A 116,666-nucleotide genomic window follows, 5' to 3' on the forward strand; every position below is an offset into this window, starting at 1 on the left:
AACTGCTATGCTAATCAGTATGTAGTTTAATTATCATAAGTTTTTATTATATGAAGATTACTCCATGAGGATTTCACTCACAAAAGCTTTACAGGCCTATCAAATCCCAGGCATCCTCTGACTTGGTCACTTCCAGTCTTTCCGCACAGCCTTGTGAGTGGCCCATCCCCCCCCCCCCCAGCATCCACCCCCGCCCCACATCCACCTCCGCCTGCCGCCCCGCCGTCGACGCCGCCACCACCTCACCTCACCTCGCCGCTGCTTCTCACCGCCGATGAGGGGCGAGCGGAGGGGGGAGGGGAAGGGAGGCAGTAGAGGAGGAGGAGGAGGAGGAGACTTTGTGTGAGAGAGAGGGAGGAGGAGGAGACTTTGTGAGAGAGTGAGGAGGAGGAAGGGATCATATAAGAGCCGGCCAGTACGCGAAGAGAGAGAGGGATGAGCAGCCCCCCACCCAGTACTAATGTGCCTTAGGGCCTTTAGTACCGGGTGGGACCCCCACCTGGTACTAAGGGGGTCACGGGGACTCCTCGGGGGCTATCCATCAGATCCGGTACTAATGTTAATATTAGTATCGGGTCAGAAAGTGACTGGTACTAAGCTTCGGGATGAGAAGTTATTTTTCTAGTAGTGTAAATTAAATTAGCTCGTAGCTAGGCCGGTACGAAGAAAAAAAAAATCATATTGCATCACAAGAGCCAACATACTTTTTAAGACACGGAGATATGATGAAGAAACAAAATCCTCTTTGCTTATCGTTATCTAGGCTATGGTAACGGAAGTGGAAAGTACATATGAGAATATAGGCCCAACATACTTTAAAGTAAGATAGATGTTCTGGAATTACTTATTGGAAAAAAAAAAGGCCCACTTGGATAGGAGAACTTTTCTTCGGCCTCCTTGTGTGGACTCAGTGGAGTAGCCCAAGCGAGCATGTGGATGACTAGATAAATTGGCCCTAGGCCCACTTTATTTATCTCTCTTGAAGAAAATTCCATACATCCGGTGTGCAAACCCATGACTTTGCAACCCCGATGCCGATGCATGCCGCGTGGATGGACTCGGGATCTGACGAATCGCGCGCAGCGGCTCAATTCCCAGACGAACGGTGTATCTAGGTGCTGGCGGCTCGTCTCCAGGCATGCCCGTTCTCGGCTCGGCAACTTATCCCATCGCATCACGGTCGCTTGCCTGCTCCACGTCGCCGCCGCCGCCACCGCCACTGGTGCTGCCTTCTTCCTCCGGCAGTGCTCATATTGGAGGAGCTCGTCATCCTCCAACCTCGTATGCTCGCTTGATGTCTATAGGACCATGTCCTCTTTTGTTCAGATACAGTAGAAGGAATCATTACTTGTTCAAGTGGTGCAGTTGTTTTGCTTCTTTTGTTCCCTGCAGTTCGAGATCTAAAGGTGCAGCAGCAAGCATTTTTAGCATCTCTCGGACCTCTGTATTTTTCTTTGTGCGCTAGTTTCCTTGGTTCTTGAGTTCAGCAGTTGAAGCAACAGCTCGACAACAGTGTAGCTCAGGTGCTCTGCTCTGCTGAGGAAATGATATTGCTCTTCCCCTTTGATGCCTGTTGTAAAGCACATTGTACCTAGCTACTACTGTAAAGCACATTGTATATACTATTGACTGAAATGATATTGCTCTTCCCCTTTGATGCCTGTTGTAAAACTGATTTTTTTTTTGTGCAGCTAATTATTCTATCTTCACCTAACAATTGGCTGCAACTTCACCTACCAGAACGATAGGTGTTGTCGCTTTGGTGTATTGTAGTGATTAAGTATTGCAGAGAGATTTTGTGTAGTGATCGAATTGTACATGTAGAGAGACTTTGTATTGATAGGATCAAGTGTCAATGTATAATGTATCTTTTTATCTGAAAATACATATGGATTTTAACTGATGCCACCAGATTTCACATTCTAAGCATTTCAGAGTATGAACATTTTAGATCAGAGAAACAATCATATTTTCAAAGAATCACAATCCAGATTTCTGGCCACTCTTGAGCTGAACAACATCGATGTCCTTGAAAACCTGGAGCGTCACCCGCGTGATGAAATCAGTTCCCTGAACTCCCACATGCCTCTAATTTCGAAAATGAAAGCATAAGGAGGAACAATTAAATATCAGAATACTCGTCACACGTCACCCATATTTGAATCTTGCCAACCCAAGAAGAACAAAGATGATTCGGAAATTCAGATGCTCATCATGTGAAGCAGGCCTGCTCTAGCAACTGCATTCCGAGAGGGAGCGGCAGCGACAGAAGGACGCGACTTCGTGGAGAGGGAGGAGGCGACGGCGACGGCAAGACGCAGCAGCGTGTAGAGGGAGGCGGCAGTACACGGGATACGGGACTGCATTGACAGCAGCGGCGCGCGTTGAACGGGAGCCGAGCCGACTGCCGAGAGCGGGCGGCGGGCGAAATAGCGCTGGTAGTCGAGCTGCTGCACCTTTAGCTTGTGGGCACACGCTCTCGTCAGGATCCGTCGGATGGCCGCGCCATCCACGCGTCGCTTTGCGGGAGCAGGTATGCACACGATCTGGTTTGCATACCGGATGCATGGAATTTTCTTCCCTCTTTTCTTATTTATCTTATTTTCTTCCATTTATTTTTTGCCACATTTAATTTTTGTTTGCTTTCATATCTTTGTCTAATTTTTTGAATTATCATCTTTCACATGCACATATATATACATAAAAAAGAACAGTATTATTATTATGTAACTCAGAAGACACTAGAGCTACAAAATTGGTAATGTGATTCACGGAATTTAGTTGGTTCTAAGATTAGACTTAAAAACTAGATGACAGAATAACCAACGGAGAATAATAAACTAAACTACTTTGATTTGGTTTATTTTGTTTCCATATAAAACTTTTATAAATTTTCAAAACAAACTGAATTCAAATCACAAATTCAAAACAAATATCAACGTCGGCTCGTAACAAGATTCGTATCAGAGTTTCTTCTTAACAAGAGCTGGATACCTCGAAGACTATCCATGCTGGATCTTGTTATTAGGAGTATCCATTCCGGCTCATAACAAGAACCAACACGAACCCAAGGTTTGTTATGCTAATTAATGGATAACACTTGGGGGATATATCCATGTTGCGGGCTTGCGGCTCCTATATTAAGCTGGCACGGATGACTTATTCGTTCTAACTCCAACTGCATGCACTGATGCGGATAAACGAATGTATATGAGTGTTTTTATAATGCGTACTTTGTAGTGCTATTAGTGTCAGTCGTTTTACGCATCGATGCGAAAGGACTTGATGCACTTTCGACCGGCACGTATGATCCGATATGAACAACGTTCTCTGTGTTAGTGTGGCTTTTGATAGACATGGTAAATACTTGTAATCCGTTAGTTTATGCACCAAAATACCAATTACTCCGGCTTTCGAATTATCTCATCCTTACGGCACACCTAGTTACGTTTTCTAGTTTATTTTCTATTTGATCCAACGATTTTTTCTTTATTTTTCAGGTTAACTGATTCATGTATTGTGTGGGATGTACTGTCTATTTATCTTTAATATAATCACCTTTCCTTTGAATAAATGACTTGTATTGGTTGCGAGCATTGTGTGCCGATAGAAATGTATGACTAATTTTCAAGCGATCCAATCCCCATCCTAGCTAACACTAAATATTGTGTTTTTGATCCAACTATCTAGGATGGAGGTAGAGCAATATGTTGATTTTACGCACTTAGGACGAATAGTAAAACTGTAAAAGAATAAAAGTGCAGAGAGACGAAGCAGAAAGCATCGAAACTCATGGAGCATACCAAAAAGAGAGGTGTAGTATGTATTATAATAAGGTACTGGACAAGGTACAGACTCGGTCTCCTCCATAAACGGAAACGGAGGAGCACACGTACAAAACGTAGAAGGGATGACGACGACACAAGGATCGGAGGACTTCTCTCTCACACATGAAGGACGACGCACACACTACCATGCAAGCGTATAATAGCGTACACGACGGCGGAGAGAGATCTTATTCATCAGTCAACTCATACATGTATAGGTATGTAGCGACGGTGGAGGCAGGCAGGATTCGGAGCGGTGGAATGGATCATAGATCCGGCGGTCGTTTAGCTCACCCTGCAGCATGAAGCAAGAATCAGTATATGCATTTCATGCATGCAGTGATTAATTTAATTACGTGCTGGTTGAAGCAAAATTAAAGTCGAAGATATGGATGATTGATCGAGGTGTTAATTACCTGGAGCAGTCGGTGGAGGTGCTGATGGAGTATGGGATGCTGACGCCGCACTTGGATGGGATGCTGGCGGCGTTGCCGGCGTTGAGTCCGCTGATCCCCCTGGCGGCGTTCTTGAGGCAGTTGCAGGCGGCGCGCCTGTCGGCGGTGGTCCTGGCGGCGGAGTTGAGGCTCCTGACGCCGTTGCAGCAGCCGGCGGAGGGGGCGGAGCCCTGGCCGCGGGCGTAAGGGAGGCACTGGCCGATGGCGGAGTTGACCTGGCCGCAGCTGATGGCGGCCTCGGAGGCCGCCGCGGCGAGCAGCACCGCGGCCACGACGGCGAGCACCACCACCTGAGCGCGAGCCATGCTGATGTGCGTGTTCCTGTGCTAGCTGCTAGCTGCGCTGTGGTCGATGGATCGGATGTGCTCTACAAGCTGCTTGGGAAGAATGTGCTTTGCTTTGCTGGTGAGGAGGGAATGTTGGTCTTTAAATAGGGTCTCGATCGACCTAGCTCTCTGTGTGGTTTGTGAGCGATGACTGACGAGGACGGAGACGGGGAGCTGCTAGCTGATGGGTGCATGCATGGCCATGCCCATGGTGTGTTGCAGTCGTCGGTGGATCCCTGTCGTTGGTGTCGGTCTCGATCGACCGGATGGGAGTTAAGGGACCGGCAGGAGGTAGTTGGGAGTTGGGCCAGCAGATGATGGTCGGTGTGCAGTTGAGGCAGCACGCATTCAATTCATTCAGTGTCAGTGATCGAGGGTTTGGGGGGTGGATGCGAGTGCTTATCGATGATAATTGTACGTTTAAACATCATACCAATCCATCCGTCCATTCGTTTACACGGATCGATCCTTCCAGCTGTAATCTTCCCACAATAGTTAATGCATGGCTGCAACCAGAAACAAATTAAAGACACGTACTCTTCCAGGAGGTTAGCCGTTGGTAAACTGATTAAGTGATGAATTTACCCAGCATAGTGACAGCAGACAGATGCACAAGCAGGAAGCACCGACGGTTGCCGAAACTCGTTTGTCCACCCAGACCCTCCAGCTGCAGCCATCGAGCTGCTAGCGATGGACAACTGCATGGGCCGGACGTCGCGACTGTGGTGTGGATCGACACACCGCTACATGCTTGTACAAGCCGCTGAGTACGAGTGAGGGAAGCGGTGCAACTCGTACACACTTGACATCTGTCCAAGTCCATGCATCTACATGCATGTATCTGCATGCTCCATAAGAAAAAAAAAGAAGAACGGTCTCGGACTGCGTCGGGGATCTGAATCGGGATACTAAATGCCACCCTCGCTGAACCGTCACCAAAGGTAAGCAACGTTTACTTAAGCGTGATTGTAGGAAATAATGTTTGGACAGAGCAAAGGAGATCCGCGACGTTTACTTAAGTGTGATGGTAGGAAATGATGTTTGGACAGAGCAGAGAAGGTCCGGTTTCGCTTCGTGGGATCAAGGAAAAAGTCGTGAAGGTCCAGGACACCTTCGCATATAGGTGACACGTGTCCTGCATCAATGTCCTGCCAAGTGCTAATCGTGACACGTGTACCTACGAGTGCATCAAATAGCGGTCTCCTATACACCGTAGGAGTACTATGTATTCATGGCCTACTTAACTTTTATTCGCGGACACTTGCTAGAGCGGGCACGCAAGGCTTGCAACTTTGCAAGTGGGTCGGCGTCCCACCGTGGAGAGTCATAGCTGCTTGGCACATGCATTCCCCTGTGCCACCAACCTCTTGGCCCTCTTCTAGAACAAACATAAAGATGGCACTATTATTGGATTAAGGTCATGTTGCTGTTGTTGTGCATAAGATCATTCCACAGATTTACTAATTTTGTCGTCGTTTCACCCGTATGATCATGTGTTTATGAGACCATTATCATTGTGTTGTACATAAAGCCATTCTTAATGAAACTCCGCCCCTCTCTCTTCGTAACCATCTTGCTGTGCCATTAAAGTTGTACGTGTCACATCATTTAATAAAATAAACTCTTTTGAAACACTAGTCTTCTTCTCCCTCGTGCGGATACTCACACAAATATATACACTAGTGGTGCTCTAAAACGAGCTGCAGCAATTGCTTAGCTAATAATGGGGCGACTTTTGTTTTACTCTTGCTCAATTTTTTTAACAAATAAAAATTATGGCATGCTATCGTGTTTTTGGGCTCATCCCAGAAAAAGGTGAAAGAAAAGCCAGCAAACAAAACAGATCAGCCCATATACAAAACAGGAACAAGCAATTTTATACAAAAAGGAAAAGTCTATCTAACACCCTTCAACTATCGTGTGAGATAGAATTTGCTCCTCCAAAGTGTGGCGCTAGGTCTCTCACCTCCCTTGCTTGGGCCGAGACCGAAAACAAAGCCCATAAAACTAGAAAGGCTTTGAAAAGCCCACATCCGGATATCATGCCAAAGCCGTACGGCCCAACAGAAGACTGTTGCTGTGCATTCCATGCAGTCCGAACAGAGTGGTTTTATTCTCTGTCTGAACCAGGATGCATGCAGAAGCAGGGGCAAGGCAACTGGCAGGAGGCAGGGCCAGGCATTGTCACAACTCATGAAGAGCGAGGTCACCACTTGCAGATCCGATAGACTCGCGCGCACTACTAAAAAAAAATGCGTGTATCGAAAAGGATGGCACATATGATCCGATACAAAGAGTTTATTCATTCAGAGAGCTGCCTGCCTATAACGAAGCATATGCAGCAACAGGAAACACAGAGGCCCAGCAAACCCGGTCATGAGCAAGGCAAGGATTGTATTGCTGGCCTAGCAGCTGGTACGACGACGACAGAGATATATAGATGCATATATGGTGTAAAGGTAAGGTAGTAAACACGAGTGATCACTGCTCCGAATCTGATGACCGACATCCATCCATATGATGCCCTGCCACCTTCTGATCAGTTAATCCTGCATAAAACAGGTAATAATGGTCAACAAGAAGGAAGAATCTGAAGAGATGATGATGTGAGTGGTAATTAAGCAGTAGTAGTTACTTGGAGCAGTCGACGTTGGGGCTGATGGGTACGCCGACGCTGACGCCGCACTTGCTTGGGATGTTGGCGGCGTTGCCCATGCTGGCGCCGCCTCCGCCGAGCCTGCCGGTCATGCTCTTGAGGCAGGTGCAGGCCGCCTGGCGGTCGGCGGTGGAGGAGGCCCTGGTGCTGAGGGACCTGACCCCGTTGCAGCACGCCGTCGACGGGGACGCCGCGCTGCCCATCGCGTACCCCAGGCACGGCACCACCGCCGACGTCACCTCGCTGCAGCTCACGGCCGCCGACGCCGTCTCCGCCGCCACCAGCGCAGCCAGCACGGCCACCACCGCCACAACGGCAACGCGAGGAGCCATTGCACACGCAACGACAAGTGTATACTGTGTGACTACTGATGTGATCAGTGAAGTGTAAGCTAGCTGATTGTTTGGTAGTTTTAGCTTGGATTGTTGAGCTTGTGACGGGGAGGCAGGGTATAAGTAGGGAGTGAGGTGAATTTTGGAGGGTGGTGATCTGGCCTCGTAGTACTGCTGCGTACATGTGCATGAGTGCAGTGCACCGGTGGTTGAGAGCACCAAACCTGCAGTTGACCGTACGTAGTAGGACGAGATGAATGCATGCACGTGATCGTGCCTCGTTCCAATTGCAGGTTGTTTTAACTTTTCTAGATTCATATATATTATTATGCATCTAGATATAGTGTCCACTCATTATACACACGTACTACTAGCCACAACTTCAATTGTTTCAATTCGTTCGTAATAAAGTAGAGTAAGCTCTTGTTTACTTCACCCCTAACTCCCAACTTTGGCACTATGCAAAAAGAAGATTCCCCATCACATCAAACTTGCGGTACATGCATGGAGTACTAAATGTAGATGAAATTAAAAACTAATTGCACAGTTTTGTTGTACTTTGCGAGACGAATCTTTTGAGCCTAATTAGTCAATGTTTGGACAATAATTCACAAATACAAACGAAACACTACAGTGTGCTACAGTGCCGGCACAGTAATTTTGGCACTCCCAATTTTGGCAACTAAACAAGGCCCAAATAAGCATCTAATTAAGGGCCTGTTTGGTTACCGTGAACTAAAATTTAGTCTACCCATTTTAGCTCCTTTTAGTCTCTAAAGTGCCAAACAGCTGGACTAAAATGTGGACTAAACCCTTTAATCCTCTAGTCCAAGAGGGGTGGACTAAAATGGACTAAAAGGCCTCGGAGACACCCCTACCCCTCATTACTCCCCATCCCACCCGTCTGAACCCTATCTCTCCCTGCTGCCAGCGCTCTCTTCCTCCAGAAGCCTCGCCGCTCGCTCACATCCCCGCTACCGCCGCTCGCTCCCCTCCCTACTCCCGTCGCTCGCTCCCCACGCCACCGCCACCACCTCCTCTCGTACCCACGCTGGAGCCACCGCCCCTGCTCCTCCCCACGCCATAGCACCTGGTCCTCCCCACCACCGCATCCATCATGGATGGCCACGAGAACCAGTACCGGGACTTCTTCTCTCAGGCGAGTTCTTCATCGGCGGCTACCCGCAGCTTCCCTGCTTCCTTGGACGCCGGCGACGAAGACAACTTCGGCCCCTTCTCCTCGCCGGCGGTCCACAGCCTCTCCGATCCCCTGATGCGCATGGAGCACCTCGACCTCAACTCTCAAGCCGACGGCTTCCCCCACCTTGGCTCCTACCAGGAATACCTCCAGGCGGATGATGCTGCCGGCAACCAAGGGCTACCTCTCCTTGCCCCTGGTGGCAGATCTGCCGCGGAGGAGGCTGTGGAGGTTGCCGCTTGAGGTCCATGACCACTAGAGCGGGATCCGGTGGAGGCCAAGGGGGAGGCCGTGGGGGATCCGTGTCTACCTGCGGAGGCAGAGGGGAAAGCCGTGTGGAATCGATGGTACACCGTGGAGGCCGTGGATCCTCGGTTGCCAGCCACAGCTATGTTCCTCTAGAGCAACTAGGCACAATCGAGGATGAAGAAGACGATGGCTTTGAAGCCCGTTCCCAGTCGGTAAGATCCAAGCTCCTCTGCTTTCCTATGATGTGAATTTGTAGCTGATTTTCTGTGATGTGAATTTGTAGCTGATCTCCTGTGCTGCTGGTTACTTGTCATGAGTTGATTATGATTATGATAAGCTCCTCTACTTTCCTGTGATGTGAATTTGTAACTGATTTCCTGTAATGTCAATTTGTAACTAATTTCCTATGATGCCCTTATTTGTCATGAGTTGATTATGATTATGATAAGCTCCTCTGGTTTTCTGTGATGTCAATTTGTAGCTCATTTCCTGTGATGTCAATTTGTAGCTGATTTTCTGTGATGCCCTTATTTATAGTTGATAAGATTTTATGTAATAGAATCAATTTGATAAGGCCAATTGGTCCTAGGAAAACACACATATTTTCTGTAATCTAGCAATTGAACAAATAAGGGCAAGGAATTGCTTGAATGGTACAATGTCAGGTAGAGGTTATAATGTGGTGACAAGGTTTTTACACAAGAACTGGCCTCAAACATTCTACCAAACAAATGAGGAATAGATGGACACAATGCAAAACTCTATACACATTCTAGGTTATGCTTAATATCCATACTGCTTTAAACCGAAGAGCTGATGGAATAATCATAGCATCAGCATCCTTTTGAAAAAAGAGACAGAGGTAAAATATCTTTGAACCTTGTTATCACATCTTCAATGCTGCGGTTATGTCTTCATGTTTGTGATATAATTCATCTTTGTTTGTCTGTTTGTTTGTGTGTTTCAAAAAAAATCTGAATGTAAGAAGTTTCAGTATGGAGTACCTACTTATGTTGACCAACTAGCTGAAATGTTTCATGGGGTGACAGTAGATGGATCAATCTCTTGCATCCCTAGTCAAGCACCTTATGACTCTAAAGGAGCATATGATGATGAGGAAGGTGAAGATGCAGATGGAGAAGGCTTTTGAGCAGTCCAATGAGTAGTAACAGCCGCAAGAGGGCAAGCAACACTACAGATACAACCACAAGTCCACCCAAGAAAAGCAAAAGTCCAATATTGAAGATGTTTCAAGGGCTGATTATAGAGTTACAAATTGCAAAAAATAAGGAAGAAGAAACACTAGCTCAACTTACAAACAAGAAGAGCCAGCAGAAGAAGGAGATCAAACAAGATATAGCAAGATGTCTGGAATTGGCTGTGGAGTGTGGAGCAGATTATGACTCAAAGGAATACTACATGGCTATTGAAATGTTTAGTTTTCAATATAATCAACAAGTCTTTTACCAGTTTAAAAAGAATGAAGACATGTTGAAGTAGTTGAAGAGATGCTACCAGGACTACAATTGATTTGATGTTGTAACTTAATTTATATGGAACATAATTTGTGTGTGGAACAGCTGTGTGCTGAACTTTTCATATGTTATGAATGTTTTTTGAATTTAGATGCTGCTGCTGGGATTACATTACATTTTCTTGCTTGTTTGCTGCTGGTTAGTTGATGCTGCTGGTTACTGCTACTTGATGCTGTGTGTTGAACTTTTCATGTTGCTGCTACTGATTATTTGCTACTGGTTACTGCTACTGATTAATTGCTGCTACTACTGATTGCAGGGGTCTGATGATGATTAGGAAATAGCAGAATATGTCTTGAAGTGTCAGAAGAAGAGGAGAAGACTTGCTATTATGGCTAGTGCCATTATCGGTATGTACCACTTTGACACATACATGAACAAATCGAAGTACAGGTCTTGACGTGTTCTATACTCTCTTTTGTCTCATTATTGTAATAGTTGCCTTGTGACTTACATAAATTTTTTTGAATATGTAGGCAAGTTCTATCTTGTCGACTCGAGGTATCCAAACCGACCGGGTTATCTTGCACCGTACAAGGGTACAAAGTATCATCTCCCGGAGTATCGACAAGGTCCAATGCCAAGAGGTAAAAACGAGCAATTTAATTATGCACATTCTTCACTTCGTAATGTCATCGAGCGGTCTTTTGGAGTTTTGAAGATGAAGTGGAGGATTTTGTTAGATCTACCAAGTTATCCGATGCCAAAGCAAAGTTAAATAATTATTGCATGCATGGCACTTCATAATTCCGAGAGAGTTTTTTTGGCGGATGCAGACTTTGATTTGGTTGATCATGATGAAAACTTTATTCCATTCTCTGAAGCATCGTCTTCTCAAGGAAATGTAGCTAATACACGTCACAGGGACGAAAATCAAACCATGTATCAGTTCCGTGATTGAATAGCCCATGGTTTGTTTAGTAGGTCATAGCTGTCATGGTTTCAAATGTATGGATAATTTTTTGAATGTATGAGCATTTTTGCGAATGTATGACCAATTTTGATGATGTGCCATGCGCGCAAAATCGGCTAGCAGCGCAGCCAGTAGCAAAATAGGGGCACGACAGTACAACACAGGAGTGTTTGACAAGGCAGAACATATGATCTTAATAGGGGGTAAAGACATCTTTGTTCAACTGCATTAATGGACTTTAGTCCATGAAATCAAACAGGATACGGACTAAAGTCCATTGAAAAAAAACAAACACGGGCTAAGTTTACCTTTATATTACTAGCTAGCTTTTGTATTGAATGCGTAACATGTTTAGCCATCAAAATTTGGTGAGGTAGCTGCCAGCAGACATGTAGTACCAACTGCAATCAAACAAATGCACATGACTCTACGATTTAAATCCTGATGGGATGCCCACCCTTATTTACGCACAGGCAGGCAGGGTGCTTTCATCTAGATCGACGTGATTCCCTATACATAAGTAAGTTTAGTGGCACAATAATGCAAGTATGCAACTATATAAGCAGCAGAAAAGGAGACGCATCCATTTCCCATCACTGAAAATTTTCGATTCAATTTCCTTGTATAGAATTGGGGAAGATCTAGATGAATGAATGAATATATAAAACTAGGAGGGTAGAGAGTCAGAGTTTAGACCTTCGTGAAGATGCCGGTTGCCCATGGATGGTAGTGGGCTGGTCCTATGAGTTGTGGGCTTCTAATTGGTTGCCACTTTCTTATACTATTGTATTGGGCCGTACTTGAAGGAAAATATAAAGTTATTGGGCCGAGATAGCTTCGCCGAGCACGGTGTATTTTGACATAGCTTTGTGTATATAAATCGAGGATATTACGTTCTTGTGAATCATGCATGCACGTAGCTAGAGCTGACTTAGGCCGTGCTATTTGTGGGCCGCACGAAGTACGACATTTAGGCACGGCTCAAAGTACGTCGCGGCACTATAAATTTAGGACCGTACCAGCACGATACGAATGCGAGGATCATGCCGTACTTAGGATCTCGGCACGACGGGTGGCACGGCATGGCATATATCTTGGATCGTACTTGGACCGGCACGGTACGAAAATAATCCATTAGCACATCTATAGGTTATATCATCCTAACATTAATTTGAACCTAGTAAAAGACTTATTGTGCCATGCCGGCACGGCACGACGCGCCTAGCATGCCTAGAAGTCTAAACACGACGCAGCACGAGGCACGAGAGGGCCGAACCGGGCTGGCACGGCACGGCCCAAGTTCCACCTCTACATGTAGTAGCAGCTTAGGAGACCTGTAGTTGATTGATTTGGTTTAAGAAAGTACATGGTCCTTGGATGCTATACATCGATCGAGGCTCTTAATTTCATTCTCTCACTTATCGACCCCTAGAGCGTTGATGAGTAGATAATTAATAAAGTGCTTGTACAAGTAATCACATGCAGCTCGATGGATCGATCTTTATTAGTATTCACCATGCATGCATGCTTCTTGCTCTCTCACTGCACCCTGCACGCACAAAAAAAAAATGTCCAAGAAGACGAATCAATCGAAGGATGATTATATTGAGCGCTGCAGAGGCCGGAATAAAATTCAAAAAAAAAGAAGTAAACTTACTTGGCGCAGTCGGTGGAGGGCCTGATGGGGTATGGGATGTCGACGCCGCACTTGCTGGGGATGCCGGCCACGATGTCCGGCTTCAGCGCCGGCATGCTGCCGGTGATCTGCTTCAGGCACTTGCAGGCGGCCTGCCGGTCGGCGGTGCTGCGGGCCGCCGCGTTCAGGTTCCTCACGCCGGAGCAGCAGGCCTCCGGCGGGGCGCTGCCATGGCCCATGGCGTAGCTGATGCACGGGGTCAGGTAACCCGCCACCTGCCCGCACGTCACCGCGCTGATCACAGACGGCGCCGCCAGGAACAGCGCCAGCATCAGGAGCACGACGGCGAGCTGCTGCTGGCATGCAGGGCGAGCCATGGCCGGCCTCGATTGGTGTGAGATGCTGCGAGTGTGAATTGACGACGGCTATCTAGTAGCAGCAGGGTTTATATAGAGGGGAGGGCCGGGAAATAAAAGGCATTTTCTCTTTTGCTTGCTTTTCCCTAAATTTGGATGGAAAGAAACAAGTAACATTGCGATGTTGCAATGAGTTGGTGCCGATGGCAACCTTGCTATATGTGTAGCAATAGCCAGCCGCTGAATGCTTGTTTATTTGGTGACAAACATTGCATTTCATACCTCCACGGTCCACACCACACCACACCTGTGACTATAACCTATACATGACGACAAACCTGGCTTAAGTTCTTGGTACCAAAACACACAAGCATGTATATGCATCAACTCGATTCTGCCAACCACGAGAAAATATGCACGCATAGTCCGTATCATCATAGCTTTCGGTGTTTGTTTCCAAAACATACCGTTCTATACATGGTTCCAAGATCCATGTTACTTTCGCTCGATTATTTACGATCTCTTGCGTACGCTCCCTACTGCACATATCTAAGTTTTCTCTTAATTAGGAGTAAATATAATGCAATCCATTTCACTGATCAAACTGACCACACTTTTGCAAGGACGAACTGTGACTCTCAGGTGCAGACGTGCAGTAGTAGCCAGTAGAGCTGCAGGCACTAGCGAAAATACCACTTCCTCTTAAATGCACATGTGGGTATTGCAGCACTAGAGCTAAAGTAGGTAGTATTTGGACAATCTGCTGCAGCTGAACTTGTTGGAATTAAAAAAAAATACTTACCACATGTCTTGTAAACCAGTTGCGGTCAGTGTCAGATCAAGAGAGTTCTTGGACTTCAGACAATATTTTGGAGATAGAAACATCCCTCACCAATCACCTTTTCTTTAATCACAATTAAGTATGCAGTCTAGAGGACTGCAAGCAGTAATGGCCTAAAACATAAAAGCAAGTTTTGCCTTAGAACATACTCCAGAGTAATATTTGTATGTGCAACGAAGTTGAGTAAGGGACGGAAAATTACCACCAACGCAGCCAATGGAGCTACGATACTTCAGTTATATAAGCCAAGAGATCTCCTGCAGTTCAATCTTATCATTGCTCCATGTTGTTTGTGGCAGCTATATTGGTTGGCTATCTTACATGAACCTGACTGTGTGCAGCATGCTTTGAAGCACTGCATCCTATCACCTTCGTTCTCAGATGTTCAACATCATCCCACCATTCTGCCTGTGCATAAGCATTTGATATTGTGATAACATCCCCATCATCCATTGGCATCAACTGATGCAGTTCATGGAAAGCTTTGTTAGCAAGGTCAAAGTGACCGTGCACTCTGCATGCAGCCATAACCATCTTCCACAGCACGGAATTAGCCTTGATAGGCATATCCTTGATCATTCGATAAGCCTCATGAACTTCACCATAGCGGCAGAGCATATCTATCATACAACCATAGTGCTTCATAGTAGGCACAATTTTGTAGTCTCCAATCATGCTATTAAAATATGCTCTTCCCTCATTCACTAGGCCACCATGGCTGCAAGCAGTCAAGACACCCAAAAACGTGACATGATCAGGCTCAATCTTCATAGAATCAAACAGCTTCAGGGCATCACACGAGTGGCCATGGACCGACAACCCAATAATCATTGCATTCCAGCATGTAACATCCCTGATTGACATGCCGTAGAAGACTTGTCTGGCGAGCTTCAAGCTGCCACATTTTGCATACATATTGACCAGAGCATTGCCAACATACCCATCAGCTGCAATGCCCTTGCTTGCAAGGTAACTGTGGATTCTCCTCCCCAGCTCTAGCTCTCCTGTCCCTGCACAAGCCCAAAGTGCTGACACAACCGTCAGCTCTGTTGGTTCCATACCACTCTCCTGCATCTCTCGAAAAACATCTAATGCTCGGTCATACATCCCAAGCTTTGCATAGCCACCAATAATGGAGTTCCAGGACACAGCATCCCTCTCAGGCATCTCCACGAAAATCCTTGTTGCCTCAGCCATATCCCCGAGCCTCACATTTCTCATTATCTCCGTGTTCCACCACGATACGTTCCTTGCTGGAGTCGCCTGAGAGACACCCTCCGCACCCTTCAAGTCCCCAGCAACGCCATGAGCCCCGGCGAGTGCATTCCAAGAGACGGCATTCTTCACAGGCATTTCAGCAAACACCTTCCTTGCGTCCCCGAGGAGACAGAGCTTGCCGTACATGGACACGAGCGCGTTTTGGACGTACCGATCCTCACTGCATCCCAACTTGAGTACACGGCAATGCAGCTCGGCCCCCTTGGCGGCAAACACCGCAGCAGCTCTGGCGCCGGAGCTGAGCTTGAAAGCGCGCGCGCAGGACTTCAGGAGAGCGGGGAAGGAGGGGAGCGGGGTGGGGAGGGATAGGGAGGAGACGTGGTTGAAGAGGACGAGCGAGCAGGACGGCACGGGAGAGATGGAGAACGCGGCGATGACAGGGCAGAAGAGGGACGGGGTGAGGACGTTGGGAGGGGCGGCGAGGAGGAGGGGCAGGGAGGAACTGGAGGTGGCCGGAAGGTGAGAGAGGAGAGCGGGAAGGAAGGTGGGGTGGAGGAGGAGGCCGAGCTTGGCGAGGAGCGCGTGAAGTTGGTGAGCGGCGGCGGTTGCCCTCCGGCGGGGGAGGCGGCGAAGGAGGCGGAGGACGGCGGCCGGGGTGTACGAGTTGGCTGGCGCCGACGATTGCATGGGCTTGCCGTTTCCACTGCTGGTGGGCTGATGGGCCGTAGGTCCACTACTGCTGTAATGTAGTGAGCGACTGGGCTTGCCGTTCCTACCTCGACTTGAGCATGATGCAGAGGTTTATTAGAACGGTTTTTCATGTATAAATACATTTTTTTTCGCGAAGGCGTGTATAAATACGTTGATTGACCTATATCACTATATCTCATTATGATAAATACCTTGGAACATGATGCAAATCTTTGACAAGTGCCTCTCTATTGTAAGATTAGTAATCGCTCTCTGACGATAAGACAGTTTACATAGAACAAACAAAAGAAAATTTATATACTTTGCAACGTTTTCATATTGAATCTTGCCTTCTAGCTGGCCGCTGGCACTATGACCATTGCTGGCCTCTTGGCTGGTTTGACACTAGCCAAAGGGGTCGCAACAGCTAGATACACACCATTACTAATTAGACTTTTTTTTATAAAGAAGTAATTAGAGTTTGAATTGTCAGCAGCTACTAAGAAATTAAATCTTCCTTTTTTTTTCCACAATCGAAGCTTTTACCACTCACTTTTTTTCAAGCAAGATAAATCCTATCTAATAGTTCCATGTATACCACATACCACGGAGCTAAAAGAAAAACCACCACCACTGTTCGGAGCTAAAAGAAAAACCACCACGCACTACTTAGTTCTGACAACAAATCGAATGTTGAACTAAGCTAGTTTTGAAGGGAATTTGTTCGAGGCACATTGCATGGTTTGTAGAATAATGATGATTGTAACAAAATTATCTGCCACTACATTTGTTTTCAAACCGGTGTATACAAAATTAGTTTTACCAAATCCAAACATCCAACAAAACCATTATTAATGTGCTGGTGCGTTCACGGTATCATCAAGGGAAGGGAAGTACCATTTCAATTTCTATCATCATCCATCGTTCACGTGTGTCCAAATCTAGAGCAAATTTCTCTGACGCCTTCCTCCGAGGAACAGAAGCGACATGCCCAACTGTCCATGCCCAAAGGCAACCAAGGTTTGGACTGAGTTGTCCCCAATCCTGCACCTCCCTGTTCCATCCCCCAGCGCACGTTCCTTGGACTGGGTTGTCGCCGATTCCGGCATCGCCTCAAGTCGCCTCCTTCAGCGGGTTGGTTGCTCGACGCCGCCGGGGAATAGGTTCTCGTGCGGGGCTTCGGGCTCCGGCGCCCATGGTGGACTTCGACGAGTGCTCGCCGGTGCCCGAGCCCGCGCCGGCGAACCCGGACCCCTCCTCGATCTCCCCGGACACCTGGCGGTGCTTCGAGAGCGCCACGCTCTCTGGCGGTGCTTCGGAATTTGTGACAGTTTTTCCTCGAGGGAGATTTTGAAACTCCACGTCTCAGCCTTTGAGATGAAAGAAAACTGCGTAATGTTTAGTCACAGAAAAAAGTTGTTATTCGAGCATAGTAAAAATAGTCTAGTATGTGAGTATATGCATATGCAGATAGGATAATATGGGCTTGTCTTCATTTCCCAACTAGGAAAACGACTCCTCCACATACCAGATTGGCTTCTGAAATGTGAATATACAAAATGTTGCTGAGAAGAAGGCAAAGTTGATAAGGTGCTCTTGATTGCGGCTTTGCTTTGTACAAGCTTCATCTGCGATAGCGATTGGTTTGTGATTATCCATTGCAGAAATTTTGGTACATGTTCAGTTTGAACCGATATAAACTGGCTGATGAATTATTCTGAATTGTTTCAACTTCAGATCATATATAGAAAAATAGGAATGCAAATATTTTCATTTTGTGCCGCTTTCAGGATGGGCTACTCGACTAGCTAAACACGCATGTAAAAGTTCAAATTGATGAATCTGAATCCTATCTTGATCTGAAAACATGTAATTTAACCTATGAAAATGTCAAGGTACATTATGTGCCAGATCCTTACTGACGGTAAATAAAAGAATTACATGTATCATACTAATAAATTAGCATCATAGTGAGTCTTTTGTTTTTTTGGAAGGCGAGGGCTTCATTTCAGATCACGGACAGATTACAATTGGCACGCAAGGGTGCGTGACTGAAAAATCATGTTGCATATTAAATATTTCGTAGTTTTGTGAATAAAAAAATGTGTCTAGTGACCATAGCAGTTTTGTAAAAACAAAAAGGCATTACTCAATTAGCTAATTTATTGGAATATTTTCAGACATCCTGTTGGATATGACTATGGGGCAGATATTTCTTATCATGTTTCCTACTGACCATATCTTATATGATTTTTGCAATACAAGGAGGATAATATATCCTTTTCTCGAGAAATTAAAAATTAAAGAATATACCTAGTGTGGGTTAGATCATAAGAAACATATCTATGCAATTTTTCTTCCCCTATGTCACCTCTACTGACGGTCTATAGTTCTGCTTATTCATTTCCATATGAGATGTTACATTATAGCACACAAGTAGCAATTATTTCTACAAAATATTGTACCTACAGATTGAGGTCACACTAACCCTCTGTAATATACTTCAATTATGCCCACTTATATGCTCTTCTTTTGGTGGATGGGACATACAGATGTTACGTCTACAATAGATTCTGTACCTCAATTATTGCAGTCAATGTTTAGAAAACTTAAGATTAGGTTAACTTGCTCCTAGGTGGGTCCCTCAGGAGCTGTAGGGGCAGAATAAGAAGATGTGGACACGGTTGCTCATTTGGTTTTACATTCCCAATTATAAAAAGAAAGAAACACAACCAAGGCATGTACATTTGCTCAAGTTCTGTCGTCCTATATTACCTTTTCGACAGTACGAATAGTCAAATCCCTGTTCCATTAAGGGAAAAGGGTCAAATGCCTAGTTTTGCCTCTTCAATTTCTTGAAAGTTATGAATTTAAATGAGTGCTTGGCTCCCAAGTCCAAATGAACAATGGACCCTCATGTTTGTTGTCTAGGTAAAAAAAATTTGTGAAGAATCTAGGCAAATTTGTGGTGCATCTTTCTTCAGGGGTTATTTTTCTCTTCTGCCCATTGCACGAATATCACATACTAAATCATCTCTATTGCACGAGTATCACATACTAAAGCATCCTCCTCTAGTGGATAGTACTTTTGATCTTCAGATTGGATCTTTGTGAATTATTGAGGGACATGTTTTTTGTTGGCGCAGCTAGTGGCAGCAGCTATTAGTCATACTCATATATACTGGGGCCCAAATTCATGTTGCCTGGGTACTAGGAAAATCTTAAAGTTGTGGTTTGCAGCCAACCAATTGAACTTTTGTCAAAGAGTTTTGTCACTCGTGTCTGCCACATAAGCACATAACGATCATAGCGCACATAATTTAGCAAACTGATTGTACTTGGGTCCCGATCATAGGAGAGCCGTCTTCAGGTCTGAACCGGTGGTGGTGGTACTACGCCACAAGGATATTGGGCGTGAGAAATTGAGAACGACCCACGGGGAATCTTGAACCCTGAATGAAGAAGAATATATTCCACTATTTTCAGCCTAGCATGAACAGTACCACAACAAATTATAGCTACGTTACGGCTAAATGTTACATGAACAAAATGAAAAAAAAAGGTTAACTTGTAGATTTGAGTGAATCAGGATCACAAACTTTATCCATCATTGGAATAGCATTCATTGTCCCAGTCTTTGCATCCTGACATGACACATGGAGTTGAAAGAAATGGTGTCACAATGGTGTAAAAGTTTTGCTAATTTATTTTGTTCTCTTTAACAAAGCTTTGCCAATTTTTCGTTGAAAGAAGAAATAAAAATGCAGAAAGAATATGCCAGAGCTTCCTACATAAACAAGCAAAGTCAACTAATAAGGATCATGTGCGCATATTATTGAAAAAAGGCATTTGCATTTTAATATTTTCAGAACGCGACATACGCAGTTTGTTAGTTGGATTGGTTTGTTGGTCTTCCTAAATCCCAATTGGGACCCCCTACCTTCCCCTACACATTTCAATTCTGAAGCACCTGCATATCATCCCCTCTGAAAGCAAAAACAAAGCAAAGCAGACGGTCTGCACACAAGAAGATCCAAATCGCTGCAGCTCTCGCCACTCTGCTCCGTGTCCATCCTGTGCTATTTTCCTCCCAAATTCCTGTGGAGCGCAGAAGAATCCTCCACAGACGGAGATGCTTTCCCCTTGTAACTGCAAATGAATGAGCAATTCAGCCATCTGCTTCCAGATAGCAAGTCTGGTTTCTTTCCACACATAGTCTTCTCTCGCATCAATCTGGTAGCTTGCCTTCTTCCAGGTGAGGTGACAACAAGGGCAGTAATTTTCCATCCATCGTTTATTCCTCCATTCTTCAAGTGCAATTGGTGCTGTAGGTGCATGCGCGAAAAACTGAGGTGATGGAGCGAAAGACAGAATAAGAGTTGGCTGCACTAAATTCAGAAAGCACTTTGGTTGGAGGGAAGCATCCTGTTCCATCACTCAATCCATCTCTCTCCATCAGTTATCGTCTGCCACGACCCTTATTGTGGAGCGCGCGCTCGTGTCGCTGCCACATAAAATTCGCTCTCGATCTCCTTGTCAGCATCAGATGAGTGCACGGCCCTGCTGCCTCGGCGCCGCGCACGCACACGCGGGGCTGGCCTCTTCTTCTTCCTCCTCTTCTGCCGGGTCCTGCTGGGCGTCCATGGCGCCGTGTATCGTCGTCGACTGCTCCAACCTCAGCTGGCTCCTCTTCCGCGTCTTCTTCACCTACTACGACACCCACAACTTCGCCAAGCCCGGTCTCTAGCACACGCCTCTTCTCCGCTCCATTTTCTTCCGCTAGCAATTCTCTTCTCTTCATCAGTGGTGCAACCACAAGTAGTAGCAAGCCCGGTCGAGCATGTCCGGTCCCCGGCGGTGTGGAAGCCGGCGGCTGGCGGTGGTGGGGGACAACAGCAACGGATACGTCGAGACCGATCCCACCGGACGCTATGGCCGGGTATGTACTAGTACTGCACACATCTCATCCTCCTTACTTTCCTCCACCTCGTTTAATTGCTCATGACAAACAAAAAATGTTCGTTTTAAATTTCTTGCTCTTCAAATTCGGAGCATCGCATATGAACTACTGTATATGCTTTGATTCAGAATGAACAACCTGACATTATTTTTTAGCAAGGCAACTAGGAGTACTACAAATTGATGCTTAGGACTACTTGCATCACATGCTGACAGCAAACCTTAGTTCATTAAGCTTATAGGGTTCTTCTTAATCATTTTAAAGGTTATGGATTCCGTTGTGATGTGCACATCGGAGCTACCTCTAAAATAGGACACAATTATTGTGCCTTTTCTCTTTTCTTTCCATGCCCATTTGGCTTTTGCTCCTTATATATGTGTGTAGGAGAGGCGCTGCACATCTTGTTTCTTTTATCTTTCCATACAGTTTGTTGATAACACACAACAGTTAGATCAACTTTTTTTTCTTTACTGAAAAATAATTAAGTACTTTTCTTCTCTTGGCCACGTAAAATTTTCTGTAAATTATAGGTGGATCAATTTGCAGTAGCATCCTGTTATATGAGTTGAGTTGGTTAGTCACAAAATTGACATAACATCAAATGGTTCTGCGACATGTGTCTTATAGGTTTAATTAGCCACATGAAAGGTTGGAATCATCAAGACATTGATGTCCAATATTATATCAACTTAACTAGTCAGTTGCTCAGGTGGATTCACAGATGGCATCATCAAGTGACCAATACTGAACAGTTGCTGTACACAATGATAATACCAATATTCTATACATGGTCAACTAGTGGATGATTAATGTGAGGTGATGAGAGAGTCTGATTGTGATTTCTTGTCCAATCAGAAAAGGCCGCAAGCTTTTATCCAAAATAGTCAGAGAGTTGGTGTTTGATTGCTATTTGAACTTTCCCAATAGTCAATATGCCAATAATAAGATGCTTTGAAAGCTTCAAAAGGATATGCTGTACGTTGCCAAGTCATATCCAATAGATGTGCATGGTAGCGGTTGCTCTTTTCTGCTAGTCACTTTTCTACATCCTGTCAGTAGATTTTTACAGGGATTTAACTACGATAATCTTTTGTTTTTTCCCCTTCAGGATGCGCATAATAAATACTATAATTAATGTGACAATTATGAACTTAATTAAAATCATGCATATATAAAAACTAATTGCTTGCTAATTTGATTGTGTGCAGTTGGATGAGCTCCTTGGCAAGGGGGCGATGAAGTCGGTGTACCGTGGTTTCGACGAGGAGCGCGGCGTGGAGGTGGCGTGGAACCAGGCCTACCTGGCAGATGTTCTCCGGACCCCGGACGCGGTGGAGCGCATGTACTCGGAGGTGCAGCTGCTGAGCGCGCTCCGGCACGACGCCATCATCGGCTTCCACGCCTCCTGGGTCGACGTCCCCCGCCGCACCTTCAACTTCATCACCGAGCTCTTCTCCTCGGGGACGCTCCGCTCCTACCGCCTCCGCTACCCTCGCGTGAGCCTCCGAGCCGTCCGCTCCTGGGCGCGCCAGATCCTGCGCGGGCTCGCCTACCTCCACGCCCACGACCCGCCGGTGATCCACCGCGACCTCAAGTGTGACAACCTACTGGTGAACGGGCACCAGGGCCTGGTGAAGATCGCTGACCTGGGTCTCGCTGCCGTGCTCCGCCACCAGTCGACGGCGCACAGCGTCATCGGCACGCCGGAATTCATGGCACCTGAGATGTACGACGAGGAGTACGACGAGCGGGTGGATGTGTACTCCTTCGGCATGTGCATGCTGGAGATGCTCACCGTGGAGTACCCGTACAGCGAATGCTCCAACCCCGCCCAGATCTACAAGAAGGTCACCGCCGGCAAGCTGCCCGACGCCTTCTACCGTGTCCAAGATGACGACGCGCGCAGGTTCATCGGCAGGTGCCTTGTGGCAGCGTCCAAGCGGCCGTCCGCCGCGGAGCTCTTGATGGACCCTTTCCTGCTCGACGGTCATCATCATTCCACGCCTTGTGCCGTGATGCCGCCATCGTCGTCATTGCCCGCTGCTCCTCATTCTTCGACATGCAGCACCTCCAATGTTGACGAGGAAGCAGAACCTCCTGGCCCCATCAGGACGGACATGACCATCACCGGCAAGCTGAATGCCGAGGAGGACACCATCTTCCTCAAAGTACAGATCGCCGACCAGACAGGTACACTACATTCATCGCGCCAGCGTTATTGTTGCTTCTCTTTTTTTTCAGAAATTAATGTTGATGCAGAAACTAATGTTGATGCAGGGAATAATGTGCGCAATATCTACTTTCCGTTCGACATGGCTAATGACACGGCGGCGGAGGTGGCAGAGGAGATGGTGAAGGAGCTGGAGATCACGGACCGCGACCCATCGGAGATCGCGGCCATGATCGAGCAGGAGATCAACAGGCTGCTGCCTGGGCGAGAGCAGCAGCACGAGTACAGTGTGTCCACGGCAAATGGTGATGACGACGATGACGAAAACGAGGAGCGCCCTCCTCCCTTCTACTACCTCTCCTCTTCCCCCACCTCCTCCCAGGGTTCTCACTGCGGGGTGGGGCCGCATGCCGGTGGCTGGTCCAAAGGTATCAAGAAAATTTTCTTTTAACTGCTTCAGCATTTCTCTTCTCAGCATTAAATTTTTTTTGAATGATTTCGAACCAAAGTTCGTTCAAACATACACATGAAAATGCGCATGTCATGCATATATCTTGGTCCAACTGATTTTGTACGTACCTGCATACGTGTACCGGATATGACACAAAGCACCGAAATTTTGGACTGGAAATTGTTGACTACTATGGTATGGCTGTTCTGGTTCGTTGTCCATGGTGGTTGTTCTCCGTAGCCATCATCTAGGCGCGTCACCATCTACAGATATGGCATCTGTGTGTTTTGTTTCTAGTGCACTGGTGCTTCTGTTTTGGCTACACCAGACACCACAACAATAATACATGAATTATTGTGGCTTGACACGTGTGCATTTTTGGGCAAATGTTGGTGCAGATCACTGGTACACTTGTTTAAGCGACGACGATGACACGAGCTCCATGCATTCCGGCAAGTACTCTGCTCTGCACTACGACGCCTCAGGCCATGAAGAAGACGAGGCCCAATTACCACCTCAAGACGGGCATGTAGTAGGGCCCAGCTCCTGCTCAAAAGCATCAGGCCAGCAGGTCAAGAACACAAGATTCGGCCCAGGAGAGAGCAGCAGCAGCAGAAGCCCAGGGAGAGCAGATACGGCCCAGCAGCAGTCCCTCGCGCGGCAGCTGCAGCGTCAGTGCAGCCTGTCGCCGCACGCCGGGCGGCCGCGGCGGCGTGACGACGACCACCGCCACCATGGAAGGAATAATAGGATGACGCGGAACCGTTCGATGGTGGACATGCGGAGCCAGCTGCTTCACCGGACGCTGGTGGAGGAGCTCAACCGCCGCCTCTTCTTCAACACCGTCGGCGCCGTCGAGGACATCGGCTTCCGGGCGCCGGCGGCCACCACCACCTCCTCGTCGTCGTCCACGCGTGGCAGGAGAAGCAAGGACGACAAGCATCATCATCAGTACGTCATGCTTTAATTGAGCAACCTGATTTTTGTACTTGGAAAGCACAACCGTTACTACTGTACAGAGGAAGTACATGTGTCACCATGGCATGCATGGCCGCAAAAATGTGTAGATAGTGTGTATTTTTCGAGCAGAAAAGTAGTGGTATGGTTTTGTGACAAGCTCGCGACATATAAGCTATGACACTCTGTACATTATTGCTGCAATAAAGTAACGGCAAAAACAGTAGCTATGCTGGCCGATCGCATTTCGCTACACCACTTTGTGTTTGGAAATGTCGTTAAGGGCATTGATATGATTTCAGAAATAAGTCTCCCCCCAGTCATAAATAAGAGATGTTTTTGCATTCTCGACACGACTTTGATTATTTGAATCATTTATTTTTACAATGTATTGTACTTACTAAATTGTAGGCCGTTTTAGTATTTTGGTTCATAAATTTTTGCTATGAACATCGTAGTAAGTCACAACTGGATGAGCTTCAGTTTTGGGAGGTGCATGGCAGCATGGACAGGTGGGAGATTGAGCTGTCGATACTCATGGCGCGCACGCGACTCTTGCCCTGGATCCGTGTCACCTTGGGGATGCATGCAAAGCGCGTAAAACTTGCTCCGTGTGGACCCCTTTCCGATCCTCCGGATCAAGTCAGCGGTCAAAATGGGTAGCTAGCTAGCAAGAACATGCATGCATGCTTCTTGAGATCTTCAGCAGGCAGCAGGCAGCAGCTATCTAGCCCTGACCTGCTGCCTAGTAATTAATTAATAATCGATATCATTAATTGTTCTGTGTATATACATTCAGACTAGCTAGTCACATACAGAGGAGATCGAGGATCTGCTTTTCAATGCTGGAATCCTTGTTCCTTTGCAAATATAAAAATATAAAGGGAAAAAAAACATTATCACAACTCACAAACCAATATATAGTGATTTACGCGTTGATTCCTGTTAAATTAGGAAAACCAATATATGTAGCTGCATATTTACATTCTATATATCGATCAGGCAAAACATCAGATACAATGAAAGAACAAAACAATACTACTGCATATGTATTATGCTGCTAAAAAAAGAAAAGAAAGAGAGAGAGAAAGAAAAGACTAGGTATTTGGTTGTCTTTGCAGGCTCGCACGTTGTTGATGGATGAGTTAGTTGGTGCGTTTGCTGGGGGCGGAGGGCGGTGGCTTCCCTCGGGGCTTCCTGTCGAGCACCCACTGGTAGCTGCCAGCGGGCAGCCGGTGCTGATCATGATCTCCGGGCGCCATGGACGACGGCGCTGCCGTGGCGCCTGCACCTGATGATGATGCAGCCGCCGCCGGAAGTGCAGGCAGCAGTAGGATGTTGTTGGTGGTGAGAGGCCTAGCGCAGGTGGAAGGCCGCGGCGCCAAGGCGGTGAGGAGGAGGAGGAGGCCAACCAGCTGCAACACACGACGGCGGCTGCAGGCCATTGACACACAGATAGAGCTAGCGCGCGGCGATGGACCTGAGCTGATGGTGCAGCAGGACATTCCCGCAAGGAGATACTCCGATATATAGCTGGAGCTGGCGGTGGGAGCAAGGAAACTTGGAAGCCAAGCTGGTAGTCAAGGACTTTAGGGCAGGCAAAGGACAGAGACAGACGTGTGAAGGAATGCAAGCTGGAAGACTCTTTGTGGTACGCGTTTTGGCCTGCTACTGCTACCTCTGCACAACCAAGGTCATGTTTAGTTCCCTCCAAACTCCCAACTTTGACACTATGCAAAAAGAAGGTTCTCCATCACATCAAACTTGCGGTACATGCATGGAGTACTAAATGTAGACGAAATAAAAAACTAATTGCACAGTTTTGTTGTACTTTGCGAGACGAATCTTTTGAGCCTAATTAGTCAATATTTGGACAATAATTCACAAATACAAACGAAACGCTACAGTTGCGCATTTATGGCAAAATGCCAATTTTGCCACTCCCAAATTAGGAACTAAACAAGGCCCAAGCTGAACCAGCGCCCAGTTCAACAACTAACCCGCATATTCCATCAGCCAACTTTAATCTCGCACTAGGTATATGCAATGCAAGTAGTCAGAGGTCTGCGTCGTGTGTCTTTCATCACAAGGAAACGTCCACAACAAACCATCACAAGAATAAACAGATCAAAACCGACCACGCTATTGATGGAAAAAAAAAAAGACGACGCGTGTAACGCGTTTGCGTGTGGGCCTCTTTGGAATGGGCTTATCCCAGTCCAGGATGGACGTTGGGCCACCCTCTCTTCGTGTTCAACAAGCTCCAACCACGCCAACAAGGCTGTGACCGATTGGTCACCGGGACCTCAGCAGCACCTGCCCAAAAGGGACTGCAGGTTCGATCCTCGGTGGGGATGAATTCTGATGAATTTTCTAGAATTTATTCTTGATTGCTATGAATATTGTGCATTTTCCCGCGTGCGCGCGCTTGCATGTGCGCGCTTGTGGGGTGAGTGTGATGTGCGTGGTTGTGTGTGTTCTATGTACGTATCCTCTGAAAAAACAACCTCCAAACACGATAAGAAGATAGAGAGAGGCGTCGGTTGGAGGAGCAGCGGGCGCGCCGTCATGGATTACCGCCACTCCTGCTTCTTCTTCCTACTCCCTTGCATCAAGCCCAACTGCGCGGTGAAGCTCGTGGATGTAATGTCGCACCCTGTGCATGTGGCCACCAAGGTACCAAGCCACCAGTTGACCTGTATGTGGGCGGATGCCAAAAGTGATGAAACGAACCTGACCAAAATAATATATATTTTTAAACTAAAATTAATTAGAATCATGTTGGATTATGAAAGAGATATGATGATAGATACCTATGCTAGGGGTACCCTTAGGAAAGGGGTTAAGACAACCAACCACAAAAAACCAAAGGCCCAACAACTAGAAGTATGTTGGGGGCAGCCCAGAAGACATCGCGGCCCACCTCCCGACCTTCCTTGGTCGGGGGCTAAGGCCTGAGGGCCACAACCACCAGTCTAGCCAGATCATGGGCAGGGCCCGCAAGGGGTCCACGGCGCCCCGCCCACTCCTTGACTTAGGAAGACCAACGTCGTATTGGGGGCATTAAATGCAGGGCGTGACCTCTCTAACCACCCCGCGCGGGGACAAGACCAGGTGGAGGGAGCCGACCTTTAACAGGGGATCCGAGGGTGAAGCTACACCCTTGGACCGCCCAGGACGACTTGCAGGACAAGGCCACGCGTGGCCGTACACGCCCACGTGTCCCGATATCATCATTATCCTCACCGCCATGATGACCCATTAGGCTCAAGGTCATACCACTACGCCAGACCTGGTACGGGCTCACAAACGAGGCAAGACCCAGCATCGGTCGTAACAGCATGGATTGGCCGTGGGCAGGTCGGGGAAAGCCGAGGGAAGAGGCACGCCCCGCTCAACCCGCTGATCGGGGCTCACCCACTCATCTCCGGTGCGGACGTTAGCGGCCGCTTCCGTCCCTTTCATTGCCACGGGGTTGGCGGACAGGACGGGGCATGCCGCGGAAGCGGGTCAGGCCGTGCGTAAGCAGACCACGCTACACAGGAGTCGCCGTATAGAGCGTGCGAATCCCACGACCGACCAAGAGGATTGGACAAGGAGGCCCCTTGGTGCAAGGCTACTTCGACCACGCCATGACCCCCGACCTTCGAGGTCGAGGACCCCCTCCATTTCTCAACGTTGTTGCCAAGTCCGTGGCCTATATAAGGGGAACCGGGCCTCCTTTCTCTCAATCACACATTTAATGCATACTCCCATACATCGTACAAATGCTTGTTTGCAAGCACCCCGTTGTAAGTCCAGTGCACTTGATCCAAGGAACACGACTCTGGCTGAAACTGGACGTAGGGATTTTTCCGAATCAATATAACTTCTTATCTCCTGTGTGCTAGCCATCGGAAGTGAGGAGAGTACGGTGTACAATCACTAGTCGGCGGTCCGAAACACCAACAGTTGGCACGCGGGAGTTGCGCATTCCTCGCTAGCTTCCGATAGCCTCCTTCAGTCTTAGCGCCGGCGCCGGCGCCGCCCCGAGCAACACCATCTGCTTCGGGATCCTTGAGTTCTGGCGGCTCTCGCCAGCCGTAGCTGCAACTCATTCTCTTTGCTCGTCTCTCTCTCCCCTACGTGGAAGGCTTGTAGAGAGGCTATCGGTCCCTTTGCGGGTGCTCTAGTGCCACCTTTGGGCATTGGGTTTGATTTGGCGCTCGACTGAATGAGATTTTTGTCGTGGATGGTCTGGTGCCGATGAGATCTGGTCTGACCTTGGTGTAGTGTAACGAGTGAATGTAACAATGGTGAGCGGACATGTAACGTGGGTGCAAGTATTTTCGTGATCCACTAGACACTACAAGTGTGTGTTGCCTGTTAATGGTGCTGCCACCTAAGACAAACCAGTCCATAGTAGCTGTGGGAGTTAGTTAAGTTGAACCCTCCTTGCAGTTGCAGTTGGTCCGGACTGGAGTGAGGAACAAGACAAGCGGGCCGTGTGGGGGCGTCACACGTACAACATTTTAAAAAGGAGGAGAGAAAGGCCAGAAGCCCAGAAGAGGAGAAACCCAGGGACGCCGCAGCCGCCGCACCACCACAGAACAGCAGAGTTGAGAGCCAGACAAGAATCCAAACCGCCTTGCCTTCTCCTCGTCTTCTTCCTTGGCAGGCAAGGTCGGTCCATCCGTCAATCCATCCTACGATGGCGGCGCCCGTGTCCGCCCTGGAGTCCGCTTGGCAGGTATCCCCCCGTTCGCCTTCTCCTCTCCTCTCCTCTCCCTGCGTCACTCCGTCTGCTCACTCTCCATGACCTCTCTGTTTGGGAAACGATACGATCGATGAATAATGCACGCAGTTGGTGATCGCCAACTTCACCGAGTTCCAGCTCGCCACCCTCATCACCTTCCTGCTCCACGAGACCGTCTTCTTCCTCTCCGGCCTCCCATCCCTCCTCTTCGAGCGATTCGGCCTCTTGGCCAAGTACAAGATCCAGGTACGGTATCCTCTTTTTTCTCCGTTTCCCAATGTTGCCTGATGATCTGATTCATTCATCAACTTCCAATCACCTGTGATTCCTTTTCTGTGCCACCAAATACATTCGTGGGTAAGTAGTAGCAACATCAAATGTTTGGATACTAATTAAGAGTATTAAACATAGGCTAATTAAAAAACCAATTTCATAACCCCTAGACTAAATCGCGAGACGAATCTATTAAGCTTAATTAATCCATAATTTGACAATATGGTGCTACAATAAACATTCGCTAATGATGGATTAATTAGGCTTAATAGATTCGTCTCGCGATTTAGCTTAGAGTTCTGCAATTGGTTTTTTAATTAGCCTATGTTTAATACTCCTAATTAGCATCCGAATATTCGATGTGACACGGACTAAACTTTAGCTTCAGTATCCAAACACCCCTTAAGACTGGAAGCTGCAACCAGTTTCCCTCTCATCTTCCTTTCAGCTGCCATGGATCTGACAGCGATAGCAAGAGTAGCTAGGCAGCCTATCCTTTTCCCTTGCATTTTCTTCCTTCTTCCTTCTTGCACGCAACCCATTATGGAGCTACAGTACACGAGCCACCACGTGCAACTTTAAAATGTGTACTGGGTTTTCACACGTCACAATTTTAGTTAGGCCACCACCTTGGCTATAAAAGCAGCTCAACTGCTTTATTAGGGGTTGTTTGTATTTTTGAGGTAAAGTTTAGTCCATATCACATCGAATCTTTGGAGGCTAATTAGGAGGAGTAAACATGAGTTAATTATAAAACTAATTACGCAGATGGAGGCTAATTTGCGAGACGAATCTATTAAGCCTAATTAATTTATGATTAGCACATGTTTACTGTAGGATCACATTGTCAAATCATGAACTAATTAGGTTTAATAGATTCATCTCGCGAATTAGCCTCCATATGTGCAATTGGTTTTATAATTAGTCTATATTTAATACTTCTAATTAGTATCTAAACATTCGATATAACAACGACTTTCCTGTGAACCTAACGGGACCTAATTGCATTGTGGGGCTACAGTACACAAGCCTCCTGTCCAAATCAAGTCGCCACCACGTGCAACTTGCAGTTTCAGAACATATCATCTTTACAAATGCTCAGTCGCTCACCTTGCAATAGTATTGTTTCAGCTAGCTGTTCATGAATTTAATTTTTGCTTTCCCTAACAATTGGCATTGGCCTGTTTAACTCCTATTTGCCAAGAATTTCTGTGCTTATTTTCTTCATGATAGATTAATGCCTACTTCCTTCTAGATAATCTCGCTCTGCTTAAAATTTGCACTCGAAGGCGATGCCTGGATCTCACTGTCAAAGAGAAGTTTCCTTGAAAGTTTTGGATTAGTTTCATTTTGAGATATGTATACGGATTATGGTGGGAAGAGAGAGTTGCTATTATGAGTGATTTTGCTAACACCACATCATCTCATTCTGCCAAAGCTATAGCTGCTTCGTAGCTCATAAAAAATTGGCAAGGGTCTGTTTGTCCGTTAGATTTTGGCAATGCGACCGTCTTGTAGGCTGCGGGTCACGGAGCTGTTTGTAAGCCCAGGGATAGTGGAGAGCTCTTGTCAACTGTTGTGTAGGTGTTTATTATCGTTGGGGTGTTGTGTCCAACGAAGCTGGGATTTGGGTGTATGATGGGTGTGTCATTGGTGGCAAGCCCTGGAAGTGGCGGTTGTGGTGGTATGGTGTGCAGGTATTGCAGCTCGTCCAGCTCTTCTTGTAATTCTGCTAGCTGTCTTTTTACTTCGTTTAACTTTGCTAACTTGCTGGCTGCTAGTCTTTGCATCTGCAGCTCTTGAGCGAATTTTTCTTTTTCTTTTTTCAACGTTTCAAGTTGTTTTAGCACCGAGGCTAATTCCTTCTATGTTTCTCCAAGTGGATCATTTTGTGCATTTGCTTGTGGTTGTGCTTGGCTCGAGGTTTCTACCTCAATTCTCTTTTCTCACTTCTTGTTCTTAGGTTGGCCTCTATTCTTTTTAGTTTTTATATCTTGTCCGTGTTGTCTTGCTCAACTGGGACGAGCTGCCTTTCCTGCTCTCTCTTGTCGTCAGTAGTCTTCTTCTTCTTTTGAGGTTGCATCGTGGGTTGTTTTATGACTAAGAACACGGTGGGCGCCAATGTTGGGAAGCAAATCTTAAAGAGACTTGAACACAACGAATGAAATGGGAAAAACACTTGCGATCTCTTTCAAATCATCCGTCCCTTTACAACGGGGTAGAGCTTCCCTTTTATAGTGATCCGGATGTCATTTTACATACAATGAATACCCTTTCTTACCTACTGCATTCCTAGAATATGCCGTACATAAAGGTCTTTGGGGTAACGTGTACAAATTGAACTCTCCTATAGAGTCACGCATCTCACGCCTCATAGTAATCACGCTTCTCACGCCTCCTGGTAGTCACGCTTCTCACACCTTCATGTCTTTAGCCTTGTGCTGGAAAACTCCTTAGCCTTGAGCTAAGAAACTTCTTAGCCTCGAGCTGGGAAACTCCTTAGCCTCGCGCCTTCAGCCTCGACGCGTACAGCTCAGCAATGATCCCGAGTAGAAAACATAGCGAAGGACTTGGTGCTCGAGATTAACTTCGAGCGCTCGAGGGTAAATCGGTTCATATCTTAGCCATCAGCAAATGAACTTTAGCTTTGAGATCAAAATGACAGAGAAGATGCAAGGTTAATGTAGTTTTCACGCCTGCTTAGAACCAGCGAGGTAAATTGAATTTGTACAGTGATCTTAATCTTACGAGGCTAGCCAGCTCTTACCGTGGAAAATCGCTCGAGGTTGACCGGCTTTCCGGGCGTTCCCAGTTTATAGCGCTAAAGACTAAATGGTCCTTTTTTCCTCTCCTCTATTTTTGGTGATATAATGTTTCATCTGTTGGAGCTAAGTAATTCATTGAGCACCTATACTTATTATCTAGCCACTACTGCATCTGGTTTCCTCAACAAAAAATTGTGTGCGTCTTTGCAGAAGAAGAGCAACACCTCTGCTTATCAAAACAGATGTGTCCTGCGTCTCATTCTCTACCATGTCTGTGTGAACTTGCCTGTCATTATTTTCTCCTACCCTGCCTTCAAATTCATGGGTCTTAGGAGCTCTCTTCCTCTGCCACACTGGTAGCGATTCACTTCCTCCTCCTACTCAGCCCACATTATTATGCAAGAGCTTCAGCTGGAAGGAAAAAAAAATGTTTGACACCCTACCTATATTTTCTGCAGGACGGTTGTTGTATCTCAAGTTCTTTTCTACTTTGTACTCGAGGATTTCATGTTCTATTGGGGGCACCGGGCACTGCACACCAAATGGCTATACAAGCATGTCCACAGCGTCCACCACGAGTAAGCAAATTTTGCTTCTCACTTCACTAGATCTTACTTTACACAACACATCATTCTCTCTCTTTTTTTATATCAGTTTAGTGTATGACACAGAAAAAATTTTCTGAGCAGATATGCTACGCCCTTTGGGTTAACTTCTGAATATGCCCACCCTGCTGAAATTTTGTTCCTGGGATTCGCCACGGTTGTTGGCCCTGCTCTTACTGGCCCTCATTTGTTCACCCTATGGATTTGGGTGGTGTTGAGGGTATTGGAGACGGTTGAAGCACATAGTGGCTACCACTTCCCATGGAGCCCATCAAATTTCCTGCCACTGTATGGCGGGTAAGTAAGCTAGTAGAGCATTGTCTCCCATGAAAGTAGCTGTACGTATTGGATGTACAGGGATTGTTTCAAGTTTTCAACGTCTAACACTACTGAAAATCTTCATCATGAACACAGCTCGGACTTCCATGACTACCATCACCGTGTGCTCTACACCAAGTCAGGGAACTACGCCTCGACTTTTGTTTACATGGACTGGTGCGAATCTGTTTCTCCCATTGCTGGCATTGCTGGTGTCTAGTCGTGTGTAAGTATCTTTCATACGTACGGAGCCCTTTTAACGTTGTGTTTCAGGTTGTTTGGGACGGACAAGGATTACCGCAAGGCAAAGGCTATCGAGGAGAAGGAAGGGAAGAACCTGTAAATCGCGAGAGCTGGTACGTGTTGTGGTAGCCAAGGCATGAGCAACACTGGTGATAGCATTGGGTTCATTGCCTGACTATTGGTACTAGCAGTATCCCACTCGTGGCCACGTCGCAATGATGATTAAATAAGATAAATAGACTCGTATAAATCAATTATATACTGCTTAATTGAATTGTTTGTTTGCCGATTATTCCCATAATTAATTAATCCAAGGGATAATTTTTTAGATTAAGGAACATTGTCCGGCTTCGATCATCCTCAAACGGATGTCTACAGCCCCCAAACTTACAACCTCGACAACGTATGCACTCTCAGGCTGCTCCTGAAGCCTAAGTTCAGACAAAGCTAAACAAGGTTCCTGGAACTCCCTAGGATCAATCTAGAATAGACCCAACTCCCAGATACACTGGAAGAAGAACTCGCCACCAGCGTATCACCCTTCCGAGACCTGTCCTGGGGCCAGACAGCGTATGGCATCAATCTTCTACTAAACTTCCATCCATATTTATTGAAGAATTTCAAAGCAGTAGTTTCAAGTCTGTTGCGGTTCTTCTTCAAGCAATTTTCTCTTCCTTCTTAGAGAGCACCGCCCATGCCCTTGTCTTCAAAGCAATTTTCTCTTCCTCCTTAGAGAGCACCGCCCAAGTAAGTCCTTCTGAAAATTACCTAAAAAAAATTAGTGATAGTTCCTTTGAACAACAACCAAATAGCCCAACACAGTGCAGAAGCTCCTACAATCATCTGGTTTCTATATTTCCAGGGATAACCTCTAGTCCAAGATCCCAGCATATTAGAAACGCTAACAGGCAGTTGAATTCCAAATGAAAAGAAAATTGTACTCCAAATAAATCTTGCTTAGTGGCAATCAAAAATAGGTGTCGCATCGTCTCTTCAGCATTGCAAAAACAACACTTGGTACTACCCTGCCATCTTCTTTTCACAAGATTGTCCTTTGTTAGGATCAGTCCTTTTTCAAATACCATAAGAAGACTTTGATCTTAGTTTTCATGCTACACACAAGGAAGGAGTTTCTTAAGCTTGCATTAGCTCTCTGTACATAGACTTTACTGTGAAGTCCTTGCTTTTGTTTAAGTTCCAATAAAATTTATCTTCCTGATCATCCAAGCCATGAACTACTATCACAGCCATTCATTTAATTTATTTCCTGTGAGAGCTCTTTTGAATAACACATTTCGCCCACATGGTTTGACGATCAACGCCGATCGGATGCATTTGGTTGCCTGGTTCGGGGGATTTCTAGCTCCTTGGCGTCGTTTGGAACGACCCTTATTGTTCCCTTCCCAGTCTCACCGACAGGCTGCTTACTAGCTATATATCCTGCATGTTGCACATTAAAAAAAATATTAGCAATTGTGCTGCTAAACCGAACCATATCCATTTTTAACGAGAGCTTATATATATAATTAAGCAACTAAAAACCAACCACTGAAACACCTGAAAAATGAATACCTAAAATTGAACCCCATGTACGTACTCGGTGTGTTCTCCAAAACTGCACTCTAACCGCTAAATTATTTTGTAGCATATTATAATAATCATGGTCATAAGAGATAGTTTCAATTTTCAAATAAGAATTCAGTGGGTTTTTTTTTCTATCAACAAGAGCAACGTGTAGTTGGGTTAACGTTGTTTGCCAAAGATCATGAAACTTGAATCTTGAATGCGCGCATTGCTTACAAAGAGAAATAGAGAGAATATAGAAATCTGATACCTGAGCTTTACATGCTTTGAGCTTCACAAACAGCGGTGGACACATCTTCAGCTACAAGATGCTCAACGACCTCAAGGGCTTGGGTTAAGTTAGCCTTAAGGATCGAATTTTCTCTAGAAAGAGCAATCACTTTGTCTCCCATCTTTTCCAACGCCCGGCAGCACCCGACCATGCATGCATGCATGTATATCACAGTATTACCGAATAGCATAATAATGCAAGCCACGCCAGTTCTAACTGTGAGCGTAATCGTTCCGCTGAAAATCACAAATGTGAGTGACAATTTCTTATTATCAGCTATCATGTAAAGCTTTATATCATCTCTCTCAAAATTGTGGAGTAATGAGTCACATGTTCTTTTTTTAGAGATCAATGGGTGTGAAGGTCCTGAGAAATCTCAAGAAAAATTAAATATCAAACAACTTAATGAAAGAAATCAAATACAGGAACGGAATAAACTTGAGTCACAAAAATGTGGTGATTGGGGCAGTGACATGGCGTTTAAAATCCTTGTTCTCTATTAGAATATATATTTATCAGAAACCAAAACATTTGTATTTTCCCCCCAAAAAATACGTATACCCAGCATATGTTTTCAATTTTCCAAAACGAAAAGTACATACAAAGTCAACAATAGTCATATTAGTTTTCAAAAGTTGTTTGCAGAGAGGAAACAAATTAGCTAGAGATGGAAGCAAAAAAAGAAAAAAAAATCGAACCGAAACCTTGCTGCTGGTAGTCCACGCACGCTCGTGAAGAAGACGGTGGTGCGGCGGCAAGGAAGCACCAGGCCCTGAGCGGGCGCTGCCATGGAGTCCACGAGCGAGAAGAGGACGATGATGCGTCGCCATCATGCACGCCACAGATCCAAGGAGCGCTGCCGCCGCCATGACTACCACCGATCGAACCTCGTGGACGGGGGTTCGGATCCATATACATCCATCGTAGCCGTCCGATTCCGTATCCAACCGATCGAGACAGCATACAATATTGGAATACGTATTGGAGAATTGGGCTCATGAGAATATGAGATTCTATCCATATCTGCATCCTGTAGGCGATGCAGTTGTCGAAAATTAGGGACATGCATATTGATTTCTGAACTTCTTTGATTTCACTCTCTTAGGAAATGCATTAGGAAAGCTCAGTACCTGATAGACTTCAGGTCCACTCATGTTGTGCCTGCGTGTGTTATGATCGATGATCAAAGCTGTATCCTGTCTATCAGATGATTTTTCAAACAGATACCCCAACTACATCACCTATCTGCATTTATTTAACTATGATTAATTTCTTGATCTAAAACAGAAGAAAAATAGTATAGCTACAATAATATGGGCTCAAAAGATGCAAGGAATACTACGAGAAATCTCTTGACTAGTGACGAACCAAAAAATATCATAAACACATTTTTTATGTTATAAACCGTGATTTATGACGCGGGAGTGATGGAAACCCTTCGTCATTAGTCGAGCGTCATATACCGCGGCTAGTAGCGTTCCTTAATTCGGTGCGTCACTAAGATAATGAGAAAATTCGTCCCACGTGTCGTCATAAAACTGTTTCGGAGGTTGCGCCACGTTGGACAAAAATCCAACGTGACTCCGATGTGGTAGTGGTGTTATGACGATTTCGGTTCGTTACAAATTGAAGCCCGGTCTATGTAAGAGCCTTTACGAGCCCAATTTTGTTGGACTATTTTTAGCCTATTTTAGGTTTTCGTGCTATTTTATGAGCCGAAAAATGTTTGTTGAATGCTATATTGGGCCCTTTTTTTTGGGCCTGGCCCATCCAATGAAGAGCTATTATTGCATTTCGTAGTACCATATTAGACCCTTTTTTCTAGACCCTAGCCCATTATTGCATTTCGTAATAATATATTCAATTTTGATGCTCATCACCATCACAATCACAAACATAAAATCAGCTCATTTCCAACTTCCATATTGTTCACATCACAATCAATGAATAGTTCACCAGCAACAATAATGCAACATACAACAAGTTAAGCATCAACAATGCAACATTCAACAAAAGTTCATCAGCAACAAACAACAGCTTCACCAGCAACTCACTTCAGTTGAGGGGAGGATTCATCTAGCTCTGACCGGTGATGAAGTTTATCAGGCTAGAAATCGGAGAGTGCAACTCCTTTGTGGCGTTCTTCAAAGCTTGGAACTCTTCTGTCTGAACCTTTAATGTTGTTTTCTGTGTTTCAGCCCTCAATCTCAGTGCACCCATCTCAGACTCCTGTTTAGCAATCTTTTGCTCAAGTTGTGCCACCCCTTGCTTCTCACTCTCAAGATCAGCTTGTATTTCTTCTACCTGCAGTACAATACCAACCTTAGTCCTTTTTCTTCGAGGGTGGCTGAATGACATCTGGGAAATTTTGGCGGATTCAACTCAAAATTAATGACCAGATTGAAAGACCTTAATGCGAAATGAAATTTTGGCGAATTCAAGTCAAAATTACTGACCAGATTGACACGCTGCAGCAGAAAGCACCAGATTTGTGCTGCCGTAGGACTGAGCCGCTGTGGGAAGGCGCAGATCTCCGCTGGAGTGCTCCGTCCCGGCCGCCTTCTCTCTATTCTTCTTTTTTCCCTACCGCGGCGGCGCGACAGCGGGTAAACTATTTTTTGGCTGCAGCGTGGACTTTTCTGCCACCAAATACCACACTCACCTGAAACTTACCTTCCATGTGGGACCTGGTCACAGTAAAGACCTCCCATTCGATCGGCAACAGGTTCGACCACGGGAGGAGTATGTTTTCCATTTTATTTTACCACCCTATTTATCAGCTTAAACTTACATATTGGATGCTGGTTGATTTATGATATTTTCGCGGAGCTTATATCCTCACAAAACCACCATGTAACAGGGAGTGGTGATTTTTTTTCTACAGTGGCAACTTTTATGACGTTTCGTAACTTTGTCACTAAATTTGCTTGGACGTGAAACTTTATGATATTTTTCAGCCAGAAACATCATAGATCTATGACGAGAACAAATGTATCATAAAATTTTCATCATAGATCAACTCTTACAGTGGAAGAAATAGCCATCCTTCGATCATTATATGGAACAAACACACGCTCTCCTGGCAGACCTTTGTTGGGGATGAAAAAGAATTTAACAATTTGGAAGGAAAAGAAAAGGAGAATAAAGCTACACCATGTCCTCTGCCGTACTAATAAAACGCTGTTGTGCCGGCGGAATGACTACGGTTGGTCTACGACGACAGATAGGGCAAGTGGTGTTGGGTTGGCGCAGCCACGGGGCTATGCATCCTCTGTGGAACGTGTGAGCGCACCCCGGCAGGACGAAGCACCTCTCGCTCTCCCGGTAATCCTCCATGCATATCACGCACGACGACGGCGCGGCGGCGCTTTCATCTTCTGCGGCGGCGGCATCAGGCAGCTGGTGGTACGAGACGTCCGCTACGCTCTCCAGCAGGCGGTCGGCGGCGAGCTCGGCGTCGCGACGGCTGCGCCACCGTTGGTAGCAGGCCAGAATCTCGCAGATGGCCATGAAGATCAGGGAGCCGTAGATGAGCGCGAGGGTGAAATACCACAAGGCCATTATCAACCACTCCCCTTCGTCGTCCATAGCAGCTTACATATGATTATCATCGTACCCAATTGCTATTTGAATCTCAGGAAGGCAGGTATAATCCGATTGAATATGTGTTTCCTCTTTCGAGTAGGGAACCAAGTCATTACTACTATGCCCGATTGGGTGCGAAATTGGGAAAGCAGTACGTCGCTGCAGGCCGGATTGGGCCTATTCTGTGTACTTATTGGGCCATCATGTAGTAGTTGTTGTATCGCATAAATGAAGTATTGGCAGAGTAACTATACATAATGTTCGAAGCCTTGTTCGTCCTAGAGACACTAATAAACAAATTGGATGATGTGATTAAATGATTAGATTATACTAGTATGGTACTAGTAGCAGTTTGGCACATACGACTCTGCAGTCTGAACGTGTGTAATTATCCAATAATGTGCTTGTCAGGTCCTATTAATCGATCCCATCGCCATGCTTCAGGTCGCCGCCGGTAACCTACACTAACAATGACGACACCACCACCAGGAGTCCAGGACGACGACAATCTGGCTTGTTCTTGAGACCTCTCTCGTAATTAACAACAAGATGCCATCACGAAGCTTCATCGATCATCAGCCTATGCGCATGCAATAAGATTCTCCAAAGTACTAAGCTAGCACACGTCTTAACGATGATTATATTTGCCAACAAATCACCCTCGATCATTTAGGCGCTAGATATCGACATTTATTCCATTAATCATCATCACCAAGTTTGTCCGTCGGATCATCATCAGTCACTGGACTACATATATTTCATGTAAATAATACGGTGACATGTCCTTTGTTGGTTTGGCCGTGCATGTGATAATTACTCGTACTACTACCTCCTGCGTCCACGGCCATGAATTTTGCTTTTCTTTGTCTAGAACGTCATGACTGTCTCTCTGCTTTATGTTTCTCTCATCCCTCGCTTTTTCAGACGCAGACAACAGAGCTAGAGCTTGCAACAAGAAATATCTCCGATTGCATTGGTTGCCGCTTCTACGGCAATCGATGAGCATCCGAGTCATCAGTGATCAACCACGACGGCATCCTCCAAAAGAAACGGAATCATCATTGCAACGGGATATGTGGGTGGTGGCCCTGCAGACGTGGCGGTGACCGATCGACCAGGACCTCCACATTTGTTTTTTCTTAAACGACGAACCTTCACAGAATTAAACAAATATATAGGGCTTTGTTTGGATCGAGAGTGGTAGGCAGCTGCTTGCCGGCCAGATAGCGATCTGGTCCTGCAGGTGGCATTATTGGGAGCAAGGTCGTTGGAATCAATCCAGATTCATCGTAAACCAAAATGGCTCTTGCCTGTTGCCTCTGCCTGCCTGCCTACTGGAAATAAAATTTCCCTGGTTATTCCGAATAAATTCTAGTTTAACTAGGTAGGTAGATTCTTTTTCTTAAGTAACGGTGGTTATATTGTGAAAAGGGGCCTCGGTTTACTAGGTATGGTAGCTTGTTCTCCTAAAACTGAAATGTTGCACCACTAGCTACCATGTTTTGGATGAATCAACTGGATGGTCCTTTGAGGATCACAGATTTGCTTCATGGTTGGTGTTTACATAAGTTGAACATAACAAATAGAGATGAATGATGCCATAAACTTGGGCTAGATCAGTTTTTTTGTGTGACGGGAATATACCACATGCATCCTGCAAATGAATTTAGCCATATTTCTAGGCAAGGTTCGTTGTGCTTCTTAAATCAAGCTGAGGAATCTAAATTGAATCATAAGCGATAAAAAGTTGTCGGCAATAAGTTGGGCCACATATTGCTTCATGTTGGTGTTTACATAACTTTGGGCCAGATCAGGTCTCATGTGTGCAGGAAATATAGCACATGCATCCTGCAAATGAATTTAGCCACCTTTCTACACTAGATTCGTTGTGCTTCTAAAGTTGAGTTAAGGAATCAGAACTGAGGGGCTGTTTGGAAGGAGGAGGCTAAACTTTAGCCCTGTCACATCGGATGTTCGGATACTAATTAAGAGGACTAAACATAAGCTAATTACAAAACTAATTGCAGAACCCCTAGGCTAAATCGCGAGACGAATCTATTGAGCCTAATTAATCCATCATTAGTGAATGGTTACTGTAGCACCACATTGTCAAATCATGCACTAATTAGGCTTAATAGATTCGTCTCGCGATTTAGCCTAGGGGTTGTGTAATTAGTTTTGTAATTAATCTAAGTTTAATACTCCTAATTAGTGTCCAAACATTCGATGTGACGGGGGCTAAAATTTAGCCCCCTCCTCCCAAACACCCCCTGAATCATAATGTGACAGAAAAGCTGTAACGATTTCATTGTAGCCATTGTACTAGCCTAGTAGATGATGTAACACTCTTTGGATGTTAATACAGATTGCCTGCTCATTTAAGGAAATAAAAGTCCATTTAGTTCAAGAACAAAGTTGTATTCGCCTCCTACTGCATGCATTTTAAAGGTGCATTATATTTTGATTTTTTTTTTAAAAAAGAAAACTCAGGATATTTGATCAATAATTAGTAAAACTATTTGTTTGTTTAGTGTATAAAATTAAAGTTCAAAATAGGGCAGTAACATAAACTACTTTGGCATGGTGTTTGTTTCATATACATTGACAATATATATTCTGATTGAATATAAAATTATACTTCGAAGAAGTCCTTTTTTTTGTTTCACAATACACCCTAGTGTTGGATGGGAAGTATGTAGTATTAGTTGTAACTATCTTCAATTCAACACCAATAGTTTCTTTTCTATAGTAAAACTTGTTGTTTGTGTTGTAAATTATTAGATTTCCAAATTTTGAGCAATACTGAACATTTTGATGATTTTTTCCAGTTCTCCTCTTTTGTTTCCCTATAGTCTAGATACTTGTATAAATGAATGGTTGACAGGAAAGGTCATGTTGTTGTAACTAAGGAACAACATGTTTCGCTCTCTGGCGCCATATATCACTTTCATATATATATTCGTAAATAAGATGGTAACAAAATAGTGTTTTCTTTCGTTTTCATTTGGTGGTTCTGATTGAGTGTAGTAGTGGTGATAATTGCTGCTGAATGTGGCGACACGAGTATGGTGCACATGCATGACATCTATCTCCTGTCTCTATTATTGAGCCTCCTTTAGCACGGCTCATCGGGCGGCTTCTCGAGCGGCTTTTGATGAAGCCGTACCAAACAGTGCTCCTCACTTCCTCAGAATGGCTCGCGACCAGAAGCCAGGCAGAAGCCCCGCAAAACACGGTGAGTGCGTTCCTCCCCGCGCGAGAAGCCAAAAATAGTGGCTTATCGCGGCTCATCCCCATCCGAACGTGTCCAATTCCATCCCTGTCCTTTGGATCGAGCGGCACGGATGCGGGGCTAACCTGGCGGCAGCACGGAGCACCTGACCATTGGCGGGGCGTGGTGCTGACCGGTGGCGAGACCGAGCCTGCATGCACGAGTGCCGGCCTGGGGCGGATCGACGGCGGGTGGAGCACCGGCGGCGGTGTGACGCGCCTGATGCGCCGTCGGAGACCGCGGCGGCGGGCGGGGCGCGGCATCGGTGGTGTCCGCCAGCGGGATGTGGGGCCGGAGGTGGAGGCACGTGGGTGAGGGCAGAGGACCGGAGGTGGGGGCGCGGGTGAGGGGCAGCCGGGTAGGAGGAGGAGCAGGAAGACGATAAGGGGTGAGAAGAAAAGGAGATAAGAAATGAAGAGAAAGGAAAGAAAAATAGAAAGGAAAGAGAGAAGAAAAAAAGAAGAAAAAACTATAAGGGTAATGTGGACATTTTACATCTTCTGTACATTTAAAAATAACAGGAGAAAGCGTTTTGCCAAACGTTTCCCAACAAGACAAGTCAGAGAAAAAAAACTATTTCATCGGAAAAGCTAGAGTCAAAACTATTTTTTCACGAGTCAGAGCTGGGATCCTGAGTTACATAACGTCATGGAATTATGGGAACCAGACACAGCTTGAAATACAGCGCAACAGAGAAAGTAGTATCTGTATATTATGCTTAATTAGAAACAAGCATGGCTACTGAATCGTGATCACGCAAGATCCAGCAGCACACGTATGCATGAATCATACGGTAGGGTCCAAGCCAGGGTCTATGGAGCAGCATGCCTGGCTGACTCAGCACAGGATGAGATCAGATTGGCATGGTGTGTTACCTGCTCACCGAAACCAAAATCACATCAGCCTTAATGGTGTGTTACCTGTATCCTGAGGGCGACCTGGCGTGCCTAGCTGTTGCAGCAGGTGCAGTGAAGCTGAATCAGGTTGCATTGATTGGTCGGAATCCAAGCACGGCAAGCAACCAGCAGTGTCAAATATAATGGAGAGGTATTTGTATCGTTTTACTTGTCATTTCCTTGAAGGAATAATGAACATTCTCAAGGTAGGAAGGATTAGTAGTGATATGTGATGTTGAGTGGTCCAAGGCACATGGAACAGCCACCAAAGGATGAGATCGGATCAACCACTGTTGCTGTGTTGTTACTAATCCTAATAACAAAAATCACAACTTTCTTCAGGAAGGAAGAAAAAAAAAAGCAGCCTTTTTTAACAGCAGCCTTCTCGATGGTGGATGAGAAAAATTGAAATTGGAGATTGGGGATGGCTAGCTACTAGTAGACCTGAGCTGTAGTCGGATGGCGACATTACGGGCTTAGCTGTCGCCGCATGTGTCTACTACACGAAACACGGCGAATATCCATCCGGACCTGGAGCCTGGATGTGTGATGCGGTGCGCAGGAAACGCAGCGGAGGCGGCATCAGTTAGGGTCATTATCGTCAAGCAGCGTATGATTAGGCAGGCCGACTAATAATCTCAGCCCTACCTTCCTTCCTTCCTTTCCTTTACTGGAGAGATATTTTACGGTACTAACGTTTCAAGTATAAAAATATCTAACGATCAAGATTAATTGTATACTACTGAAACCTTCATCTATGTATGGATAGTATACATAAATAGTATAGGTAGTATTAAAAATATTATGATAAAAAAATACAAATGATATCACTATAATTTTATTTTTTACATAAGTTTAAAAGATCATTATATTTAAAATATCACTTTTTATAATATAATAATTACTAAGTTATCTATAATAATGAACGGCTAGATCTTATATACTGTATACTAGTATTATACGTAAAAGAGCTCTTGTGAAACCCTCCTCGCTTGCCATTGCCGATTCCCCCTCTGCTTTGCTTCCCCTCTGGCCCCCTGTATAAGAGCAGCTTCCCCTCCGCCTCATTGTCGCCGCATCCCATCCCCTCTCCCTGCCCAGCGGAGCTCAACTTCAGGCAACAACTAGATACCCAAACCAGAACGCGTAGCCCCGCACAAGTTTTGGTTTTGTCGCCTCCTCGACCCCCTCTTCCTCATCCTTCGTGGCATCGCAAGGTATACAATCCGTCTCTCTCTCTCTCTCTCCCCGCAACTCTGCATATTCAATGCTAGTTCATGCGAGTGCCCATCGTGTTTACGGGTTCTCGTCTTGTTTATCTGCTTCGATTCGTCGATTTTGCTCAGCTGTAAGGGCGCATCCCATCCATTGCACAAGGAACCTGGCGCTCCCCTGTTAGTTTGTCTAGATTCAGAAAAAAAAAATTAGGCGGCGTTCCTTGCCTCACCGTGCCTTCAATTTCTTCTTGTGCTCTCTGTCCGATTCCGACCCCAGTAGGTATCAGGTCGTTTGGTCTTCTCAGTGTTTGCCACGCCCAGGCGTTTAGGTTTGGAAAAGGCCTCGTCTTTCTTGCGTTATCGCCACACTTTTTTCCTGGCCACACAGCCTTGCGATTATGTTGGTTTTTTTTTTCCATCGTCGGTTGCTTCAGTTTCCTCTGAACAAACTTCTTGTCAGATGTGGAATCAACAAACGCGCGTTTCCTCTGAACAAACTTCTTGTCAGATGTGGAATCAACAAACGCGCAAAGTTGGCATCTTCTGATGGTTGCCATGAATGTCACCGCTCTGACATGTGCCTGTCGATTAGGATTTGAAAAATCCTAATTTGCCTGTCAATCATTTGCCCAAATAATACGGTGGCCTTGCTTCTTAGAAATTCGATAGCTTTTTTGATATGCCAAAGGTCCAGCAATGCAATTGTCGCATTCTAACTTATTCCATTAGAGAGACGACATCTTACATTGAGTTAATAGTACCTGCTAGGTTAATACAGTAAACTTTTTATATTCTGTTGGAAACCTTTACTATGCGGTTGTTAATTCAGTATATATATATATATATATATATATATATATATATATATATATATATATATATATATATATAATTGTCCAAATACTGGAGTCCTTAATCGCGGAATTTAATGATTCTTTTTTACTTCTGTGCAGATAACAAAATCCACGACAAGAAGCAAAACTTCAGGGAATGCTGAAAGATGTGCTTTCATAGAAGAGATTTCTGCTGCATCACCAAGGAGCTCGCTGCTCCACAAGGGCTGCTGAGCTGCTCAACTCTTGATGTGAGCGACAATTCCACACTGTTCAGATTGCGACACGACCAAGCCATAAGAATACTGTTCACCGCCATGGATCATGACATGGGGGAAGAGGGCTGAATCTTTGCAGTCAAACTAATTGGTGGCCTGAAGATAGCCCTGTGTCCACACTTTTGGAGATATGGAAACTAGAGGGAAGATTTTAATGGAGCGGTATGAGCTGGGGAGATTGTTGGGGAAAGGCACATTTGGCAAGGTGCACTATGCAAGGAACCTTGACTCAAATCAGAGCGTTGCTATCAAGATGATGGACAAGGACAAAGTGCTCAAGATTGGGCTTTCAGAGCAGATAAGGCGTGAGATCACAACAATGAGGTTGGTGGCACATAAGAACATTGTTGAGCTTCATGAGGTCATGGCAACACGGAACAAGATCTACTTTGTCATGGAGTATGTGAAAGGTGGCGAGCTCTTTGACAAGATTGAGAAGAGTGGCAAGCTCACAGAGACTGCTGCACACAAGTACTTCCAGCAGCTTATTAGTGCAGTGGATTACTGCCACAGCCGAGGCGTGTACCACCGGGACCTGAAGCCTGAGAACCTGCTGTTGGATGAGGATGAGAACCTGAAGGTCTCTGATTTTGGACTGAGCGCACTTTCGGAGTCGAAAAGGCAAGATGGATTGCTCCATACCACCTGTGGAACACCAGCATATGTAGCTCCAGAGGTGATCAGCAAGATAGGCTATGATGGTGCAAAATCAGACATCTGGTCTTGCGGTGTTGTTCTATTTGTTCTTGTTGCTGGTTATCTCCCTTTCCAAGGCCCAAACTTGATGGAGATGTATCGAAAGGTACAGCATGGTGATTTCAGGTGCCCCAGTTGGTTTTCACACAAACTCAAGAAGCTGTTGTACAAGATCCTGGACCCCAACCCAGCCACAAGAATTTCAATCCAGAAAATAAAAGAGTCTACCTGGTTCCGAAAAGGTCCCGAGGGGACCCGCACAGTTAAGGAGAAAATTCCCTGTGAGAATGCAACAATAAATGCTGCTCCAACACTTTCTGTGAGGCGCAAAAAGAATCCTCATGAAGATGCGAAGCCGCTGACTGTGATGAACTTAAATGCCTTTGAAATTATCTCTTTCTCCTTGGGGTTTGATCTATCTGGCCTATTTATTGAAAAGGAGTGCAGAAAGGAGGCAAGATTTACTTCAGACAAGCCAGCCTCGGCCATCATCTCGAAGATTGAAGACGTCGCAAAGATGCTGAATCTCAGGGTAAGGAAGAAGGATAATGGTGTTGTCAAGATTCAAGGGAGGAAGGAGGGAAGGAATGGTGTCCTTCAGTTTGACACAGAGATCTTTGAGATCACACCATTTCATCATCTTGTTGAGATGAAACAAACAAGCGGTGATTCACTTGAGTATCAGAAACTATTCGAAGAGCACATCCGGCCAGCGCTGAAGGACATTGTCTGGGCCTGGCATGGAGATGATCAGCAGCAAAAGCAGGAGTAGCTTTGGATGCCTCAGTTTGTGGTCTGAAATTCCGTTTGATTTTTCAGCTCAGATTTTATTTTCATGTGTTCATTGTTAGCAACTACATTCGTTTTTGTATTGGAAGAACACCTGTTGAGTTGTGTTGATGTGAACCATTAGGCTGTATTTCGTCGAATAATAATTGTTGAGAGGCTGAGTTCTTGAGTTTTATTCTGAAACTCTTTCTGTTCTGTAATTGCTGTCCCCGTCGATAATGATATACAACACCTCTGGTGCTTGAAAAAAGGCTAAGATTTCCAGTACTAAGATAATAGCTTCTTTTGGTGAAACATCGTGCCTAGAGCATGAATTCTCTGCGCACATATGACATTTGCAAAAAAATATGCATCTCATCACCTGCATATGGAATCAATTAATTTTTTTTAGCCACTCCAGCAACCGAATGCCAATGTGATTCTCTATGGCATCAAGAATGATCTATATGTTCTTTTTCTGATGCTTGAAATTCAAATCGATATGTGTTCACTGAATCTAAAACTTTTGGCCTTTGTTCTTACTAGGAGCTCACTGTTTCTCTTGAGTTTATCAACCAAAATTTCAAGATTTCTTTTTTTTTTGCATATCAAAAGATGGTGCTGTGCTTTGAATCTCCACTTCCTTATGAGTAGATTAACTTTTCATGAGGGGCATCAGAAAGTAACTCTTGATCACTCGGTCAGTGTGCGTATTTGAATAGGAAAATTAACTTGGGAAATTGGGTACTAATAGACAGAGTGATGTAGAGGTAGCACCTTCATTGGAAACTAAAAAAGTGGAGTTACAAAGAAAGAAAGGTAATAAAATGTACACCACACAAAAAGTGCATATAAAAAATATGAAACGTACAACACATGTTGATAAGTTGAGACCATATTTAAACTCCACTAGTCCCCTACTCCCCTTGCATTGAAAAAAGAATTTGTCCCCATCAACTGGGATTAAGGATAGATCCGACAGCTCGTTTTTTCACATGCCTTACCAACCACAGGACAAACATCGATCCAATCCAATTAGTTTTAGCAAACCAATCGCCGCTATGCCAAGTTGTGCATAATTATGGGATAAACTGTGTGGGTTCCTGATTTTCAACATATGTGCTTTTCTTCTTGATGAGGTACCATGATTGATGCCTGATGCGATGTATCTCCACAAACAAGAGACAAAATTAAAATCTGTCATGGTTTCAACATGCAAATTTACTTGTTCAGTTTTTTCCCCCCTATATGGCTTGGCTTGGATCTGTGGGGGTATATGCTTATATAGAACCCAAGTTGATCGACAGGGTGTGACAGCTGTTGAATATGTACTACCTGGTGGAATTAAAATTCTAGAAGCACCAGCGCAAAGACAAGACGGTTACCCAGATAACCGATGGCATCAAGAACCAAGCTGCGATGTGGGTCGCTGCAGGAGCTAAACACTTGGGGAACTTTCTCTCAGCTTAGGCGTCCGTTTTGTACTAGTTGTCATAGCGGAGTTCTGCCTCCCCGTTTTTGGGATGCGAGTGTATAGCTTGTATAGTACGTTTGTATACGGCCCATCGGACTTTTCCTCTCTTTTAATATAGCAGCAGCTCTCCTGCTGGCTCGTTAAAAAAAAAATCCTAGAAGCAGATAAATATAAAAAATACAACCCAGACATTGGAATTGATTGCTTACCTTCCACACGATCGCTTCCTTGTGTATTGAACTTTGTACAAAAAAGACCCGGGCCCAACTCGATCCATCTGGGCCCAACTCGATCCAACTGGGCCGATTGATTCTGCTGCACTCATCCTTTTGTATCTTGTGTTATTATTATGCCCTTCCGTTTTTTATACATACTTTAGACATGAGACTTTGGGTGATCATGACTTTTGAATGGCAAGATGGCAGTACAAACTCCTTCGTTTCATTCTACAAGCTAACTCAAACCATGATATTTCTGCAACGTGTGTACCTTTTGTTTGTGATTCTTGCTTATGTCCAGATCATGTGCTGTACAGTAAACAGAGAAAAGCTTTCCTCTATCAAGAGCTAATGGAGACGCTACGGAACGCTTAATATCATTTTCTGGTTCATTCCATTCCTTTCCATTTTCCTCAGGCTATTATGTTTGATAACAAGTGACAACCAGTGGAGTTTATGTATAGGATCCAGCAAAGCCCATCAAGACATGATCCACCTCAAAAATGTTTCTAGGCCTCTTGCAATTGCAGTTTGCAAATGACGTTTTTCTCTCAAGCATGTAGCACACAAGTCAGTCATGAGACAAAGGGAGAGCATTCTGTTGTTCAGCTTTTCATGTCTAAAGACCACAATGCAAACTGTCAGTTCTAAGAGCAATTTCCTTAAGGTTTTGCGAACGACGTTTTTCTCTCAAACATGTAGCACAAGTCTAAAGACCGAGGAGAGAAATCTGCTCTTCGGCTTTTCATGTCTAAAGACAAGGTTTCTTACCAAAAACGCAACCTGTCAGCTCTAAGAGCAAATTGCTTAAAGATTTTCTAGTGTTTCGGCAGGTTTTGTACCAGGAAAGAGGCGCACGTAATGTGTTTTCAGGCTCCATCTGCTACCATTACAACCTTGGAGGATGACAGCAGCAACAGCAGACTCAAAACTGAAGGCCAAGGCTACCAAGAGATGATGATGGTGTTTCATGCCTCCATTTTTTTATTTGAGATGATGCCATCCATCCAGAAAACATCTCACACTACTGAAGCAATGGAATTGGTGGTGTTAACTGGGGGAGACACTTACCCAAAACCTGTGCACATCATCGCAATAAAACATTTTACAAGATCAGAGTAACAAGTAACGACTCTCTCGTAACCAACAAAACTGACCATGGCAAGCCTGCTCCGATTCAAGTAGCATCACAAATACCAGAAACCCAACAGAGCTGACCATGACAAGCATGCTCCGTTTCAAGTAGCACCACAAATAAAATACCAGAAGTGTAAAGATAAAATCACATTTAGCACATGCTGGTCCCACATTTAAGCATGGATTTAGTGTAAAGATAAAATCATGCAAACTTCAGCCGAAATGCCATGTCCAAAGTCCATACTCCCAGCATTGCACCCACTTACAGTATTGTACAACACAATGCTCAAACATGAACCATTCTGCACATTTACTTTAGCATATAATCCCCACCCGTGTTACATTTGCCACCATACTACACATCAACACCGACATGTAAGCACAACAGAATTGTGCCAGTCTTCACCTCCTTTTGGCACTCAATCAGCAAAATACAAAATAAATTATGAACATTCGTCACCGAGCCTTTTCTGACTCAGATTTTGCCGGTTGCGCAACAAGTGTGCGCCAGAGGTACCGTCCGCTTGCCATGTCCACCATAGTCCAGAACCCGGTTTTCACAGCCGATCCAACCTAGATTAGTGTAGAAAAACAATCCTTCAGATTGTGAACCAATTGCTATTGAAGAAACAATATTGTATCTTTCAGATTTGTAAACAAGGGAAACAATGAGCTGAGGATTTAGTATTTAAACCAGAAGTAGTAGCAAGTGACCATCGATTATGCAGCGTGCACAATTATGCGGTGCTTAACCATCTTTGCTAATTCACGTGCACCATGCAACTGTTTAAACACTTCTAAGCCCCCACTCAGCTCATGTTTCCATGCATTTACTTTGTAAACAAATTCTGATGGTAGATCGGAAGAGTTTATAACATGATTTTTGTCAGATCTGAGGACAGTGGCAGTGCTGGGCAAGATTCCAAATGTTTCAAGTTCTAGTGAGTTTCAAGGCTACCAAACCAAACGCTGCTCAGTGAAGTGGTACAATTTATTCCCTGAATTTGCAATTGCTTTAATCAGTGTAAGCCTTATAGTAGGATTTTCTTTAAAAAGAAAGGTTGAGGAAATGTAACCGTGCTAACAAGGTAGTTTATGCATGAAGAAGAGCAAGGGTAGCTTATTATCTATCCATGGCATATCTGTATGTACTGATAACTGGATGGATCAAATGAGCCTGAAAGTAAGCTCTCGAGGAGCAACCCTATGTGCTGACATGACGAAGAACAGAAGCGAGGGCATGTTGGTTGGCAAACAGTGCAATAGAATTAGATTTCTCCTTAATGATGATACATCAACCGGAAGCTCATTGTGCGTCGAAATTGAAGGGCCTTTCTAATGTTGCTATCCTAGTTAGTACTAGGAAATTAGGAGTCCAATTCCCTTTCAGTGCAGGCAAGAAGCTAAGAATAGGAATAGGGAGGGAGGGAGGGAGGCGTTACCTTGGAATGGAGGGGCAGAGGGGCCCTGGGGGATCCCGAGTCGGAGGCCTTGTCGTCGTCGGCGTCGAATTGGTCAGGCTCGGCGTTGAGCCCGCGGATGAGGAAGAATCCGGCGATGGTGGCGGAGAGGAAGATGAGGATGACCCGCAGCGGGCACATCTTCTCTCGCCTGGGGCTGGGTTCCTTGCCGACCAACGAAGCAATCAATCCGGCGCAGCAGATGGAAGGCCGGCAGGAAACGGATTCAAGAAAGGCGGCGCCTTTTGGCTGTGGGTTGCTCCTTGTCGGCGGCGGGGGTTTGGCGATTGGGGAGGGAGAGTGCTGCAATGGCGGATTAGGGGAGGTTGGATTGGGACCCGGTTCTGGGTGGGTGGATGTCAAGGATCCCTTGCAGCAATTTTCTTGTGTTTGTCCCTCCTCCCGAGGCTGGAGCACGCACGCGCCCACCTAACGCAACTTCCCTTTGAATTATTAAAGGGAGGGTGTGAGCAGAAAAAATGGAAGAAACTGTGCGAGGCAACGCAATCAGAGAAGAGAAGAGCAGGTGGAAGGACCGGAGAAGGAGGGATCCGCGGTGGAAGACGAGACGAACAAAATGAGGGACGAGGAGCAGCAGACCAACGGCGGCCACGTCAAAACGCGCCTCCCACCATCTGTTCTGCACCCACCCTGTACCGTGACCTGACGACGGCCGTCAGAATGTGACCCGGCTCATATGCATTGCATCCAAAGACTGTTTCGGCTGTTAGTGGGACCCAACCTCCATGTTTGAGGCGACGAGCTGTGTCAACCAAGCAATGCGCTTTCACAAATACTAAAGACCAAATGACCATTCCTAACACCTGTTTTGGTCTTTGTCGCAACTCGCAAGCGTCGTGCTCGTCGAGCAGCGGCGGCAATGCACCTCTAGAAGATTGATTTTTTTATATAATTTTTTATTTCAGACTCGTTTAATTCGCTTCCACAAATAGTTGAACTTAAGTTTGCTGGTGCTACTTAGGTGCTTTAACCACTAGGTTGCATGTCTTTTCGCTAGAAGATTGATTATTGCCTAGAAATTATATGCCATAGGAGCATTTCTAGTGAAAATGGGCACAGGTTCCAAATGGTGAAACAATATATATCCATAAGCATACTTTGAAGTTCAAACAAGATTGGAACTTGAAACGACATTCAAAGTTGATGTGATGATATACTTTTGTCACAAATCGTTGAGGTTCATACTAGTTCTAGATTATTACAGACAAGATTTGTTACTTTCATTATGAATCAATATAGGAAGATTAATTTTTGAATCCTAACTTTTTGCAATAAAGTATATCTGTATGGAGTGCCAACTTTTAGGATTTTTTTTTTCAAAATTCCGAAGTTCCTTTTTTTCCATAAATTTGCACATTACTTTTCAATCTTTTTCCTATTTTCACCACTGGACTTTCTATATGCTTTTTACCCTTCATAACCAAAAAAAGAAATGCAGCAATGATCAATGTACAGCTGGGTTGTGATCCTAGTCTATTGTTCGTTCGGGAAGTCAAATGCGCATATGCATCTCAGGTATAGTGGTTGTCAACCACAACGTAGTGATAATGAACATATATCGTAGTCGTAGTGGTAGAGGACGCTGCGGCAGATATGGAGGTGCTAGACCAAATGCAATGCTTGCTTACCAGCCACCACTGCATCAATCAATCGAGTCGCTTAATACAGTAATTGGCTTCAGTTCAAGACATGAGCCGCCATGTGTGGCGTGGACGTCTCTTTCGTTTCCAACAACCAGCCAATAGAGGCCAGTGACTGGTGAACCACTTGCGAATGAAGCAAAAGTTAGGCGTGCAGATTGACAAACAAGTCCGCAACGCAAAACGCCACCTTCCCAGGATTATATTATACTACTGCTAAAACAAGATGGTTAACAGTTCTGGATAACAAGCACCAACTGTGTGAGTTAATGCGATCACCACTTCTTCTACATTATCCTTCCTACCATATATGGTGTCGGTATCCAACCTTAGCTTTCTCGCCACAAAACAACTTACCTATATACAAACAATAACGTGACATGCACAACCAAACCTTCCTTCAAACAACCAAGAGCCAATATAGGCAATGCATGGGCGCATGTTAACTGGTGAGGCAGTCAGTGCTACTTAACAAAATCATCATACTTTTGCATCAAGGAACACAGTCCAGCTTATCTTATCTCCTCAGTAACCCCTACACCACTGCAAGGAGGAGGAGGAGGCAAGGAAGTCTTGGCTCCACATTTCGTTCCCTCTATATAATCAAAGTTCATTCTATGCTGTCTCTTTTTCATTGAAAGACCACACTGACTGTACATCAGGACTTGTTGACGAAAATAAGCCTCCAGCACCAACATGTGCACAAGGCGCCAACGACATATGGTTTGCTTCCTGAGCTCCTTTCAGCACCAGTTCCTCCCTGCAAAAATAATAGACCCCAACAAAGTAGTGAGCTCCAGAGTTTACAATACTGCAAGCCAAAAAACACCACATATACAGATAAAAGTGGACAAACTAAATGAAGCCAATAGCCAAGGCAAAGGGCACAACCAAGGTAATAAAAGGTAAAGATTTCAGCCAGTCACAGTTGCATGCAGGTCATGTGTACTTAAGTTCAGGGCAAAAGGTTTCAAGGTGCCAACCGTAAACTTGGAACAAGCAAATTCAAACACCAATAGGCTGTGTCTAAACTGAAAACAAACGAGTATGCTATGCTATCTCATTTCATGCAAACCATACACATGAAAATAAAGTTCATACATGGATGCCCATGTGTTAATCTAGTTATGCAGAGTATCTATCCGCTTGGAGCCTGTCAATAGGTCAGGTGCCTCATTCCTGCTGTCTTGCATGCAGCCTGATCTGTCGAAACCAAGTGCTCTCAGTCATAGCATCTGAGCATTTCAACCTGACTTATAATGAACTGGCCATGCTAACAAAACTGAATGCCTAATTCTTTTGTTCCATGTTCCCATGAGCCATAATTTGATGTTGGCAGCAACAAACATGCACAAATTGTGTGGATGTCACTCCTATAGCCGTGACCATGGGATAGGACTGAAGAACACGTCACTCCGACAGACGTGATCCTCCCTACACATTCAAAGTTGTGCCCTAACAACTCCCCTTCCAGTCACAAATAAGTCACATTTTGGACTTTGACACAGTTTCAATTATCTAATAAAATACATCAAAATATACTTTTACGAAACTATATTTCAAGACAAATCTAGTAATATCATTTTCAAATATCCAAACTCAACACATAAAAAGTAATTTCAAACTAAAGTTTGGACTGGTTGATTTAAGACAGCCACAAAATGTCACTTATTTGTGACTAGTAGTAGACTTGAACATCCATATATAACATGGACTGGACTGCCTGTTCTTGCACCGCAGCACCTTTACAAACCGCTTTTATGCATCAAGGGGCCTACCCACCACCCATGCAAACAGAAACCGAGCTACCAGTTAGCACCTCAAGAAATTCTACATGACACGTCCAGAAAAGCAACAGATCAAACAACGCTGTAACACCCAATAATACTCTTCATTAACAAGAAGGTCAAAAAAGGATGCAGGCACCAATCACCACTAGCGAACAGCATCTAAAAGAATCATGCCAACCATCCAGTGTCAAGAGTGGGATGTCTATCAATCAAACTACATATCTTTATAAGAACAAAAATCTTGGCTAAGTAAACAACACTAGCACCCCATAAAACCATCCGTTCATTCATTCAAGGGTTGTGGCATTGCACAAACTATAGGCAAATATTTAACTGTCCACTTTGGGCTTTGGAGTCAGCTGAGTTTGTTCTACCACCAATCTCATATTATCACATTTTCTTCGATGTATATCACCCAATATTGCTAGAGATAAAAAATAAAACTAAAACTTAAACACTTGCTATCAACCTAAACGTAACTCAAAAAATACCTGCAAGAGAATAAGCTTAGCCTGCAGTGAGCTCTGGCTTTTCACCATCTAACTCTAGCCTCTAGATCCTAAAAGAAGTAGCCCACGATATTATTTCCCTATTTAAAAAATACAGCAAACCAATGCAACCAGTGGAAGATAATGAATGTAGAGGACCAAGACATTGCAGGGAGCATCATATCATAAAATCAAGTGTCACTCTGATTATCCACTCCAAAAATTTCTTTCCATTGTAAACACAAAGACTTGATAGTTGTCAGACACTTCAATACCCCCAGAGTCATTGAAAAACAATATTAGGGAACAAAAGGTCATGACAAGACCATTAAAATACAAATAATGCATTTTACTTCATGGTTTGACAGCTACATTAATTATCAAAGGAACACATCATCAAGACCAGGGACCAAAACATTAGTTAATGATCCTATAGTTCATGATGGAAACTACACGGTCCTTGGCTTCTGCGCCTTCTTTCTAAGCAATTTAGACCTAGCAATGAATGTCCATCTGGATTACTTTCAAAAAAGAATTTGCTCAACAGAATTTCTAGCCAGGTTTAAAGAAAACCATGGCCAACTCATTCATCAACCATGCAATTGTTGAAACAAAATCTTTGCTGAGTTTTTAACGTTTAACAATCGCAACAAGTGGAACACACCATGCAACTAGCTCGGGTGCAATCCTAGCTAATTGTTCATGATGGTAGTTTGTCAATTGATCATCATGAGGAACCACCAACAGTAGAACACCAACTGTTAATACCATATCATCAAGGAACAATGAACCATGAAAATGATAAGAAATACATATCTGTGATTAAGTATTCTAAAAGGCTTTAGGCAGTTGGCAGGCAGCTGGGAGGTGCCTAGAGATTAATCAGGGTTAGGCAGAAGCTTGGGAGACTAGGTGGCGAATAGGCGGTACACAGGATGGTGGTGCCTAGCATGGCGGACACCTTCTAGAGTAGTGACTTCAAAAGCCAAAATTGGCGTGAGTCATTCATGAAACAATTTCTTCAAAAAAAAAATCTAGAAGAGCCCCTGCTCCTTGCCCCACCCCAAATTGCATGTATTACTTGTAAAAACAAGATCCATGTGAAATTTCCAGTTCCAGCTAATCATTGGAGAATAAAGCGCACCAGAGCCTTTCATCTTTTCAAGATGGATCATTCATACACACAATTTAACAATATAATATTAGAATAAATTAAAAACTCTGTTTACTAGATAACAAGATAATGCACTTTGTTTTTCAAAAGCCTCTCGTTTCTATACATAAATTCCCTGGTTGAAATAAGTAGTGATCCACAATCACAGATGGAGATTCCACACATGTTTGTAACTAGTTACTCCCTCCGTTCCAAATTGTAGGTCGTTTTGACTTTTCTAGATTCATAGATATTATTATGCATCTAGACATACACTATATCTAGGTGCATACCAAAACTATGCACCTCAAAAAGCTAAAACAACCTACAATTTGGAACGGAGGGAGTACATACAAATTAATGCGCGACCTTGAGCATTAGCATATAAGTTTGCCAATAATTTGGTGCTCAATGTGTTGATACATGGATCTACTAGTGAACAGGAAAAACATGCTCGCACAATTACAGGAAACAAGCATTGTCAACATCTGGGGAAAGGACAACAGCTATTCTCTCATGAGTTATTATAGCGAGTTTTAGTTCAAGTTAACAGTATCAGCAGTGATGAAAGCCTTTGATGTGGCAAAATTTCTGAAAAGAAAAGGAGCATCAGAAAATACGTACTTGGGCCAAGGATGACCAGGCGGCCCAAAGGGGTGTTCACGGGCTGATTTGTTAGGAGAACCAAAAACAAAATCATTGTTTATAGCTTTTTCTTGTACTTCATGTGGAAGGAACAGGCTTGGTGTATCAGGTGGCAATTGCTGGAAGGGTGCTTTCTGCAGCCATGGATCACTGTCATTCAAACCAGTACTCAGGGAGCTATTTGTTCCACCATTGAAAAGATTTGCACTATGGTTAAATTGATTTGTACTTTGTCGAAGCCACTGACTCTGAGGACCTTGCAGACCTAAAGTTTCCTGAACCAATGGTGTGCTCCACATTTGCCATGTGCCTTGTTCACTGCTAGCCTCAGGCGAAATGAAACCACCAGGCCCTTTTGTGGTTGATGAGTGCGGTTGCTTGATGGGCTTTTCATCAACCATACGAGATCGTGACAGAGGAGACTCAATTGGTGAAGGCCTCCCATGTGATTCCTTGGTGACATTACTCGAGTTGAACCCACAATTCAAGTCCAGAGGGAAGTTATCTAGAGACTCTGAAACAGGCCCAAGTAATGCGATTGCATCTGGATCATAGCATGGGTCTTCAAATTGTTCTGATTCTTCAAATACTGTGGATTCTGCATCATCATAGAAGGTCGTGTGTCCAGCAGGAAAATGAGGCAATGGCTTAATGGGAGGTGATCCATTAAGTGGTGGAAAACCTGGAAAATGCATGGACTGGCTTGAACTTGGCTTGCTTTCCAGAGGAGGATAATGAGAGAGAAATGAATGAGCATTGCTTATTTGTGCTCCATTTGGTTCTGGCTTCCAATTCATATCACGAGCTGAAGTTGTAACATCAGGACAAGGGGACACAGACGCTGAACGGCTAAACAGCTGATGCCATGACTTTTTAAGGCCGGTAGGGTGTGGCTGCACATTTGGACTAACCTGCATATAGCAAAATACAAAATAATTGGAAGATTTAAGACGAAAATTCAGGTAAAAGCAGCATCATTTGGTTCTAACAATAAGATTTTATACTAAAATAGTGATGCCCTTGTTACTCACAGGTCGATTAAAATTAGTCCATGAACTTCTGGTTTCTCCAGCTGTAGCGGATTTGGCTGTAGCTTGAGTGGCTGCATGCTGGGTTTCTCTTTTGAGTGCATTACCCTGGTCAGTTGCAGGAACTACAGGTCTACTAACCTTGTTAACTTGAGGGGCAGGGGCCTGAGCACTTCTGCCAAAGAAGGAACCTCCACCAAACCCTCTTGAAGATGATAAGAAACCACCCGTCATACGGCCAAAGTACTTGGTTCTGCTCTCCACTGTCTTATTACTATGGTTGTTAGCTTCAAAGTAATGAGGTTTATAACCCTCACGCTTGTCCAAGTCACTCTTTCTGTCAATGTCTCGCTTCCTATCGCCTTCGCGGCCCAATCTTCTATCGATGTCTTCACAATCTGAATTGCTCTTGCTTGAACCCTTGTCCTCTCTCTTCCTCCTCTCCTGCCGCCGTCTCTCTGCCTCCCTCCTAGCATCCTTCTCCCCAACAGGGGTAGCGCTTTTGGACCGCTCCTCAGCCTCTGCCTTCTCATCCCTCAGCCTCCTGCGCTCCTCCACTAGCTTCGCCACCTCCTCACGCTGCTTCCGTTCCTCCTCCTCCAGCATTTCCCTCTCCAGTCTTGCCAGTCTCTTCTCCTCTGCCTTCCTCCTCGCCTTCTCGACCCTGCTCTCCTCTGCTTTTCCTCCATTCTCCCCTCTCTTTGACAACCTTTTACCATCTGGGCCCAAGCCCTCATCGTCCCCTGATGATGTAAATCTGAATATCTTCCTCAAGAACCAGCTGGCTGCTGTCGAGCAAAAGGACGACAGCAAGCGCCATGAGAATGCTAAGAAAGAGTTGTTATTGCCAGAGGAGCAGCGCATGTCTAGCCAGTATCCACAATCCTGAGCGCATGGCCATCCGGTGGGCGCCTTCCCAGCTGAATTAAGGTCGAGCACGGGGCGCTTGGAGACATGGCCGCAGTAGGAACACATGAACTTGCCGCCGCCGGGGTTCTGGTCCCTGTAGGGGTTGCTGCAGTTGCGGCAGCGGCGGGTGGCGGTCTTGCGGAGCTTGTGGAGCTCGAGGGCGTGGGCGCGGCGCTCCTCGCGGAGGCGCGCGGAGCGGCGGGCGCGCCAGAGGGAGAGGCGCGGGAGGAGGATCTCATACCAGAAGAGGGTGAGGAGGAGGACGGAGACGCAGGCGAGGCGCGGGGAGGTGACCTCGAAGCGGTAGGCGGCCGGGAGGAGCAGCTGGGTGGTGGCCCAGATGGCGATGAGCGGGATGACGAGCCACGGGAGCATGGTGGCGACGCGCCGCGACCAGCGCTGCACGGAGCACAGCGGACACATTGATTATCCGGCCGCCTCCGCCGCCCTCGCCCTCTGCTGGATCGCCAGCGCCGTCTTGAAGCCGGGTGGGTGGGGGGATTGCTTGCTCGGCCGGCAATGCGGCGATTCGATTTGGGGGAAGGGGAGGGAAACCCTCGAATGGGGGAGGGGAATCAAAGCTGGCGGCTCCTTTTGTGGGGGATGCGAGATGCGGCAGCTAGGAAGAGAGAGTGGGAAGAATGGATTTGAGGAAAGGGAGCTCGAGCGGGGGGATGGCCATGGCGAAAACCCTAACTTTCCAATCCCTTCCCCGTCCTTTCGGTCTTTCGGGGTTGTCTGGCTGATTTTTTTTTTTCTCACTCTCTTTGGGAAGGTGACGCAAGGTAGACGAAGGAATTGTGGAGGTGCGAAAAAACCAGATAAAGCATCATCTCCTCTCCTCCATTTCTATCCAATTTTTTTTCTTCGTTATCAAGGCAACTCGTACGTTTGTAGCCATAGAAACCGGTTTGCAACGCTTTTAAGTTGATTATTGGTTTTTTCCGTACGACATGATTTAAAGTGAAAATTGATATGGGTTCACACATAGAAGTCGTATACACCCGTCGTGAAAAAAGGTAGACTAGATAACACGCTATCTACTAGGTTTGGCGCACGTAAGAGCAATGTGTATTTTAAAAAATATTTTCTTTATGAAAAAATACCTATTTATTTTTTTTACCGGTGCACTTCGCCATCTCACTTACACAAGTTATTGATTTTCAAGTAAAAATGGATGTATCAACTTCAAATCCTATAATACTAACTAAAAGGTCATACATATTGAAAAATGGAAAGAGAAATTAGTTATCAAAACATAAAAAACATTTAACATGTTTTCTAAGGAAATGGTCGTAACAACCGAGAAAAAGTTCACCAAAAGAGCTAACGAGTGAGAATTTGAAAAAGGCATGCAATGCTTTTAGAAATGTATGTGAGAATCCTTCTTCTAAATCAGCTTTTGGAAGGAATGGTGACGTATTTTCGCTTCCAAGGGTGCACCATTTATCCATTCAAATATAGCATTGACAACTTAAACATTGTTCAATTAAATGTACAAATTAAAGTATCTCTTGATTAATTGCAAACTTTAACTTGTAGTCAAATAAGGGCATGTATTTCACATCTTATGTTTATAACTTTCAAGGGAGCTAAAGAAAGGCATATATGACATGATATTGAAGTTAATTTGGACACTAAAGCTTAATGTGTTTTTTAGTTCTATTTTTTGTTATGACATCATAGAAATGTGTACATGCATAATTTATATTTTATAGTCATAAACCACACCAAGCAACAAAAAAATTGGAGTTGTAAGAAGTTGTGAAAAATATACTATCTACGCAACTACATTCATAATTTAACCTTTGTAAAAATACACTTGATTCCATCTTATAAATGTGAGATTCTTTTTGGTTAGTTTTAGCCATTCCAAAGATTTCTTTTTAAAAAACATATCTTCCAAGATTTAGGTACAATTTTTAGCCAAAAATTTTATACTTATCACTATCTTATCCCAAATTTCTCTTAAAAATACTTTGGGTTAATTTTTCCGACATATTTTTTTTGGAGTCCTGTGGCGGTGGTGGGCTTCTAGGCAATTAGTAATCACCAATCAGGCCCACTCATTCCCCTCTTCGGCTCTTCGCTTCCTTCCCTGCTTATTCATTCCTTCTGCTCCAGCCTCCACGCTTCGAGATCCTGCAATCACGGCGGCCATGGCGAGCACCGCCCGTCTCTCCACCTCCTGCAGTCTGGCGACCGGCAGCATCACCATCAGGTGCAGGAGGGCAACCATGACCGCCATTGGATGCGCTCCCAGGGGCAGCAGGACCCACCGGAGGAGTGTTGGAATTTCCCTGTGCCGCTCCTCCTCCACGGCCGGAGCTGAAGGGGGCAGGAAGATGGAGGATTACAACATCGCCATGAAGAGGATGATGCGCAATCCCTACGAGTACCACCACGATCTCGGTATGAGCCCATTATCACTCCTGTTGCGATGCCCCCAATTGCAATTGATGCTTGGTATCCTGACTTCCTGAGCTGTTGTTAGTATATTTCTGTGGTTAGTATGCCAGTCTTCGCAAATTGAATTGTTTTCTTCGTATTTTGACGTTAAGACTGTGTGATCTGGATTTGCCCTTTCATGACAAGAGGATGCATAAAGAAGCCAGGACAATGACATTTAAGAAGCATCTTAAGCTGATTATTGCCTATGTGACTTGAAGCAGTAACAGAGCAACAATGCATTACTGTTAGTGTAACCCTCTAATGGGTAATTGTTGTATTTTTTTGTTTGGAAAAATGTTATAGCCTCAAATATCAGGTTATGGGGAATTGTTGTATTTTTTGTTTGGAAAAATGTTATAGCCTCAAATATCAGGTTATGGTGATTTCTTAAAAACTGCTGACTCATTATTTTGTGGTAGTTCAGAATAGCTCAGATCTGTGTCAGGACATTAAATAAATACCTTTTTCTCTAGATTCCGTGACATGCCATAGGTGTGTTCTTCTGAAACTACTGAAAATGGTACCAAGATGACAACTTTGTGTAATCATACGTCCTCTTTTGCCATTGAGTCAATAAGGTTTCCTTCTCTAGATTTAGTCTATTTTTAATAAGCTGTTGTTCTAGACACAATAATAAATTGCTACTCCCTCCGTACCAAATTGTAGGTCGTTTTGGCTTTTCTAGATGCATAGATGTTTTTATGCACCTACAATTTGGAATGGAGGGAGTATAACCAAAGACGTGCTATTCCATCTAAAAAAAGAACAAGAAATGTGCTTTTTCATGGAAAATTAATTCTTACACATGGAACTTAGGTATGAATTATGCTGTCATCAGTGATAGCCTGATTGTTGGCTCACAACCTCAAACTCCTGAAGATATCGATCATTTGAAAAATGAAGAGAATGTTGCCTACATTCTTTGCTTACAGCAGGACAAGGATATTGAGTTCTGGGGCATTGATTTCCCAGCTATTCTCAGCAGGTGCAAAGAACTTGGCATTAAGCACATCAGAAGACCGGTGAGCTTCTTATTTACTCATTGAGCCTATATCATTTTATCTGTTTATAATTGCCATTTGAATTCCTGATATTGTAAAGAAAAACTAAATCAGTGTATTTTATTGCTCTTTCTACATATCAAGTGTGACATACATTCGTATCATTTGCCCTCTTGCTCACGCTCACAATTGCTTGGTTGCGCAGGCAGTTGACTTTGACCCAGATTCCTTGAGGTCACAATTGCCAAAGGCAGTTTCTGCATTAGAATGGGCTATATCACAACGCAAAGGGCGGGTTTATGTCCATTGCACTGCTGGACTTGGGAGAGCACCTGCTGTTGCGATTGCCTACATGTTTTGGTTCGAGAATGTGGATGTAAGTCTGTTCCATCTCATCATGTACAGAGAGTGCTACAAGATTAAGTGTTCTTACTATGTATCCATTACATGCAGCTCAACACAGCTTACAAGAAACTAACCTCCATAAGGCCCTGCGGACCCAATAAGAGGGCGATCCGTGCCGCAACCTACGATCTAGCTAAGAATGATCCATTGAAAGAGCCTTTTGAGACTCTTCCAGAACATGCTTTTGAGGGTATTGCAGACTGGGAGAGGAAGTTAATTCGTGACCAGGTGCGTGCTCTTCGCGAAGCATGAGCAGAAGAAGAGAATCTTAACAATAGCCTTGCCTCCTTCAGGGTGAGTGTCTGTTGCTGATACACTATATATTAGATATTACAATATATGTGGCATTCCTTTGATAATGCCCCTCTTACAGGACTGAAAATGGAGCAAGCTCATGATAGGGCCAATTACTCTTACCAGCATATATAGCTTTTTAAGTGCAACAACTTCCTTTCATGCATTAAACTTACCTTCCCAAGTGCTGATCTTCATTGCCAGATTATTAGACGTTGAAATGAAGAGGTTTGCTCAAAATACTCTGTAGAAGTTAAGCCCTGCTCCCAGTTATCTCTTAGGTATCTGTGCCTAATTATGTCTCTGCTATTAAGGTCTTGGGCAGCACAAGTAACTGTGCAAGTACCCAGGCAGTTAGCTGTTTAGTTAAAGCTCTAATGAGCCATTAATGTAATCAATGTGTGCTACTTATCTCTATATATGAAAGGGCTGTGTCGCCTGGGGGTGTTATCCCTGGCTGAGAAAACACTCTGTACCTCCAACAATTGGTATCAGAGCTTAGGTTAGACACTCACCTTCTCATCTTCCCCAACTCGAACTCCTCCTCTGTTTCTCTCTACCATGGCGTCGACCTCTGCTGAGCGCCGGGCCAGGAAGGCCAAGGAAGCCGAGCTGGGCGAGAAGGCTGCGCGCCTGAAGGCAGCAGAGGCGGCTGTGGCGCAGGCTGTCCAGGCGGCTCAGCAGGCTGCAGCAGCCGCAGAGGCGGCGGCCAGGACGGCGCAGCAGCTGCGCGCAGAGATAGTTGCAGAGAAGGGAGAAGAGGTGCTGGAGGAGAAAGAAGAAGAAGATGAGGAAGTCAAGAGCCAGAGGACTCCACCGCGGGACAGGCGCCGTTCGCAGTCACCACTGCGTGACCGAAGGCGTCGTGGCGGCGCTCGCTATGAGTCGCCGCAAGGCAGGGTGGTCTACCGCGACTCCGGCAGCGGCACAACGTGGCCAATGCTGGACAAGACCAACTACTATGAGTGGAGCCAGACGATGAAGTTGAGGATGCAAGCACGCGACCTCTGGGATGCTGTTGAAGGAGGTCCAGTGCAGTATCGCGATGACAGGCGAGCCTTGGAGGTGATTGTCGCGTCTGTACCTAAGGAGATGGGGCTCCCGCTCCTTGACAAGGCGACAGCAAAGGAGGCATGGGATGCCATCGCTGCAACTCGAATCGGTGTGGACAGGGTCCGCCGAGCGACGTTGCAGCGGCTGCGCCGGGAGTGGGAGAACATTGATGTCAAGCCCGGCGAGCAGGTGGAAGATTTTGCCCTGCGGCTGTCAACTCTGCACCAGCAGCTTGTGCTCCATGGAGACAGAGACATTGATGAGGCGCGTGTCGTGGAAAAGTTTCTGCGCACAGTGCCAGCCAAATACGCGCAGATTGTTGTCGCCATTGAGCAGTTCCTCGACTTCGAGGCGCTCACGCTTGAAGAGGTGACAGGAAGGCTCAAGGCGGTGGATGACCGTGAAGCGCAAGCTGTGACAGAGCCTGTTTCCATCAATGGCAAGCTGCTGTACACTGAGGAGCAATGGCGCGCGCGCTGGAAGAAAGAGAAGAAGGGCGGCGGGGATGATTCTGCTGGCTCTAGCTCAAAGAATCAGCGCGGCGGCGGCCAAGGCGGCGGTGGTGGCCGCGGTCGCGGCGGCTGGCGAGGAAGGGGCCGTGGCGGCGGCCGCGGTGGTGGACGCTGTGGCGATACCTGCCTCAATTGTGGCCAGGAGGGCCACTGGGCAAGGGACTGCCCTCATCCGCGCCGAGACAGAGATGGTGACCGTGATGGTGGCGGTGACCGCGGCGGCGGACGGGGCAGAGGCCGTCGTGGCGGCGGCCGCGGTGGCAATCAAGGCCAGCACGCTGGTGGCCGAGGGGGCGCAGGCGGCGGTGACGGCGGCCACAATAGCCGTGTACAGTATGCAGAATGCGAGGATGATGGGGCTCTGTTTCTGGCGCATGGGCTCGTTGACCTTGATGAGTGCGCGCCGGCATACACCTATGCTGCTCAAGAGGTGAATCTGGAAGAACCAAAAGCCCGCGCTTTCCTTGGTGCCAATAGCGATGAAGAAAAGGCAGATGTGTGGTACCTTGATTCAGGAGCTACACACCATATGACTGGACGGCGTGAGCTCTTTTCTGATTTGAACACGGACGTGCGAGGCACGGTCCGATTTGGAGATGCGTCCAAGGTTGACATCAAAGGCATCGGATCGATTGCTTTCGAAGGAAGAACTGGTGAGCATAGGGTGCTGCAGGGTGTGTACTATATACCAGCCCTGAAGAATTCAATTATCAGTCTTGGTCAGCTTGACGAGACTGGTTCCAAGGTGGAGATATATCACGGTGTGCTGCGTATCTGGGAACACACTGGTCGTTTGATTGCCAAGGTGAAGAGAGGGGCTAACAGATTGTACACACTCCAACTTCAGGCAGCCCAGCCACTCTGTCTTGCAGCACGCAGAGGAGATGTAGCGTGGCAGTGGCATGAGAGGATGGGGCACTTAAATTTTGATGCACTCCGCAGACTTGGGAAGGAAGAGATGGCGCGTGGTGTCCCGGTGATTGATCATGTTGAGCAGGTGTGTGACACCTGTGTCACCACCAAGATGAGAAGGCGTCCGTTCCCGGCTGCGACACAGTACCGTGCCAAGCAGCCCCTTGAGCTGGTGCACGGTGATCTTTGCGGGCCAGTGACACCTGCAACTCCTGGAGGAAACCGATATTTCCTGCTGCTCGTCGATGACGCTAGCCGTTTCATGTGGGCAGCGCTCATACCAAGCAAGGACGCAGCAGCAGAGGCTATCAAGCGCATCAAGCTGAGCGCAGAGGCAGAAAGTGGCCAGAAGATCAGAGTGCTCCGCACAGATAATGGCGGTGAGTTTACAGTTGCTGATTTTGCTACCTACTGCGCAGAGCAAGGCATCAAGAGACATTTCAGCGCCCCCCACTCACCCCAGCAGAATGGGGTCGTTGAGCGGCGTAATCAGTCAGTGGTGGCTATGGCAAGGGCACTGCTCAAGCAGCGAGGATTACCGGCCAGATTTTGGGGGGAGGCTGTAATGACAGCAGTTCACATCCTGAACAGATCACCGACACGTGCGCTGAAAGGAATTACTCCCTATGAGGCCTGGCATGGACGCTCACCGACATTGGGGCATATGAAGGTGTTTGGATGTGTTGCCTATACCAGAAAGCTTAGTCAGCTGCGCAAACTCGATGATCGCGGCGAGGCCGGCGTATTCATTGGTTATGCAGAGGGAGCTAAGGCATACAGGGTGTTTGAGCCTGTGAGCGGGCGTGTCAGGATCAGCCGCGATGTTGTTTTTGATGAAGAGCGCGGTTGGGATTGGTCTTCGCCGGAGTCCGGGACATCGGCGCCAAACAGCAGTGAGTTCCAGGTTGAGTACGTCTGGTCGGAGGTGGTGAGTGAGCCTGCAACACCACCATCGCCTCCGCCCCCAAACTCACCAAGAACACCCGTGCCAGGCAGTCCAGTCGGAGTTGAAGAAGTAGAGGATGACGATGTAGTGGCAAATTCTGTTCCAGCAGCAACCGCAACGCCACCACCATCCAGTCCCCAGATTGAGCATGCCACGCCTCTGGAAGTTGATGATGATCGACTGGATGCATATCACGACGATGAACCTCTTCGTTACAGAACGGTAAGCAATATTATTGGCCAGCAGCCCACACCACCACCTGCAACTCGCCTGTTCGCAGAACTGCATCTAACGCACTCTGGCGAACCAACTTCGCATACTGAAGCCAAGAGAGATCCAGCGTGGTGCGAAGCAATGAAAGAAGAACTGCGATCAGTAGAGAGAAATAAGACCTGGGAGCTTGTGAAGCCTCCTGCTGGTCACCGTCCAATCACCCTGAAGTGGGTGTTCAAATTGAAGAAGGACGAACATGGAAATGTTATCAAACACAAAGCCAGACTTGTTGCTCGTGGCTTTGTCCAGCAAGAAGGCGTGGATTATGATGATGCTTTCGCCCCTGTCGCACGCATGGAATCTGTTCGAGTCTTGTTGGCTCTGGCGGCACAGGAGGGTTGGTCTGTTCATCAGATGGACGTCAAGTCCGCATTTCTGAATGGAGACCTCAACGAGGAGGTATATGTGTATCAGCCGCCTGGCTTTGCTGTTGCTGGACAAGAAGACAAGGTGTATCGCTTGCGCAAAGCTCTGTATGGCCTACGGCAAGCGCCAAGAGCATGGAATGCAAAGCTTGATTCAACATTGAAGAAGAAAGGTTTCAGACAGAGCAACCATGAAGCTGCAATCTACAGGCGTGGTTCTGGAAATTCTCTGTTGCTTGTCGGTGTGTATGTGGATGATTTGATCATCACAGGGGCCAAGGAGCAGGATGTTGAAGGCTTCAAGGCTGAAATGAAAGCAACATTTGAGATGAGTGATCTTGGCCTTCTAAGCTTCTATCTGGGTATTGAAGTACAGCAGAGCGCCAATGGCATCACTCTTCGACAGACCCACTATGCTAAGAGAATTCTGGAGCTGGGAGGAATGGTGGACTGCAATCCTGCAGCCACTCCTATGGAGGAAAGGCTAAGATTGAGCAAGAAAAGTACAGCCAAGGAAGTTGATCCAACACAGTACAGGCAGCTGGTTGGAAGCCTGCGATATTTGGTTCATACTCGACCTGACTTGGCATTTGCAGTCGGGTTTGTGAGTAGATTTCTGGAGAGGCCCACCATAGAGCATCAGCAGGCAGTGAAGCGTATCCTTCGGTATGTGGCAGGCAGTCTGGAGTATGGCCTGCACTTCACCAAGGCATCCAGTGAAGCCAGATTCATTGGCTACTGTGACTCAGACTTGGCTGGAGATATTGACTCAAGCAAGAGCACTACAGGTTGTCTATTCTTCCTAGGCAACAATCTGGTCAGTTGGCAGTCCATTAAACAAAGAGTGGTTGCCTTATCTAGCTGTGAAGCAGAGTATGTTGCCATGACTACTGCTGCAACACAGGCTCTGTGGCTGTCCAGGTTACTTGCTGAATTGTTGGGAAAGAAAGTGGAAGTAGTAGAGCTGCGAGTGGATAACAAATCAGCAATAGCACTTGCAAAGAACCCTGTCTTTCATGACAGAAGCAAGCATATCAGGATCAAACAACACTTCATCAGAGATCGTGTTGAAGAAGGCAGCATCAAGACTGAGTTCGTCGCCACAAATGATCAACTGGCAGACATTCTGACTAAGGCCTTAGGCAAGGCCAAGTTTGAAGACATGAGAAGCAAGATTGGGATCATGAAGATCAAGGATGGGGGAAGCAGGTCTTAGGGGGAGAACTGTAGAAGTTAAGCCCTGCTCCCAGTTATCTCTTAGGTATCTGTGCCTAATTATGTCTCTGCTATTAAGGTCTTGGGCAGCACAAGTAACTGTGCAAGTACCCAGGCAGTTAGCTGTTTAGTTAAAGCTCTAATGAGCCATTAATGTAATCAATGTGTGCTACTTATCTCTATATATGAAAGGGCTGTGTCGCCTGGGGGTGTTATCCCTGGCTGAGAAAACACTCTGTACCTCCAACATACTCTCAGTAAAGGTTAATAGCTTATACAGGTCTTATTTGGTGTTAGGTAATGAGAAGGAAATAAAGAGAGCGTTCGTAGATTAAGAAGAGATATTAGCCTCTCACATCGATGGATCATCTAAATATAAGGTGGCTTTATGTTGAATGGAGTGTGTGTGAGGATATGGAGGAATTTGTTCCTAATCATACACCAAGCATTATATTTGTTGCCAATACTTGCAGGTGCAACATGCAAAAGTCACAGAATCAGCAGTTACAACTAAAATCTCCACAAGTCACTACTGTATATATAGGCTATCTAATCATGTCAGTTAGCCAGCTAACTGTATTTTGAGGGTTAGCTATATTTTACATCCATATTTATGTGATAGGTGTTGCAGTTGGTGCAAATCGAAATGATTTCTTCGCTTCATGTTGGCAAGACTGTGATCTGGATTTTCCCTTTCATGACAAGAGTGAGGATAACGCCGCATTTTGCATGATCCTGAGGCTTTTGCATGCTGCACCTGCAAACTTTGGCAGCAAATACCTGTTGCATGATTAAACTATCGCAAATGATCACAGTTTTGTTTTTCTTAAATTTTCAAAAAAAAAAAACATGCCCAAATTGAATTATGTTACAACCAACCTAGCTCCGGGCCAAATCTCAAACTTGTAAATCCCTTCTTCCTAGGCAAATCCTCCTTTATTTGCTGGGCAGTCTACTTTGATCCAAAATGAAAGTACTATTTGGTTATGGAGGAAGAAGAAAATGCTCCTTCAATACACATAAATAACTGTATTGTATATTTGTTCCCCTGTAAGATTAAGGGCATGCATGCTATTACATCAGACATTCAGACACGATGTCTATATGCTAGTTGGTTTCTAAAGTGCGCTGCACACAACCACAGCATATTTCAGATAACATGAAGCAAAGCACATGTGTATATGAAGTGTATATATTCTGTAGATATATGTAGTATATATTTTGATGGAAGCACACTTTTACAAGTTCAAGCGCTTGAGCTAAAGCAGCTGTATATTAATTAGGCCTCTGAATTCTGAACTGGAGAAGGGGGTTCCTTGCCGAGGAGTCCCGGATCAGGGGCCGACGCCACCATGATCATCAGCGCAAGGATGAGGATGCTAGACATGATTGCAGAGGGCTCAATAAAGATGATCACTGCAAGGAGCATTGTTAGTGACGCGCGGTCCATCGGCGACCCAGGCACAGTCTTGGGCCAACGCCGGCGATCCCCTGCTGCAGGACGAGGAAGGCAGGCTCGATGTGACATACTCCCTCTGTCCCAATATAATGGACGTTTGAGGGTTGAAAGTTTTTTTCAAAATAAAAGACGTTTTAGCCCTGGCAGCCTGTACGTAGTAGGGGAGTCAGCACCTGTCAATGTCGTCCACTACATGAATAAAGAGAAAGCAAGCTGCAATTGTAGGGGTATGCATGTCATTTGGTGGTGGCCTTGGTACTCCCCCAAGAGACTAAAACGTCCTTTATATTAGGACAGAGGGAGTAGGTCGCAATTGCACCTACAATTGCAGGGGGGCGGTAGCCGCAAATTTGCACAGTAACCGAGATGGAGCCATGGAGCGGGGAGTAGGAGAGCAGGCAGCGTGCGAGGGCGAGTAGGCGTTAGGCAACTCTTTCGCCAACACTTGGTTCACTCCAAGATCTCATTGTCACTCTACCGGGCTACTATTTTTTTTTCCTTTGGCATGAGACAGAGATCTCATGGTGAAGAGGAGGAAGAGCATGCCATTTCATTTTTAAGAAGAGATAGCAGGTTCTGACATCGATGGATCTAAATATAAGTGGCTCTATATATGTTGAATGGAGAGGGAGGATAGAAGGAACGTGTTGTTCCTAATAATCATGCAACAAGCATTTAATTTGTTGCCAATACTTGCAGGTGCAACATGCAAATGTCACAGAATTAGTTACTACAACTAAAATCCCCCACAAGTCACTACTATATAGAAACAGCACCAAATCCATCACTAGCGAAGGCTTTACCATCGCCAAAGGAAGTTGTACGGTTGTCAATGTTTGTATACATCTAGACATACACTATATTAGGTACATAGTAAAAACTATATGTATAGAAAAACCAAAAACCTACAATTTGGGACGGAGGGAGCACTCTGAGGAGATGCGACGCTTTGGGTGCTATGGTCCGAAAGAATGTAGTTAACGGCGGGGACATCGCAACACAAGACCCGACGGATCTTTTCCAGAGCAAGGCGCCGGCGGCATGTCCTTCAATCGCAGGTGCCTCCCTCTGATCAGGATTTGTGGTTTCTACGTACAATTCTACTTGAACACTCATCCAATTTATTTACAGTTCAGTTAAGTTTCAGAAGTTCAGAAACAAAACTTGATTGCCATAGAATTTACTCTGATGCTCGAAATGCATCATTAGGCATATGTGTATCATTATTTGACTGACACAAATGCTCAACTAATTTATTTTTCATTTTCCAGTTTAATTAGTATCATCACCAATTTTACACACATGCATGCATACATACACCTTTAATTTATGAAATTTATGTCCAGTTCATTTTTCTCTTCCCTTTTTTTTTTACTTTTGAGATGTATTTGCATTTTTGATAGGCATAATCCTAATAGGCATTTTTCCCTCCGTTCGCTTTTGATAGGCATATTTCCAAATCTGAAAAATTCTCTTTTGATATTCCAACTATTCCTCCATCTTTCATAGTCACAAGGCATATTTCCAAAAGAATGGAGGGAGTAATACGTAGTTGTGGAGAAAGATCTCATCAAGTAACACGTAGTAGGAGTACAGTATGCTCGAACTCGGGCCTTCAAATTTATATAAGAATACGCGAGATATGACGTACATATGGTAGTAGTGGTTAATTTCTGATGATATATAGTGTATTTATAATCTTGACTCGTTACTATATACTATGTATGGATGACTGTATCATCAATCACCGATGGCATCCGCTCCGCTCCGATGGCCATTCACGGTGACAGAGCTGCAGAGAATATACATGTTAATTAAGTTGCAGGGAATTAGTAGTAGCTACCACAAGATCAAGTTGCCTTGTTATTTGCTTGCTACAGTAAGCAGAGTAGTAATTAAACTAAGTTGCCTTGTTATCATTTGCTTATGCTTGCTACAGTAAGTAAAAGTAAATTGCATTGCCTGCAGAGGGCTTCTCCCAGACGTCAGGAATGCGGCCGACGAGCGGCGGCGTTTGCTGCCCAGCTGCATTATGAAATTGTTCACCGGTCAGTTGAAGAATGAATCATGTATGGAATTAATTAATTAATTAATTAATGGGAGCCATGGAAGAGATGGAAGAGAACTCACTGAAGCAGATGTAGAGGACCTGCGGTGGGAGCACGACGCCGCACGCTATGGGCAGATACATCATGCGCACGGGATCAACCGGCTTGGGGAGCATCTTGTTCACGTCCCCCAGGATCACCGGGCACAGGCACCGGAGGGTCCGGTCGCCGTCCCCCGCCGCGCTGGTGGTGTTCAAGAAGGCCCCGAGGCCGCTGCAACACTCGCTCTGCGGCGTCGGCGTGTCCTGCTCGCTCCCCGTCAGGAACGACCCGCAGGTCATCAGCGCCGCCAACGGAGTCACGCACTCCGTCGGCGACGATGGCGTGGAGCCACCGCCAGGCAGACCGGGGAAGCCCGGCACCAAGGACGGCGCTGCCCTGGGACAAGGCGGCTCCGACGGCACGCCGGGCACTACTGGCGCCGGCGATGACCTCGAGCTCGGGGTGCCCGGGAAGCCGGACGACGTTGGTGGCGACGGCCTGGCTACGGGGAAGCCAGGGAAGATGGGGCTACGTGGCCTGGCTCCTCCCGGACGGCCAGGATATCGGAGCACGTTGGCGTCCGATGTGGCAGACGCAGCCGTGTACCTGGCTGCTTCAGATGGCCGCGCCGCCGCCGCCGCAACCGCCACCATCACGGCGGCAAGCACCACGGCAATGTAGCTCGACATGATCTGTTGCTGCAAGTTTATGGATCGACTACGCTGGTAGCTGACGTGCTCACAGCTGCTTGATGATCTCATGCCTCGCTTTAATTATAACTCCACTGGACGACTCGGAGGATTGGTGCAAAGATCGGTGGGTGTGGTATTGTTACACTCTATGGTTCCGTTCCATCTTGAGCTGACTCTTTTTCAAAAGAAATGCAAGTCACCTGTAAAAAAAGGTGCATAAGTTCCTACCAACAGCATCATACCTGTAACGCAACTGTCCCTCTTGTATCGTTTTGTATCGTTTTTAGAGAAAGTACATTGCTACACGTCAGTGGTCTCATAAGTCGTCTCATGCAACGCCACGTTAGATTTTTTATGATTGGAGGAGAGAGCGAGGAGAGATATCATTTTTTTTCATATGCACAAATTAAGTAATTATATAGCTCTACCAGACAACTTATAAGACAACCATTATACAATTTGCCTGTTAAGTTGTCTCAAAATTACATGTCAATCCATGAGACCGCCTATTAGATGACATATACTTACCCTATGCTACTAGGAATGTTAATTTCTATGGGCATTGGCAGTTGAACGTTTGGTTAGCCGATTCAGTGTCTTCAGCTACTGTATGCTGTTGATTATATTGGAGTCGAGCCAAGATAATAAATAGCACGGAGTAATATATACCTTGCATCAAAATGCATCTGCATGCATTACATGCAGCATTAGCATCCCTATTTTCTTTGTATTGTACACTACATATTGAACTCTCTCTCTCTAGCTAACGGCAAATTCATCCTTCTCTAGAAGAAAAACACTACATGTTTTCATCCTTTGAAACAAGCAAGGAGGTTCAGAATCGTCAATTGCATGTCTTACCGAGACTATTCTTTCTGCATTCATTAACATTAGCGTACATACCTTGCAGTTTGCATCACTTGCCACGTGGGTACATAAGACGGTACAAAGACCACAAATTATTCTACTACTGTGTGTAGTCCTAACTCCTAACGTTCCTCTTTCTGTATCTTGTACTTCTCTTCCACACTTGTATATGTTAAACATTCTCTGTAATAGTCCAATTCATCCCAAAAGGAAAACTCCAGACTCACAAGCTCCTCCATGAACCTGCCATTCTTTGAAACGAGCAGTTCAATATCCACAGGGGCATGTCCTTTGGCAACCATACTTTCTAGTTTCTACATGCTGAAAGCACTGACCATCTCGTGTCAGTACCTCCAGCAGCTATCTGTAGACTCAAAACCTAGAGAAGAAAACAGCAGGAGCAACTGGAGGAGCCGCCTTAGGTGATAATGCGGAAATATATAGGGGTATCAATTTTTAACCCTGCAGGAATTAGGATGCCACAGGAGCCGCCTTAGGTCTGGCAAGATTTGTCTGGAGCCGCCCCAAATGAAATGCAATGAGAAGCCACAGGAAGCAGAGCTGATGAAAAAAGAAAACAGTGAATCTTCAGTGATCAATCCCAGGACCTCGTAAATGAAAGAAAAATAAATTTATCTAGCAATCCTTACAAGAGTTCAAGGAAGTGACACTAGTTTAGGTGGAAGGTGTTGGGTGTACACCCCACCACCTAGGTTCATGCCTCCTTGGATGTCTATTTCTTTATTTACAACTAGTAAGGTTGGACAAGTTTTTTTTCTAATCAAGGGATTTGCATTAGTTGCAAGAGTTAAACATTTTCTGCATGTGTATAATAATTTTTTTGACCTTACGTCTTCCAAATGGAGTTTGGATCCCTAGTACACTTTGTGCTCTGCAAACAAAAAGGTCACCTAGAAACTCCTGAAACTCATGCCCTCTAATGGGGAATCCTCATAGAAATGGAAAAACTGTTCACATTTTGAGCACCCAAGACCCCAAGACACCATGTGCAGATTTCTATTATTCTTAGAAAAAATGAAACCATACCTTCACATGTGGAATCTGACTAAACTAGTTTAGACTAATGGAGTATAACATGTTGATGGAGTGATGCATATCAGCAATGACATTGTAGCTTCCTATGGGCAACATACCACTAAAAGAACCACATATCAAACAGCTGGAAAGAGTTAGCAAATCACTACAATATGTATGATTCGTACCGGCAATGCATACAGGGTAACCATGGTTGCTTTCTTCTCAAGTCTGCTGAACAGCAAACTATAAATTCCAGCAGCTGTAGCATCACCTAGCCTTTGGACAATAACATCTATACAAACCTACAAGAAAACACATTTATTTTTAATGTAACAAAGTTTGCAAAACAAACAGGAAGCAACCTAAGAATATTTCACATCATTCGGTAATAATAGCAAACATACTTTTGAAGAATCCGATACTCATAATAAAGTAAGTAGGCAGCTGAAAGGTGACTTTCTTCAAACTTAGATCCTTAAATTCGCTGCTGTGTAGCAACTTTATGTTTTGAGAGACAAGGCTCTTATGTGCACAATGAACTAAAATTGAAAAGTTTTCATCCTATAGCACCCTCCAAATACAATCAGCTGGAAAGGTAGAAAGTAGCATGAGGATGTTTTTGGCACATTGCCATTTTATTCGAAATAACATAAACATGAGTTACGCAACATTTTCTATGCCAGATCCTATGGCGTACCAAACCATGCTGCTCCCATCTGGTCTTGGTCACCAAGCTCGTATTAGGTAAGGAACTTATCTTTTACCTTGGCTTTGTACTTTTCATCCAGTGAGACAACTGTAAACAATAACTCCCTTCCAGGCCTTGTAAAAACATAAATGACTACCTGTAAATGATCAAAGATTAGAAAACAGCACAATAAACCAACTTTTTAGATTCCTGGTTATCTGAATATAGAAATGATAACATAAAGTATATACAACACTGAGTAGGTGCTTAACAGGATCCACCTGGTATGTAGTTGCAATTTATTATGCCCTAAATCAGTGTTGGTAAATGAAGAAAAAATTCTGTTGCACCAACAAATCTTTGACTGGGCATTATTCCATTATTTTCAGTCAGGTTCGAGTGTTTGACCTACTACAATTTTAAACCTAACGTTGTAATGTGTACCGCATCTATGGCAAAGTAGCAATATACGTTGACTTTTGAACATAGAAGAACTGAAGACCCTGTGTATGCTGCATTGCTTTAGATTAAACAGAATGAAGCAGCACAGAGTATTAGCAAAATGTATAAAAAAGAATTGATCTTGTAAAATGATAACTTCTAAGCTTTTGAACCTTAGTGCAAAGTAGATATATTAAAACCCACAAACTCTTTTGTACAAACCTATCTTTGTGACTACTGATTACTGCACTTCAGATTTAACGGGTCTCAAATATGCATATACAAATGATAATCGATGTGTCATTTGGACAGTAAATTCAATGGTAATTAAACTAAAAGTTTCAACTGGAGGTCCGTTGTCCATTGATGTTTGATACCTTTCGAATTGTTTCGGTTATAGCCACAGCAGTCCAAGTTGGCCATACAGCAAGGGCAACCATATTTGAGGCTGCAACATGTGGATATGCACAGATAGCGACGATTACACCAGCAACAGTAAGGATATGGCCCTGATATGGTTGTTTACATCATAAAAGGAATAATTAAAAATCCAAGAATTTTGTTATCATAAACATGAGGAAAGTTTAAAATAACAGACCTCATCAATCATTGCAGGTATTTTACTATTTGACCAATATATTATTATTATATTATTTTCTTCAAGATCAAATAACATTTTTAAAAAAAATTGGACAAGCGTAGACACAACAAGAATCATTTGGACTTTATTGCATTGTATTATAAATATAGATCGGAAAATATTTAAGCTCAAATGGGAATTACTCAGGAAGGGAAAAATTGTTGAGATCCATTCTATGGAGTATCTTCTCGGTTCAAAAGAATAAAAAGGGTTTCATATAGCATAAATCAATTCAAAAGAATCAAGATCACACTCTATATAAAACAAATACCAGACAAGGAACAAATATGATCAAATAGTTTACTAAAACCATACAGGTGAACTTTGTCATAGAGTAGATGAGCCAGCACATCCAATACAGTGGAAGCACATGAAACACATTGACAAATGTAAATTAGATAATTTTGCAATGTTGAACATTCAATACAAAAACTGATCTTGTAGTGTGCAGTCTGATGAGGTGTCCTGTTGTAAACATGACAATAAATGAAATCAAGGAAACAGACAAAGTTAAATTTCTTTGTCATGGTGGTTAACATATAGACCTACGTGGTGGTATTTTGTTCTTTGGGATATGCAGAGTTGCAGACTCATTCGCAATGTAATGAGAGTACTTGGTAATAGATTACTGAGGATATTTTTTTTTCCTCAAACAATGTACTGAGGATAATTTGGATGGTGTACCCAAGGCTGAAAGAATGGCAATCCATGTGAAGTAAGGAAACAGACTACGAACACTATAAATTTCTTTCTTATGATGGTTGGCATACAAGATCTACGTTGTCGTAAATAAATATGGGAGTACATAGAAATAGATGGCTGAGGATAGTTTGGAGATGGACAAAATACCGTCAAAGTGAGCTGTCCCACAAGAATAAAAACTGCTATAAAGCTGTTTATCAGTGCAAATGTTCTCCTTCTGGCAGCTGGACTTGATATTGTAGTAGCTATTATTGTTACTTTCTGAAAATCATGGAGAAAAGGTGATTTGGAGAGCAACTTTATGGTGCATGTAGAGATACATATTTAGAATAACCATACCTGAAAGTAAAAGAAGGATGAGACAACTGCACTTAGCCATAGAAATAGAGATATGTATATCAGGTAGGGCGAGCGCAAGATTAGCCAGAAACCTTCGAACATTACAAAAATCTCAGGACTGGTCTTTCGAGATTGCAAAGGTGATCTTGGTGAAGTGACCAGTGAAGACATTTCATCATCAGCCTCTGTATTTTGAATTTTTTCTGCCCTACAGGCAGCAAAATATCTTCAATTCTAACAAAAGGAACATAGAAAGTACTGAAAAGCCATATTAAATCCTAGTACTGCCTACAAATTCAGTGTAAATGGAATCTTTTATTTTCCCTTAACCGGCAGGAGAGCTGCTTGCCCTTATATAAGAAGCAAAAAAGATGATACAAACAAAAGAGGGAGGGGGGGGGGGGGGGGGGCAGCTAATTGCAAGGTGTTCTCAGCATGAATCTATGCAAAACAAAAAATTAAAGTTTACAATTGATTGCGAAGAGTTGGATTAACAAATGAAAATTTGTCTATAAAAGATGCATGGTTGCAGATTGGTCATCTCAAAGCACTAAGAAGAAATCAAGAATGTCTATGGAAATGTCCTGAAGAATCACGTACCCTGTTGGAGACAGTTCAGTTGAACCCTGAATATCATCAATGCAAATTCCTTTAGATGATACAGCAGCGAGTTCCATCAAGAGGGACGAAAAAAGGAGCATAACTGTTCAGAAGATACGAAATTGCATTTCATGAAATATTATACATGAATTTATTATGTTATTAAGAGAATCTTCATAGAGAAACGTGCGTACAGGGTCCCAGCCATGCCATGCTTGCAGCAAACAATGAACCAAAAAGTTGCCCTAGCGTAGCACCAGCCCCAATAAAACCAAACAATCTTGAGCCTGACTGAATTGAAAGGGAAAAAAAAAAGGAGTTGAAAAGAAAGAAAGGAAAGTATTAAGGATTATACATACTTGGTACATTTTAATGATACCTCACTGTCCATGACATCAATTACCCTTGCCCAAGTTGACGATATTGTAATGAGATTAAGTAAAGAAACCTTCAGATGGAGAGAGTTGTTCAAATCAGCTTCAGTATCCAAAACATAAAAAGGAAAAAAATCTAATTAATATGAGAGAACGTACCCAAAGAAACAAGCTTATTCTCACTACTATGTAGAACCAGCTGTGGTTTTCCCACCCGGAATACTTACTTGAACCATCTTCACTAGACTTGATCATGACATCAAAAGTACAAGGAAAAATAAGCTCTTTGGTGTAAAAGGGAAAAAAACTGTTGCTAGTCGATTAGGAAATTTAGGTAGACACAGAAAGTGGCTGGAGAGCAAAACAGAAGAGGTCTTGGAGGATCCCTTATTTCCACAAGACTTCAAAGAAGCATAATAAGTTTGATGCATATAGACTCAAAACAATCCAAGGTGTTGTTGACACATATTACCTGGGAGACAGATTGAGATTGCCTGGGGCTAGAAGCAAACCAAAGCCCAAAGAATGCAAGAAGAGAGATGCTGAAGAACCTATGTATCAAAATCAGAGCCTGAAACCACAGATACAACATGATAAAATTAACTTGTTTCCGTGAAAGAATTTGACTGGATTCTTAAAATGGATATCTCATCAAGATGAAGAAAAAACAAACACGGCAACTTTGGTTTGAAAACTGTCTTTTGGCCTTAACAAAATTATCCAAGTCTTGTTTAGTGGTGTGAATGTTTTGCTGGTTCTTAAAATTTATATCCCTAATTCTAACAATCCGACTTCAGAGGACAAGAAACCAAGAATCAATACGACGAGTGAAAAGTATTGAATTGGACATGTAATGCACTTGCAATTGAACTTGGATGCAAGACATTCAACTACCACAAGTGCGAATGCAAAGCTTATAATTTTCTGTTCCCGAACAATCTAAGCGATCAGCTTCTGGCAACAACTAAATTAAGGAAAAGTCCACATCTGAAATGATTTAGTGCTCCCTAGGCAAATAAAACCGCCAAGGTGGGGAAAGGGAAGTGGCACGGACCCTGGGCTTGGGGATGGACGGGAGGGAGAAGGCGAGGGAGGCGACTGGGGCGGCGAGGACGGTGAGGAGTAGGGAGCCGGCGAAAAGGCCCGGGAGGGTGTCGAGGCCCAAGGAGATGGCGCCCTCGTCACGCAGCGGCAGCACCACGAAGTAGGCGCTCAGGATCTGGGCACCCACCACAACACAAAAATTGTTAGCGGTTGCTGAATTGGAGAAAGCGCGAGATGGATCGAAGGCAAGAGGCTTACGAAGAAGAAGGTGGCGGCGGCGCTGAGCAAAGGAGGGATCTCGTGGGGGAGGACGGTTACCACGGACGCCACCGCCGCCTCGGCGCGTGCGCGGAGGAGCCGGCGAGGCGTCGTCGTCATTTCGACCTGCCAGTAACCACCTGGCTTGGGTTGACTAAAAAGCTTTGGAAGAGTCGGTGTTCAAATCCTGCCGATTCTCCTGCCAAATTGTGAGCTAAATTCAAAAATCCAATTTAAAATGCCCCCATCCAAGTGCATGAACATCTTTTGCCTAGGCATCTCCAAAAAAAAGTCGGAGAATGCTGCTGTAAATATTGTTATCCAGCTTAGGAGCAAACTGGACAGTTGAAGCGCATGTGTCTTGTTGTGATGAATTTGCTGTTGTTTATCAAACGTTTAGACTCCGGACGCATACTTCTCTGAAGCCACAACACCTTTGATGCGAAATGCCGCACAATCTTGCTGTTTCATTTCACTGCGTTATGATATCTCGTGACAAGTTATGGACTGCATCCGCAGCTTAGCACATGAGCTCCCCGAATGCATTAGCATGGTGTGCAGCAACAGGTTGCACCAGGATACGAAATTGACAGATTGGCATGAAAAACAATTGTATACACAATATAAGGATTTCCAAGAATGCAGGAGGAGAAGAATACAGAAGCCATGGTTTATCGCCTTATGTACAAACAAATACTGTACTATTTTCACGATCCTCTTGCTCTTTGTGTAATCTTCCAATCTTCATGCATCACTCACCAATCCCTCGTCCAAGAATGAGCTGGCTGACGTCTTTTGACTGGCTGGACACGCTTGCACGAGTGCGCACACATCATTCTTCTCAAGGAACTTCTCACCATTGATCAGGATGAGAGGAACGTATTGCAGGACCAATCTCTTGCACTGGCAACAAGATAATATGATTAAACGCATACATTATAAATCTCTTGCACTGGCATACATTAACTGAAGAAGCAGAAAACAACTCCTAGTACTAAATTTTAGATTTCTACACACATTTTTAAGGATAAGCATTTATGCAAGTGTTTGTTCTTGCACCGAACTAAATCTGACATTTCTGCAATTTAAGGAAGGTTTACACATCAATGGGTCATAGGAAAGAAGTACCAAATTCCTTACCTGCTGAACATGACCTTCGATCTTATTGCACTCCTTGATGAGAATTTGAATTATCTCAAACTACAGACATCAAATAGAAAATTGTTAGATGCAGAAAGGATAAATTTATAAAAGACGTGAAGCAATTACCTCCGCATCTGGATCTTTCAGTTTGGACATAATTTCATCAAGCAGGTGGTGGCAAAACACACAAGTACTGTCACTTCGCACACCAGAGAAAAGGGCGGTGTCCCTGCATAGGCCATACTGTTTGCAGAACTCTTCTGGCTTGATCTCCGTAATCTTGGCAAACAGGAGAGTTGCATAGGAGTCCATCAATTCAAGACACTGTAGATATAGAAAAGTGTCAATGATAACTACAATGAACTCATCTACCATTGCTCTTTCAGGAGTATCATTCAAGCATGGCATGCAATGAGGGGTAAGGCAATCAGATGTTAATGCAAGTAATATCTTTCACTGATAGATGGTATTTTTCTTTTCCACGATATACATACTTACTATCACACCTAATTGTAAGAATAACCAGAAAATGTTATTACCTTCTGCTCCAAGGAGAATGACTGAGAACAAGCATCATGAAGGAATTCCATGATCTTATCTTGTGTTTGTTTCTCACTGAGATAACTGATAGCTTCACTCGCGAAGTTTTCACAACCTGAGCATAGTGGGCTGCTACTCCTGAGATGGACAGGAATATGTTCCTTGTAGATTGGGCTGTGATCTGGGAGTTCCATTGTGTGAGGATCAAGAAAAATTGAAAAAGCAATAAATCGGGTATGATAATTTTGCAGGCAGAAGAACCAGTGCTAATAAAGTAATAAATGAGGGGGCATTTCATGCGTTTGGAGCCAAAGTAATTAGTTCTGGCTAGATTGAGCCGTGTTGTGTTTGTTTTGGTGTTAATTTTCATATCCCAGTTATGCCTTGAAAAAGAGGCATAGCAAACTTGGGCACAACAAGCATTAACATTTGAGAGAAATAAGATATGTGAGGCTGTGAGTTATAAATTTTGGGTTTTCCACACAGTGACCAGAGTGGCCATCGTCTTCACATTACGCTGTGCGGAGGAACACCAAACTATTTGGAGCCCAAGCCAAAGCTTGAATAAAGTAGACTGGCAAGGAAACTGGTCTGTTAACACTACTACAGTGATGCTGGCTGCAATGGATGGATGGATGGCATGATTATAAGATATCTTATGTATCTACGCTACCAAAGGTACTGGCATAAGGTGGCCACAAAATAAGACATGTTAAATCTCATCTTGAACCGAGTAAAGCACCCTAAACACGTTACAACCTTGTATATGGACAACAGATGAAGAGATTACATAAGCAAATCTGCATCAAGAGATGATAGTTTTTTTTTTCAATGTGAACACAAGCAACAAGAGTGCCATGGCAATGGTATAGTTGGCAACATATATAGTCAGTGGTGCTAGTATCCGGTGAACAGAACAGACATCCCAGATAATGTAGGAATGGAAGGCTGTTGAGCGGTAATTAGGAAGTACATATCCCAGCTATGCCTTGAAAAAGAGGCATAGCAAACTTGGCCACAACAAGCACTAACATTTGAGAGAAATAATATATGTGAGCTATACATAAATTTTGGGTTTCCCACACGGTCCATTGTGACCAGAGTGGCCGTCATCCTTGCATTACGCTGTGCGGAGGGCTATCTGGAGGACTGGAGCCTAAGGCAAAGCTTGGATTTGTAGAGTACTCCCTCCGTCCCAAATTACTATTCGTTTTGGCTTTTCTAGGTACATAGCTAGGTGCATAGCAAGAGTTATGTATCTAGAAAAGCCAAAACGAATAGTAATTTGGGACGGAGGGAGTATCAAGGAAACAGGTTTGTTATCAAGCAGAGAGTGGTACCGGCAGCAGCAATGGATGGATAACTTGATTAAGCTATGTTATGTGCCTATGCTACTGAAGGTACGAGCATAAGAGGGCCATGAAAACATGCTAAATCTCATCATCTGGAACCTTACCCTAAACATCCACACATTTGACACAGTCTTCTTTATGTACAACAGACATATACCTAAGAAGATGTACAACAGACATACCTAAGAAGATCTACATCTTCTTCAAGGCTAACACAAGCAACAATCGTGACATGGCATGGTGAAGGTGAACACTGAACAGAACAAACATCCTTGAGAAGGTAGGAAGGCAAGGCTATGGAGCAGTAATTAGTACTTACCAGCATCCCTGGCTTGTGCAGATGGTGCCCAGGCGACGAGCAGCAAGAGGACTAAGAGAAAGAAAGGTGCTTTGGACCCCATGGTGACGATTTCCTTGTCAAGCTGCCTGCCACGGGATCGTCTGAGCAACAAATCGACGAGGGAGGGGCAGGGGAACGAAAGCAATCGAAATTGCAGGGGAAATCAATCGAAATTGCAGACCTCACCTCACGGAATCAATCAATCAATCAAATCGAGGAGCAGCAAGGAACGGAAGCAATCAAATCGGAGCCGCGCGCGGACTAGCTCGATAGAACTTAATTGATAGGGGCGGAGGGCGGAGGGGGATCCTTGTCGGCTTGGGTTGACGTAGCGTGCCGGATTTCGAGTCCTGCCGTGCTAGGGTTAGGAACTGAATCCAATCCCCCCCAAAAAAAAATAAAAAAAACGTCGACAGCAGGGTTCGAACCTGCGCGGGCGTAGCCCAACAGATTTCAAGTCTGTCTCCTTAACCACTCGGACATATCGACGCTTTTGAAAATGATTAGCATGTTAATATATAACTAGACTTAACATCATGTCAACCTCACCGCCTGCCGCATCCATCGGGCTATCGTCCATGACACGTGGGCTAATTCACGTCCAGGATCGCTTTTGCAAGTTTGAGGATTTATTTAGAGCGGGCGATCTTGGACTTTAATAAAGAATCAATTAACACAAACTCACACTAAGCACATATATAGTTCATTCAAGGGGATAAGTAAGACTTTTTTTCCTGAAAAAAAATACTGAACCACGAAGGATTGCGTGTTTGGTTAGGCCCAACATGGATGGTAACCCGGCCTAGTAATCTACTGTTTAGTAAGGTGCCCCAGCTCCCAACACCATTACCGGCTTCGGCAGGAAGTATTTCGTAGAGTCATCCTTAGCCAAAACAACACCTGTCGCATGTGTTTTTTCTCCAACTATAGAAAGATGACCACGTACAGATACATGGAAAACACTCATAATTAGGTTACCAGAAAGTACTCCCTTCATCCCAAATTATAGATCGTTTTAACTTTTCTAAATTCATTGCTCTTGATATGCATCTAGACATAAAGTGCATAGCAAAAATTATGCAAAAAAAAAACTAAAATAACCTGCAATTTGGAACAGAGAGAATACCGCTGTAGCAACTATAGAAAAGTGACCGCATACAGTTACTACGTAACCACGTAAATTACAAGATCAAGCTCGGCATTTCCAATTAGGTTACAGAGATGCAGATAGTTGAAGAACCCAAGGAGACTCTTTTTTACCTACCTTTTCGTAAGGAAGGAAGAACATCATTCTTGTACACAAACATTGAATCAGTACAGGCGCACTGCTGGCTGCTGCATCAGCGTCAGTATAACCTACCCATCTTCGTCCTTCGTACACACCACTACACTAGTAATCTCCTTAGAATAATCAAGGCCCTGTCAACTAGAATGCGTGCTCTAGACTCTCCACGCTCCTCCACACTATCCACTGATGAAAAGCTCGTGACAATGATTTACTATTACCTTTCTTGTCCTTCGTCATATGTGACTCACACAAGTTCTTACAAAATTATTTTTTTTTTGAAAGTAAAGTTCTTACAAAATTGTCACAAACAGCCTTCCAGACTTCCTGCCTTCTGGCACGAGTTCTGACTTGGCTGACATGTGGCCGTCGTGTTCTCCCAGTTGGCCCAGTTACTTTCCCTCTAGCTCGGATATACACAGAGCATCTGCACAGAATTTGACACTAGCTATTGTCAGTGTCAAAATCAATAGCATGACAATTACGTGCAACGGAAGAAAACATCAGTGGCAAATATACAATATAAATGATCGATTTTGTTACAGGAGTACTCCAAGACTGCAGCAATCCACACTTGGCTTGGACAATATTTCAGATTATTGAACTAGTACACTGGTGGTATACCAACTCCCAGTTTTCTTTTCCTTTTTTTTTAAAGGGCAGGAAGAGAGTTGCCGCAAAGTTTTATTAGAAGGAAATAAAAACAAAAAGAAAAGCGACTTACAACCGGCCAGTGGAGTTTTCTATAAGCCACTAAACATAGTGTAAAGAAAGATCAGGGAACATCAGGCAGGAGAGTACACTAGTGAACGAGATCAAAGTGGATGATGGTGCAGATGGAATAACATCTTACATACAAATGAAGGTCACCAGGAATTGAGCTGCTCCCAAAAAAGATAAGCTAATTGAAGTATTGCATTTTTACCAAATCATTTGGCGCTTGCAAAAGTTATCTTCATGGTCAAATGCCTTAGAAACATAAATCTGAGAGGAGCCTGTGTAAATCTCATGTATCTGAAAAGATGACATGAGAAGTCACAAAAAAAAAACTGTGGAACATGAAGAATAGTGTCACTGACTAAAAATTTTGGAGGGCGTTGAAAAAAGAAACCTGAGTCTTCACAATCACTTAACATGCAGAGTCTCAACATGAGGCAATCCATTTGGAATCCCAAGGAAAGAAATTCCAAGGGTTGTCCTCCACATGAAAAGCAGTGCTTGCCATCTTCAATTTTTTTTTAAAAAAAAGGGTTTCCCTGCTTTTATAGAAATCATATAAACAGTTTTTGCAGTACAGATGAACACGCTGGGATTACCAGCTTACAGTGACTTTCAAAAGGAGGAACCAAGCACACAGGCTTGTACAGACCAAACTATCCCTATTACAAAAGCACACAGGCTTCTTCCCAACTTGTGGTCACAATTATACTATAAATTTTTTCCATCACTAGATTCTCTTGGTTTTTATGTCAGATAAACTTTCTATTTGGGCATATAACTCAACTAAGGCCCATCTATTCAAGCATTCATTGAAAGCATCAGCCCATCTATGATTAATCCTATTATTATTGTTACCAGTACTGATTCTAACTAAATTAAAGTAACCACCAATGAGAGTTGGATCCTGCCATCTGGTATTACACTTGAAGTTCATCTAAAATAACATGTTTACCTTCCTCATAAGGTGAGCCATACACTACTACTAACTTCCAGCTAAAACCAGTAAGAGCATAACACTAACAGAATTCTAAAATGTCTCCCACTGTCATAGTGAACAAATCAGCGGAGCCTTTTGCTGGTAAATAGGACCACTCAAAAGGAAGGAATATTACCCGTAAAGGACCTAAGCAGGCTTGGACTAAACTATCCCCTTTTTTTTTTGTTTCCATCACTCCCACAAAATCAGCATGTGTGTCTCTAATTCTACTAGCCAAGGCTGGGATCCTACAAATTTTATCCAAACCTCTGATATTCCATAAATGACCTGTCTTTGAAAATTTGAAGTGTTCCTTACCACCTAACTTATTTATCATGGTACTTTAGTCTCTATGTCAACATCATCTCTACTTTCCATGTAGCAGGTGTCCCAGGACCATCTTCCTGCTCACCTAAGACTAAGAGGATTGCCATCCTCTCCATGCTTTTCCTTACAAGATGCTACATTACTACCGTTACAATCATTGGTAAAGCCAGGCTCTCTACTTTTTTCTATAGATTATAATACATCTAGAGCCTTACAACTATTTGGATTTCCATCCCCAATATAATTAGTTAAATACCTACTTGCCTAGCAATAGAAATAAAATCCGGGTTCTCCAAAGGATTTAATGAACCACCTTTATTACCTTTCTGTGCTTAAGACTCCACTAGTCCACTTCATCTTGACGCCTTGCGCTCTTTGTAGCATGGTTCTGTGTCAATTGGATTTCTTTTACTTTTTTGTCCACTTGGATAGGCCCCCTTTTAGCTGTCTTCACCTTGGTCCCTTGGTCTTTTGGTAACTTCTTTAACAATTTTCCCTTGTTGAATCTGGCCCTCTTGCTGGACCTGTTCTTTCTGCTGGCTACCAGTATTCTGCCCCCTGGTTTTGGTAGTCAGATTGGTTGAATGCATAAATCCACTCTTCTGGCAAGGAGACCATTTCCTTATCCTGCAAGCCAATTGTTTCACTTTCTTCCTCACTGTCCATATCCTGCTCCTCCAGTTCCATAGCTTGAAGCATTTAATACATCCAGGCACAAGACACACCTTTCTCAGCTCTTCTGTCTGATCCATTTGCAGCAGCCTTCTAACAAACCTCCCCTGATTATTATTCTGTCCCAACTACTGCCATTTTGCTCTCCAGCTTCATCACTTTTCTTCTGCTCCTTGTCACAACACTATCTGGTTCTTGGGGAGCCCCTTCTTTTACACCACCCAGGTCGTCTCCCAATAAGTCATCATCCTCTAGCTCTTCATCATCATCCTCATCCACTTTGTCTCCCCCATCAGACTCTTCCTGGTTTTGTTCCATTCCTGTTGATTTCCATCACGTTAATTTCAACTTAAGCCTGATCATACTGAGAGGAAAATTAATGTTACTGCAAGTTGACTTCATTTCCTCAATGAAGGCTGCAAACCATTCATGTTGAGCAGGCCCATAAACAAGCACCAAGTACCACCTGAAGTTTGAGAGCCTATTTATGATATAAACCCCAGTAGAACTCCCCTTTGTTCTAACCTTCCACCTCTAGCAAATCTTCTTTAACTCCAACCAGAATACCCTTGGGCAGGTAGCCAGTTCCAACTGACACCTTCAGATGTATCTTGCATCTTCTCCTGATCTCCTGGATTGAATGCAGAGAATTTTCTGTCAGACACCTTCAGCTCTGGCAACTTGCATTTATCCAGAAATCTGAACCATCATTTGTGTGGACCAAAAGCTGTCCAGGAGGGGGAGTGGGATATGTTTTCTCCTGAGCAGTAAAACTTCATTTGGATCTTTGGTGTCCTTGCTTTCAGGAGTTTTCTTATCCCCAGTCTTCATCTTCTGAGAGTTAAGAGAAGGTTCAAAAGCTAATGATCTCCCTGCTTTCCTTGCTTGTTTCAGGACACTTCGGAATTTCTGTGTCCTGTTCCTTTTCCTCTTCAAAGTCTTGCGAGGGAGAAAGGTCAGCTTTGAATGAGCAGCTAGAAAGGTCAGCTTACTTGGTTACATACAGGAGACATGTTTGTGGCTGCCCGGAGGGCATCTCAAAATTGTAGATAAGTAAATCTGAATGATATCTGTTTGGTATTCCAAATTTTCCTTTGGGATTGCAATTGCAGTATTATGTGCCTTGTGCTTCCATTTAGATTGATGTGTCAAGCCTTGAATGCAGAAATTTTAACCAATACAATGAGCGAAAGCTTCAACAATCTGTTTAAGTGCTTTAGCTTTCGAGCACTCGGTAAAGTAGGCCTGCTCTATCTTTGCTTTTCAACCTGTTGATGTAGAACATTGGCATATCAGAAACATCCAATGGCATATCTGCGAAGCCTGAATCATGTTCCAGCAATCCTTTTGAGTTGATACTGAAAGAAAATACACATCCAATCGATCACATTGGAATTGTAAGGGACACACCTGTAGTACCATGTAGTAAATCTGTTCTGTTTTGGTACCATGTGGTGACTCTTTTATCATTTTGAATTAACCGTTTACAAATTACTGACAGCCTCCATTCTGATGCAGTAGTAACCACAAGTAGGGTGCTGTTGGAGCAGCTTGATGTAAAGACCACACATGAAGGATATCAAGATGTATTTTTAGCGATGGTAGGTCATTTCAACTCTAGAAACACTGAGGAGTTTCATAGCATTTCAGCTAGGAGTAAAGACTACACCAGAAGCCTCCATGTTTATGGTTTACCCTGCTTGGAGTTCAATGTTGCTGTGTTGCTGTTGTGGTTTCTGTATTGTCGCAGGCATAATTGTTTTGATAGCCTTCGATTGGTTGTGCTTGCGCTGGTTAATAGTTAAACTTTTGAACTAGCTGTTGGGATCGCCGAAAAAGACGGTCACACTCGAGGTCGTTTCGTTCGGCGCGAACCACATAGCTTTGCAAAGCAATAAACTTCGGGCAAGGGTCCCTAACCTCGAGGGGCTATTTTGGCGTGAAAGTAGTACTATCCTCGGGTCGCCTTTGTAAATTCGGTCTCGAAGCTAAGCCAAGAGATAACCGCTGATCACCAGGATATAACAAAACTTACCCTCGAGCGCTCGAAGCTAACCCGAGTGCTGAGTTGTTTACTGTATTTTACTCAGGTTCGTTGGAGCAAGCAAGCCAGGACTCAAGGTGCGAGGCTAGTGTCTTTTCAGCATGAGGCTAGGATGACTTTGAGAATGAGGTTGAAGGTGCGAAGGCATTGGAAACGTGAAGGTGTGATTCACGGGTTGCCTGAGATCATGATTCACGGGATTGACTGAAGGCGTGAGAAGTGTGATTCGGAAGAGAAGATCAAGTCGCACAAGTTACCACCAAAAGACCTTTATATATAGCATATTCCAAAAGACCTCCAAAAGACCTTTATATTATATTTTTAAAAACAATTAAATAATTTCTTTATTTTCATGCCAGATCTTCATGGAAGTTACTTGCCCTAATTTATGGTAGCTAGGACCCATGTCTGTTCAGCGCATCTCCTCGCTTTTACTACTTTGCGAATATGTAATTTGAAGAACTGCATTTTCTGTTACCGAACAACAGCCATTGTGGTTGCCCATTATGTGTAGTGCTTTGCCGTTGTGGCTGCACATTATCTGAGCTTGTATGAGAGCATGTTGAGGCTAAACTTGTAGTTGCAGATCAAGAACCCTAAAACATGGTGGGTCAGAACTGACAAGCAAAGAAAGTTTGTTAACCAGGTGATACTACTTGATGCTACTGTCTATTTATTTTATTCCAGTTCGCTGTATTATTGTTGTATCTGTTAGAAATTACAGTTGTAAGCCTGTAACATTGTGCTACAAAGCGTGTGAAAAATATATATATATATATATATATATATATATATATATTTATATATATATATATTATTGAAGTGAAAAAATTAAAGAATGTAGAGGACGAATATTAGATTAAACATTAATTTAAACGAACAGACATCATATCTGAAAACATTCATAACGATTTCACAGTTGTGCAAATAAAAACAGAGAGAATACAAACTTGCAAGATAGTATCATTATCGAGATGTCTCAATGGATAGTGCGTGTGCTATTGCACTGCCTCTTAGTTAATCCTTCTGCAGTTCTTCCTGATCTCCCCGTTGGAGCCCGTCAGTGGTGTGATGCCACCCATCTTGATCATGCCCGTCACAAAATCAGCGAAAAATGCGCTCTGGCTACTAACGTATGATTGGACTTGTGCATCGGTGGATCCACCGTTGAAGAGCTCCTGGTCAGAGTGCAGAAGCCCCTTCTTGCAAACAAGATTCTTGTAGTAGTTGTTCTCAAATGCGGTTGGGGTTTGAAGGTCCAGAGGAGCCAAATTGTTGTCACCTGAACCTGAGGTTCGAGGACATGCTGATTGCCTCGTTCTTGCAAAGGCGCCATCGATGTTGGTGTCATTGTAGACGTGGGCCCTGAAGTTGGTGCAGCGTGCTTGGCCAATGGTATGGGCTCCTGGAAAAGGATGCAAGGCAACACACAGAAGGAAATGTTTTTAGTGTGAAGCCTGATCCAAAATCACAAAATTAATTTATCAAATAAAGTTTTGAAGCATCTTCTTTTTGAAATGTACAGGCTGTTCATGGTTCTCTAAATTTGTAAGAAGGCTAAAGGTATTTGATTCTATACATGGAGCTAAACAAAAGGAACCACATGTGTAGTGTTCTACCTAACCTTGTATATAGGAATGTATAGGGAATGTGGACATACTTTATATTATGCTTGCTTTAGTATATTTCGTTGAATTAAGATACCTCGTGGAAGAATGATCTTTCAGCCATTGACAGTTCATTAAAGTCGTCGCTTTTTAGTTGGCTCCACTTTTAAAATTTTTTAAAGTTTTGGCAATACTTTATCTTTGAGAATACGATGCCGGCAATCTGTTGTAAGTCACCATCGTTTACCCTTTCTATCACCGTTTCTGGCCAACTTATGGTCAACTCATCATCGGTCTAGTGAGTAATGAAATAAATCCCGTCATAGTTTGGTGTGCGATAGAATGCTTTAATTTTGAATTTTGTTTGGTGACATGCATGGAGTAGGGAATCACACACCGGAGAGCGCGACCATGTCCTTTTGGGATAGTCCCTGCGCAGCGAAGAGGGATGTCAGGTTGGCGAGGCCCGACGTCGGCGGCGGGATGTTGTTGTTGGCGCCGCTGAAGCTGGCCGTGGTGGAGTCCCTCCTCCCAACCTTGACGTCCCAGTTGGGCCCGCCCAGCTGCACCCACGCATCAGTGGTTGCAGGTTCAGTTTCATTCCATTCTTTCAGAGTGAGTACGTCAAAGAAGGAACAGGGGATCTTACAATGACGACGCTGTCCCTTGCGGCGATGGCAAGGATGTCGGCGCAGGAGACGACGCCGGGGCAGACTTTTTCTACGGCGGATTTGATGGCGTCGATGACCTCGAATCCTCTGACGGAGCCGTTGTTTGGCGTCGCCATCTTCTCGCCCTGGAAGCTGGACGTGTCATCCAGCAGCAGCGACGCGTCGCAACCCTACATGTATATATATGCATCGTCACATTAAACACAATAATATATAGTGTTCTCGATCGATCTTGTGTAGATCACCAGCAGTGATCATGGCAATGCTGTCCGGTTGATGGATTACGTACTTGGACGAAGCAGTCGTGGAAGAAGAGTCGGAGGATGGAGGCCCCCATGCGCTGCTCCCTAGCGATGGCGGCCTGCACCACTGACTTGACGGCGTCGTACACGCCGGGGCACGAGTAGGAGTAGAAGCCGGTGGACAGCTGCGCCGACGACGACGAGGTGCCGGCCATCACGACGAGCAGGAGTAGGAGGGCGATGACGCTGCTGCTGCACCTTGCAGCTGATGCTGCACGAGTAGCCATGATCATCGATTGATCGATCAATGGATGATCTTGATGTGCATGCAAGCTAAGTGCTGCTGCATGCAGTGTGTTTCTTCTTGCCTGGAGATATCTAGCTCATCTGGGGAACATGCATGGATATTTGTAGCCAAGAGAGCTAGACCTGCTCGTCTTGGTTGATCCATGCATGCATAAAAAACACACTAGCTAGCTACTATATAATTAGATTACATCATCTACCGGCCGGCTTCACCTACTCTGTTGGACTTTGAGTTGAAAAGCAATCCATCATCCGACAATCAAGGCTACAGTGCAGTGCTCGCCGAACAGGAATCACACGCGCGTTTCACACCAGGTGTGTAGGTGTGTATGTGTACCCACACTGTGTAGTGCAGTACTGTGATCGATCGAGAGTTGGGTAGTAGCTAGAGCCTAGGATGCAGATCAGTTTAGTTGAAACCTGCTTGATTGCCGGGTGCCAAGCATCTCTGCAGACTACTCTAGTTTAGGTCGTACAGCATGCATGTGGAGCTCAGCTCTCTGCTTTACTTTGGTGAATGGGAACGCTTGGTGTCAAAGCAAAAAAGAGCGACACGGTTTTGGCCTTGTAAAGGTACTCTATTGCCCGGCCGTGCCCGCAGTTTTTAAATCTTAGGGACGGTTCAGCGAAGCTACCCCTTCTGCTACCTCTGTTTGTGGAGTAGTTGCGTTGCGCTATGATGGATTGATGGGTACTATTGAGTTGCATGCACTAATCAGTTTAACTCAAAAACTTAAGTTGATAGGAAAATATGGACAATTCATTTATACTCCAACAGTCATTTCTCCGCGGGAAGACCCGGAAGCATTTTCAGAGTCCACAGAGCTGGTACACATCGTCTTCTCATCATCGCCCATTGTGGAAACAAGCTAACAGAGGTGCCTAGGAAATAGTCAAACTTGTGTGCATGCCTCGTCAATGCAAGATGTTCATCAACAGTCTGCAGATAGCTGTGCGTGATGGGCACAAGGATTCTCTCTCTTCTCTGCAGGGAACCAAGACCCGGAAGCATTCAGAGGCCATCAGCTAGCCATCCATCATGGTCGAACTTGTATGCATGCAATGCATGACTACTACCACTATAGCATGCAGTGCAGTAAACAATTTAAACTGTACACCTTCAAGATTACATATAGGCACCGCCCGTCCGGCCCCAACTGTGCTGTCTCAAGGTCAGAGCAGTCTATTGCTTCATTGGTAATTTATCTTGAAGGCAGTATATATCGACCGTGCTAATCAGGATATGATGATTAACTAACCTGAGTATATATATTTTCACTAAAATACTTCCAAAATTTATCGATGATATATACTATCACTTTGGAATATAAAAAATCCATTTCGTAAAAATGCTATGGTCGTTTTGGGGTCATGTGCAGTCAACCATTTCAAACTTTCCCTCGCAAAAAAAAACCACTTCAAACTTTGATTACAAATCACTTTATATGTGTTTGAGTTTCTATATTTGAAAATGACACGAAAATATTTGTCTCAACAATTCTACATATACATTTATGAGTACATTACATTATAAAAAATATCCAGTCAAAGCTGTGTTTTGAGGACCATGACCCAAAGGAGTAGTTAGGTGGTCAAATTATGTCTTCAAGGCAGTGAAAATTCCAAAGCTATTTGTTCCTGAAGGTGGCAGTTCAGTTTCAGCTAAGTTGCCTTTTGGGATCAAAATGGCCGTTGCTTTGTCGTGCACATGGTACTAGAATTATTTAAGGAATAGGGAATTTTTTAAATGTGTGTTGGATAAGTACCAAACTAAATCAGACAAGTAAGGCAGCTGCACGCTAATTTCCTCAGATTTCATCTGGAAGGCTTAAACTAATAGACATGCTTCCCATTTAATTTTATTAGTGCGGAATTAAAAAAGCTGAAATGTCAGCGACGACCGATCTGCAGAGATTTGGTGTCTAAAGCGAAGTTAGGACAAGGAAAGACCAATATAGGCTGGACCATTCTACAAAAACGAAACAGTCCTTCCTACCAGTCAGTCCATAATACGAAATAGATCATTTTCTTCTTTAGTAACTCTAGCAAGGGCTATAGTCATAGTGATCCTCCTATGTATTCAATTACTTCAACCATTTCTGACCACTTCATGTATAATACTTCTAGGCCATATGATAGTTTGATTATCTGACCAGGAAAATGCTAGCTAGCTTGCTGATGAACATACCACTGTCGGCTGCTATATTGCATTGTATCAGATTGGAGCAAGTGACACCGAACCCATGGACATATTAGGAGAAGACCTTTTCTCACCTAAACTCGATGATCCCTCTTTGTCATGCAGCAGCAGATGAATCAACAACAACAAAAGGTTGGAGAAAAAAGATCCCTTCACCTGCCTAAGCTAGCATACTCTGGCCAAACCAACAATATCCTAGCTAGTTGTATCTGGCCAAAGGAATTGAACCAACAGAAAGTGATCCATATATATCATAAAAATCAATATATTGTAAGACGTCTAGCTTTTTCTTAGATAATGGAAGATATATTTCCAGCTTCAGATGTCATCTTCAGACAATGCACTAGACCATACTATTACAGACAGTAGCTACGGCTACAAGATTTAGGCACACATGTTCCTAGCACTTGTAGCCAAGATATCAGAAGATATAAGAAACCTAACTATATGTGTGTATTTATTTGTAGCCGTCGAATTGGAATAAGAAGATGCATGGTTACAATAGAAGAGCCGTTAGCTGATCTAGGTTCCATTTTGAGCATGATCTATCTGATATTTCATTCCTCAACATCTATATAAAAAGCCAACAATATCTTTTTTTCTTTTTTCTCTTTGCAAATCAGCAAAAACTTCCTTATTACTGGCACATTCATTTTTTTTCTTTCTGTTTTTAGCTTTGGACTCAAATTGGTTACTTAATTTGCTCTGACTTCACCAAAACTTCCTTAATTTACTCAAATCAGCAAAAACATTTTTGTAGCTTCTAAGCGTCTCTACAACAACAAAGACTTTTTGAAAATAAAAACAGAGAGAGATGGTATGTAAAGAAGATTGCAGAGACAGGCTTTTTTGTTATGCAACGAGGGGAGATCGAGTAGGTTCTGAATCTGGCCTGATAGTATTGTGATTGATTATGACTGGAGTAGACCTTTTATGTATATGTAGTGCTACACACAGTCAAACGAATTCAATGCTAGGTGCCGAATTTGGCGACTTTATTCCACCACAGTTGTTGGGTGTTTGGCAGACCAACAATATGATCGGAGCTAATAATAAAAAAAAGTATGTATTTCCAGCAAGCTCTAAACAGTCACAGACTCGCATGCTATAATAAGCATTAAGATAATTGTTGGAAATGATCATGGTATTTTTTGTTAACTTGCCTTGTGAGTTATGAATGAGATAAATATTACCCATGTAGCACACATCTCTGTATTCTCTTGACAAGAAAAATTAACACAAAAATAGCTCGTGGAGTAAATATTAGCGAGTAATCATTCTTGCCAAGAGAATACAGAGATACATAATGTGTGGGGATGTTGCGACGACTGCACACATCTGAATAGCACCCATGTAGCTAACCTAACTAGTTCTAGTACGTAGCTGAATTATATTGCTTAATTATTCAGTTGCGACGACTTGGGCAAATTAAGTTGGATGGATCCTGTGTTGAGAGGGAGGACACAATGCATGATGAAGGAGAAATGTTTGCTTGGCGACTCAACCAATCAATTAAGCATGCATGTTAGGAACCTTCTATCTACTCATATATTTAGTTTGCATACTTCACTACAGTTATTCTCTTTTTGCTCATACAAAATATATTAGACACAAAAAAAAGATGATGCAGACAACAAGTGATACATTCATTATTTAAATGAACCAACATGTGAACACATCGGCACAACACAATGATTTCACAACTGTTGAAACAAAAGTTTACAAAGGCTACAAAGTTGTTGAACGTGACTGAAGAAAAAAGCCTCAAAGATCATGCACATTCCATCTTCATTAGTTAATCCTTCTGCAGTTCTTCCTTATCTCCCCGTTGGAGCCCGTCAAAGGTGTAATGTCACCCATCTTGATCATGCCTGTCACAAAATCTGCGAAAAATGCGCTTTGGCTACTAACATACGATTGGACCTGCGCGTCGGTGGCTCCACCGTTGAAGAGCTCCTGATCGGAGTGCAGAAGTCCCTTCTTGCTAACAAGGTTCTTGTAGTAGTTGTTCTCGAAGACGGTCGGGGTTTGAAGGTCCAGAGGTGCCAAGTTGTTGTCACCTGTACCTGAGGTGCTAGGGCAGCCTGATTGCCTAGTCCTTGCTAAGGCGCCATCGATGTTGGTTTCATTGTATACGTGGGCTCTGAAGTTGGTGCAACGTGCTAGGCCTATGGTGTGAGCACCTGCCAAAATCAAGAGGCCGATCAAGATTCCAAGTAGGTTATGATATTAATCTAGCTAGTATATCAAAAGAATGGAAGAAATGAATGATTGACCTATTTTTACTTATTCTGCAAAATAAATTGCTCGCTATACATAATCATATTACAAGTTTATAACATTTTTTTTTTGAAACAGGTGGTTGTTGTTGATTCTGTAAATATATAAGAGACAAAAGAGTATTCGATTCTAGTTATGAAGCGACATAAAAAAAGGAACAATTTGTGTGGTTGCAGTTAACTAGCTAGCTACGATGATGGACTTTATGCTTGCCTTCAGTATAGCATCGAATTGACATATCCGATGGTTGATTGATCATCTTTCAACTTTCTTTTATAACATGCAAAAAGCATAAGCTTGTACACACAACTTTCTTTTTCTTCCAGATGAAACCCGTACCGGCCGACAGCATCTGTGGCATCGTCGTTGTCACCTTTTACAAACTTTATTATGTCATTCCGTCCATACCTAAACTAACTAGATCTCGTGCTAGACGTGTTATATGTTAGTAACCGACAGTTAATTAAGCTTCATCTGGTCAATTCACCAACAGGCCAGGTAAATGATCCTGTGTCACGGACTCACGGATTGATATACAATTATATGACGACGGTTAAAGTCAAAACTGAGCTATCGATTCCGTTGGCGATTTATCTAATCTCTAAAGCTATCTTTGTTGAAAAGCAAAGTGTGGAGTTTACTTTATTTTCTCATTCTACAGTTGATATCCAAAAAGATGCCATCCATAGTTGAAGTTGAACATGTCTAAGTAGGAATTTGTGCAAGAGTTTAGCCTGACGACGTACCAGAGAGCGCGACCATGTCCTTTTGGGAGAGTCCCTGCGCGGCGAAGAGGGATGTCAGGTTGGCGAGGCCCGACGTCGGCGGTGGGATGCTGTTGTTGGCTCCACTGAAGCTCGCCGTCATCGAGTCCCTCCTCCCAACCTTGACGTTCCAGTTCGGCCCGCCAAGCTGCATGTGCGATCAGTTGAGATGGAGTTGCGACATGCATGTTGTTACTGCCAATCAAGTTCATCATCAGCTAGCTTCACACTTACGATGACGACGCTGTCCCTCGCCGCGATGGCGAGGATGTCGGCGCAGGAGACGACGCCGGGGCAGACCTTCTCGACGGCGGACTTGATGGCATCGATGACCTCGAAGCCTCTCACGGAGCCGTTGTTTGGCGTCGCCATCTTCTCACCCTGGAAGCTGGGCGTGTCATCCAGCAGCAGCGACCCGTCGCAACCCTGACACGCAGTTGTAGGTCATCAAGTTGATCAGTACTAATTCATCATGCATATCAGTACTAATTCATCATGCATATCAGTAGAAGTACTTGGACGAAGCAGTCGTGGAAGAAGAGGCGAACGATGGAGGCGCCCATGCGCTTCTCCTTGTCGATGGCGGACTGCACCACCGACTTGACGGCGCTGTACACGCCGGGGCAGGAGCTGGAGTAGAAGCCGGTGGACAGCTGCGCCGACGAGGTGCCGGCCAGCGCCAGGAGCAACAGTACGAGAGCGATGCCGCCGCCGCTGCATCTTGCAGCCATGGTGCTCGATCGTCTGACTGTGTGTGAGCTGCTAGCAAGATATGCAGGGAGAGCAGAGTGCGTGCTTGTGTCCTGCCTGGAGCTAGATAGCCTGGACGGCATCGATATTTATGGCAGAAACACCTGGAGTCGGTCTGTAGTATAGACCATAGTATCCGCCGATCATATATGATTAGGTTACATCATGCATGTGTATCGTCGTTGGTGTCACCACCTACTCCGCCTGTTGGACTTTGAGTTGAAAAGGAATCACGCGTGCGTGTTGGCCGCGCAGGAATCACGCGTTTCAGACCATGCATAGCCCTTGTTTCAGATGCAAGGGCTCGAGGCAAGGCCTGATCGCGTTGCCGGCCGGCCTCCTGCGACTTTGTAAAAGAGCATTACGGTATCCCTGTAGACCACTGATGAATGGGAACACTTGGACCTCTCTGCTTGCATTGGTATCGAACGAAGCAAACTGCAGGCCGACACGGTTACGTACGTAAAGATCCATTCCTTTCTGCCACTGCATGCTGCATTTACTACTTGCTTTCTATGTTGCACATCGTTCTGGAAGCACGCGTACTCTGCGTTGTCGTAATGCAATTCTGGTGAACTGATCGAGTTTCTCGTCAGCAGGAGCACTTTGATTTTTATAAGGTTCGTTTGATTGATTCTTCACAGTTAATCCAGCTGCTGTAAAAGAATTCCTTCTGCTGGTCATCAACATCATTCATGCTGAAGACATGCATGGGCAATGGTCAATTTTGTGTGGCACTGACCTAGTACTTACTATTCAGCTGTGTAAAAGTCTCCTTTCTACCTTACAAACCTGATACTATATCTTAACAACTCTCTACCACGTATTAGGATAAAAAATATGCTATGCCCCATACATGTTCTGCTTTTCCCTAAAGTCGTCATGGATGGTTAGTGGCACACACCATACTGCATACATGGCCAGGATGGTCTAACAGTCTCTACTCTGTAGAATGTTTTGGTTCGAAGTTAAGTTGTTGGGGAATAGGACAAGCATATACATCCAAATTTTCGGAGCAGCTCAACCCTGCAAAGTTCTAAGATGCGTGCATTGCCTGCACCAGAATGTGTCATTGTAATAGTATTTGTTTGTCATTGTTTGGTTAAAAAAAAACATGATAAAGTAATTAGGTACGGTTTCGCTCTTACACAGGACATGAAAATATAAAAATTGACGGTACTAAACAGATATGCGTGCTTTTCATTTCGTCATGGCGGTACTGATAGACAGATAAAATGTCGCTCCTCTGACTGGGTGAGCCACTGTTGCTTGAGCTGAAGCAAAGCCTAAAACTGTAGGCTAGTGTAGTGTAGGACAGCATGAGGTGTTGTGGTTCTGGTGAATTAATGGGAACACTTGGACCTGTAGGATCCAAGCAAACTGCTGTTCGGTAAGGTAGCAGTTCAGCTATTGTGCTACGCATGTTGCCCATCATTCCATCTGATGTAATTAATTTATCTTCATTTTTAGTTCGAGGTTTATGCTCCTATTAGTTTCTGTCATCCCAATGGATTAGTGTTTTTGCAATTTCCAAATGGTCAAGCACATGATGGGGGCAAGAATTTCCTCTTGCTGGCCTGCTGGAAGAAGCATTCTGGTCGTCCATATCATAGATGCTGCTGCCTTGCATATGGCAGTGACTAATAGTCAGTTACAGAGTCTACCTTCAACGTTACAAGGGAGTATTTATCATGATGGAAAAAAATATGATATCTCTCTCATGCTCTGTTTCTCCAAAAGTCATCATGCATGGTTAGTAATTAATCTCCATTATTTGTTTTGTCACAATAACATACATGGACAAGAGTCAGCAGTAGTCCCCAGTCACAATAACATACATGGCATATACTTCCACAACATCAGGAAAGTCGTTGAACCCGTGACTTTTCTAGTTTCTAGAATATAATGCCTCGACAAGAACCATCTGCTTGCCTATGTTTCTGTACTTTTTTTGTTTTGAAAATCTTTTGGTTAAGGAATATGGTGAAGTCATTAGGTATGCTTCACTGTACACACATGCAACCACCCTCTTAGGGCCCTGGTCACTTGGAACTCAAGCAGTAGGAGCTAGGACTGTTAAATCCTTTTCAATAGTTCTAGCTTTGCTGCTTATGTGTCTTGCTTCAATTCAAGGGAATCTAAAGTACAGAAAGAGATTCCAGATGGTACCTGATTTTAACAGTGATCAAGCTTTGTAAACATCAACCGTATGTGGAAATGATTTGGGTATCTTTATTAAAAGGTATCTTGTTATTTTAACTTCAAGTAGGCTTTACAGGTAAGTACATCACCATATGAAAATTGATGGTTCCATCAATCATGTTTTGAGGGTAGTGAAAAGTAACAGTGTTGCAGTTATTTTTGTCTAAAGGAAGTAGTTTAGTTTGACGGTGAGTTGCTTCTGGGCACTAAAATGTAACTTTTTTCTTTTTGCTTTGCGTGCACATGCCACATGGTACCAGAATTGTCGAGAGAAAGAGATCCATGCGGAAGCATGTTAACTTCGGTCTTGAAGCACGCATGTACATGTTGTTTCCTCTCATTTTAACATGAAAGGATAGAAGGTATATATTTTTTTAATAAAGAAAATAGTTTCCGGCATCTGCGACCACACATATCCAATTTCTTACATCGTCTTCAGCCAAAAAATAAAGAGAAATTAAGTACACAGAGTACGTGGCATAATAACTAATTAAACAGATGAAATGTCGCTGACCTGCAGAGATTTCGTGTTGATCGATTGGTTCAAGAGTAGCCATCACGTGTAGCACGTATCATAGTAACAGGTCTCTGCAGGTGACCGGTTTAATCATCATCTGCAGTTGCAGAGCATTACAGTACTGAGTTCTATGTATTATATCTGATATATGCTGTGTGCCTGTGTCTTAGTGGCCAGTATTTTGCATTCCTATATAGTTAGTACGTGCTGATCGACGGATGCCGTGAGGATGAGAGACTGTAGGTTGAGTTCATGACATTGACTGCATATCTGACGCACTCCACACCTAAAAGATGGATTAGGATAAACAAAATTTGATCAATGAAATCGAATCATGCACACATTCATCAGATGTATAAGAACTGGACAGCTGCAGCATAAAAGATAATGATAAATTTGCAGGTTCCATCATATGCATGGATGTGGACATGTGGTGCTCACTGCTGAGACCTAAAATTGTATATGTATGGACGCCGACCTTGCTTTCTCCGGCAGCATACAGCTGTTCATGTACTCGATCGTATGGCTAGGCCAGACATGTGCATGGTTTTGTACAGCGACACTTGGAGGAGAAATCAAAGACACTAGACACTCATCTCACATCTTTCTGACTTGTTGGGCACTGGGGTGCCATAATAGCTGGTGCATTATTACATTAGGAAAACAAATATTTAAATTGATAATGCTGATAGAATATTGTCCATTGAACTGACAAGCCTGACATGGATTACTGACTAACCCACCTAAAAGATGATAAACAAAGTTAAGGGAGTAAGGTAAGCTAGCTCTACTACCAATCAAATCGAATTTGCAGAAATGAGGATCAGAATTCAGAACCGAGCAGCTAGCTGCTGCAGAGACAGGGTACAGAATTACAGAAAGCTGCCCGACAGTAGGTGATGGAGACTTCTGCATATATACCTCATCAGATGCAGACGACTGGAAGAGTAGGTGATGATCGTCGTCGTCGTCGTGCATGGCAAGCAGCTGTATGATTTTGACACCTTTGGACGCCGGCCGGCCTTTTATGTCAATGGCAAGCAAAATTATGTTACAGCAAAACCCAAGCTCCTTTTGTCAATGGGCAGTTTGACAAACGGTGCACCTGACCTAGCTGTATGTACGATCGATTTTGACACTTCATTTTCTATGCCGCTGCTCTACGCTTCAACCAACCGAGAGCATGCATGTTGAAGCTAACAACGTCACTGTACCTTTCTTCATGGAACCATGGCGCACATGCATGCACGCATGCAGTTTGACAAATTTGATCATGTAACGGACCGTGATGAGCATATTGATTTTTCATGGTTTAGCGACCATGAAAGATATTTTTTCGACGAGCCACATGTTAATAATAATAATAGCAATCCATATTAGATTATGGTTATTTTTTTACAGCTTCCCACGTAAGAACATCTTCAACCGACTATCCATTTTTTCTCTCTCTGTATTGAGTTGACTATCTATCCAAGTTATAAAAATATTCCTCTTTATGTTAGAGTTGATCGAGATCCATTTACTGCTCTCCGAATCCCAACCGCTGGTCGGCGGGCGGCGCGCTCGCCGGCGGAGCTCGGGGGCAGCAGCTCGTCGGTGGAACTCCGGAAGGAAGACGGCGGCGTGCTTGCCGGCGGAGCTCTGGGAGGATGACTGCGGCGCGCTCGACGGCGCAGAGCTCGGGAGCGGCGGGCGGCACTGGCTCGGGGCCGAGGACGACGTGCTCGTCGGCGGTGCGCGGACGGGTAGGGAAGAAAAGGTGGGGAAAAAGGCCAACAAGCCGGATGCGGTCAGAGCTTTTCGAGTTTGACGTTATAACGGAAGAATCGCTTTTTACTAAGGCACGGTTTATTTGAGCTTATGCTTTTGCGTTTTTGTTGGAAAGTTACTTTTTTAAAAACTGGTTTTTTTCTGACATTCAACTATTAGCTTTTGTAATAAATTTTTATCTTCTCAGCACATCAAAAGTTAGAAAAAACTCCTCTCAATTAGCTTTCCAGCTTTCAGTTCATTTCCTCGTAAACCAGCTTTCTCTTTTAGTAGTCCAATAGACTGTTTATTTTAGCTTTTTAGTTTCTTGCTGCCGGAAGGCGGAAAGCCTAACCTGACGAGCTGAAACAAACAGCGCCTAAGCCGACGCCGACGAGAAGCTGCGCGTTTTGGGAGGCTTCACAGCTTAAAAATAAGTAGAAGCTGCAAAATTTTGGCCCGTCTAGCTCCGGATCGATTTCATTGGGTTTTGAGATCACCTGGGCCGTGGCCCATTAACTACCAGGAATAGAGACAACCGCAGAGGAGTTATCTGATTTCTCTCTCCCGGAGGAGGGGAAAAAAGGAAAGGGAAATAATCGCTCCGGCGACCGGCGGCGATTAGGACGGGATGGACGGAGCCAAGCCACCGGCGGCGGCGGTTGGGAAGCAGGGGCTTGAAGAAGCGCTGCTCCAGATCGTACAACAGCACCACCACCAATCCCTCCGCCAACGCCAACAAACTGGTACGTCACTGCTCCAGATTCCTCCTCGCTAAACAGATTCCCCTTGGTTTGATGAACGATTTAACGAACAATCAACATTCCGTCCTTGCTGTTAGCGCAGAGAGAGCCAAGAAGGATGCCCTGAGAAGCGCGGGGCACGTGGCCGATCTCCTCGTGGACACGGTCGACGGAGGGGTGCAGGAGCTCTTCGTCAACGAGAAGAGCATCGAGCTTGAGGCCCGCGCGCTGCTCAGCACTATCGCGCGCCACAGGAAGCAGACGGACCGGTGGCTGGCTGCCACCAACGAGATCAATTCAGTGTTGAAGGTGACAAGCTATTTAATAACACTGAGCAGGGAATTTGTTTTGCATGTTCTGTGATCAGTGAAGCTACAAAGATGACATGCTATTAATTACACTACCATTCCTTTAGGCTATTAATTACAAAACACCCAATCCAGTACTCTGTGATTTCTGTTGTTGCTGAAGCATCTATTTTTTTAAATTTTGTCTCTAGGAAATTGGTGACTTCGAGAACTGGATGAAGGTCATGGACTTTGACTGTAAAAGTATCAATGCAGCGATACGCAATATTCATCAATCATGACTCTGCCTGCAATCATAGCTTTAGGAAGTATTCATGTCATTAGATACATTCATTCGAATTGCGGGGCTGGAAACCCTCTTGTCTAGAACTGTTTCCTGTTTTTCCATACAAAACTGTAAAATGAATCCTTGCCAAGCATCTGTGCTATGAGTACCATCACTGATCCCTTCAATTTCAAAGTCATGATATATGATCAAAATACTTGTCAATCTGATTAAGTCTTCCTAATGGTGTTATTCTTGTGCCATTATGCGAACAACTTTTTCCATGAGCTTGCATGTTCAAGATAGATAGCGGCAACACTGAAAGGTAAGACCGGACTTAAAATATCCTTCATGTCATTTTATTGCTTGCACATGTATGCTTTGAAAGCAGTGAATACCTCTTTGGAGAAGACTACTGTATCGTGAAAGGGGCACTTGTCCCTTCAAAGATGATTACAAGGTAATAAACCACACACGAGCACAGGCGGCAATAATGTGAGTCCTAGTTTACCTTCCTGCAGTCCTAGTATCGTGAAAGGTGAGCAGTTTTTCCAGTGAGGGGACTAATGTTGCCCATCTTTACCATCGCTGCACTGAAATCGGTGAAGAATTTTGCCATGTTTGAGGAGTAGGTGGTAATCTTTACCATCGCTGAGCCTCCATTGAACAATTGCTGGGAGAACACCCTTCTTGTTCAGCAAGTTCTTGTAGTAGAAATTGTCAAAAGCATAGGGTGTTGAGGCATCAAGGGGGGAGATGTTATTGTCACCAGTCTTGTTTGGACAATTTGATTTCAGTGATGTTGCAAGGGATGTGTCAATGTTAGTTTCACTGTAAATGCGGTTGCGGAAGTTTACACATCTGGCTTGCCCAATGGTGTGGCCTCCTGGCAATTTTTCGTTGTGTCAGTCAGTATTCAGCAGTACTAATATCCGCATTCAACATCTAGCTTTTGACTACCTTTTATGAACGACTTATATGGTTGATGAGAAAATTTGCAATCTTTCAGTACCTGAGAGTGCAATCATGCCAATTGCAGTCAGTCCTTTGTTTGAGAAGGACTTGATAAGATCACTGAGGTCAAAGGTTGGCTTTGGAATATCACTGTTTGCAGCATCTAGGCTTGCTGTCGTGAGTCCCTCCTTCCCAGGTTGACAACCCAAGTTGGCCCTCCAAGCTGAAGTAGAAATTGTCAACTGAATGCGTGAAACATGCTTAGTCAATCAGTTGCTGTAAAATCTCTGAATATCAGAGTATTGACTTTAATAGTTTAGCTTACTGCTTCCTGATGCTTTGTTTAAGTGAAGGTTTATCAATTTATCATAGCCTCTGAAACCTAAAGAGTTTTCCCATCATCATTTCAGTTAAAATATTGGACAAGCACTACCTTTGTGGTTTGCCGCGTGTCGGTCAGAGTCATAAACACTTCAATAGTTAATTTGTTAAACTAATTTAAATATTCTTTTGAGTAAATTGCACCCAAAACGTATGACAACTTATATGCTAACAAGTTGCACATGCAAATTGATACATAAACTTGTTAGATGTGTGCATATACGGTCTCATGTACGCCACCGAGCCTATTTTGTCACCATCGCAGGCCACGTGGGTTATATCTCTGATCATAAATACTAATTTTGCATGTGCCAGGTCAATTTCGCCTTGAATTTTCATTCACTTCTATATTATTATTATTATTATTATTATTATTATTATTATTATTATTATTATTATTATTATTATTTGACCCGAACTTCTATATTATTATTATTAGGTTGGATAAACTATTCCAGATTCATGTTCTGGAACCTCATGGTGTATGTGGAAATTGAGTACTTGCGATAAAAAAAAGTGTTGCTAGTCCACACAATGGTGTCATTTTTTCATGCCAAGTTTAAAAACTACACTACGCAAAGTTAGATTAAAGAAAGACGCCATGTCAAGGCCAAGAATATGATTAAAAATATGCAGCAAGTTAACAAATGGAACAGAAATACTAATATAATCTAGAATTGATCTGGAATGATTCATCCAAAGCAAACGTGACATGGACGTGCAAAATTAATGCTTGTGACCTAATCTACAGTCCACGCAGTCTGCGATGGTGGCAAAATACACTCGGTGGTGTACATGTGACCGGATATGCACACATCTAACAAGTTCATGTATCAATTTGCATGGTTTGCAAATTTTCATATGCACCTAGATATATACTTATATCTAGATACATGGCAAAAGTGATGCATCTAGAAAAGCTAAAATGAATAGTAATTTGGGACAGTATGTCAAAAGTACGACATGGAGTTGAGCCATTTAGAAAATGCTGCTGAGTGGGGAGTTCTGGGTTATGACTTGGCCAAGCAAACCATTAACAACAGTGTTGGCAAATTATCGTCAAAAAGCCAAAGGAAGTGTCTCCTAGTTGGAGTGGCTGTACATATCATGTGAGTGAGTCCTGAGTATCGATCAGTTCGGCCATAAGCTCGATCTCAGGTGTGAACCATTTCGAGTGGCCGGATCTTGCTTTTTCAACAAACTGGGCGTAAAATAATGAGAGACATAATAAGATACTAGAAAAATTCATAGCCAACTTCATTTTTTTCATAACTGGAGATCCCCCAAACTTTGGAAGCTTCTCTTGATTTTGAAATCTCTCCTTTTTTTTTAGAATTCCAGGGGAGGAACCCCCCAGTTCGATTGCGTTGCAAAAGAACAAAGTAGCAAGGTTTTAGCACATAGTAGTGTTTACAAGCTTGTTCAGACTCATTACAAAAGAGATATCAGGCATCAGGCCTCCGATGCACGACGCTGTGATCTCACCAGCTTCCATCATCTTCCATGGCACAGCTCCTCAAGATGATCCACTCATCTTGATCAGCTCTGGTCTGGCCACCAGCCATTCCAACTTTGCCAAGTACACCGCGTGCTGCTCCAATTGCTTCACAGGGCGTAGCACACCCCAATTCCTGAACATAGCTAGTAGTGCCGGCCGCCAGACTTGCCGCAAGCCGCGCCAGGTCCCATCCTGAAAACAGAAGTTGTTTCGCAATTTCCAAATGCTCCACAGAGCAGCAGCATACAACATATTTGTCACACCATGTTTTTTCCCACATATCCAAAGTTTGGCAAGGGACTCACAGTTTGACACTACAGCTAAACCTGTACATTCAGCAAGGGAAATCTCTCCTTTTCTTTTGTTGTTACTATTTGTTTTGAAGGATTTCCCTCTGGATTGAGTATGGTGCTTCTTTAATTTGGTGGTAATATTATGTATCTCTATTTTAGTATGCGGTTTATTATATTTCTTGCATGAACTGATGATGTAGGCAGAAAATAACCAACGAGAAAATGAGAGAAAAGTGCGTTTTCCCGGAAAAAAAAAGAATGCAGGTTGGAGAATGGCGATACCTATAATATCTGGCATGCAGAGACTATGAAAGAAGGAACAGGCCAGCCATGCCTTTACAGTGGTTACAGTCCATCCAACATTCTAGAACCTTTTTTGTTTGTTTGTTTGTTTGTTTTTACCGTTTTTCCTTGTTGGACCATGATAATGTCAGTGAGAAAACTGGCCAAAGATCCAGGTTTACTGTGCAGATTTTACTTGACAGAGTCATCTGAGACTAAAGTGAACATGTATTGATAGTTCTGATTGTAGCTTAAGGATGACAGTTAACAACAGCAACCGAGGAACGTGTGATAATTTCACTGAAACTAAGCGCTTCATTGCAGTTGCAGATGGAATAATTTGACATATGGAGTCAGGGTGCTGGGCTGGATGCCTGGATGTGATATGGTAGACAGCGGCATCTGGTCACAGCTGCACACACATATACTGGTGAACTGAAATTCTTCAGTGGCAGGGCAGTAGTGCTGCACCACCAAAATCGCACAGTACAGTTTCCATCTTGGACTCATGCAGAGAAACATCAATGTCTTTTGCTCTGTCTATTTGATGTCAGGAATCTTCTTCGCAGCGACCGGGGCGTCCCGTTTGACGCTGCTTTAGAATTTGCTCTACGGAAATTCTGCTGTTTTATGCAGTGGAATCACTTTGACGCTGCTGATTCCAAACATTTGCTGAATTCTAAAGAAATCTTTGAAACTCGGGAACTTTTTGCGGAGATTAGATTTTCTTCTGTCCAAAGAAGCTGCTGAATCGAACTAGCCCTGAATGTGCTGTGTGCTCTGGGGGAGTGGATGATCACATCATAGCTTCAAATTGCAATCGCCAGAGTGTAGCGCCAAATTTTGGGGCCTGGACACAGAGAGATGGCTACCAAGATCCAAGAACAGCCGGCAGCTTGGCGGCGACGACGATGACGGACGGTTCGGCGGCTATGTTCTGCAACAGATAGAGCTCGTGTCATCTGCAGCAGCATCGATTACTCGAGGACGGCGCAGCAAGGAGACTCGAGTCGATGTCGGCTGGGAGTAGCAGTGGCGGAGGAGAAACGGACGCGCCAGGAAGATCCGGTTGGCGAGGGGGACGAACGGAGATCTGGAGGAGGACCGCCGCTCCCTTCCCGACGACGAGGCGAGGCCGACGTCGCCGGAGCCGTGCGGGGAAGGAGGCACGAGGGGCTATTTTGCAAATAAGTTGGATCGCGACTAATAATCGCGATCCGATTCAGGAGGTTTTATGTAAATAGTTGGACCGCGATCAATAATCGCGATCCAATTTAGGGGTGTTAATGTAAATAAGTAGGGGGTTTTGTGGAAATATTTGGATCGCGATCAATAGCCGCGATCCGATTCAAGGGGTTTTCTGCAAAACATATTACCATGCCGTCCCCGGCGCCTCCATGGCTGGCTCCGAGCTCCCTGAACCGCGGCCTCCTCGCCGCGATCGCTGCCACGTTCTCAGTCCCTCGCTTGCTCACCCACTCACCGCGCCACGATCGGCTCGAGCTCCCAACACATCCCTGTAAACGGCCGACCGACGGCGTCTTCTTGTTGGGTGAATACCAGTCCGGATGGAATGTGTTCATCTTGAATGCCGGGATGGAAATGGAATGTGTTCATCTTGCATCCATACAAGGAGAAACATGGAAACTTTTATTCCTTGCGTTTGATTCCATTCTTCAGACAGAACAGAAGAGAACCTGTTGCCATTTGCCAAGCAACTGAAGCAAAGCAAACAAAGACAAGGAATATTCATCACTCGTGAATTCTCATGTTCCAACTTGCAGCATCACCTCACCATTTCGTTATTACCGTTGACTCGCATGCATACACAGACAGCCAAACGTTTGGTTCAACAATCTCCACTGTTTCAAGAAGAAAACTATGAATGAACATCAGCACAGATTATAAGCCAGAGTAGCTGCTTCCAAACAGGCTAAAGATCCAGCCTTACTGCTGTGTTAACTAGCTCATTTTTCCTCAGACTCCCAAAACTTCCCTCGTTTTTCAGACCTCAGTACCTGCCATACTACTATGCTGCTACAAGCTTGGTAAAAGGAACATTAGTGGGGCAAGTGACCACCTGATCACTAAAAAGGTACCCTGCCTCTTCCTCGTGTTACAAGAGCTATACATTGCTACCATAACTCACACTTACATTCTAAGCATAATTCCAGTAAACTACTTCTGTACAGAGAAAAAGGCCATATATTCTGGGATCAGCTTCGGTTTTCACTCGAGCTCAGATTCGGACACCTCTTCCTCTGGCAGCTCGAAGGCGTCCACATCTGCAAAATATGCTCTCTGCCTCTTCACAAAGTCTTCTGGTAGCTTGGGTGTGCTTGGAGGGGGCCGCTTCTGCTTAAAACATTGCAAGCAGTCAGAAAGCTGAAGATCATTGCAAACAAACTAAAGACCAAGCGCTTTTCTCAAACAGTTGAATGCTACACTAGTTTTCAGATCAGGCCCTTTCACTTCTGTTAAAAAAACATTGCAAGCAGCCAAAGAGCTGAAAATCATTGCTATTGTCCCAGCTACTGCTTCAGAAATATGACATTTACATTCTGACAAAAGGTGATAATCAATCCTACAGATGACACAGAATGCTAGATGATCCACAAACAGTAGCAGAATGAGCACATCATACTTGGAATTCTGGCCATCATAAGGAGCAGATGCAAAACTACATTTTACGAATACAGAATCAACAGTACTTAAAAATTGCAGTGCTTACATCCAAAATATCCATGTCATCATATTTTGATATGACAGTATGACACAAGTATTCAGGGCATATGTACTTATGCAATAATGTAAAGGAGCATGGAAGAGATAAATTTCACCCAAGATGCCAGCCTTCCTATAATCCTAAAGGCACAGCTTTGTTTATTACATATTAACACATGACAAGTTCGAACAAAAACCACGCATAATGGTATTTCAGTATGTACATCATCAAAGAATGCACCATGATCTAAGTCTTAACAATAGGAGACTTCGTTAGGGTCCTTATGCATGAATATACTAGGAATGTGACACTCTCACCTTTTTAGCTCCATGACAAGGTGCTGAAGAAGAAATGGGCCGAGTATCCTGAGCCATAGAGTCTTTCCTGAAACAGGAGTGTAATTCAATATTTCAGAAACTAAAAGCACTCAGACTGTAACTGTCAGATATGGATGAAGTAAAGGATCACTAAAGTCTGGACTTCTGAATATCCCGTACTTGTGAGTTCTGACACTATATGATATTATTATGATGCTATAAGTTTATTCCGCCAGGAATGTGAAAGACGTCTCCCAAGTTGTTCTAGCCTATATCAGTACATGGAATTTGACAGTAAGCATGCTAGCATTTAAGGCATAGAGTAGTACAACAATTCCATCATCTCAAAATAGTACGAAAGATAAAATTCCAGATCAGTCTAGAACAGTGAGGGCTTGAACTGCTGTTACTAACAAGCTAAGTTTGGATGAGCACCATGTTAAGCCTGATGTACGGCAACTCTCACTGATTACCATATCATTCTACCCTTTGCGATTACCAAGGAGAAGCATGAGCACTGCAGGTGGCTGAATTGTAGTGGGATCAGGTACGTAGGTTAAGCAATTTGACCTGCTGTTCTTCCTCGTGGCTCTTCCAAGAGGAGGGCAACTCGACGTTCCAGCAGCAGCAACGGGCTCCTTGCCCTTGTTGCTGTTGGTGGTGGTGGTGGGGTTCCTCCTCCTCATCCTGCTCCCTCGAGTCTCAGCAGTCCCGCGCCTCCAGTAAACCGTGGCGATGGGGCATTTGACCACACTGCGCTCCTCGTCGAAGCCTGCAAATCAGGAGCAAGGATCAGGAATCCCAGACACAATGAGGATCGAAGAAACCACTAACAGAATCAATCGCACAGAGATGGAGCACGAACGGGCGGGGGGATGTAGTGAATGTTCACTCACCGACGGCGGACGAAAGCTTGGGCGCGGGAGTGACGGATGCGGCGGAGGAGAGGGAGCAGGTCGAGGAGACAGCGGATGCGTCGGAGGGCGTGGGGATGGGCCGGAGTCCAGTTCGTCTAGGCTTGATTGGGGTCGGGGTCTCGGGGAGGAGGAGGTTGGTGACGTCACCCAGCGGCGCCGCCGCCTTCCGCTGCCGCTTGACGGCGCCGGAGTTGGGGGTCGGCGAGCCCGGTGGCCCGGGGGTGCTGGTGTGGGGCCTCATCGGAATCGCAGCCGGGGGATGGGGGGGAGCGGGAAGAAGAGCAGAGGGGAAGAGGGGAGGGCGCCCGCCGCTTCCTTTCCCTGTGAGAATTGCAGCGGAGGGAACGGGAAAGAAGGAAGAAGAAGCTTCCCGGAGAAGAAGGTTACAGGAGAGTTAATGGGCTGGGCTGGGCTGTGCCTGTGGGATGTCCGGCAGCTGTGTGTGACCCAACCAAGCTGCAGGCCTATTTTGGGTGGATCGACTGGGCTGGTATCGCCAGGTTTGTGTGACCCAAGCTGGCTGGGTGCAGCTGCGCTGCCGCTGCGGTTGTAGCAGCAGCTACAGAAGTTGCAGCCAGCCGGCCAACAACGGCCGAGTGGCTTGTGCAGCCACAGCTGCAGCTGCAATTGTTCGTGCCTAAAGAATGAACACAAAAGTTGCCAAGTTTGCCCAGCTCGCTTGGTGCTTGCTTCTGGAATTTCTGTCGCTTGAGGTGCTTCCAACAGGGAGCAAGCAATCTATGGACAGATCATGATCAGCGCTGCCAGTAGAGCCGTCCTGTGTTGGTGACTTGAAGCCTGCTTAGTTTGCTTATGATTTGTGCCCAACCAAAATGAGGGCATGCCAAAATCAGGGCTTAACAAAGATAGAGTAAGAAATTTGGGTATCACTTGGTTTAGTGACAATTTGGCAACCTATACTTTTTCAGTTTCTAGTAACTTGCTATGGATTTAGCTAAAAACATTGGCATGTCAAATTTTGGGTAATGAACCTAAGTGATAGCCAAACTTTCTAGGCATGACTTGAATTTGGTTGGGCAAATATTGGAATCTAACCAATCACGCTTTTGATCCCTATCAACCTGTGATAACATTTTCTACTTCAGAAGCCCATGCTTAATTTTTTTTCCCTCTCTTTTTCTACCGTTGGGTCGTGTACATGTGTCTCGTCCACCGACAATTGTCTCCAAGCTTCTCCGTATAAACGGTTCCGGCACCTTCAATGCTTCGGGCGTGGAACCTTCAGTACTTCAGTCGTGGAATCATTTTTATTGAAGTATTTGATATCAAACTGTTTGGTAGAGATTCAGCTGAAGCCGTATGAGAAGTCGAAATCCTATACCTCTTATTTTTTTTATTGTAAGGTTGGTAGATATCTGTGGCTGAGAGGATGAAATCACGTATCTGTCGCCTCGGCAGAGGAAGGAAACGTCTGGTCCCGGAGAAGAAAATGGAAGTGGAAGACACAATAATCTGGCTGCCTACTCATCACTTTGCCAGAGCCTCGAAGTGCGCGAGCAAGCCTCCAAGGTCCAAACTGTGGTAATCTCTCGGCCGGCCACGAGCATTTGCAAGAATCCATGGAAAAATAAAATACAATACTGCAGCGTACTGTTCTTATCTAGAAGGTGTAGATCTAGAGGAACACGCACCTAATTGGGCTGACCATGAACTGATGCGCCAGCCTTGCTTGCACGGTGTTCATTCCTTCAGCTGCAGTACACGTATAAAAAAAACGTTGGTAGTACGGTACCTTTTTTAAAAGGTGTATACGTGTATAATTGATGATAAAAGAAGATATTAGAAAGCACCTTTGTTTTTCTGGCTGGGGCTCGATCGCGTTGCTTTGCGGTTTCGAGTAGAGAGAGATGTGGAGCTAGCATGGAAAAGCCAGGGAAAAGAAAGAGAAAAGATGTGGCGAAAGCATGGAGGAAAAGCACTGTTGCTACAGTATTTTGTCAGACCAGCTGGAGCCGACTTTCTCTCTACTCTCCTTCCGTCTCACAGCCAAAGGAGGAGCTGGTGAAGCTATATCTCCTCTAACGCTACAGTACCGTATCAGTTGGAGGAGCTGGAGCCTTTGAAGTCCGACCAAACTGATCCTTGTTCTTCCGAAATTGTTCTTTCGGAAAGCGTAAAGATCCTGTTTGTCCTTGTGTTGAGCTTCCCTTGTTTTCTTTTTCTTCCCACCAGGTGTGCATGTTCTGATTTTAGCTTTTATTTTGGAGAGTCTGTACTTGATATCCAAGTATTGAACCATAGAGTGTGTCATTGTTTCGGGATCCAACTTTGAACTCTTTCTTCTTTCAAAAAAACAAAACTTTGAACTCTTTGAATTCAGGGCATGTTTGGTTGATTACCAAACCACACCACACCTTGCATGCCACAACTGCGGCAAATAGCGGCAGGCGTTTGCTTAGCGCCGGAGCTTAGGCGCGTTGTAGCCACGCCTCAGCGACGCAGTTCATTTTTGCTGCCGCACGCCGCCTCAGGTCTGACGAATGTTTCGTTCGTCGCAAACTGAGTGCGGCCAGGCGCCGTCCAAAATTCAAAAGTAAGCCGAACAGAATTTAGCAAAAGTAGGCCGGCCCTCGTTTCGAGAAGCAAAAATTAGATGTCCATCCCCACGACAATTATAGAAAACTGTTCAATTGAAGGGTCGGACACGTACTTCCTCCAATTATATTTTTTTTCAAGGTTTATAAATATTATTATGCATATCTAGTAGCAGTTTATAAATATCTATGAATTTTAAAAAATCAAAACGAACTTCGAAACGGAGGGAGTAGCAGTTTAGTAGATTACCTGTAGCATAAGCCCGTTTAATAGTTTATAACCTTTGAGGCCCACCCAAATGGGACGGCCTGGCGTGCTGGCTATGAGTTCTATCGGCCCATATAATTTGTTTTCCAGATAGATAGGCTAGCAGCTGACTGTGCAGTAATTTGGTTTCCTCAGGGGTCGTGGTGGGTGTCTTCGGTGCGTCAGGTCCAAGTTCCGAAAACTGGTTTGGACAATTCGGACTTCGATTCAAAAGAAACTTTTCAAAATCTAAAAAAAAAGAAACTTTTCAACAGAATATTTTTTCGAGAGAATACGCAGGAGAGCTGCGTATCTTTGTATTAAGAAGATGAAAAGAATTACATATTACAACGTGAACTTCCCGGGCACACGCACACGGGTTCAAGGTTACTTCGTAGTTAAGTAACTGTACAACCAATGAAACAGAGCTTAGACAGCTCTCTACCGGCCATCCCAGGGGTCAGCAGACGCTGATCGCCCTCCTGCCTAAACCGCCGCTGCCATCAGGTCCGCGTCAGATAAGGCCTAGGCCGTTGGGAAGATGTCTCGGATCGCTGCGAAGTATTGAGCATCGAGGATCCTCTGAATACGAATGTGGGTTGAGGGCTAGGTTGCCCCGACGCCGCTCCATCCGTCTGGTAGAGTCCTAGCTTGAGTACGGCAAGAACTTCACCTTTTTTGGAGGCGCGCACCGTAGAGTTCAACGGCTAGTTGGCCAGCCATCCACTTGGTCGGAGGGCCTTGCGTAGCCGGCGTCGTGAGGATGGAGGCCGCCGCGTTCCCGCTTCCTCTGGCTGGCATATACAGAGGTAAAGGAAAATTCTCAATTTTGACCCCTCCCTAGAGACACAAACTTAATTATATGCTTTTATTTTTTTCAACAACTAGGCACGTGTAACGTAACTAGGCACGTGTAACGTGTTTCATTAACATGCTGCTTAGCGTGGATTCCACAGCACGTATAGCATCATTGACGTCGATGCATAGTTTTTTTTCCTTTTTCTTTTTAATTGTCGATGTGCCGTAACCACGAGGCCATTGTTTTGCACCTTCTTGCAACTCATATCAACTATCAAGATATGGGAACCCCAAAGCTCTAAATTAAATACTACATTTTCTTCCACGCTCAAGGCTAAGAGAGTAATCACATTTCACCAAGAGAGACCTGTAGTAACAAAAAAAAAACAGACAAAAAATGATCCTGACCTTTCGGGAATTGGGGAATTTTTCCTGGGAGTGCAGAACAACAGATAAAAAACGTCCAGTGCGACGCACGAACAGATAAGAAAAAAAAAAACTTACGTAACCATGGAGTTGACAACAAAGATGAAAGATTCTTCCCAACATGAGAAAGCACAAAAGTTACTCTCACGAGAGCTCCATCCAAAGCCACACACACAACGGCCTGATCTGCAGATAGCAGTGCATGCAACCAGCATTCTCGGACACCATGCACCTACTCGTACAAGAAACATGTGGACGAAAAATGTCTTGAGTTCATCTCAAGAAAAATAGCGAAGCTTTTAAGCCTAATGCACTAGCTACTTCAACACAGTTCAGATTGTAGGAATGTATTTATAAGAAACAATACAATCTACGCAGAAACTAGAACTAAAATTGATGGTACAGATACACCTTTATGCTACCTACATGACAAAAAGGTCCTTTTAGCTCTTTCACTGTAGCATTGTCATGACAGTTGACAACCACGTGGCAACCACACATTCGTCGGACTCAAAGATTAGCAGTTATCTCAACACAACAAAAAAAACGTGTGGCAGCAAAAATTTTCTCTGAATAACCTTTGAATATATGTATGGAAATGGAATGGTACTCCCAATTACCTTCCAATATATGTATTTTTCAATAAACTCGCCGATTGATTCTTTTCTGAGTGAAGGAATATTGATTGCTTCGACTATATACAAAACAATATTGCACTTGCCTGCAAGAATCCAACAGATGTGTTAACATCCAACTTGGAGAGAATATCTGCAAGAACTAGGGGCACCAGAGAAATTTTTTGTATTGTGTAAATAGTTGATAAGAATATGGATGATATTTAATCACGATCACACAAACATAAATGCTTTCCTTTACATAAGGGGATTCTACAGGAGTGGATATCCTCCACCTCTCAAAAGAGCTCCTCTTTTGACCAAAGGAACCTCTCCATCTCTCTTTTCATCCTTTTATCTTCTCTGTGGCCGGTTGGGGGATATTCCCATCTGCACTCCAATCAGTGCATGCCAAAATTTCATACGAATATGGAGATGAACCTATCTGTATAGACCAACCACATCCAGAGGGTCCCAAGAGAGAATATAATCTGACCGTTAGAGTGAAGAAAATGGAATACACAATTGAGTATGGAAAAGCCAATCACATACGAAACATTTATTGAAGCCGACTGCTTTGAGCTCGATTCCACAGAGCAAACTGATGATGGACTGCCAGTAAGATCACAGCTCTAGTGCTATTCCAAAGTGCAAACATGTAGCAAGGAACATTATCCAGTACTTTGGACAAGAGGAAAATAAAATACAATTGGATGAACTATGTAATATCACAAAACCTGGAAGTGCAGAATTCATGAGGCACCGAGGTTAAAATAAACTGAAAGAAGGTTGATTCTAGCCTTGGGTCCAGCAATCGTTGATGAATTGCTATTCTTCCATGGAGTTATAAACATTACCATTATTTCGTTCAAAAAAAACATTACCACTATGAAACTGCTGAGTCACCAAACTATAATAACCAGTGC

The 116,666-nt window shown here is 44.4% G+C and overlaps 15 protein-coding genes, 1 long non-coding RNA gene, 1 other non-coding gene and 1 pseudogene across 28 annotated transcripts; 6 read left to right on the forward strand and 12 right to left on the reverse strand.

Moving 5' to 3' along the window:
- Positions 1-3,800: 3,800 nt before the first annotated feature.
- On the reverse strand, positions 3,801-4,694 carry LOC101756443 (non-specific lipid-transfer protein). Its single transcript, XM_004978475.3, has 2 exons — positions 4,244-4,694; positions 3,801-4,122 (listed from the first exon to the last, which is right to left on the reverse strand). The coding sequence occupies exons 1-2, from the start codon at positions 4,585-4,587 to the stop codon at positions 4,113-4,115; spliced, it is 354 nt and encodes a 117-aa protein (XP_004978532.1). The 5' UTR covers positions 4,588-4,694; the 3' UTR covers positions 3,801-4,112.
- Positions 4,695-6,886: 2,192 nt separating this feature from the next.
- LOC101756844 (non-specific lipid-transfer protein 3-like) lies at positions 6,887-7,704 on the reverse strand. Its single transcript, XM_004978476.4, has 2 exons — positions 7,244-7,704; positions 6,887-7,157 (listed from the first exon to the last, which is right to left on the reverse strand). The coding sequence occupies exons 1-2, from the start codon at positions 7,594-7,596 to the stop codon at positions 7,148-7,150; spliced, it is 363 nt and encodes a 120-aa protein (XP_004978533.1). The 5' UTR covers positions 7,597-7,704; the 3' UTR covers positions 6,887-7,147.
- Positions 7,705-12,808: 5,104 nt separating this feature from the next.
- LOC101757915 (non-specific lipid-transfer protein 1) lies at positions 12,809-16,240 on the reverse strand. Of its 2 annotated transcripts, none has more exons than XM_004978479.4 (3): positions 14,527-16,232; positions 13,149-14,437; positions 12,809-13,040 (listed from the first exon to the last, which is right to left on the reverse strand). In XM_004978479.4, the coding sequence occupies exons 2-3, from the start codon at positions 13,502-13,504 to the stop codon at positions 13,031-13,033; spliced, it is 366 nt and encodes a 121-aa protein (XP_004978536.1). In that variant the 5' UTR covers positions 13,505-14,437; positions 14,527-16,232; the 3' UTR covers positions 12,809-13,030. The 2 variants fall into 2 exon arrangements, with proteins under 2 accessions (XP_004978536.1, XP_022684854.1); XM_022829119.1 differs by lacking the exon at positions 12,809-13,040 and having other exon boundaries at positions 13,528-13,803; positions 14,286-14,437; positions 14,527-16,240.
- Positions 16,241-20,222: 3,982 nt separating this feature from the next.
- LOC101757253 (probable serine/threonine-protein kinase WNK7) lies at positions 20,223-25,075 on the forward strand. 2 transcript variants are annotated; one of them, XM_004978477.3, is made up of 5 exons: positions 20,223-20,487; positions 20,564-21,171; positions 22,401-23,382; positions 23,452-23,790; positions 24,212-25,075. In XM_004978477.3, the coding sequence occupies exons 2-5, from the start codon at positions 21,073-21,075 to the stop codon at positions 24,778-24,780; spliced, it is 1,989 nt and encodes a 662-aa protein (XP_004978534.1). In that variant the 5' UTR covers positions 20,223-20,487; positions 20,564-21,072; the 3' UTR covers positions 24,781-25,075. The 2 variants fall into 2 exon arrangements, with proteins under 2 accessions (XP_004978534.1, XP_004978535.1); XM_004978478.4 differs by having other exon boundaries at positions 20,228-20,487; positions 23,470-23,790.
- Positions 25,076-29,302: 4,227 nt separating this feature from the next.
- Positions 29,303-34,023, forward strand: LOC101758336 (methylsterol monooxygenase 2-1). 2 transcript variants are annotated; one of them, XM_004978480.3, is made up of 7 exons: positions 29,303-29,499; positions 29,614-29,751; positions 32,754-32,899; positions 33,002-33,121; positions 33,233-33,445; positions 33,563-33,643; positions 33,740-34,023. In XM_004978480.3, exons 1-7 carry the CDS (start codon positions 29,461-29,463, stop codon positions 33,807-33,809), a joined length of 807 nt encoding a protein of 268 aa, XP_004978537.1. In that variant the 5' UTR covers positions 29,303-29,460; the 3' UTR covers positions 33,810-34,023. The 2 variants fall into 2 exon arrangements, with proteins under 2 accessions (XP_004978537.1, XP_022684587.1); XM_022828852.1 differs by lacking the exon at positions 29,614-29,751.
- Positions 34,024-44,333: 10,310 nt separating this feature from the next.
- Positions 44,334-47,324, forward strand: CIPK1 (CBL-interacting protein kinase 14-like). 2 transcript variants are annotated; one of them, XM_012847966.3, is made up of 2 exons: positions 44,334-44,533; positions 45,487-47,324. In XM_012847966.3, exon 2 carries the CDS (start codon positions 45,775-45,777, stop codon positions 47,110-47,112), a length of 1,338 nt encoding a protein of 445 aa, XP_012703420.1. In that variant the 5' UTR covers positions 44,334-44,533; positions 45,487-45,774; the 3' UTR covers positions 47,113-47,324. The 2 variants fall into 2 exon arrangements, with proteins under 2 accessions (XP_012703420.1, NP_001267737.1); NM_001280808.1 differs by lacking the exon at positions 44,334-44,533 and having other exon boundaries at positions 45,775-47,112.
- Positions 47,325-50,069: 2,745 nt separating this feature from the next.
- On the reverse strand, positions 50,070-52,057 carry LOC101759147. The gene is made up of 2 exons (XM_004978482.3): positions 51,380-52,057; positions 50,070-50,510 (listed from the first exon to the last, which is right to left on the reverse strand). Exons 1-2 carry the CDS (start codon positions 51,536-51,538, stop codon positions 50,394-50,396), a joined length of 276 nt encoding a protein of 91 aa, XP_004978539.1. The 5' UTR covers positions 51,539-52,057; the 3' UTR covers positions 50,070-50,393.
- Positions 52,058-53,232: 1,175 nt separating this feature from the next.
- LOC101759555 (stress response protein nst1) lies at positions 53,233-59,868 on the reverse strand. Its single transcript, XM_004978483.4, has 3 exons — positions 58,166-59,868; positions 57,114-58,045; positions 53,233-53,818 (listed from the first exon to the last, which is right to left on the reverse strand). The coding sequence occupies exons 1-3, from the start codon at positions 59,492-59,494 to the stop codon at positions 53,674-53,676; spliced, it is 2,406 nt and encodes an 801-aa protein (XP_004978540.1). The 5' UTR covers positions 59,495-59,868; the 3' UTR covers positions 53,233-53,673.
- A 1,262-nt stretch (positions 59,869-61,130) lies between these two features.
- On the forward strand, positions 61,131-72,082 carry LOC101761047 (phosphoglucan phosphatase LSF2, chloroplastic). 3 transcript variants are annotated; one of them, XM_022829143.1, is made up of 5 exons: positions 61,131-61,483; positions 62,339-62,544; positions 62,729-62,899; positions 62,977-63,222; positions 71,926-72,082. In XM_022829143.1, exons 1-4 carry the CDS (start codon positions 61,231-61,233, stop codon positions 63,178-63,180), a joined length of 834 nt encoding a protein of 277 aa, XP_022684878.1. In that variant the 5' UTR covers positions 61,131-61,230; the 3' UTR covers positions 63,181-63,222; positions 71,926-72,082. The 3 variants fall into 3 exon arrangements, with proteins under 3 accessions (XP_022684878.1, XP_004978543.1, XP_004978545.1); XM_004978486.4 differs by lacking the exon at positions 71,926-72,082 and adding an exon at positions 69,121-69,704; XM_004978488.4 differs by lacking the exon at positions 71,926-72,082 and adding an exon at positions 68,796-68,894.
- On the reverse strand, positions 71,624-72,808 carry LOC101759961. The gene is made up of 3 exons (XM_004978485.2): positions 72,088-72,808; positions 71,920-71,982; positions 71,624-71,749 (listed from the first exon to the last, which is right to left on the reverse strand). Exons 1-3 carry the CDS (start codon positions 72,806-72,808, stop codon positions 71,736-71,738), a joined length of 798 nt encoding a protein of 265 aa, XP_004978542.1. The 3' UTR covers positions 71,624-71,735.
- Positions 72,809-73,573: 765 nt separating this feature from the next.
- Positions 73,574-79,891, reverse strand: LOC101762118. Of its 2 annotated transcripts, XR_002678833.1 has the most exons (14): positions 79,731-79,891; positions 79,483-79,647; positions 78,901-78,999; positions 78,588-78,674; positions 78,434-78,502; positions 78,249-78,345; positions 78,055-78,157; positions 77,455-77,662; positions 77,263-77,376; positions 76,151-76,282; positions 75,409-75,489; positions 74,830-74,946; positions 74,654-74,762; positions 74,037-74,167 (listed from the first exon to the last, which is right to left on the reverse strand). XR_002678833.1 is itself a non-coding variant. In XM_004978489.4 (13 exons), the coding sequence occupies exons 1-13, from the start codon at positions 79,848-79,850 to the stop codon at positions 74,078-74,080; spliced, it is 1,482 nt and encodes a 493-aa protein (XP_004978546.1). In that variant the 5' UTR covers positions 79,851-79,887; the 3' UTR covers positions 73,574-74,077. The 2 variants fall into 2 exon arrangements, 1 of the variants encoding a protein (XP_004978546.1); XM_004978489.4 differs by lacking the exon at positions 74,654-74,762 and having other exon boundaries at positions 73,574-74,167; positions 79,731-79,887.
- A 407-nt stretch (positions 79,892-80,298) lies between these two features.
- On the reverse strand, positions 80,299-83,538 carry LOC101762796 (prosaposin). Of its 3 annotated transcripts, none has more exons than XM_004978493.3 (6): positions 83,292-83,538; positions 83,085-83,187; positions 81,413-81,594; positions 81,000-81,197; positions 80,871-80,930; positions 80,299-80,633 (listed from the first exon to the last, which is right to left on the reverse strand). In XM_004978493.3, the coding sequence occupies exons 2-6, from the start codon at positions 83,164-83,166 to the stop codon at positions 80,475-80,477; spliced, it is 681 nt and encodes a 226-aa protein (XP_004978550.1). In that variant the 5' UTR covers positions 83,167-83,187; positions 83,292-83,538; the 3' UTR covers positions 80,299-80,474. The 3 variants fall into 3 exon arrangements, with proteins under 3 accessions (XP_004978550.1, XP_014661083.1, XP_004978551.1); XM_014805597.2 differs by having other exon boundaries at positions 83,085-83,191; XM_004978494.3 differs by having other exon boundaries at positions 83,085-83,191; positions 83,287-83,538.
- TRNAS-UGA lies at positions 83,513-83,594 on the reverse strand. Its single transcript has one exon. It is a non-coding gene; the product is annotated as a tRNA-Ser (tRNA).
- Positions 83,595-86,895: 3,301 nt separating this feature from the next.
- LOC101764280 lies at positions 86,896-89,487 on the forward strand. Its single transcript, XR_215621.3, has 3 exons — positions 86,896-88,067; positions 88,604-88,686; positions 89,176-89,487. It is a non-coding gene; the product is annotated as an uncharacterized LOC101764280 (long non-coding RNA).
- A 508-nt stretch (positions 89,488-89,995) lies between these two features.
- On the reverse strand, positions 89,996-98,178 carry LOC101764963 (peroxidase 4). 3 transcript variants are annotated; one of them, XM_012848633.2, is made up of 4 exons: positions 97,715-98,178; positions 91,386-91,577; positions 91,134-91,299; positions 89,996-90,534 (listed from the first exon to the last, which is right to left on the reverse strand). In XM_012848633.2, exons 1-4 carry the CDS (start codon positions 98,030-98,032, stop codon positions 90,143-90,145), a joined length of 1,068 nt encoding a protein of 355 aa, XP_012704087.1. In that variant the 5' UTR covers positions 98,033-98,178; the 3' UTR covers positions 89,996-90,142. The 3 variants fall into 3 exon arrangements, with proteins under 3 accessions (XP_012704087.1, XP_004978554.1, XP_004978553.1); XM_004978497.2 differs by lacking the exon at positions 97,715-98,178 and adding an exon at positions 91,697-92,100; XM_004978496.3 differs by lacking the exons at positions 89,996-90,534; positions 91,134-91,299; positions 91,386-91,577 and adding exons at positions 95,778-96,338; positions 97,182-97,347; positions 97,434-97,625 and having other exon boundaries at positions 97,715-98,059.
- Positions 98,179-102,961: 4,783 nt separating this feature from the next.
- LOC101765360 (biogenesis of lysosome-related organelles complex 1 subunit 1) lies at positions 102,962-103,967 on the forward strand. The gene is made up of 3 exons (XM_004978498.4): positions 102,962-103,163; positions 103,264-103,469; positions 103,660-103,967. Exons 1-3 carry the CDS (start codon positions 103,049-103,051, stop codon positions 103,747-103,749), a joined length of 411 nt encoding a protein of 136 aa, XP_004978555.1. The 5' UTR covers positions 102,962-103,048; the 3' UTR covers positions 103,750-103,967.
- Positions 103,968-104,226: 259 nt separating this feature from the next.
- On the reverse strand, positions 104,227-104,919 carry LOC101764290 (annotated as a pseudogene).
- A 4,065-nt stretch (positions 104,920-108,984) lies between these two features.
- LOC101765765 (proteoglycan 4) lies at positions 108,985-111,430 on the reverse strand. Its single transcript, XM_004978499.2, has 4 exons — positions 111,080-111,430; positions 110,754-110,955; positions 110,184-110,250; positions 108,985-109,496 (listed from the first exon to the last, which is right to left on the reverse strand). The coding sequence occupies exons 1-4, from the start codon at positions 111,339-111,341 to the stop codon at positions 109,371-109,373; spliced, it is 657 nt and encodes a 218-aa protein (XP_004978556.1). The 5' UTR covers positions 111,342-111,430; the 3' UTR covers positions 108,985-109,370.
- Positions 111,431-116,666: the final 5,236 nt, after the last annotated feature.

This window comes from Setaria italica, chromosome VIII (assembly GCF_000263155.2).
Source record: "Setaria italica strain Yugu1 chromosome VIII, Setaria_italica_v2.0, whole genome shotgun sequence".
NCBI classification, from domain to species: Eukaryota; Viridiplantae; Streptophyta; class Magnoliopsida; order Poales; family Poaceae; genus Setaria; species Setaria italica.

Bases quoted from the DNA above. Each gene is read 5' to 3' on its own strand.
- LOC101759555 (XM_004978483.4), bottom strand. From the start codon at position 59,494: ATGTGTCCGCTGTGCTCCGTGCAGCGCTGGTCGCGGCGCGTCGCCACC. The intron at 58,046-58,165 runs GTGAGTAACAAG...TGCTATATGCAG, and splicing joins GGACTAATTTTAATCGACCT to GTTAGTCCAAATGTGCAGCC. The intron at 53,819-57,113 runs GTACGTATTTTC...TTATTTTTGCAG, and splicing joins CCTGGTCATCCTTGGCCCAA to GGAGGAACTGGTGCTGAAAG.
- LOC101756844 (XM_004978476.4), bottom strand. From the start codon at position 7,596: ATGGCTCCTCGCGTTGCCGTTGTGGCGGTGGTGGCCGTGCTGGCTGCG.
- LOC101759961 (XM_004978485.2), bottom strand. From the start codon at position 72,808: ATGAGATCATCAAGCAGCTGTGAGCACGTCAGCTACCAGCGTAGTCGA. The intron at 71,983-72,087 runs GTGAGTTCTCTT...TTCATAATGCAG, and splicing joins GGTCCTCTACATCTGCTTCA to CTGGGCAGCAAACGCCGCCG.
- LOC101756443 (XM_004978475.3), bottom strand. From the start codon at position 4,587: ATGGCTCGCGCTCAGGTGGTGGTGCTCGCCGTCGTGGCCGCGGTGCTG.
- LOC101765360 (XM_004978498.4), top strand. From the start codon at position 103,049: ATGGACGGAGCCAAGCCACCGGCGGCGGCGGTTGGGAAGCAGGGGCTT. The intron at 103,164-103,263 runs GTACGTCACTGC...CTGTTAGCGCAG, and splicing joins CCGCCAACGCCAACAAACTG to AGAGAGCCAAGAAGGATGCC. The intron at 103,470-103,659 runs GTGACAAGCTAT...TTTTGTCTCTAG, and splicing joins AGATCAATTCAGTGTTGAAG to GAAATTGGTGACTTCGAGAA.
- LOC101765765 (XM_004978499.2), bottom strand. From the start codon at position 111,341: ATGAGGCCCCACACCAGCACCCCCGGGCCACCGGGCTCGCCGACCCCC. The intron at 110,251-110,753 runs GTCAAATTGCTT...CTCCTGTTTCAG, and splicing joins GCCACGAGGAAGAACAGCAG to GAAAGACTCTATGGCTCAGG. The intron at 109,497-110,183 runs GTGAGAGTGTCA...TGTTTTAAGCAG, and splicing joins CTTGTCATGGAGCTAAAAAG to AAGCGGCCCCCTCCAAGCAC.
- LOC101757915 (XM_022829119.1), bottom strand. From the start codon at position 16,229: ATGCAATCGTCGGCGCCAGCCAACTCGTACACCCCGGCCGCCGTCCTC.
- LOC101764963 (XM_012848633.2), bottom strand. From the start codon at position 98,032: ATGCCGTCCAGGCTATCTAGCTCCAGGCAGGACACAAGCACGCACTCT. The intron at 91,578-97,714 runs GTACTTCTACTG...ATATACATGTAG, and splicing joins TCCACGACTGCTTCGTCCAA to GGTTGCGACGCGTCGCTGCT. The intron at 91,300-91,385 runs GTAAGATCCCCT...GCGTGGGTGCAG, and splicing joins CAAGGGACAGCGTCGTCATT to CTGGGCGGGCCCAACTGGGA.
- CIPK1 (XM_012847966.3), top strand. From the start codon at position 45,775: ATGGAAACTAGAGGGAAGATTTTAATGGAGCGGTATGAGCTGGGGAGA.
- LOC101762118 (XM_004978489.4), bottom strand. From the start codon at position 79,850: ATGACGACGACGCCTCGCCGGCTCCTCCGCGCACGCGCCGAGGCGGCG. The intron at 79,648-79,730 runs GTAAGCCTCTTG...GTGGGTGCCCAG, and splicing joins CCGCCGCCACCTTCTTCTTC to ATCCTGAGCGCCTACTTCGT. The intron at 75,490-76,150 runs GTATCAAACATC...GATCATTTACAG, and splicing joins TAACCGAAACAATTCGAAAG to GTAGTCATTTATGTTTTTAC.
- LOC101757253 (XM_004978477.3), top strand. From the start codon at position 21,073: ATGTCCGGTCCCCGGCGGTGTGGAAGCCGGCGGCTGGCGGTGGTGGGG. The intron at 21,172-22,400 runs GTATGTACTAGT...GATTGTGTGCAG, and splicing joins CCACCGGACGCTATGGCCGG to TTGGATGAGCTCCTTGGCAA. The intron at 23,383-23,451 runs GTACACTACATT...ATGTTGATGCAG, and splicing joins ACAGATCGCCGACCAGACAG to AAACTAATGTTGATGCAGGG.
- LOC101762796 (XM_004978493.3), bottom strand. From the start codon at position 83,166: ATGGGGTCCAAAGCACCTTTCTTTCTCTTAGTCCTCTTGCTGCTCGTC. The intron at 81,198-81,412 runs GTAATAACATTT...CTATATCTACAG, and splicing joins CATTCTCCTTGGAGCAGAAG to TGTCTTGAATTGATGGACTC. The intron at 80,931-80,999 runs GTAATTGCTTCA...TGATGTCTGTAG, and splicing joins TGAAAGATCCAGATGCGGAG to TTTGAGATAATTCAAATTCT.
- LOC101761047 (XM_022829143.1), top strand. From the start codon at position 61,231: ATGGCGAGCACCGCCCGTCTCTCCACCTCCTGCAGTCTGGCGACCGGC. The intron at 61,484-62,338 runs GTATGAGCCCAT...CATGGAACTTAG, and splicing joins CGAGTACCACCACGATCTCG to GTATGAATTATGCTGTCATC. The intron at 62,900-62,976 runs GTAAGTCTGTTC...CATTACATGCAG, and splicing joins TTTGGTTCGAGAATGTGGAT to CTCAACACAGCTTACAAGAA.
- LOC101759147 (XM_004978482.3), bottom strand. From the start codon at position 51,538: ATGTGCCCGCTGCGGGTCATCCTCATCTTCCTCTCCGCCACCATCGCC. The intron at 50,511-51,379 runs GTAACGCCTCCC...ACACTAATCTAG, and splicing joins CTCTGCCCCTCCATTCCAAG to GTTGGATCGGCTGTGAAAAC.
- LOC101758336 (XM_004978480.3), top strand. From the start codon at position 29,461: ATGGCGGCGCCCGTGTCCGCCCTGGAGTCCGCTTGGCAG. The intron at 29,500-29,613 runs GTATCCCCCCGT...TAATGCACGCAG, and splicing joins CCCTGGAGTCCGCTTGGCAG to TTGGTGATCGCCAACTTCAC. The intron at 33,446-33,562 runs GTAAGTAAGCTA...TCATGAACACAG, and splicing joins TTCCTGCCACTGTATGGCGG to CTCGGACTTCCATGACTACC.